The 121440-nt window shown below is 49.1% G+C and overlaps 9 protein-coding genes and 1 long non-coding RNA gene across 29 annotated transcripts in view; 7 read left to right on the top strand and 3 right to left on the bottom strand.

Moving 5' to 3' along the window:
* Positions 1-11392: 11392 nt before the first annotated feature.
* On the top strand, positions 11393-32377 carry Camsap3 (calmodulin regulated spectrin associated protein family member 3). Of its 7 annotated transcripts, none has more exons than XM_076923785.1 (19): positions 11393-11728; positions 20510-20763; positions 21378-21500; positions 21586-21681; positions 21890-21922; positions 23016-23063; positions 23335-23473; positions 25070-25209; positions 25305-25398; positions 25490-25544; positions 25674-25747; positions 26562-26631; positions 26788-28210; positions 29384-29523; positions 29623-29939; positions 30901-31003; positions 31481-31593; positions 31686-31804; positions 31898-32377. In XM_076923785.1, the coding sequence occupies exons 1-19, from the start codon at positions 11581-11583 to the stop codon at positions 32201-32203; spliced, it is 3795 nt and encodes a 1264-aa protein (XP_076779900.1). In that variant the 5' UTR covers positions 11393-11580; the 3' UTR covers positions 32204-32377. The 7 variants fall into 7 exon arrangements, with proteins under 7 accessions (XP_076779900.1, XP_076779897.1, XP_076779898.1 ...); XM_076923782.1 differs by having other exon boundaries at positions 11394-11728; positions 26737-28210; XM_076923783.1 differs by lacking the exon at positions 21890-21922 and having other exon boundaries at positions 11394-11728; positions 26737-28210.
* A 1049-nt stretch (positions 32378-33426) lies between these two features.
* Positions 33427-45520, bottom strand: Xab2 (XPA binding protein 2). The gene is made up of 19 exons (XM_076923789.1): positions 45356-45520; positions 42483-42631; positions 42048-42171; positions 41569-41766; positions 39683-39817; positions 39409-39573; positions 37707-37851; positions 37260-37411; positions 37051-37170; positions 36831-36962; positions 36618-36749; positions 36423-36536; positions 35020-35182; positions 34739-34929; positions 34478-34600; positions 34212-34383; positions 33878-34007; positions 33643-33752; positions 33427-33560 (listed from the first exon to the last, which is right to left on the bottom strand). The coding sequence occupies exons 1-19, from the start codon at positions 45404-45406 to the stop codon at positions 33499-33501; spliced, it is 2568 nt and encodes an 855-aa protein (XP_076779904.1). The 5' UTR covers positions 45407-45520; the 3' UTR covers positions 33427-33498.
* A 63-nt stretch (positions 45521-45583) lies between these two features.
* Pet100 (PET100 cytochrome c oxidase chaperone) lies at positions 45584-47833 on the top strand. The gene is made up of 4 exons (XM_076923796.1): positions 45584-45737; positions 46811-46897; positions 47065-47097; positions 47687-47833. The coding sequence occupies exons 1-4, from the start codon at positions 45711-45713 to the stop codon at positions 47768-47770; spliced, it is 231 nt and encodes a 76-aa protein (XP_076779911.1). The 5' UTR covers positions 45584-45710; the 3' UTR covers positions 47771-47833.
* On the bottom strand, positions 47832-50277 carry Pcp2 (Purkinje cell protein 2). Of its 6 annotated transcripts, none has more exons than XM_076923790.1 (4): positions 50097-50277; positions 49405-49524; positions 49093-49217; positions 47832-48019 (listed from the first exon to the last, which is right to left on the bottom strand). In XM_076923790.1, the coding sequence occupies exons 1-4, from the start codon at positions 50275-50277 to the stop codon at positions 47900-47902; spliced, it is 546 nt and encodes a 181-aa protein (XP_076779905.1). In that variant the 3' UTR covers positions 47832-47899. The 6 variants fall into 6 exon arrangements, with proteins under 6 accessions (XP_076779905.1, XP_076779906.1, XP_076779907.1 ...); XM_076923791.1 differs by having other exon boundaries at positions 49405-49528; positions 50097-50239; XM_076923792.1 differs by having other exon boundaries at positions 49414-49528; positions 50097-50239.
* Positions 49522-54006, top strand: LOC143438168 (uncharacterized). Of its 2 annotated transcripts, none has more exons than XR_013107176.1 (3): positions 49522-49643; positions 50048-50521; positions 50622-54006. It is a non-coding gene; the product is annotated as an uncharacterized LOC143438168 (long non-coding RNA). The 2 variants fall into 2 exon arrangements; XR_013107175.1 differs by having other exon boundaries at positions 50048-50545.
* A 3640-nt stretch (positions 54007-57646) lies between these two features.
* Stxbp2 (syntaxin binding protein 2) lies at positions 57647-68556 on the top strand. 4 transcript variants are annotated; one of them, XM_076923781.1, is made up of 19 exons: positions 57647-57736; positions 58771-58820; positions 59052-59133; positions 59861-59937; positions 60420-60498; positions 60592-60695; positions 61043-61191; positions 61845-61929; positions 62011-62141; positions 62226-62333; positions 62591-62648; positions 62765-62830; positions 62915-62995; positions 63530-63668; positions 65606-65715; positions 66935-67030; positions 67513-67598; positions 67676-67833; positions 68404-68556. In XM_076923781.1, the coding sequence occupies exons 1-19, from the start codon at positions 57700-57702 to the stop codon at positions 68487-68489; spliced, it is 1782 nt and encodes a 593-aa protein (XP_076779896.1). In that variant the 5' UTR covers positions 57647-57699; the 3' UTR covers positions 68490-68556. The 4 variants fall into 4 exon arrangements, 3 of the variants coding, with proteins under 3 accessions (XP_076779896.1, XP_076779894.1, XP_076779895.1); XM_076923779.1 differs by having other exon boundaries at positions 58771-58881; positions 58987-59133; XR_013107174.1 differs by lacking the exon at positions 68404-68556 and having other exon boundaries at positions 66530-67030.
* A 12909-nt stretch (positions 68557-81465) lies between these two features.
* Positions 81466-87057, top strand: Retn (resistin). 3 transcript variants are annotated; one of them, XM_076923775.1, is made up of 5 exons: positions 81466-81600; positions 81763-81899; positions 82702-82779; positions 83036-83160; positions 85956-87057. In XM_076923775.1, the coding sequence occupies exons 2-5, from the start codon at positions 81773-81775 to the stop codon at positions 86004-86006; spliced, it is 381 nt and encodes a 126-aa protein (XP_076779890.1). In that variant the 5' UTR covers positions 81466-81600; positions 81763-81772; the 3' UTR covers positions 86007-87057. The 3 variants fall into 3 exon arrangements, with proteins under 3 accessions (XP_076779890.1, XP_076779892.1, XP_076779891.1); XM_076923777.1 differs by lacking the exon at positions 85956-87057 and adding an exon at positions 84728-85221; XM_076923776.1 differs by lacking the exon at positions 85956-87057 and having other exon boundaries at positions 83036-83320.
* Positions 87058-93531: 6474 nt separating this feature from the next.
* On the top strand, positions 93532-97081 carry Mcemp1 (mast cell expressed membrane protein 1). 2 transcript variants are annotated; one of them, XM_076923773.1, is made up of 7 exons: positions 93532-93654; positions 93868-93957; positions 95148-95279; positions 95416-95466; positions 95558-95713; positions 96368-96418; positions 96505-97081. In XM_076923773.1, exons 1-7 carry the CDS (start codon positions 93600-93602, stop codon positions 96516-96518), a joined length of 549 nt encoding a protein of 182 aa, XP_076779888.1. In that variant the 5' UTR covers positions 93532-93599; the 3' UTR covers positions 96519-97081. The 2 variants fall into 2 exon arrangements, with proteins under 2 accessions (XP_076779888.1, XP_076779889.1); XM_076923774.1 differs by having other exon boundaries at positions 93637-93771.
* Positions 97082-106440: 9359 nt separating this feature from the next.
* On the top strand, positions 106441-111007 carry Trappc5 (trafficking protein particle complex subunit 5). Its single transcript, XM_076923772.1, has 2 exons — positions 106441-106586; positions 109116-111007. Exon 2 carries the CDS (start codon positions 109125-109127, stop codon positions 109689-109691), a length of 567 nt encoding a protein of 188 aa, XP_076779887.1. The 5' UTR covers positions 106441-106586; positions 109116-109124; the 3' UTR covers positions 109692-111007.
* An 820-nt stretch (positions 111008-111827) lies between these two features.
* Positions 111828-121440, bottom strand: part of Fcer2 (Fc epsilon receptor II) — a 12446-nt gene continuing 2833 nt past the window's right edge. The window contains exons 2-12 of one of the 2 annotated variants that reach the window (XM_076923770.1): positions 121127-121240; positions 120005-120124; positions 119765-119818; positions 118639-118701; positions 118372-118434; positions 118131-118193; positions 117972-118034; positions 117775-117864; positions 113600-113751; positions 113373-113479; positions 111828-113058 (exon numbers count right to left, since the gene is read on the bottom strand). In XM_076923770.1, coding sequence (XP_076779885.1) covers positions 112860-113058; positions 113373-113479; positions 113600-113751; positions 117775-117864; positions 117972-118034; positions 118131-118193; positions 118372-118434; positions 118639-118701; positions 119765-119818; positions 120005-120124; positions 121127-121148 — 996 coding nt within the window. In that variant the 5' untranslated portion in view covers positions 121149-121240 and the 3' untranslated portion in view covers positions 111828-112859. The other variant, XM_076923771.1, reaches the window with a different exon arrangement.

Raw genomic sequence — 121440 nt, 5'->3', positions numbered from 1 at the left:
AACAGCCAGTGCTACACAGAGAAACCCTGTCTTGAAGCCCACCTCCCCACCAAAAAAAAAAAAAAAAAAAAAAAAAAAAAAAAAAAAAAAAAAAAAAAAAAAAAAAAAAAAAAAAAAAAAAAAAACCACACACAAGAAAAATATTTTGCTGGGTGCGGTGACATCACAGCACGTGGGCAGCAGAGACAGGAGGATCTTTATGCCATCTGGTCTACACAGTGAATTCTAGGCCAGCAAAAGCTACATTGTAAGACCCTGTATCAAAGGGAAAAAAAAAAAAAAAAAAAGGCTGGAGAGATGGCTCAGCAATTAAGAGCATTAACTGCTCTTCCAGAAGTCCTGAGTTCAAGTCCCAGCAACCACACGGCTGCTCACAACAGTCTGTAACTCCAAGATTTGACACTCTCACACTCAGACATACATGCAGACAAAACAACAATGCATATGAAATAAAAAATAAATGAATAGATTTAAGCAAAAACAACAAAAAATACGAATTTAAAAATATATAAATAAATAAATAAATAAATAAATAAATAACTAGGTATGGGGGAGGCATGCCTTTAATCCCAGCACTCTGGAGACAGAGGATGATGGAACTCTGTGAGTTTGAAGGCATGGCAGCCTGATCTGCATAGTGAATACCGGGGCAGCCATGGGTATATAGAAAAAAAAAAGAAAAGAAAAGAAAAAAAAGAAGAAGAAGAAGAAGAACAGGATCTAGTTTCCTGTATATTAGAAACTTCTGGTCACTTTGATATCCCTTGAGGATCTGAAACTGAATCCACGCAAAAAACGTGTCCTCATCTCTGCACCCGGGAGCAGAGGCTTCCTAGTTGTGAAAGACAGCGAGATCGGAACATTTTCAAGGCTCTTCCCTCCCACCTTCCCACTCCTGCCCTCCCGTGTGCGTGCATTCATTGGCAAGTTCTGTCAATTCTATCTCCAAAACATGTTCGGAGTACCTGCATTCTTCCGGGCTGTAAAGCCACACCCTAAGGTTGGCCTCTGTCATGGAACTTATGTGGTCCACTGGGTACCGGTAGGAATGTCTTAGAAATGGTGGGTCCCTCAGGACCAATTTGAAGCTGACATACATTTACCAGTGCTCCTGGGCCAGATGTTCAGATTTGGTTCTGTTACTTGCTTAAATGCTTGGCTCCTCCCCACTCACCTCCTTCCCTGCCTTCTTTCATTGTACTAAAGGATTGAACCTGGGGCCTGGTGCATGCTACATCAGCTTTCTGTTGCTAAGCCCTGCCTCCACTGTCTCACTGGTGGATTGAGCCCCATCCAGCCCCTTACTAACAGTTTCTAGAGCCCCATCCAGCCCCTCACTGACAGTTTCTAGAGCCCCATCCCAGCCCCTCACTGACGTTTCTAGGCTCTATCAACAAAGTTCTTCCCTTGCACTCTAGAGTACTTGATTTTATGATTTTTTTTTTTTACTTATTATTAGAGTGTTTGCATTCATGCATGCTGGTGTGTGTATGCTGTCACATAGGTGTGGAGGTCAGAGGAGGAAAGAGGACAACTTGTAGAACTTGCCGCCAAACCTGCTGGCTTCTGTTTGATCCCCAGAACCCACATGGTAGAAGGAGATGATTTCTCCAGCTTGTCCTCTGAGACGCACGCACTAAACAAATAAAAATGTAAATAAATTTTAAAAATCAAGGAAGCATTATATTAATCCCAATTTTAACTCACCATTATTATTAAATCAAGTTCACTCATTGCTTTGATCAGTTTTTCCAAAATGTCTCCTTTGTATTTCAAGGCTCACCTTGGATCCCTAGTGACACTTACACCTGGGTTTTATTGGGATTTTGTGTTTTTGGGTGAAACCCAAGGCCACAAACATGCTAGGCCAGTTCTCTGAGCCACACTCATAGGTCCACATGTCACGCAGGTATCAGGTTTCCTCAGATTCTTTTTAACTGGGACAGTTTTTCAGACAGTCCTTGTGTCTGATTCTCTTGGCAGATTGGAAGAAGACTAGGCTGTATGCAGAACTCCTCTGCCTATCTTTCCTCCTCTCTCTTTCTTTTCCTCCTCCTCCTCCTCCTTCTCTTGACAGGATCTCATGACTCAAAAGCTACACTCACTGTGTAGCGGAGGATGACCTTGAACTTGAGATCCAGGAGTTCATCACATCCCTGTTTTGGGGGGTTTCCCTAATAGTAGGCAGATCCTTTCTCCCTTCTCCCCTCTCCCCTCTCCCCTCTCCCCTCTCCCCTCTCCCCTCTCCCCTCTCCCCTCTCCCCTCTCCCCTCTCCCCTCTCCCCTCTCCCCTCTCCCCTCTCCTCCCCTCTCCCCTCTCCTCCCCTCTCCCCTCTCCTCCCCTCTCCCCTCTCCTCCCCTCTCCCCTCTCCTCCCCTCTCCCCTCTCCTCCCCTCTCCCCTCTCCTCCCCTCTCCCCTCTCCCCTCTCCCCTCTCCTCCCCTCTCCCCTCTCCTCCCCTCTCCCCTCTCCTCCCCTCTCCCCTCTCCTCCCCTCTCCCCTCTCCTCCCCTCTCCCCTCTCCTCCCCTCTCCCCTCTCCTCCCCTCTCCTCCCCTCTCCTCTCTCCTCCCCCCTCCCCTCTCCCCTCTCCTCCCCTCTCCCCTCTCCCCCCCTCTCCCCTCTCCTCCCCTCTCCCCTCTCCTCCCCTCTCCCCTCTCCTCCCCTCTCCCCTCTCCTCCCCTCTCCCCTCTCCCCTCTCCCCTCTCTCCTCTCTCTCTCTCTCTCTCCCCCCCCCCCCAGACTAACACTAAATCCTGGCTAATCTCACAGCAACGCTCCTTCCTCAGCCATCCCAGTGTTGAGGTTATGGGTTTATACCACCACACTTAGATTTTGTTTTTGTTTTACTTTTTTACAGACAGGTCTCCTTATGCTGCCCAAGCTTGTCTGGAACTCCTGCCTCAAGTGATCCGATCTTGTACCATGCCTGGGAGACAGATGCATGTGTCTTATGGGTTAGAGAGAGACTCAGCCGGATTCTGGGAACAGCAGGAGATTTACCAGACACAGGAAGTGCAGGAGCTCCTTTTATGGGGGAAAGTGGGATGGTTTGAAACAGAGTTTCTCTGTGAAGCCATAGACTTCCTGCACCTCGCTCTGTATACCAGGCTAGCCTTGAACGCAGGGGAGCTTGTCACTAGTGCATCTGGCCTAGGAGCTTTTTTTTAAACTCCTCATCTCACTAGGCACGTGCACGCCTCCCTCATTGCTGCCCGAGGGGCTCTGCCCTTACAGGTCCTTCTATTTGGAATGTTCTTTGTGAAGATGTCTCCTACCATCATTGTAACACACACTCTACACCCATTCCTCCAGGAAACCTCCTCCTGACAATGTCCCAGCAGAGGTAACCTGTACCAGGCAGTATGTATTTATTCTTGCAGAGGACCTGAGCTGGAGTCCTGTGGACACCTGCATGTATGTGCATACACGTGGTTAAAAATAAAGACAGCTGGGGCTGGAGGGATGGCTCAGTGGTTAAGAGCACTCAGTGGTCTGTTCTTCCAATGGATCCAGGTTCAATTTCCAGCACCACATGGTGGCTCACACTGTCTGTAACTCCAGTTCCAAGGGATCTGACAGCCTCATACCAATGCACATTAAATACATTCTAAAAAAAAAAAAAAAAAAAAAAAAAAGAAACCAAAAGATCATTTAAAACTGCATTTATTTATTTATTTATTTATTTATTTATTGTGTGTGGGTGTATTTGTGTTAGCACACCTGTGCCATAACGTGTGTGTAGAAATTGGAAGATAAGTTTACTCTGTGGGTTCTGACTGAAATTCTCAGACTTGGTGACAAGCCCTTTAGGCACTGAGCCACCTTAGCAGCTCCATTTTCAGTTCAGTTTAGTTTTATTTTGCTTTTGAGATGGGGGTCTCCCTATGCAGCTCTGGCTGGCCCTGAACTCTCTGTGTTGACCAGGCTAGCCAGGATCTCATAGAAACCCATCTGCTTCCTGAGCCCGAGTGCTGGGATCAAAGCTGTGCACAACCACCTGCCCCATGATTTTGTTTTTTTTTAGGCAGGGTGTCATGGAGTCCAGGCTGTCCACAAGTTTATTATGTAGCCAAAGATGACCTTGAACCTGTAATCCTTTAGCCTCTAACTCCCCCACCATGTCCAGTTTATGTGGTACGGGGGATAAAACTCAGGGCTTCCTGCACGCTAGATAAGCAGTCCACCCACTGAGCTGCATCCCCAGCCCAGAGACCCTTCATCTCAAGGGGGAAAACCATTCTATTAGTCTGTTTCGAGAATTAAATTATTATGCCAAGATTTGGGGGAGGATTATTAAATAAGAAAAAAAAAGAAAGAAAAGCACGCACAGGCAAAAATCTTGCAGATGAAATTTGTGGTAATTCACTGGCTCCCCTGAAACCTAATGCTGAACATCCATGACCTATAAACCTTCTAAGACATCCCCACCCCAAAGCTTAATACTCAGGCCCTTTCTGTCTGAAGAGGCAGGAGTCCTGAGATCGAATAAAGATCCAGGTGAGGGAGGAGGAAGAATTTTCTGGGAGCCGGAGGGAGGCTGTGGGCTAGGGGCTGCCTGTACACACAGAAGAACCAGTGTGTCTGAGGCTGCCCTGGCTGCAGGAATAGGCCCCCAGGGGCAGGTGGGACCTCCATTCCAGCCTGCCTGGCCAGTGTGTGGGTGGGGCGGTCTAGCCCAGCCAGGTTTACAGGTCTGCCAGGTGTGGGGGCTGGGCTGCAAGAGGGCCCTGAGGGCCCTGGGGCTAGGGCACTAAGCCTGACTTCTACTTGGATCCCTTTGGATGCCCCCTGTCCTTCCAGCCCAGTATGGGTGAGAGCCTGCAGCTGTCTCCTAGGAAAACAAGTGCCTACGTGTCTGCCTTGTGTCTCTTGAGTGTTTGCAGCAAGCTGCAGGTGCTGTAGCTCATCCGGGATTGTCCTTGGGGTCCACAGAGGTCATGAGAACCTTCTCAGGAAAAGCAAACAAGTGGGAAAGCCAGGCAGGACAGGGTGGTAAAGGAAACAACCCTCCCTGCCAGGGATTCCTAACTACAAATACAGCAGATAAGGAAACTGAGGCTCAGGACAGGAGTCAGCTGGTATGCATGCTTTAAGAGACTGGGCCAGGAGCCAAGGCAGGAGACACACTGATGGAAAGGTGCACGTGAGAACAGACTACACACACTGGCCTCTTTGTGTACCCACACCCACTCCTGCACAGACACATCCAAACAGGAGGACACATGCCCCAGCTCCCCTCTCTTGGGCACACCCATTCCCCTCACCTGGGCACATGCTCAGCTCTGGATCGTGAGACCTTTGCCTAAGCACATGCATGTGTGATGTGGTGCATACACACACATGCAGGTAAAACACTCATACTCATATAAATAAAAATAAGTCTTTAAAGGCCTTTAAAATAAAGAAAATAGCAAAATATTTGTATTAAACGTATGCAATATTCTCACATACCTTTTATATTGTATGTTTGGGTGTGCATGAGTGTGTGATGAATGCACACAGGTGTGTGAGTTCACGCCTTGGGAAGCCGGAAGATGTTTGACGTCCTCCCATACTCCTCTTTGCCTTGCCTTATTCCTTTAAGATGTGGTTTTTCACTAAATGGAAAATTCACCATTTAGTTCAGCTAGTCTGGCCAGCCAAGGAGCTCCCAGGATCTGCTTTTCTCTGATGCACACAGAGTCAGACCTGTTAGAGCTTTGAACTCAGATCTTCCTGCATGAAGAGCAAGTGCTTCTATCCTACGGAGCTATCTCTCCAGCCCCTACCTACTGTATATATGCAGAGAGAGAGAAAGAGAGAGATACAGAGAGAGACACAGACAGACAGAGACAGACAGACACAATAACAGAGACGGGTTCTATCATAAATTCCAGGTTGGTTCACGGCATTTCTCTTTTTTTTCACATTTCTGAGTATGAGGCTAGCAGGCTTACATGTACTACCTCTTTTTCATGAAGTACAGTTGGGGTTTAATAAGGATTTTTAAACATAGGTTTAACCAGGAGAGTTAAGAGACAGAGAGGAGCTCAGAAGAAAATAAGACACATGGGCTGGAGAGATGGCTCAGTGGTTAAGAGCGCTGACTGCTCTTCCTAGAGGTCCTGAGTTCAATTCCCAGCAACCACATGGTGGCTCACAACCATCTGTAATGGGCTTTGATCGCCCCCTCCTCAAAAAAAAGACACATAAGACACACCTGAGAACACGGGAGTGGCCTTCTTCAAAAGTTGCAGAAAGTAAGACATACCCAAGTACCAATATGGGTATGGACTCTTTCCTCAGGTGGGGTTTCATGTGGCCCAGGCTGGCTTTAAAATTCTGATCCTTCTATCCCTGCCACTTAAGTGCTGGGATTAGAAGTGTGTACCACTAAGAATGGTTTCTTTTGTTGCTGAGGATTGAACCCTGGACATTGTACACCGTAGGAGAGCATTCAGCCAACAGAACTATAGCCACAGCGTTCCTGTGTATGTTCAATTATCTCTACATGGTATATATGCTATGCATAATGTGTGTGTGTGTGTGTGTGTGTCTGTGTTGGCCTGAAACTTGAAATATAGATCAGGCTGACTGGGAACCCATAGAGATATACCTGTCTCTCTCTCTCTCTCTCTCTCTCTCTCTCTCTCTCTCTCTCTCTCTCTTTCTCTCTTTTCAGTGCTGGGATTAAAGGCCTACCCCACCACATTCAGCTCTGTCATTATGTTGTATTGCTTGGATAATTTTCTTTATGTTTATATTTATTGTTTAGTTAAGACTCAAATTTGGGGGTTTGTGAGATGGTTCAGAACTTAGAGTTCTTACTGTTCTTGCACAGGACTGGAATTCGGTTCCCAGCAGTCACAACAGAAAGCTTACAACTACTGGAAATTCCAGCTCCAGAGGACATGATACCTTCTTCTGTCCTTCATGTGCACAACATGTACACACATTCAAACTTAGCCCACATTCTGCTTTTTGTTTTCTTTTTAGACAGAAGCCTCTCAATGTATCCTAGGATGGCTTTGAACACATGATCCTTCAGCCTCTGCCTCCCCTGTATTGAGATGACTGGTGTGGGCCACTACACTATGCTCCAGTGTTTATATTACCTGCACATCTGGATTGTACCAGCTACACCTCAAGCATTCAATAACACATGGGGGCTAATCCCAACTCTACTAGACAGGACATTTCTAGGACACAGCTAACATTTATTCATCCCATGACCTGTGTGTTTAAGCCTACAACACACTTTTGTTGTTGTCCTGGCAAAGAAGGTCTTTCTTGTCTCCTGTATGACTGACCTACATCCCTACCCCCAAGACATTTACTCTAACACCACTGTACACATAAGCAAACCAGAGCTCAGAGAGCTAAGGGAACTTACCCCAAATCACACAGCCAGTAAATGGTGGAGCCCAGATGAAACCAGGTTCCCTCCCATACCTCTCTCCTACTTGCAAGGCCTAAGGAATGGCACTTGGTATTTCACACACTTACATAGAAGCCAATCTTATCTCCAGTTTGTCTCTTCTGAGCCCACTAGCATGCATTCCTCATACCTTGCCTTGGGGGACATGAGAACTACTCCTTCCTAAGCCTGTCTGATCTCCTTGGTGCCCAGACACCTTCTCTGGCTCCCCAGTGCCCTAGGATCTTGGTCTGAGAGGTCTTCATTCTGAAGCATGCTCTGCACCCTCTTGCTCTGACCTCCAGGCACCATGGGGAGCTTCATGCTCTCCTCTAAGAAGCTTTGTATCCACAGGCTCCTCCTCTTGGGAGACCTTCAAGACTGCTTCTCAGGGGAACCCCCTCTTCCTTCCTCACTCCCCACCCCCAACACCTGGAAAATCTTGGGAATTTTCTCCTGCAGGGCCAGCTGCTTGGACCACACCAGGTCTTACACAGTAGGTATCCAGGATCTGATTTCATGCCCATTCCCATTCTCCCGGGTCTCTCCCAGCATCTCCTCCACACCCTAAGCACCAAGCATTGGCTGCCTCTTGAAAGGTGTCTGTAAAGAAACCCAAGTTGTAGGGCCTGCTGCTATAAACCTATTAACCCAGCAAATCAGAGAGGGGCTGGAGGTGTGGCTCAGTGATACAGTGTCTCCCTAGGATCCCCTAGTCAGGGGTTGTGGTCATAGTTCAGCTGGTGGACACTCCCTAGCATAGGGCCCTAGGCTCCAACCCAAGTGCTGGCAATTACAAAACAAAAACAAACAAATAACAACAACAACAAAACTCTGTACCAGGAAGAAAGAATTTTTGGCTGGTAAAGACAAAATGTGCCTTTCTTCTATCCTGACAACCTGAATTCTATCCCTGATACCTTCATGGTGCTAGGAGAACAAACACCCCTAACCTGTCTCTAACTGCCACACACACCCTGTGACACCCAGAGGCACACACACAATAAAGAAACATATTTTAAAGTTCACCTAGCCTAGATCTGTTCCTCCTCATGTCCTCCAGCCCCCACCCCTTGTCTGGGAGAGACAGGTAGATGAGGGCTGAATTGATCCTGGGCCAGCTGCAGCCAGTGAGTCCTGTCACATAGTGGAAGGGGCTGGATCAACAGGGAGAGGAATGGGTGAACCTGAGCATGAAGGGCCCCTTCTGCAAACTTATGTAGTAACTCCTGCACAGTCTTCTGGCTAAGGGACCGTGGAAGACATTGATAAAATAGTCTCACCACACAGCAGCTGTCACAGTGAGCACTGACCAAGCTGTGTCTTGTGCCACCGCAGACAATCGAGTCACCTCTCAACAACTTGGTCCCTTTTAAAAGTACTGGGGGTTTCAGGCTAGCAAGATGGCTCAGCAGACAAAGGTGCTTGCCACCAAGTCTAAGAATCTGAGTTTGACCCCCAGGGCCCATGCTGTTCCCTGACCTCCACATAGGTGCCCCTCCACCTCACCCCCACACCACAATAAGTAAATAAACATAACTTTAAAACAAGTCCTAGAGTTTAAAACCCACTGCATGGCACCACGTGCAAGCAACTTCTATGTGTTTTCCAGAACAAATAAAGAAAATTTTTTTTCTGTGGTTGTTCTCTGACCTCCATCCACATGTGCTGGTGGTGCATGCCCACACTTACATGCACATGTAATGATAGAAAAATCAAAAGGAAAAAGCTCACAAAGCCAGTCCTTCTGATCTAATTATTGCAGCAGCATGTGAGGGGCTGGGACATAGGTTCCAACTCCCAAATCTTCAATTTCTCTTGCAAATCCCTGGGGGTGTGCAGGTGTCAGAGGCAGCTGGCCACACAGGGAACAGTACAGTAAGAGAGACTAAGAGAAAGTGGGAAAGACAGGACTGGGTAGAAGCAACTGATGGACAGCTGTCACAGGAGACCCACACCCAGAACAGGTTGGTCTGGGAAGGCAATGAAGGGGGGGGGGAAGGGCTGCACCCAGTTAGTGCCAAGATCAGTGTAACACACACACACACACACACACACACACACACACACACACACACAGACACACACACACACACACAGACACACACACAAAACACTGTTCCCGTCTTCTCTTCTCTCTTTCTCTCTGTATCTCTCTCTGCTGTCTCTTTCTTTGTCTCTCTCAATCTCTTTCTCAGTTTTCCCCACCCTGCTCCCAGAAAAGTCTAGTTCTCAATCAATGCCCTCTCCTTCCCCCTCCTTTTCCCCCTTTAAACCCATACCCCACAAGCCAGACCAGGTCTCCAGCTCTGGTCTGTGGTAGCTGAAGCTTCCCAAAGGCAGGACTTGGAGAGCCTTCCCAGGTCTGACAATCCACCTTCTGTGGTAGCTGAAGCTTCCCAAAGGCAGGACTTGGAGAGCCTTCCCAGGTCTGACAATCCACCTTCCTCATTTTCCCAGTAGGGATGGCCCTAGTCCTTCAGGCCTGTGGGCATGCGGAAGGGAGGAGAAGAGGGGTGGCTTCAATAAGAGAAGGCCTGCCTGCCCAGACTGCCACCCAGGACAGCTGGTGAATGAGCCATTTATGCCCACCTGAATCTTCAGGAAAATGTGAGAGTAAGTCATAGCTGCCCGGCCTTTTGTAAGGTCCATCTCGTCAAAAGAGGGGAGTTCTGTAGGTTCCACCTCACCGCATTCTGGCACCTGCAACACAGACCCTCATACAGTGGGTTTTCCAGCCCAGTGCTGTAGACATGTAGGTTTGAAAATGAAGGAGCCACGAAAGCTGAACCTGAAAACACAAAAGACAGTTTATACAAAAAAGTATACACCTAGACATCATTAGTCACATACAGAAAGCCCTGTGCATACAACCACACCCACATACTCACAGAGCCCCTCAGACTCAGTACATCCTTACCTACATCCAGTCAGAACCCTTCTTCAACAAATACTGCAGATATCAAAAGTACACATCAGGATATTTGCAAACCACCTAGTAAACCTACAGCAGCCAATCTCAGATACACAGCCTTTCTCCTGCCTAAATACACCCACTCAGTATCTCTACCATCTTCCTGCCCTGACAGAGTCAACAATTACACCCTTAGATGATATAGGTGTTTAGTGTCTCTCTCTCTCTCTCTCTCTCTCTCTCTCTCTCTCTCTCTCTCTCTCTCTCATTTTCAATCTTAGAACACAGATGTTGTATAGCATAATTCTTTGATTTTTACTCATTTACTGAGTCTCATGTAGCCCAGGATGACCTTGAACTTACAGAAATTTTCTTCTTTCCACTTTTCCAAGTGCCATGACTACAGGCATGTGCCACCATGCCTAGTTTATTTGGTGCTTGGGATGGAACCCAAGGTTTTGTACATACCAGACAAGCACTCTACCAGCTAGTTAGTACAAATCATTGTACTACAACAAGTATGAAACAGACACCTTCACAAACAGATGACATCACAAATCTAGATACCTATGGAAAGAGATGGTCACAATCCATTCACAGGTGCTCTCAAGCAAGTGGATACAAACACATTCATTTTCTTTTTAAACTAGGACCAGGTCTTGTTATAGACCCTTGGCTGGCCTAGAACTCACTGCATAGACCAGGGTAAAATTCCTTAAATTCCATATGCATATGGAGATTAAGAGCGCCATCTGGATATGTATGGGATCAGAAGCCTACATGGACATCCACTCCAGGGTCCGGGAGTGAGCAGGAACACACACACACACACACACACACACACACACACACACACACACACACACACACACACACACACGAGAACGCACACGCGTCCCTCTGCAGCCCTTCCCTCATCCGCCATCACAGCCGCGCTTTGCCGCAGGACGACCCATGGAAGCCTTAATGTCAGTAGGGACCCAAGTGGACCCAGGCGCCACAGAGAACTGAGTCCAATCTTGGGGCGGGGCACACCTGGGCTCCGCCCCGGGGCGGGGTCGACGCCGCGTCGCCAGCGCGCTCGGCCGCACCTGGTTCAGCGGCGCCTCAGCAGCTTTATTAGTAACAGCAGCAGCGGCGGCGGCGGCGGCAGCGGCGGCAACCCGGATCGTGGTGGCGGAGGCTCGGCAGCAGCGCAGCGCAGCGCAGCGCAGCGCAGCCCAGCCCATCAGAGCGCGGGGACCCGGGCGGCCGTAGCCCCGGCGTCGCCATGGTGGAAGCGGCGCCTGCAGGGTCCGGGCCACTGCGGAGGACTTTCCTGGTCCCCGAGATCAAGTCATTGGACCAGTACGATTTCTCTCGAGCCAAGGCGGCGGCGAGTCTGGCGTGGGTGCTGCGGGCCGCATTCGGGGGAGCAGGTAACCCGAGGGCCTTTGGGAAGGGGACAGGGGGAGCCAGGCTGGGGCGCGGCAGGTGCGGGGGGCGGGGCGCCAAGCCAGGGCCGTGGGAACAATAGCGTCGGGGCTGCTTAGGGTCCCTGAGCTTTCGGTCTTTGCAAAACTGGGCCTCTAAGCTTCCTGCTCGGCCCGGGCCCTTGGACTTTGCCCGCCCGGGTCGCTGGAACGCAGTCGGGGGTGGGGCCCGTCAAGAGGCTGTGCGCCTTGGGACCCCGGGGTCAGAGCCCCCAGGTGAGCAGGGGTGGGGTCTGCAGACCAATTTTGTGTGTGGTGGGGGAAGGGTCTCCTGGTACAGTCCTCTGCTTCCCGCCTCCCACCCCCACTCCTCAGACCCCAGGGCCTAACTGCATGGCCAACTCCCCTTTTACACACATCAGAAGGTTGTGTTGATTACCCCTACCCCCACCTTCCCTGTCTCCCACCTCAACGTATATACCGTGGCTTGGACTCGCCAAGGAGCGTTTTCTACAGCTCTGTGACTGGGGCACAAACCCTGCCTTGCCCGAGGTCAGTGTGTGTGTGTGTGTGTGTGTGTGTGTGTGTGTGTGTGTGTGTGTGTAGGACCACTCTCTTTCGCCTCGATGGCCCTGGTAAAGCCTGACAGTTGTGACTTATTGCCACATTTTCCTGAAGATTCAGGTGGGCATAAATGGCTCATTCACCAGCTGTCCTGGGTGGCAGTCTGGGCAGGCAGGCCTTCTCTTATTGAAGCCACCCCTCTTCTCCTCCCTTCCGCATGCCCACAGGCCTGAAGGACTAGGGCCATCCCTACTGGGGAAATGAGGAAGGTGGATTGTCAGACCTGGGAAGGCTCTCCAAGTCCTGCCTTTGGGAAGCTTCAGCTACCACAGGCCAGAGCTGGGAGGCCAGGCCTGGCCTTGGGAAAAACAGGGGTTAATTAAGGTCTAGGCCTTACTGGGAGTAGGAGAAAGAGACATACATGCACAGAGACAGAAAAAGACAGAGATAGTTGGCAGAGAGAGAGAGAGAGATGCAGACAGAGAGAGAGAAGACAGGGACAGTGTGTGTGTGTGTGTGTGTGTGTGTGTGTGTATGTTAGTAAATGCCCTGCCTTCCTACTGATCTTGGCACTAACTGGGTGCAGCCCTTCCCCCCTCCCCCTTCATTGCCTTCCCAGACCAACCTGTTCTGGGTGTGGGTCTCCTGTGACAGCTGTCCATCAGTTGCTTCTACCCAGTCCTGTCTTTCCCACTTTCTCTTAGTCTCTCTTACTGTACTGTTCCCTGTGTGGTGTGGCCAGCTGCCTCTGACACCTGCACACCCCCAGGGATTTGCAAGAGAAATTGAAGATTTGGGAGTTGGAACCTATGTCCCAGCCCCTCACATGCTGCTGCAATAATTAGATCAGAAGGACTGGCTTTGTGAGCTTTTTCCTTTTGATTTTTCTATCATTACATGTGCATGTAAGTGTGGGCATGCACCACCAGCACATGTGGATGGAGGTCAGAGAACAACCACAGAAAAAAAATTTTCTTTATTTGTTCTGGAAAACACATAGAAGTTGCTTGCACGTGGTGCCATGCAGTGGGTTTTAAACTCTAGGACTTGTTTTAAAGTTATGTTTATTTACTTATTGTGGTGTGGGGGTGAGGTGGAGGGGCACCTATGTGGAGGTCAGGGAACAGCATGGGCCCTGGGGGTCAAACTCAGATTCTTAGACTTGGTGGCAAGCACCTTTGTCTGCTGAGCCATCTTGCTAGCCTGAAACCCCCAGTACTTTTAAAAGGGACCAAGTTGTTGAGAGGTGACTCGATTGTCTGCGGTGGCACAAGACACAGCTTGGTCAGTGTTCACTGTGACAGCTGCTGTGTGGTGAGACTATTTTATCAATGTCTTCCACGGTCCCTTAGCCAGAAGACTGAGCAGGAGTTACTACATAAGTTTGCAGAAGGGGCCCTTCATGCTCAGGTTCACCCATTCCTCTCCCTGTTGATCCAGCCCCTTCCACTATGTGACAGGACTCACTGGCTGCAGCTGGCCCAGGATCAATTCAGCCCTCATCTACCTGTCTCTCCCAGACAAGGGGTGGGGGCTGGAGGACATGAGGAGGAACAGATCTAGGCTAGGTGAACTTTAAAATATGTTTCTTTATTGTGTGTGTGCCTCTGGGTGTCACAGGGTGTGTGTGTGGCAGTTAGAGACAGGTTAGGGGTGTTTGTTCTCCTAGCACCATGAAGGTATCAGGGATAGAATTCAGGTTGTCAGGATAGAAGAAAGGCACATTTTGTCTTTACCAGCCAAAAATTCTTTCTTCCTGGTACAGAGTTTTGTTGTTGTTGTTGTTATTTGTTTGTTTTTGTTTTGTAATTGCCAGCACTTGGGTTGGAGCCTAGGGCCCTATGCTAGGGAGTGTCCACCAGCTGAACTATGACCACAACCCCTGACTAGGGGATCCTAGGGAGACACTGTATCACTGAGCCACACCTCCAGCCCCTCTCTGATTTGCTGGGTTAATAGGTTTATAGCAGCAGGCCCTACAACTTGGGTTTCTTTACAGACACCTTTCAAGAGGCAGCCAATGCTTGGTGCTTAGGGTGTGGAGGAGATGCTGGGAGAGACCCGGGAGAATGGGAATGGGCATGAAATCAGATCCTGGATACCTACTGTGTAAGACCTGGTGTGGTCCAAGCAGCTGGCCCTGCAGGAGAAAATTCCCAAGATTTTCCAGGTGTTGGGGGTGGGGAGTGAGGAAGGAAGAGGGGGTTCCCCTGAGAAGCAGTCTTGAAGGTCTCCCAAGAGGAGGAGCCTGTGGATACAAAGCTTCTTAGAGGAGAGCATGAAGCTCCCCATGGTGCCTGGAGGTCAGAGCAAGAGGGTACAGAGCATGCTTCAAAAGGAGGACCTCTCAGACCAAGATCCTAGGGCACTGGGGAGCCAGAGAAGGTGTCTGGGCACCAAGGAGATCAGACAGGCTTAGGAAGGAGTAGTTCTCATGTCCCCCAAGGCAAGGTGTGAGGAATGCATGCTAGTGGGCTCAGAAGAGACAAACTGGAGATAAGATTGGCTTCTATGTAAGTGTGTGAAATACCAAATGCCATTCCTTAGGCCTTGCAAGTAGGAGAGAGGTATGGGAGGGAACCTGGTTTCATCTGGGCTCCACCATTTACTGGCTGTGTGATTTGGGGTAAGTTCCCTTAGCTCTCTGAGCTCTGGTTTGCTTATGTGTACAGTGGTGTTAGAGTAAATATCTTGGGGGTTAGGGATGTAGGTCAGTCATACAGGAGACAAGAAAGACCTTCTTTGCCAGGACAACAACAAAAGTGTGTTGTAGGCTTAAACACACAGGTCATGGGATGAATAAATGTTAGCTGTGTCCTAGAAATGTCCTGTCTAGTAGAGTTGGGATCAGTCCCCATGTGGTTTTTGAATTCTTATAGTATAGCATTCAACGACAGGGTTTCTACATATAGCCTTGGGTGTCTTGAATCCATCATTGTAGACCAGGCTGGACTTGAACTCACAAAGATCCACCTGCCTCTGCTTCCTGAATGCTCGGATTAATTGCCTGTGCTGTCACTGCTCAGCTCAGTACTTTAGTTTTTAATAAATATTTTATCGCATTTATTTAGTGTTGGGTGCACATACATGCCATGTGCATCCCATCAGGTGTGTTGCAGGGTCAGAAGGCTATTACTTACAGGGGCCAGTTCTCTCCTTCCACCATGTGGGTATGGGAGATTAAACTCAAGATTTGTTAGGTTAAGGTCAAGTGCCTTTACTTAGCCATCTCCCTGGTCTCCTTTATTGTGTTTTGTTAGGTAGCTATTATAACTATAACTATTAACTATTATAATAGACAACTATTATAGAGTATAAAACCATCTCAGAACACACTATATAGACCAAGCTGACATTGAACCTGCCCTCCTGCTTCAGCCTTCTGAATATTGGTGTTGCCGGCATGAGTTACCTCATCTGACAATTTTGCCTTTTTGAAATGATTTCACTATATAGCCCAGGGTGGCCTTGAACTCATGGACCTCTTGCCTCTGATTCCTGAGTGTGGCAGAATGCCCTGCTGTCTATGTCTACATTGAAGGAAAATGACACTGACAGTCATGAGTAGTGACTAGTGGTTTTCTCAACCCCACACAATACTACCCTTCATCCTCTCATCCCTAATGTCAGTCAAGTGGAAGGACACTGGTGGAGACCAAGTGTTTGATGTACATCTGAGATGAGAGCTGTAGGTGTACCTCAGTTGATAGAGTGCTTGCCTAGCATGCTCAAGGCCCTGAATTTAATCTCCAGCATGGCATAAACTAGGTGTGGGGGCACTTAGATGGCTGTAATCTTGGCACTGGTGAGATAGAAGCCAGAATGGATATTGGAGTTGGTCCTTGCCCGTGTAGCAAGTTTGAGGCTGGCCTGGGCTACATGAGACCCTGTCTCAAAACATAGCAGCAGTCAGTGAGAAGGGGGTTCTAGGCCATTTCCATTCCTCAGAGAAGTCCTTACATTTTGCTCTTGGGAACAGGAAGTGCTCATGGCTGAGCCTGAGAGAAGACTGGGTATATGAGAAGGGTCAGGGTGATGTCAGGAGGTTGGATGCAGTGTTGGGCAGGTAAAGGCAGGAAGGATGGTGATTTATCATCACTAGGATGTAGATTGGGGGAGGGTAGTGGGAGATGCCAGGGTGGAGGAGCAGGAGGATACATCCTAGTCTGCAGCAGGAGTCAATCAGATGGCCACACAAGCCTCCACAAGGTGGGGTGGGGCTTGTCCCTTTGGAATAAGATAGCAGGAGGAAGGATTCTGGGAGGAGGTACTGGGCACAGAGCCCAGGTGCATTGTGGGCCCGTGGGTGTGTGTTTGGCTGGCTGCTGTTGGCCTTGGAGGCTAAGAACAGGAGAGCAGAAGCTGGGTGTAGGATGGAAGGCAGGGCCATGAGGTTGAGGCAGGGGAAGAGATAAGACAGTGGAGGCAGGGGGTAGGAGGAGGTGAGGGAAAGGCAAGTCAGGACCTCCAAGACCAAGTTCTCAGCACAAAGGAGATTTATTTGCCCCAGAGAAACAGAGCACAGGAATAAAGGACAAAGACAGGAGATAATGAGGGAGAAGGTGAAGGGAGCAGGGAGAGGGGAGAGAAGGGGAAGGGGTATTTGTCCCAAAGGGGAACGAACAAAGAACTGCCTCTGGATTGAGAAAAGACAGATGTGGCTCACAGGCAAATGCTTTATAAAGGTAAAGGGGGAAACCCTGTGTTAAGATGAGGCTTAATTTTAATAGGATAGGTTAATTAGGGCAGCCACAAGGGGCTTTTGATTGTTATACTTCAATATTTTGATAACTGGACCTTGGTAGTCAGCCTCAGGAAGAGGAATTGGCCAAATAAGGGAATAGACCTTGGGGGCGAGCTTCAGGAATGTCAACCAGGGGCTTTTAACCAGGCAGAGAGAATGGGGGAGAAGGACAAGGCCTGCCAGAGCCTCTCAGCCACGATCAAGCTGGCCGGAGTCCCTTTAGTGAATCTTCAGATTCTTCATCTTTCTTTAAAATTTTTAAAATTTCATTTAAAAAGTGTGTGTGTGTGTGTGTGTGTGTGAGAGAGAGAGAGAGAGAGAGAGAGAGAGAGAGAGAGAGAGAGAGAGTGTGTCACGCCTGTCGTGGTACACATATGAAGGTCACAGGACAACTTTTGAAAGTTGGTTCTCTCCTCTGTCACGTGTGGCCTGGACATCAAGCTCAGGTTTGGAGGGTGGATGACAAGGGCCTTTACTTGCTGAGCCATCTCCATAACTTGAAATCCCTCATCTTTCACAGAGCAAAGCTAACGGCAGATAGTTGCACTCAGTTCTCCATAGGAGGGCAGTCCTTAGTAGGAGGGTCAAGTGTGGATTTTGGGGGTGTGGTAAGGAGATGTGGTAAGAAGGGGTTTCTGTTAATGATGCCAGGCCCTTATGTCAAGTGGTCTCTTGGGAGCCTGACTATGAAGAGTTGTAGAGGGTTGGTCTGGTGCTGCTTGTATTCAAAGGCTAAATTCTGTACCCCAGGATCTGGTTGCTCCAAGAGGAATGGATCCTCTTGTATACCAGTCTTTGTTGTATGAACCTTGCCCCCACCCCAAGTTATCCCTGATTGGTTAATAATGATGCCTACAGCCTGGGCTGAAGAGAAGGGCTGGTGGGAAGTTTCCCTGGGTTGGGATCTGAGGCAGGGACCAGGATGGAGAGGGAGGAGGAACAAGGAAGAAGAAGTTGCCATGGGGTAGGTGGATCGTGACCTCATGGCCATGAGGGCTGGCTGTTGGCATAGGCACGGCCCAGATGGAACATGGCAAGTGCTGTCTTGGGGTTTTATTGACAGATATGTAGACAAAATAGCTTAGAGGGTTGATATCTGGTCACCTCTAATGCTTTAAGAGTTATTATAAATAGAAAAGCTTCTGTGTCTTTTATTTGGGATCTATATGGTCTAAGTGGGGTAAGACTCCCCCCAGCCCCCGATAATATTTACCACAACAAAGTATGAATGGTCTGGTCTCATGTGTCTTGCTCTACCCAGAAGTCCTTGCTTCAGCACTTATCTCACCTATGTGTTTTTATGCTCATGTAACAGCTGGGCTGACTGGAACAGGGATTAAGGCAGTCCCTGACCAAGTGATCTTAGTCACCTCTACCCTAACCTCACGAGGTCTTCCTGGTTTTCTTCTCTTTTAAAAAGATACTTTGTTCTTTGTCAATTTCATACACATATGTATACAATGTATTTTTATGCCATCCACTATCAACTTCCCTCCCGGACACTTTTTTTTTCCTTTCGTTTTACGATAGGGTCTTTCTTTTTCTTTGTAGCCCAGGTTGGCCAGGAAGTTAATGCACCCCAGATTGGCCTTGAGCTTTCAGCAGTTTTCTTGCCTCAGCCTCCTCAGTGCTGAAATGACAGGTGTTACCTGCCACACCAAGCTGGTCCTCCTCCCCTCTCCCCTTACCCCCAGTAATTTTATTAGTGTGTGTGTGTGCGTGTGTGTGTGTGTGTGTGTGAGGAGGGTGTGTGCTTGTTGTGCATTTGTGGAGATCAGAGGCTGGCACAGTGGAGTTAGCTCTTTTTCCCCACCTTTCCGTGGGTTCTGGAGATTGACCTTTGGGTTGGTTCTTATCACCAAGCACCTTTTCCCACTTAGCCATCCATCTGCCCTCCCTTTAGATTTTTAATTTTTGTGTGTATGTGTGTGGGGTATCCAGGCTATGGTGTATATATGAAGGTAACTTGTTGGGGAGTTGGTTCTCTCCTTCCACCATGTGGCTCTTGGAGATGGAACTCAGGTTGTCTGGCTTTCTGGCAATGTTAGAGCCATGTTATTGATGACTTTCTTTCTTTCTTTCTTTCTTTCTTTCTTTCTTTCTTTTTTTTTTTCTTTTTTAAGATGGGGGTGGGGGGCCTCACTGTAGCCCTGGCTGGCCTTGCTTCCACCTCTTAAATGCTGTGATTACAGCGATCACATGGGCCACCATACCCAGCTTCTGGTGGGCTTTTTGAATCAGTATCATAGCACAAACATGCTTGCTGGTGTGCTATGATACTGGTATGCCTGGGCTGGTGTGAAGCTCATCCTTTCTCAGTTTCCCCAGGCTAGGATTACAACTGTGCATGCTGAGCCTGGCTTTCTTTTGTATCCTTCAAGTATGGTTTTCCTGGCTGAACTCAGTATTCTCCTAAACCCTTACTCCCTATGCCCTCTGCTTTGAAAGTACCCCCAAGGCCTGGCACACATCAAACTTAGCTTCCTCAAGTTCCTCAGAGTACCTGCTCTCTGCCTGACTGGCATGTATGTCCTGAAGGCAGCCTCACACCCATCCCAACCACTAAGATGACAGAGGGTATAGAGTGTGCTTAAGACCTGAGTTTGAGTCTCGGGCCTGTCATTGGAGACCCATGTAGCCTTAGGCTGGTCACTTTCCTTCCCTGTACATTTTCTATAGTTAGTTCCCATCTGTAAAGTGAAGTTTCCAGGAATAAGGATGGGGCTTGATGGTGCTTGAGAAGCGTGTGGGACGCTCTGAGTTCTGTCCCTAGCCGGGGATGCCCTAAACTAGGCATGGCGGTACATGCCTATAATCGTAGGATTCTGGAGGTTCAAGTGGGGGTGTCAGAAATTCAAAGTCATTCTTAGCTACGAGGCAGTTTTGAGGCTAGCTCCGGATACATGAAACTCAACCTCCAAAAGCTAGACAAATAGGCACAGAGGAGATGCGGTGACTCCATGGTAAAGGGACTTGCTGGGAAAGCTTGAGGGGTGAGTTCAGAACACCAGTATCCAGAGAAAAGAACTGGACAGACTGTAACCTAAGTTCTGAAGAGGCAGAGAGATGCACCGATCCCAGAAGGCTCACGGGTCAGCTAGTTCAACCGGAATGGCAAGGCCAAGGTTTAGTGAGGGACTGCCTCAAACCCCAGAGGATGTGCTCGGCTGTCAAGACTCTTGCTACTCTCCTAGAGAACACTAGTCTTTTCTCATCTTTCATGTCTGGTGGCTCACAACTATCTGTAACTCTAGCTTCTAGGGGTCTGACTGATACCTTCTTCTGGCCTCTGAGGGTACTTGTGTGGCACACGCGTGTGCACGTGTACACACACACACAGCCCTGGCTTGTACCCATGTGCCTGGCTCTGTAGTCCCTCCCTAATCCAGACCTTTCCTTCCTTGGGATCATGTCTTTGTAGAAGGGTGAGCAGATGGGTTATGTGTTGATCTGACCTGCCATGCCCCTCCCCGATGCAGAGCATGTGCCCCCGGAGCTGTGGGAACCCTTCTACACCGACCAGTATGCACAGGAGCACGTGAAGCCCCCAGTGACACGGCTGCTGCTCTCTGCGGAACTCTACTGCCGGGCCTGGCGCCAGGCACTGCCACAGCTCGAGCCATCTCCCAGCCCCTCTGCATTGCTGGCTTTGCTGGCGAGGAGGGGCACGGTGCCCTCGCTGCCCGAGCACCCAGTGCGCGAGGCTGACCTGAAACACCAGCCGATTCTCATGGTAGGCTCTGCTCCTGGCCTGGGAGGCCCTGCCTACCAGGCTTGGCTCCTCCCCTTTGTCATCCTAACAGTTCTTAGTGCACCTTCCTGCCAAGTTTCTAGCTCTTTGCCTGAACCTCCCTTCGGGCTCCACCCACTAAATCTTGGTTACACCCACCAAGCGGTTTCTCTAGCCGGTCCCTCAAGCTCAACTCATTGGGTGTAGCTCCTCCAACCAGCTTTAGCTCCTCCCACAATGCTTAGCTCCCCTTATCAAGTCTGCCTCTGTTTCCATCAAGCTAAGGGTATCACACTCAGTTCTGCAGATCATACCTGGCTTCTCCCTCAAGTTCCTATACCCTTCCACTCCTCAAGCTCCTTCAGTTCCGTGCTTGGTTTCTCTATATGGGCTGCACTATTGTAAATTCTAGTGTCTTAGTTTCAAAACCTAGCCCATGTGTGGCCTCTTTCATAACTCTAGCTCTCAAGGTCCCACCCAGCAATCCCTAGCCCCATTGCCATCCCCTGGCCCTACTCCTCCCAGTTCCAGGTTTTTCCTCTTTTTTGGGGACTGGAGGTGGAAGGGTAGCTCCCTGCCCTGCCTTCTGGTCTCATCTTGCAGCCTTTGCCCCACAGGGAGCCCACCTAGCTGTCATCGATGCTCTCATGGTTGCTTTCTCATTTGAGTGGACAAAGACACTGCCTGGTCCCTTGGCTCTGAGCAGCTTGGAGCACAAACTCCTTTTCTGGGTAGACACAGTAAGTAGGGTGGGGTCAGGCCATGATGAGTGGAGACAGTGGCATTAGCCAAGTGACCAGGCACTGACTTATCTCTGAACCCTAGACCGTTCGGCGGCTGCAGGAGAAGACGGAACAAGAAGCAGCCCAGCGTGCATCTCCTGTAGCCCCTCTGGATGGGACTTCTCCTGCCCAGCCCTCGGTGAGGCTAGGACAAGGGATGGATGGATGGATGGATGGATGGATGGATGGATGGATGATTGTGAGACTGGTGGGAAGGGATGGGCTGTACCTCCTGGCCGTTGCTGAGATTGAGGGTGGGCCTGGCGGTGACTCTCTTTTCCTCTTTTTCTCTGCACTTCTTATTGCACCGGCCCCTGCTGTCCCCTTCTCTGTCCCTCTGGCAATAGTGCCCCACACGCTGGTACTGGAAGCTGGTTCCTGTAAGTGAGGCTGTCTGTTTTGTCTTGTCTGCCTGTCCTGCTTGTTTCTGTCGTGTCTGTGTTTCTGCTTGATAGCCTGCATCCTCCCCCACCCCCAGCTGTGAGCAATGGAGGTAGCACTCCAACCCTGGGGACTGAGAGGACTCTTTGGTACCTGAGATGGGGAGAATCTCTGTCATTAGCAGAGGTAGAGCTGGGCATGCTTGTGTATGTCTGTAATCCCAATCCTTGGGAAGCTGAGGCAGGAGGATTGCAAATTTCAGGCCAGCCTAAGGTACATGTGGAGACCTTCTCTTAAAAGAACCACAGACAGACTGACAGAGGTTGAAGATGAAGAGATGCCTGTAACTCTACCTCCAGGGGATCCAGCACCCTCTTCTGGCCTCCATGGGCACCATATGCACATACATATACCCCATATTCAGACACATACATATACACATACAGTAAAAATAAATCTTAAAATAAACAAAAACCAAAAAAGCCCAAACCAGAAAGTAGATGAAGGCCAAACACCTGAGCCTGTTCTTAGCTTAAGAAGAAGGAGCCCCTTGCCTAGCAGGTGCCTAGGCAGTGACCTCAAACTGCAGATACATGGAAGGAATCTTCCTAGCCAAGACGAGGAGCCTCAGCTTCCCTAACTGGGTAGAATTTTGAGGTTTAGAAGATTTTAAATTCTCTCTCTTCCCCTAATTAGCTGTATGATCTTACACCATGGTCTAAACCTCTCCTTGCTTCATATAATTTATTCCTGCAGTATATAAATAAATAAAGGGACAATGTGGACTGGATAGGGGTCCCCACCTTTGCTCACTGCTTCTCCCTACCTGGGGTATGGGTTGGGGGGTGGATTATTCTGCCTACCTGCTTCTGTTGCATCCTCTCCCTAAGCCAGGGCCTGGGCTTGTCATGGGAGGCTGCTTTTGTGGGGTTCCTCAGGGCTGGGAGGAGCTGGGGTCCCCAAAGCCGGCCAGAGTATGCTTAGGGAGCTAGATGGCCAAGGCTCAGGACAGGGGTCAGTACTCCTCCTTTCCCCAGAGGGGGCTTTGGGGGCCCAGCAGGCCTTGCTGACGGCCGCTCCTTCCCCCCCCAGCACGCAATTGCCTTCTGTTTGAAGGAGTCGGGGAACAAACCCCCTATGGTAATGTATCCCCCTTCCCCAGGGTCTCAGGAGGCCCTGTCCCTAACCCCTGCTGCTGGCCTGGCTGCTCGCAGACAAGTCTTCTGCCTCTTGCTTCTGTCCCTCCCTTGCTCCAGGCTGGCCCTCCCTCCCCTCCCATTCTGGCTCTGGGGATCCTGAGCTTCCCACCCCTTCATGGCAGAAATCCCAGTTTTCCCTATTCCAGCCTGCATGCCTGCCAACCCGGATATGGCCAGCCTGTCTGCTCACCTCACTCTGTTCCTGTCCACAGATTCGATACCGCAAGGACCGTGCTATTGCCCGAAGGGCCCCCTGCTTTCCAAATGTGACTACCCTTCAGGACCTGGCCAGTGGGGCAGCACTGGCTGCCACCATCCATTGCTATTGTCCCCAGCTATTACGACTTGAAGGTGAGTAGTGGATAAGCCAGACCTGATCCTGGGAAGGCGTCTCCCGTCTGTAGGACCAGTATGAATCAGTATTGAGCTAAGATCTTACACAGCCTAAGTCAGCTTTGACCTCACTTTGAACCTCTCTGAGTACTGGGATGACAGGTATGTACCACCATGTGTGGTTTATGCAGTGAGGAGGAATGGAACCCGGTGTCATACATGGTAGGCAAACACTCTGTCAACTCAGCCCAGTCCCTGAATTCTGCTTCCTGAATCAGAACATTCAGGTTTGCACCTCTCTCCTCCCTAAGTTAGCTCTGTGACCACATACAAGTGTCTAAACCTCTCTGAGCTTTATAGAGTTCTTACTTGCTGAAGGTCATGGTCCAAATTCCACTTTAGGTATTCAGAAACAGAGGCAGACTCTTGACTTCCTAAGACACTGTTACATTTTCACTGAAGAAAAGAAATAACAAATTCATCTAGAAGTATCTTTTGGGTCAAATGCAGTGCCCCAAGGGCAATAGTTGACTATGAAATGAATTTTGTTACTGTTTTGAGACAGAGTTGCTCTGTAACCCAGGCTGGCCTCAGACTCCCTCTCTTCCTGCCTGAGGCCTCCCATATGCTGGGATTACAGGTATGTGATACTATGTATCTGCCTAGGAAAAGAGGTTTTTGTGATTCTTTTTTGTTGTTGTTGGTGGTGGTTTGTTTGTTTGTTTAATTGAGACAGACTCTCACGTAGCCCAGGCTAGCCTCAAGGCAAAGGATAGCCCTGAACTCCTAATATACTCTTGTCTCTACCTTCTAAGTATTAAGATTATAGTCATGTACCCTCAGGCCAAATTTATGGGATACTGGGGGTGGAACCCAGGCTTTGTATATTATATTATAGGCAGGCACTCTTCTAACTGACCTGTATTCCCAGCCCTTAGGAGGATGTTTTTATTTGGTTTTTGTTTTTAAGATTGATTTTAGTTTTTAAAATATGTATATATGTGTGTGGGTTTGTGCATGTCCGAGTACCAGTGGTGACCTTGGAGTCTTTAAGGTGTTGAATCCCCTGTAACTAGTCTTATCTGATGTGGTATTGAGAACTAAACTCAAGTCATCTGCCAGAGCAGTATTTGTTCTTAACTGCCAAGCCATCTCTCCAGGGAAAGGATTTCAAGGAAGCTGGGAGATGGCTCAGTTGATAAGCTGCAAAACATGGTTCTTAGCATCCGTGTAAAGATCTCTGTACAGCAGTGAGTGCCTATAATCCTAGGGCCAGGAAGGTGGAAACGGAAATTCTGGGGACTTGCTGGTCAACTAACAGAATCAGCAAGCACCAGTTTCAGTGAGAGATCCTATCTTGGAATCTAGGGTAGAGAGCACATGAGAAGGAAGACACCCACTGTTGACCTCTGGTCTGCAGACATGTACACACACATGCACACATATACAAAGGACAAGAAAACAAAACCAATTCTTGCGTTAAGTCTTAGAGGTTCAACATGTTATAGTATGTACCTACAAAAGGTACAAGACTTGGCTCAAAGGGGGGTGCTTCCCTGGAACTCCCATCTTCCTTTCCATTGAGTGGGAGACCCATATATCCTGTCCCCACAGAGGTGTGCCTCAAGGACCCCATGTCTGTGGCAGACAGTCTGTACAACCTCCAGCTGGTGCAAGACTTCTGTGCTTCCCATCTTCCTCGAGGCTGCCCCCTGTCCCTTGAAGACCTGCTGTATGTCCCACCGCCACTCAAGGTAAAGCTATCTTGGTGCAGTGGGGGTGAGACTTGGGGCCTGAGGTCCATATCCGGGGCTGTTCTGTCAGTCAGCTGATTCTTTCTGGCCTGCAGGTCAATCTGGTGGTGCTGTTGGCAGAGATGTATATGTGCTTTGAGGTTCTGAAGCCTGATTTTGTGCAGGCCAAAGACTTGCCTGATGGACATGGTGAGCCCTGGGGAACTGGGCTTCCCTTGGGGTCTAGAAGAGGGTAAAGGAGCCCTGCTCTGCCTGACCTCTCTCTTTGTGCACCTATCAGCTGTCTCTCCCAGGAATACTGAGACTGTACCATCTCAGAACAACAGCGGCAGCAGGTATGGGTCCCTGTTGCAGTGAATCTCCTTCTTCATGGGGCTTCTTCCTGCCCACCTGGGCAGGGGCAGGGGCAGGGCTGGGGATATCTGTGAGAGGTGACTGAAGGTTCATGTGTATCTGTTTGGCAGTTCTCCTGTCTTCAACTTCCGTCACCCGCTACTGTCACCCGGTGGTCCCCAGTCCCCACTCCGAGGATCCACAGGTGAAGAGAGAATATGACTTCTATTACCAGGAAACTTCACCCACAAGAATTCCCCAGCTGACTTCATGTTGAGTCCTCCAGTGGCCCTCACTGGGTCTTTCTGACTTCCTTTATGGCTAGCTTTAAGATAGACCCCTTGTATCAGCCAGGTGTGGTGGTGGATACCTTTAATCCTAGAACTAAGGAGGCAGAGATTGGCAGTTCTCTGCGAGTTGGAGGCCAACCTGGGCTACATAGAGAGTTCCAGTCCAGCCGGAATTACACAGTGAGACCCAGTCTCGACAAAACAAAACAAAACAGGCTCCTTGCATGAAGTAGCACCAACTGCTAATATTTGGTTATTTCATTTTAATTTTTAAATTCTAATTCTCATTCTTATATATGCGGGGGCACATTTACTTTAATGCATGTGTAGAGGTCCAGAGAGTACAATTTGCAGAAATTAGTTCTCTCTGGTCACCATGGAGGTCCCCAGTATTGAACTCAGTTCATCAGGCTTGGAGGCAGGTTCCCTGAACCCGCTGAGCCATCACATTGGTCCAAAAGAAACTGCAAACTGTACTTTACAATACTAGCAGTTGAACCCAAGGCCTCACATGCTGGGCAAGTACTGTATCCATCCCATCTCAAGTATGCCAAGTAGTGAGCCATCCCAGAAGTTCCAGCCGGCCATTTCTGAAAACCTACCACAACCAGACACATAATGACCCATTGGTGATTCACTTGATACATTGCAGAGGTTGTCCCAGACACCAGCCAACCCTCAGATCAGTGGCTTCCCCCTGCACAATGACCATTTACTGACCCTCCACAGGCTCCCTGAAGTCATCTCCATCAATGTCGCACATGGAGGCTCTCGGTAAAGCCTGGAACCGTCAGCTTAGGTGAGTGTATCATCAGGGGCCCTGTGGCCTTGGAAGAGGGACTGAGCTGACCAGGGCATGGCAGAGGCCTGTCCCAGGGGCTGACCCCTCCCTCTGGCCGCCCAGCCGTCCCCTCTCCCAGGCTGTGTCGTTCAGCACTCCCTTTGGCCTGGACAGCGACGTGGATGTCGTCATGGGAGATCCTGTCCTGCTCCGCTCCGTCAGTTCAGACAGTCTGGGTCCCCCACGTCCTGTGTCGACATCATCGCGGAATTCTGCTCAGCCACCCCCAGAATCTGGAGACCTACCCACGATTGAAGAGGCCCTGCAGATCATCCACAGTGCTGAGCCCCGACTGCTCCCTGATGGGGCTGCTGATGGCAGCTTCTACCTCCATTCTCCTGAGGGTCTCTCCAAACCACCACTGGCCTCCCCCTACCCTCCCGAAGGAGCCTCAAAGCCACTGTCTGATGGGCTCAACAAAGCGCCCATCTATATATCACACCCTGAGAACCCTTCAAAACCATCTCCCTGCTCAACAGGAGAAATACTGAAGCCACCACCCCCATCTGAAGGGTCCCCAAAAGCTGTAGCTTCATCCCCAGCAGCCAACAACTCTGAAGTGAAGATGACCAGTTTTGCTGAACGCAAGAAACAGCTGGTGAAGGCTGAGGCTGAATCAGGAATGGGATCTCCAACATCTACTCCCGTAGCACCTGAGGCCTTGAGCTCAGAGATGAGTGAACTGGGAGCCAGGCTGGAGGAGAAGCGCCGAGCCATAGAGGCACAGAAGCGACGCATTGAGGCCATCTTTGCCAAGCATAGGCAGAGACTGGGCAAGACCGCTTTCCTGCAAGTGCAGCCTCGGGAGGCTGCAGGGGAGGCTGAGGAGGAAGCTGAGCTGGGCTCAGTTCCTGGTGGGGAACGGCCAGCAGGTGAGGGCCAGGGTGAGCCATCCTCACGGCCTAAGTCAGTCACCTTCTCTCCAGATCTGGGCCCAGTGCCCCCAGAGGGACTTGGGGATTACAATCGAGCAGTCAGTAAGCTGAGTGCTGCTTTGAGCTCTCTGCAGCGGGATATGCAGAGACTCACAGACCAGCAACAGCGGCTTCTAGCCCCTCCAGAGGCTCCTGGACCTGCCCCACCACCTGCAGCCTGGGTCATTCCTGGACCTGCCACAGGGCCTAAAGCAGCATCCCCTAGCCCTGCCCGTCGTGCCCCAGCGGCTCGACGCAGCCCGGGGCCAGGCCCCAGCCCAACACCCCGTAGTCCAAAACATGCAAGGCCGGCAGAGCTGAAGCTTGCACCTTTGACAAGGGTACTCACACCACCCCACGATGTAGACAGCCTCCCTCACCTACGCAAGTTTTCACCCAGCCAGGTGCCTGTACAGACTCGCTCCTCTATTCTCCTGTCGGAGGGGACACCTCCTGAGGAGGCCACCACCAAGCCTGCCCTCATCGAGATCCCTCTAGCCAGCCTTGGGGAGCCTGCTGCTGATGAGGAGAGAGATGGGAGCCCCCCTGGGGCTGAGGATTCCTTAGAGGAAGAGGCATCTTCTGAGGGCGAGCCCCGATCAGGGCTTGGATTCTTTTATAAGGTGAGGCACCTTGGCAGGTGAGAGGGAAAAGGTGATCAGTAGGTAGGTATATGAATGGCTGGGTAATGGGGACATCCTAGGGGGTTAATAAGGGAGACGGGAGGTGGTGGATAGATTCGGGGATAGAGCTTTACTGATGAGTGGGTAAATTGACATGCATCGGCTGATAGATGGCTGACTAGGCAGTGGCTGGCTTGCTGGCTTTCTTGGATGAATGAATGGATGGATGGGTGGGTGGTTTGGAAGGGTAGTTGGATGGATAAGTTAAAGGGTGAGTGGTAGGTATGTGATTAGGTGGGAGGAAAGGTAGGTAGGTAGGTAGGCTGGATGAGTGATGGGTAGATAGGTTGAAAGGAAAGGTGGCTAGGTAGTTGGATAGGTGGTTGGTTAGATGGATGGAAGCTGGATTGATGGTGGGTGGGTGGGTGGGGGAAGTAGATATAGGGAAAGCTAACTGGCAGACAGACAAGTAGATGTTGGTCAGTTGTATGGGTGAGTGGGTGATTGGATAAACAGGGATAGGGTGATCTTCTTCCTGATCTGTCCTGTTTGGTCATCCTCCATCTTCATGCCACTTGCAGCCTGGGCCACTGTGTGTGGTGTTTGAGCTGAGCAGTGCACACTCTGCTCCTGTTGGTCTCTAGTGCTTTGTTTGTGTTTTTCCTGAGCAGTGGAGATTTTGACTGCTCTCTTTTGCCCTGAGGACAAAAAGCCTGTCCCTGCTTTGGGCTCTGCTCCCTTATGACTTTAACGTATCATTTCCCCCAGCTCAATGTCCCAGCCGTATTGGTTTGTTCTGGCCTCCAGGCCTTTGAACTTTCTAACTCATTGGTCTGGAAAGTTCCCCTCACTTCTCTTCAGTTAAGTAAGTCCCTCTCATCCCTCGGCTGGGGGTACTTCTAAGAAGACCCCAGAATAGGATAGACTGCAGTGCAACCTGGCAGCACTTCAGACATATTTAAATCATTAAAGGTCTGCATCACTTGCTAGTCTTCCCCCTTTGGGTCAAGTGCGTTGTGTATTCAGCTCCCAGGGCTGTGCGTAAAGTAGTCACCAACTGAGTACTCCGAGGATTTCAGAAAGGTCAGGTGAGCCACAGGCTGGGTCAGTGCTAAAAATCAGTCTCTAGCTGTAGCAGAGAGTGGACAGCTAAACTCCCATGTCATCCTCTAGGATGAAGACAAGCCTGAGGATGAGATGGCTCAAAAGCGAGCTAGCCTTCTTGAGCGTCAGCAGAGGCGGGCAGAGGAGGCCCGGCGCCGCAAACAGTGGCAGGAGGCAGAGAAGGAGCAGAAACGGGAGGAGGCCGCGAGGTGAGGCTAGAGTTGGAATGAGGGGACCCTGGCCTTTAATGTTGCTGTCCCAGTGCCCCTATATTCTATTCTGCTTGCTCCCTTCTGTTTAATCTGCAGGCTGGCTCAGGAGGAGGCTCCAGGCTTGGCCTCTATAGCCCCCCCAGCCTCTGCTGCTCCAGTGGCCACCCTGGCTCCTGCTACCCGAGCCATGGGCTCAGCTGAGGAGGAGGTGGGCCCCCGGCGCGGGGACTTCACAAGACTTGAGTATGAGCGCAGGGCACAACTGAAGCTGATGGATGACCTTGATAAGGTGCTACGGCCCCGGGCCTCAGGGACCGGGGGACCAGGGCGGGGCGGGCGCAGGGCCACCCGGCCACGCTCTGGTTGCTGTGATGACTCGGCCTTGGCACGAAGCCCAGCCCGCGGCCTGCTGGGTGAGGACCCTATTAGGAGGGGGCCCTATGGTTGTGGAGAAAAGGGAGCGTCTGGTGGGATGCAGTGATGGGGCAGGAATTTTGGAGCGGGCAGGATTTCCACTGTGGTGAGGGTACCTCCTTTGCTGGATAGTGAGGAATCCCCTTGGATGTTTGAGGATGCTACTAAACAATGCTCCCTTCCCTGTAGGTATGTGGATAAGAATGGAAAGCTCAGGGCTAGGTTTGTCTCGAGTGGATGAGGCCCAGGGTTAAATCCCCAGCATTGTATAAGAAAAGTTGCCTATTAAGGCAGATACATTTGCACATGCCTGTCATTGAGATTTGTAGGAGTCTGAAGCAGGAGGATTTTGAGTTTGGTCCTAATCTGGCTATTAAGCAGCTTCTGGACCCATTTAGGCTACACATTGAGATCCTGTGTCAAACACTGAAACTAAGGGACACTCACACAAATAAATATATGAAAGAGTTCAGAGTGATGGTGGCTGTTGGTAGAGTGCTTGCCTAGCATACTCGAAACTTCAGGTTCCATCCCCAGTATTAACCAGGAATGGCTTCACAGGCCTATAATCCCAGCACTCAAAGTAGAGACTGGAGTTTTGGGAATTTAAGGTCATTCTCAACAAACAGAAAGTACGAGGCCAGCCTGGGCTATAGAAGACCCATCTTTAGGTAAAAGCTAGGCTGGAGAAATGGCTCAGTGGTTAAGAGCACAGATTGCTATTCCAGAGGTCCCCAGTTCAATTCCTCAGTTCCTAGCATCTACACGTGGCTCACAACCATCTGTAATGGGATCCAATGCCCTCTTCTGGTGTGTGTGAAGACAGCTACAATATACTCATAAATAAAATAAATCTTAGCAAGCAAACACAAACGGCTGAAAGGGTCTTGGGAATGCCCATGGGCATTAATGGAGGTAAAGGGGCCTTAAGGATAACTGACTGGTACTATCTCTTCCTAGGCTCACGGCTCAGCAAGGTCTATTCCCAGTCTACACTGTCCCTGTCTACGGTGGCCAATGAGGCTTCCACCAATAACCTTGGTGTGAAGAGGCCCACCTCTCGGTGAGTCTCTTGGAGCTTTTCTTTTCTTTTCTTTTCTTTTTTTTTTTTTCCTCCGAGACAGGGTTTCTGTCCTGGAACTGACTCTGTAGACCAGGCTGGCCTTGAACTCAGAAATCCGCCTGCCTCTGCCTCCCAAGTGCTGAGATTAAAGGCATGCGCCACCACCGCCCAGCCTCTTGGAGGTTCTTACTGTACATAGCTAGGGTAGGATATGGCTGGATTGCATAGATGGAAGGGAGCACAAGAACACAGATGCATTTGAGGGAAACTGACTCAAGTCTGGAGGATATGCCCACATGTAATGTAGGAGTCTCAGGGGTCGAGCTTATGGGACAGCACTGTATAGACTTGTGGGAGTATGCAATATATATATACCTCTGCTCTGCAGTGTACTGGGCTTACCTCTTCCCTAATCCTTCTGTACCCTGGGAGGCTTCAAACACTACTGACCCCCGTCACCCCTCCCCTCCTCTGCAGGGCCCCTTCTCCATCAGGCCTCATGTCTCCAAGCCGCCTGCCTGGCAGTCGAGAGCGTGACTGGGAGAATGGAAGCAATGCTTCCTCCCCAGCATCAGTGCCTGAGTACACAGGTAAGTGAGGCTCGATACTGTGAGAAACTACGCACCCTCTACCTGCCTCTCCCCAACCCATGCCCAATCTCTGTTGACTGACTGCCCTCCAGGTCCCCGGCTATACAAAGAACCCAGCGCCAAGTCTAACAAGTTTATCATCCACAATGCCTTGTCACACTGCTGCCTGGCAGGCAAGGTGAATGAGCCCCAGAAGAACAGAATTCTAGAGGTGAGCCCCATACCTGCCTGAGTATGCAGGACTGGCGGGTGGGGCGGTGGTCCAGCCTGACCAGCTGACCAACTTCTTGCCACCATCCCTCAGGAAATCGAGAAAAGCAAGGCCAACCACTTCCTGATTCTCTTTCGAGACTCAAGCTGCCAGTTTCGGGCCCTCTACACTCTGTCTGGGGAGACCGAGGAGCTGTCGAGGCTGGCAGGCTATGGGCCTCGTACTGTCACCCCTGCCATGGTCGAAGGCATCTATAAGTATAACTCGGACCGCAAACGGTTCACCCAGATCCCTGCCAAGACCATGTCTATGAGTGTGGATGCCTTCACTATCCAGGGACACCTTTGGCAAAGCAAGAAGCCCACCACGCCCAAGAAGGGCAGTGGCACCCCCAAATAACGCCCACCTTGGGCAGTGCACTATGCTCTTGGAGGACAATGATTGGTTATTCCTGGGTCCTGTCTGGTCATGCTGTGGGGGGCTGAGCTGGGAGCTTCAGTGACTCAGGGCTCAGCTCAGTCCCCTTGTCTGTCCTCCACTTTCTTGAATAAAATAATTGAAAAGAGAAACTGAGACACGGCCTCTCTCCTTCCTAAGTTTGAGTTTATGTCTCATGTTTTCACAAGCTCCACCTTGTCTTCTCTGCCCTTTTGCTGGCCCTGTGATAGCTTCTGCCAAGGTCTACGGTGACCTTCCTGTTGACACTCCCTCCCCTAGATGTTCTCAGCCACCTCTGAACTGACCTGGCAAGGAGCTCCAGACCAGCTCTCCTCTCCTGGGCCTCCCCCACCCCCACCCCCACATTTTCCTCCTCCGTGTGGCTGCATTTGGTGTGCAGCCAACTTCTAACCTGATCTCTGTTTCCTGTGGCCAACCTGCCTTCATTTCTGGGCTCAGTTACAGTCTCTGAGCTGGGGATTGTGTGTCCTTCCTCAGAGTCCCTTATCTGAGGATCTAGTTGCAGTGTAGGTGCAGAGTTCAGATGTAAGGTTCACTACAGCCTTGCTTCCCAGATACTGCCAAATCATATACAACTCATCCCTAAAGCCCCCTTCAACTATCCCATGGTCCAAGCTAACAGCCTGTCTCCAACTGCGCCCTGCTCACATGGCAGCCTACGTGACCGGCTCAAAACACAAATCTGATTATGTCTCCTGATGCCAAAAGCCCCTTAATGGTCTAGAGGCCACTAATGCTTCCCAGAGCTTAAGCTCTAAGAGCTCCACCCTGGATGTGGCCTGTGTACCAGGTCTGGTGTTGGCCTTTAGCCAGAGACACAAGCACCCTGCTAGTAGGTCCACAGGGCCTATTACTACACGGAGGCACATGGGTTTGTGAGGTCCCAGATCTGTGACACCCACATAAGTGAGGCCAGGTGCCCCTCAGATTGGGGCTCAAGGAGGCTTCTTACCGGGCAAGCCTGACAAGAGGCCTGGGGTGGGGCAGGGGAACTGGCCTTGCGGCGTCCAGAACTGGCTCTGCAGGGTGAGGGCAGGTTGTCCACATGCCATATCCCCTGACTACTCCGCCTCCTGTCCCAGCCAATCAGTGCTGAGAGCCAGGCAGCCTAAGCCAGCATGCCCTGAGGCACCTGGGCGGCAGGAAGGAGGCTGAGACAGTGGTGTGTAAAAAGGGGCTGTATTAGAGGGTAGTTGTGTGTGTGTGGGGGGTAATGGAGGGAAGTGCAGAGGGTGTCAGTCTTCCTTTAGGCTCCCGAACACAGCAGCTGGCACACTCTGCTGCTCCAGCCGGACTTCTGTGGAGGAAAAGTAGGGTCAAGGTGGGGATGGGGTGGCCCACCTCTGCTCTTAACCCTGGCCCCTGGGCTGGCTACTGACCATTGGGTTCCAGGTCCATCTCATCCTCGTCCTCATCCTCGCCCAGTTGGATTTCCTCAGGGTTGGCCTGCTGAGCCAGCTCTGCCAATTCCTCCCTGGATGCATCACTCCTAGGGTTTCGAGAGGGAAGGTGGTGGCTGCCAGCTGCTTCAGCGGATCTCCTGCACCCTCCAGCAGCTTCCCTGGAATACCCCTTTCCTATGAAGGGCTGGACCATCCCCCCAGCTGCCCTCACCTTACAAAGAAGATCTTGCTCTGAGCCCTGGGGGGCTGGTCCCTTTCTGCCTCAGCTGCGAGCTGTTCTGCTCTCTGTTCCAGCAACTTCATGTCATCCATGCCACTCTGCCCAGGAGCCAGGTCAGACACTGGGGGTGCAGGACAGGTGAGTGAGTGAAGGTCAAGGTTGGACCCCAAGCCCTCTCCAAGGCACACCAGACCAGCCCCAGCTGAGCCTCTCGAGACTGGTTCCAAATGCTGTCAGGCCTAGGAGGCCTAGGCTGGGCAGTGAGTGCTCTGGGATAGGGCAGACATTGCTCCATGGCCTAGCCATGAAGAGGAAAGACGCTTACCCGTGCCTGTGGCACTGCCCGACACCTTGAGCATCTGTGAAGCCATGAAGTTGACCTGAGTATTGTATGTGGCCTGCACACTTCGCCGTATCCTCAGCATCTCCCTGATGGTATCCTCATTGCCATGCCGGACTTCAAACTCCTTCCATGTTTGCCAGAATGCCCCAGTTGTCTGTGGTGGGGTGCAAGCATGTGGGTGAACCAGGTGCTTAGTACAGCACCCCCACTGCCCACCCTCACCTCTCTGACACTAGGCACAAACCTACCCGGGGATCACAAATCTGGGAGCAGAAGCTGTAGATAGCCCGGGCGCGGTCAATCTCACCAAGCTTGCACTCCATGTCTGCAAACCGCAGGCACATCTCACGGGCATGCTCATCCGACAGCACCTGGCACCGTGGGGTCAGGGAGAGCAGGGGTGAGGGAAAAGAGTCCCAGTACCTGGCTTCAGGAAAGCCTTCTGCCATCTTCTATACAGGCAGGCATTCTGGGATCCTTCTGTCTGCATGGACCCCAACCCCATATACCTCAATGGCCTTCTGGTAGATGCCACGAGTGTGGGTGACACCATAGATCTCAGCGGCCCGCTTGATGTAGATGTTAAACATTTCATACTGCTGGGCTGGCTCTACTGCCCTGGTAGCACGATCATACACAGCCATGGCATGGCGGGCAAGGCCCCACTCCTCTTCCAGCTGTGCGTAAAGCAGATATAAAGCTGCACAGGATAGAAGGGTCCAGTTAGCAGCCCACAATTCAGCCCATGCTCCTCATCCCCACGTCCCAAGACAGCCCACAGCCTCCTCACTCTTGGCATATTTTGGTGGGCAGCCATCTAGTGCCTGCTCAAAGAGATCCCGTGCACGCTCCAGCTTGCGGCCCCCATAGCGTGAGATGAATTTGGTCAGGTAGGTGCTCCAGATGTCTGAAACATTGGGCCACTTGAACAGCGAGATGCCGCGCTCATATGCCTGTTTCCAAGGAAGCTGTGTGTTAGCGCCCAGATGCCCTTGGCTCATGGCTTCCATGAGCCTGTCCAGGACCCCTTCCTTGCCTACCCCTCCATCATGGCACATTTAAGTATGTCATCCTGTTTCCCTCCACCAACTACAAGGACCTAAGGCAGGAGTGCAATGGGGACTTTCTAAACACAGTCTGATACCTCATGGACAAGGTAGCTCCTAACTGCTACAGACACAGGCACCCAGTGTCCCGGGAAAGCACTCATATTCCTGGGCAGAGGGCTAGGGACAACCTCCCTACCTGTGTATCTGCCTATGGCCACAGTGTACTGACCTACACCCTGTCACTGAAACAGAAACCAAGGGGAGCTGCACATATGGCTCTCATGTTTGTTCTATTTCACCCATGGGCTTGGAGAAGGACACAGTAGCCGGCTGGCTATGGGAGAAGGTCCCGTATTCTACAGCATTCCCATGCTGAGGCCCTGATGCCCAGTGCCTTATCATGCAAGCACTTATTGGAAATAAGGAAAAGGACTTAAAATGACTTTGTTAGTGGAGACCTAACCAGCCACTAGTGGCTTTACAAGAGATCTAAGGCTGAGATGTTGCTCAGAGGTAAGAGCCCCTGCTTTGAATGTCCAAAGTTCTGGGTTCCATATATACCACTGACAAAAGGGAAAGACATTACCCCGTGATAAGTAACTACTGTCAATCTAACAGGATCAAGAATAACTGAAGGGAAAAAGAAGAAGAAGAAAAAAAAGAGAATAACTGAAGGGACAAACTTCAGCTATGTCTGTGAAGGTTATCTTGATCATATTAACTAAAGAAGAAAGATCCATCTTAACTGGGGGGTGGACGCCACCTCATGGGCTGGGATCCTAGACTACATAAAAAGGAGAAAAGGAGCCAGTACTCAACATTCATCCTTCTGTGCTTCCCAACTGCAGATGCAATGCAAGCAGCCACAGACTGTTTCTGTTGCCATGCCTTGCCCACCACGATGACTAGATCTTCTGTGTGCCAGAATAAACTCTTCTCTCTTAACTTGCTTCTGTCAGACATTTTGTTCCAGCAGCAAGAGTAACTAACACAGGTCCCTACCCTGTGGTCCCATGTGTCTAAACACGCGTGTATACAGGCAGTGACAGTGAGAGGACATGGAGACAAGTGGACACCTGCAGACCATGGAAGACGTGCCTTACTGTGCCTTGCCCTTGACTTCCACCCCCAGGGTTTGCCTCACCTTGAAGCTCTCCTCAAAGTACTGGTGCTCCTCTAGGAACATGGCGTAGTTAATGACAATCTGTGGCGTGGCTATGCGCAGGTCGAGGATTCGGTCATACACGGCCTTGGTTGACTGTGGGAACAAACAGGTCAGGGCACACTCTGCTCTAGGGCTGAGTACAATTCCTCTTCACCCCTGCCTACGGGAGCTAACCTGGAAAGTGCCCAGGCCTTCCTCCAAGTCAGCAAGCATGGACCACACCTTCAGCGACTTGTATACACGGTTCTGCACAGGCTCTGAACCATCAAAGTACTCAGCCTGGCGGGCAGGCAAAGCTGTCGCTCGCTGTGGAAAGACAGTTGCAAAGGCACTGAGGGGCTGTCCTGGGCCCCACCACACATCCCTGGCTGGTCTTCACATCCTTACCCGAAGCAGACGTAAGGCCGCCTTGTATTCCCCATGGCGGAGCTCCAGCTCCCCACACTGGCACCACACACTCGCCAAGTCGTCCACCTGCTTGAAGTTCACCTCGGTGGCCTTCTCTAGGATGGTACGAGCCTGTGGTAATGGGCAGAGACTAGCTGAGACCCTGCCACTTGGCCACCCCAAGCCCCATGGTGAAATGCAATATGCACACCGCACTTACATCATTCAGCTGATCATTGTCTTCGTAAAACTTGGCGAATGCAACCCATAGTGTGTGGGGCTTGCCTGTGGCTTTGAAGGGGTCTACTGTCTGCAAAGCCGCTGTGTACGTGTTCACAATCTAGAGCAGGAAGGTCACACAAGTGAGGGCAGGGTTGGGCCATGGCAGGTCTATGGGGCAGAGGAGGACAGGTTGGGGCCATCACACACCTCCTCAGGGGAGTCCCGATGCAGAGCTACACGCTTGTGCCACTCATGGACGTGGTGTGGGTTCTGGCGAAGGAGAACGCTATTGAGAAGCAGGGGCCGTCGGCTAATGAGCTGCTCGAAGCGGGCCAGGCGCAGCTCCAGGTCCACATCATCTGGGAGCCAAATATGTTCATGAATCAGGGAGACCGGAGGTGAAGAATAGCACAGGCCCTTTTCTACTTCTGTTCCTAAGCTTCCTCTCCTCCAAGCCCAGTATAGTAGACCTACAGAGCTACCCTGACCTCCATGGACCTAGCACCAGCCCTCCTGCCATGCCTGTACTGAATTAAGACTACTCCAGGATAGCTTGGCCCCAGTGTCCATCCAGTCTCTTTCCTTGACCGCCTTTCCACAACAGTGGTTAGGAATTCAACCCTCTCCTCCCAAGCCCACTGTTCCACATCGCACCCTCCTCCTCACGCCCCAGTTCAGAGGCAGTCTCCATCTTCGCTGCAATCATGCTCTCCTCAAATTGGGCGTAGCTGTCGAACACCTGGGTGAAGTCTCGCACAGTCATCACCGTGCGGATGGCCTCCTCATACACATCCCGAGCCTGCAGGGTTCAGGTACAGTGTGAGAAAAAGTGTGAGGAGAGGTATGAGAGCCCACCCACAAGGACCCACTGCCAGCATCCATGGGCTGACCACTGCTGAGCATAGGATGGAACCCTGCTGGCCTGTTCCTGCCCTGCATTGCCTGCCAGTCTAAAGCTGTAGGGCCTCCTTTGTAAGCTGGGTAGTCCCTTGTGCAGCACTGAACCAAGATTCAAGTGAGACTCCTCTGTAAGTACTGGCTGGAGAGCACAGGTGAGCAGAAAGACAAGGTGAGCAGCTCCCTGAGCTCAGCCTGCTGTGAGGCTTTGTTTTCCTAATTCCAACATTCCTCTCTGGAGGGAGAGGGAGGCTAAGGCTCAGAGAGTCATAAGACCCCTCCCTAAGTTATGTAAATAGTAACAAGTGCTAGAAGCTTTTGTGAATTGTCTCCCAACAGTGTGGGCTTTCATTGATGCAGCTACTTTTGAGTCATCCATGTTCCTGTAGTTAACCCTCACCCATGTTCATATAAAAAAGCCCAATAAGTTTGCTGGTTTGTTATGTGCATGCATTTGGAAAATGAAATAAATCACCTATCTGTGGTGAAGACACATTTGTTCATGTCTCGCCAGGAAAAGTCACATAACAGAGCCTGTCTCTGGAGGCTCCCACTCTCCTCCAATGGCTGCCTGACCCCTTCACAAGCTTGTGTGAAGCTAGACTCTTTCCTTTCCATCCCTAGACAGCATAGCCCTGTCTCTCTATCCCATGTCTTCATGTAGGCACTAGGGAAAGGGGCTTTGTGAGTACTGCAATTCTCTTGCTGGAGCCTCCTACCTTGCCCAGCCCAACCAGTGCAAATCTTATCTCCTGACCTCACTCACTCCAGGCCCAGTTTCCTTAGATCATAGTAGCCCCAGTTTAGTCCTGTGGAGATTCTTAAAGTGCCATTCAACCCCTGTTCCCAGCATGTTTCTAGAAAGCAAGATGGAAGGACAGAAAATCCAAACAGTCTGAGGATTTTTTTCCCATCAGGCACTTGGTGAGTACTCTGCTTATGTTGCTGCACCAGTTCATTATAGGTAAAGAGTGGCCACATCCCCCTTTTGCAAATAGGGACATGTGGGACATCTGTGAGGGCAGTCTGGTTGAGATATCTGTCACCCCACTGAGTGCTGGAGCTGATTCAGCTGATCAGACTGGAGAGGCAGGTGTCCCCTTCCTTTCCTCACTGCCCCACATACATCTCTCCCAAAGCTGCACGCTACGTCACTAAGTCAAAAAGGACAATTTTTCCTGAGTAGAGACGCTTGGTTTTTGGTTAAGGGTATATGAGTGGCTGCATTCTTCCAAACAAGCTCTCAAACAGGACACTCAAGCTTACAAGGTCCCAGGCTACATTGCTAGAAGTCAGCCTGTCCTGAAGGTTCACCTGTCTACAGGGCTACTGCACCCATCATCACTACTAGGACAGCCAATGCGTGCATGTATGTGATGTGTCACACACAGCATATCTGTGGTTGTGTCCTGCGCATGTGCTCACCTACCTTACAGCAGAGGTCTAGATACCCACATACCTTTTCGAAGTGGCCACTGCGGATATAGTAGTCTGCCAGGGAGCACCACAGCTTGCCCAGCTGGTCAGTGAATCGGGTGAGCCCACCACGGATTATGGCATCCACGTTGAGAGACTGTACCTTGTCAGGATTCTGGGAGATAAGGTCACACAGCTCGTGCCACAGCTGCAGGATACAGGGTGTTGGGGGAACATCTCAGCCTTGGTCCAAGAGGCACCTTGGTGAGAGGTCCAAGAAGGAACCTCACCCAGTCTCCATAGTCCAGGGAACCCACCTGGTAGTTGGATTTACCGGCCTTGGATACGAAGCGCTCATCGTTCACCACAGTGGCCAGGCGCTGTGCAGCCTCGTCCAGCCGGTCACTGGATTTGAGATACTCGATGTACTCCTCAGCACTCTCAGGACTCAGCTAGATAATACCCACCCCACTGGAGGTGACTGGGGATGCAGGAGATGGCATCTCTCTTCCAACTAAGTAGCTATAGTCACACCCCCACCCCCCAGTTTTTAACAGCCAGCCCCACTAACCCAGCCTCAGTGCTATGGTGGTTCAGCCTGAAGTCAATATTCCAGCCTTGGGACTCACTGGTCTGGTCTTGGCTCCTTTGGTCTGGTCTTGATACCATGGGCCTAGCATGGCTACAGTACCTGTGATGGTTAGTGTTAACTGTCAACTTGACAGACTCTAAAATCACTTCTGAGATGAACCTTAGAATGTGTGTGTGAGAGCTTATCAGGATTACGTTAATTTACATGATAAGACTCGTGTTAATAATGACTGGGATCATTTCCCGGGCAGGAATCCCAGGAATAAATAATAAAGGAGAGTGTATTGTATAATGAATGCTGTATAAAGAAGCATGCATGCATAACTGTTTTTTGATCACAGATTCATAGCTGTTTCAAACTCCTATCACCTTCTCCTCTATGATGGACTGGATCCCTAAACTGTGAGCCAAGATAAACCCTCCCTTAGATTGTTTCAGGGTGCTTTTTTTTACAGCAAGAGGAAGAGAAACTAAGACAGTAATTCAGTCTGGACCTTCAGTCTCTGACCCTTACTTTAGCCTTGACACCTCCCCAACCCCAACACTATCCAATGCTAGCTAGTTCTAGGCAGTCCAACTTAGACACTGATGGTCAGGAAACGACCTGCTTCTGTCACAAACTGCCACCCAAGCAGTACCATGCTAAGACATTTACCATAGCTGATATCACAAGTATGAGCACACATCACACTGATTGCAGTGCAGCCTGCTGTGACATATCTTACCCCCGTCTCTTACTATGCAGTGCAGCCTGCTGTGACATATCTTACCCCCGTCTCTTACTATGCAGTGCAGCCTGCTGTGACATATCTTACCCCCGTCTCTTACTATGCAGTGCAGCCTGCTGTGACATATCTTACCCCCGTCTCTTACTATGCAGTGCAGCCTGCTGTGATATATCTTACCCCCATCTCTTACTATGCAGTGCAGCCTGCTGTGACATATCTTACCCCCGTCTCTTACTATGCAGTGCAGCCTGCTGTGACATATCTTACCCCCGTCTCTTACTATGGCTCTGGTTTTATTCTATTTCACATAGCTGGGTCATGCATGTGTTTATCCTGTTAGACATGCATGGTGTCCCTAGCTCTCACCTGTCTGCCCATTGTGAAGTGGGTATAAGCTAAAAGCTAATTACTTGAAAACTAAAGATAATAAATTACAGGGCTTGTGGAGTTAGTTCGGGGTATAAAGCATTTGGCTTGCAAGTGTGTGGACTGGAGTTTGGATCTGTGGAACCCACATAAACATTGGGTAACTATGGCAGCACTGGAAAGGGGATTTGTGGGCTAGCTAGAACTAGCCAAATCTAGTCTGAGCTCACTGAAAGATCTTGTCTCAATAAATAAAGTAGAGAGTAATTGAGGAAGATATCCAGTGTCAACTTTGGGCCTCCACATACATGAGTAAACACTCAAGTGTATGTGTGTGTGTGTATACAGGCGCGCGTGCATGCACATGTGCACACAGACACACACAGAAGGAAACCATGAATAAACTGTACTATTCACTGGAGCCTCTTCCTGCAGCCTGTTTATTGCATGAAGGTCCTTATCCCAATGAGCTGGGTTTGGAAGCCAACCCGGGAACTGGTCTATTCAATGGTGCTCACCTTGAGGAATCGACGGTAGCCTCGCACAGCAGTCTCAGGCAGTGGGTGGGAGCGCAGGAAACGCAGATACAGGGGCCAGATGCGAGAGTGCTGTGTGATGGGCAGTGCCCTGAGGGCACGGTCAAAGGTACGGCGGGTATGTGTTACTCTTCCCTGATCCATGAGAAACTGGCAGTAGTCTAGCCACAGGCGTGGCATCTGAAAATAATGGAGAGTGAGGGGTGTGCGCCATGGCTTCCTTACACTTCATATCTAGGGCACAGGGGCAGCAGGGAGGCAATAGGTCATTACCCATCACCCATGTTCTGTAAATAAGCCCAGGAAACTCATTAGTTCCTCAAGCTGGTGGAACACTTTGGTGGACCTGTACCTTATTTTGTTGGAGCACTGTGAGGAAGGGGTAGATACCTCTTTACATCTTACTGGGGAGATAGTTCCCAAAAGTGCACCTGCCCGCACACCCCTCTCTAAATCCCCACCTTGTGCATGAACACAAAGGCCCTCTCATGGCAGTTGTTGACATCTTCATAGGCTGGGTCAGTCACACAGCGATGTTTCACCTGCGCCCGGCGTGCCTTCAGATAGCGGTACCAGAGTTTGTAGCTAAAGAGCAGGAAAGGCAGATAAGATGGGTTATGGAACCCCAGAGCCCTTTCTTTGTTCTGGAGGCAACCATGGTGAAAAGGGGGGACTGAGGAGGGGCAAGAGATCTCATGAGGAAGGGAAAGACTCGGACATGAGGGAAGGTGTGACCTATCACGGCCGTGCTTCAGTAAAGGAATACACAGCATTCACCTGGGATGCACTGGCACTTGTGTTGTGACTGTGTGTGGGAGGGGGAGGGGGGGGAGGGCAGCGGCTGGTGAGCAGGGTAGCGGCTGGTGAGCAGGGTAGCACAGGGAGGGCCTTTGCACCTGCAGGGAAGCAGTTTCAGTGCCCGCTCATACAACTGGTTGAGTCGGGGTTTGGGGGCCCCCTGTTTGAACTCGATGTAGCGGAGCCAGCATTTAACGGAGAACTGGTTCCTCATGATTTCTTCCTCATAGGGAAGGTCCTCTTCTTCCTGCCAGGGCCAGGGAAGGGGAGACGAGAAACCTATTTTTAGTCTCAGTGGAGTCACACCCCATACTGGGGCTCAGGCCCAAACTCAAGGCTCCTACAAAAACTCCATGCCCTTTCAAAAGGCAGTGGTGCAAGCCTACATTACTTCAGAGGCAAAGAATAAAACAGATGAGAGGTTGGTGAGATGCCCGGTGAGTAGAAGCACCTGCCACCGAGACTGAGGACCTGAGTTCGAGCCCCATGGCAGGAGAGAATCAACTCCTTAAGTTGTTCTCTACTTTCCACATGCACATTGTGGCAGGCACAGGACTTGCCTCTTCCACACATTAAAATTAAAAACAAACAAACAAAGAAACAAACAAACAGAAGTAGAAAGATGGCTCAGTCGCTATGCCCAAGCATGATTATCTGAGCTCAGATCTCCAACACTTATGTAAATGCTAGGCATAGCAGTGTGAATCTATAAATCCCAATGCTGGGCAAACAGAAACAGGTAAATCCCTAAAGCTCACTGGCCAGCCATTTAGCCAGCCAGTAAGCTTCAAGTTCAGTGAGAAGACTTTGTCTCAAAAGTAAGATGGAGAGCAACTGAAAATCAGCTAATGTCTATTTCTGGTCAATACACATTCATACACACACAACCTATGCACTTACACACACGCTATACTTAAAAACAAACAGGCCTGGAGACATGGCTCAGCAGTTAAGAGTATGTAGTGCTCTTGCAGAGGACTTGAACTCAGTTCCCTGCACTCACGCCAGGCAGCTCATTAATTACCTATAACTCCAGACTCTGGCCTGTGGACACATGATTCACATGCACATACCCATTCAAAAACACCCACATGAACGTAATTTTAAAAATACATCTTTAACAAGCAAATGGACACAACACAACAAGGTCCCAGGCATGACTGCTTCCTTTGTTGAAACTGGACCACCAGATGATACTAGCTAAAGCAGTGGTTCTCAATCTATGGTTGCTATGTCTTTAGAGGACAAAAAAAAAAAAAAAAAAAAAAAAAAAAAAAAAAAAAAAAAAAAAAAAAACCTTTCACATGGGCTGCCTAAGAACACCAGGAAACACAGATATTTATATTATGATTCATAACAGTAGCAAAATTACAATTACGAAGTAGCAATGAAAGCGATTTTATGGTTGGGGCTCACCACAGCATGAGGAACTGTATTGAAGGGTCTCACATTAGGAAAGCTGCAAACTACTGTGCTAGAGTGGCCCTCAGCACTCAACTGCCCACACAGACCTCTCAGTTGTTAATGAGACTCCTGCCCAGATATCAGCTTTGGCCAGTAAATCCCACTCCCTGGCCCAAATCCTCACACTTGTCTTTGACAATTTCATATGTATATACAGGGAGTTTTGGATATTTTCACCATTATTCTCTCCTATCCTCTCCCAATGATCCCTAGACTCTCACAACACGAGGGCACAGGTCCAGGTGCCAGGCCTCTGCCACGGACAGCTGGTTGTATCCAGGCACAACACACTTCTTCCCAGACATGAGCCTTTCGATCCTCACACATACACTCTCACCACCAGACCTATCTTCATACCAGGCCCGTATAATGACATCTTAAAGGTTTGTTTTGTTGTTCTTGAGACAGGGTCTCGCTATCTGCTCTGGCTGTCCTGGAACTCACTATGTAAACCACACTAGCCTCGAACTCACAGAGATCCACCTGCTTCCGTCTCCCAAGTTCTGGGATCAAAGGCATTCACCACCACACCCAGCCCAAAGTTTTAAAGTTTTTAATTTATTTATTTTTCCAGCCTCTTCTCAGGAGGCAGATACTGGTGATCTCCATGAGTTGAAGGGCAGTTTGATCTACAGTAAGTTCCAGGCCAGCCAGGGCTACACAGAGAAACCCTGTCTTGAAAACAAGGCATCTGTGTACGCATACGTGGGAGCAGATGCAGTTAGAGGCCCAAAGTCCTCCTAAATTGCTCTGTGCTTTATTTTTGAGACAGGGTCTCTCACTGGCATTGCATGTTTGAACCTGGGTTCTGAACTGAGATCCTATGCTTGTAAAGCAAGCACTTTATCAACTGAGCCACCTCCTCTGAACAAAGTGACTAGGTAACTAAGTCTTAACTTAAGCCACCTACTTCATCAAACTTCTATCCCCTCAGGATCGCACTAGTCTGTACTCCCCAGACCTTGCAATCTAGGGGGTTATATCGGGAGGTGGGCCCTTGGTTAAACCTGGGTAACTAAAAAATACACAAGGGGGTTATAGCCATAACTCTTAACTCGACAACCATGGCTTAAACATGAGACCTCTATTTCAGCCGCCGTATTTTCACGTTTTTAGGTGATATCCCAGTGGCTACCCACACCACTAGTCTTTTCTTCATACTTCAAGGTTCTTGTAACCCCAGACATCAAGCTGCTATCCAGAATCCAGAACTCTAACCTGGTCACTATGCCTACTAAAATCCATGTTTTTTCACTATCCTATTCCCCTCCTGGCCTCACTTCTCTCGGCCTGAGATGTCAAGCCCTTAACCTCAAAAGCAGCTCCTCAAGCCATAAAAGATCCGGTTCTTTATTCCCGGCCTGGTCAGTGTTTCGACATGTCGCCCCACGGACTGGGCATGCACGGTCTGGGACCTAGTCCCCTCCCCAGAGAGCCTCCGATCCTATAAGGTATCCAGATTCGGATCGTCCCTCCCAAATCACCCTCCACCTCGCTGCAGACTTACAAAAACAAGATCCGGCCGCTCGGGACGCGGAACTCGCGCCATCGCTGCCATCTTCCTGGCTCTCCAGGTACAGCCGAGAGTCGCGCTCTAGTAGCGTCACTCACAGAATGACCGCCCTCTCCGAGACAGACACGCTTTCTATTGGCTGCATTGCACTTTGACAGCACGGCCTGCTGGGTTAAATTTTGTATAGTTAAGGCTGCGCCCAGAAGCAAAGGGGCGCCTGAAGATGACGTAACCGAAGCGGGTTATTGCCCATTCAGTTTCTATCGGCCCTTGAGAAGAGCCAATAAGATTTTGTATTACTGGAGAGTCGACTTTGGGCGGAAGTAGCTTCGTAAAACCGAAAAGCGAGATGGGGGTGAAGCTGGAGGTGTTTCGGGTCAGTAAGCTTTGGGGTTTGGACGTCTGGACACGGGATCTTTGAGAAATTGAAAATAGATCTAGGAGCAGGGCGGTGGTGGCACACGCCTTTAATCCTAGCACTTGGGAGGCAGAGGCAGGAGGATTTCTGAGTTCGGGGCCAGCCTGGTCTACAGAGTGAGTTCCAGGACAGCCAGGGCTACACAGAGAAACCCTGTCTCAAAAAAAAAAAAAAAAAAAAAAAAGAATAGATCTAGGAAGTGAGAGAAGCGCAGAGGGGGGCGGGGCGTTCCACAGAGAAAGTGCCTGAGACTTGCATTGGAACCCCAACAGAAGGAGCACTAGATATGGGGGCTTAGAATGGAGAATCTAAGTTTGGTCTGAGGAAGCGTCCCAGAGATGGGTGAACTGAAGAAGAGATGGTTCAAGGAAAGGAGGCTTCAGATCCAGAGTGGGACTTCCAGAAGGAGAGCCTAGGGCACATAATGGGTCTCAGATAGATTCCTAGACGTAGGAGAATATATTTGAAAAATGAGGTCCCTCTATATGAGATGCTACGGGTAGGTATCAGATTGGGAGGTAATAACGTCTCAAGGATATGTCTTTGTAGTAGGAACCCTTGGACTTGTAATCTCTCTCTTTCTCTCCCTCTCTTCGACACCCTTTGTGCATCTGTGCCTCTGTGTGTGGGTGTTGGTGGAGGGGAGTCTGAATAAAACCTGCTTGATCATGAAGACCAGGCTTTATTTTTTACTTTTTATTGGTTTTGGTTTTTTCGAGACAGGGTTTCTCTGTGTAGTCCTGGCTATCCTGGAACTCACTCTGTAGACCAGGCTGGCCTCGAACTCAGAAATCCGCCTGCCTCTGCCTCCCAAGTGCTGGGATTAAAGGTGTGCGCCACCCGGCGAAGAGGAGGCTTTAAAGTGCCAGGTTTCTGTTCTTCTGGTAGGATTTCTGGGGTTCCCGGGGAGCACCTGAGGCTGAGCTCTTGACCTATGTAGGAGGATAGATGTATCTTTTGGGCTTCCCTGCAATCTCCCTGTGCCCAAATGGTGACTTCTGGGCTCTGCCCATCCACCTCTGCTTTTACAGATGTCACTCTATCTCACTTTTCCCGTGGTTATGTTCTGGATCTCCAATCAGGCTGAGTGGTTTGAGGACTATGTTGTCCAGCGCAAGGTGAGTATCAAGAAAGTGTTTGCTGGATAATTCCTGGGGAAGGGAAGGTATGAGGCACTAACTTGCTATTGTGGTTCACTGCCTGCCTCCCATGAATCAACCCTGTTCTGGATGTGGGGCTCTGGATTCTCCTGTCTTGTGTTCTCACCTGTGACTTTGTTCCACAGAGGGAGCTGTGGCCACGAGAGAAAGAGGGTCAGGTCAGTAACCTGTTCTCCCCAAGAGGCCAGGTCACTTGACTCTGGTTGGGTTTGGAATGAAGATTTCACCTTCAGCCATAGATAGGAACGTGGAAGTGGGAAAATGAATAGGAGTTCTAGACTAGCTTGGGCTAGAGACCTTGTCTCCATAAAAGTTTCTTGCTGTTTGTGATGGTATATACCGATGGAAGGAGGAGTAGAAGGACTGTCAGATTGAAGCTAGCCCGGGCTGCATGGGGATAGAGAGAGGGAGACAGGAGAGGGAGCAGTAATTTAAACATTTCAGCACTTAGGAGATGGATGCAAGAGGGTTGAGAATTCTGGCTATTCTCTGCCACATAGTGAGCTAAGGCTAACTTGTAGTATATGAGACCCCATCTTAGAAAGAGGGGAGGACACAAATGGTTTCATATATTACCTTTTCACCGAGGGATGAAGCTGAGCTCACTTGTACAGTGGTTGTGATTGGCATGGGGTTCTCAGTGTGGATATTGAACTCTGAAGCCAAAGGGAGGGTAATGTGAGTAAGTCCAGGCCCTGAGGCATGTACCCCTTCTTCCTTTCCATCACACCCCTTTCCCCATTCCAGCGCCAGGAGCTAGAAGAATTTAAGCAGAAGCTCCGGAAGCAGAGGGAAGAAAGACTTCTTCAAGCTGCCCAGCAGAGTTCCTGAGACCTTCAATTCCTCAAATTCCAGCTCCCCCCCCCCCAAGAAAATAACACATACTCAACTCTTTGTTGTTAGTGCCAAGTGTTTTATTGTTTTCAGGGGCCGGTGGGAGGCCCAGGGTTGCTAGAACTCTCAAGGAGCTTGTGTCTGGGGCTGGGGGCTGCTGTTCCTGCGGAAGCTGAGTGCAGCAGGATCCTGAGGGCTGAGCAGGGGTTGAGGGCTGAGGGTCCCAGGTCGTTTCTGCATCCCATCCTGTGGATGAAGAAGGGTCAGACAGAGGGCGGGGCCCAAGGAAAATGCAAGTCAGAGGTGCCTCCAAACAACGTTTCTTTTCGTCTGCCAATCATGGTGGTGGTATTTGGTCAGAAACTGGTCTGTTAGTGTACACCTGTCATCTCAGTACTCAAGAAAACCGGCAGGAGGATTGCCTCGAGTTCAAAGCCACCCTGATCTACCTACTCAAACAAACAAACAAACAGTTGGGTTGAGAAGATAGCTCAGTCATTGAAATCCTTGTTATGCTCATTTGAAGACCTGAGTTTAATCCTGAAAAGCCAGGTGTGTTTTTATGCCCTTCTAATCTTAGTGCTTAAGAGGTAGAGTCAGTGGCTCCTTAGGGCTTCCTAGCTAGAGAGCCTGATCTACCTGAGTTCCAGGGCAGTGAAAGAACCCGTCTCAAATAACAAGGTGATGACTACTGAGGAACAGGAAGTTGACTTCTGGCCTCCACCTGCATGTGCACACATGTGCACATGGACCTCTAAACATGTATGCTCGTGTACAGAGGCACAGGGCTGGGGCTGCAGCTCAGTTGCTAGAGACTGCATCGAAGTCCTGGATTCCATTCCTAACCACATAAATCACTCATGGTGGCTCACACCTGTAATCCTAGAGCCCAGGATATACATGAGGAAAACTAGACGTTTAAGGCCATCGTTGGCCAGCCAGAGCTACATGAAACTGTGTCCCAAAAGCAATAAAGCAAAACACCCCCAAACAGAACCCATGCTTTTCGCTGATATTTAGGAGCGTGCATTCGTATGCCTTCCTCCCAGGAGAACTGCCTGTTTTCTCCCTGTGGCCTCTCCCAAATATACAGATGTTGGAGCAGGAACTGTAATTTCTAGCCGTATCTCTGACACTAGCAGGCGTCCTGCATGAGCTTAAGCCCACGGCACTTTCCATCTCTATCTGTACTTTCCTTTTCCCAAGCTCAAGACACGTTTAGAGACAGAGTCCTGTCCTATCTTGGCTAGAGAAGGGGCGTAGATTTAGAGAGCTATACAGGTATGTGTGTCTCCACAGGTTATCTGGACAGCACCTACCTTGGGACCGAGAGGTTGGAAGCCAGGTAGGGAATTAACTGTTACACGCTGGTCATCCATGCGGCGGCCCTGGGTGTTGGCCAGCATATCCATGAGATTGTCCATCTCTGGAGCAGGGCCACCCTCTGCTTGGAGCAGAGACAGGTGAGCATGAATACAGACCGCAAATGAGCTCCCCACCCTGAATCCTAAGATCCACAAGATCCCAGAACCCCTACATTTCTGCCACATTTGCTTCTCAGGCAACACACACACGCGCGCACACACACACACACACACACATACACACACATGCAGCGCAGCCCAACATGCCCTGCTCACGGCTTTCTGGGGTTTGGCCTGGCCCAGCCTGCAAGGAACAGCGCTGCTCCTCCATCCGATCGCCTTGCACGTGGCTCAGCAGGTTGAAGAAGCCTTCTTGGTCCGGTGAACCTGCCTTAGGGAGAGACGTGATTGGTTTAGTTGGGTCTGTGCTTTCCCTGTCTTCCAGCCAGCTTCCACCTGAACCAGTGCCTGCCTCCCCATCTCTGCTCTCACCATAGTCCTCACAGGTCTGCAGAATTTCTCTAAATGAAACCTGAGTCTCCTTCCCTGACCTGCCCCTGACTCCCCCAACCCCCCACCTCCCAGCCTGGGGCCCCTGCCTGCAGCACAATTTCACATGGTACTGCCTCTAGGGACAGTATTCCACCACTGCCCTAGATTGAGACCTGACTTGGGTTGGTTTGGGGGTTGGAACACTTACCAGAGAAATGGGGCTCAGAAGTGCCCCTAAATCCTAGCACCTACTATCTCTTGGGGCACAGTACTAAGAATCCGTTCATTTGCCCTGAGGAGGGGCTCTTATACCCTCCTACCTATACCCCCTATGTGTTGTGGTAACTGGGTCAGGGGGCCCCAGAGACTTGCTTGCTAATTAGATGCCCTATAAATGAATTAATCTTGTCAATTACAGGTGCTGAGACCTCAAGAAGCTGCTGGTGTAGACAGTCAGAGCCTCTTACCTTGACTAGAAGGTCCGAGGCTCCCTCTTCCTTCTCTTCTTCCTGATCCATTCTGTGTCTCTCTTATACTTTTCTCCTGGTCTCTGACAGGGACCCCACACCTGAGAGGGCCTTTTAAAAGGTCAGGATGTGGGGGAAGGGGGAGCAGATATCTTCCCCCATCCCCAAATCCCCAGCTCATATCCCATCTGCTCCCACCAATGCTTAAGCCCCAGGAAGATGATCTCTAGGTAATTGTTGATCCAGACTGATGCTGAGTTGGGTGTGGGTGTAGGGGGCAGGGCAGTCCGGGTTTGGCCCTCACTAGGCCCAGCCAGGACCTTCAGGCCTGTCAAGTGGGACGAAGCCAGTGCGATGTTGAAGATCAGCTAACATGACGGTGGTACCTGCAGGATGTCCCCATCCGAGCCAGCTCATTCCTGTCTGTGAGTCCATCCACTGCAAGACAGGTGACATTTGCAAGGGGGTAGCCAAGGAGGAAGTTGGGGTCCAGGCCTCCTCCCCTAATCCCTGCACTCTCCACAGACATACCAGCCAACCTGGCTCCTGCCACTGACCACCTGTGAGGTCTTGCAGTGCCCCTAGGACCTCCCAGAAGGAAACTCCTGGATGTTCCTCTTTACCTGCCCCTCAAATGCCAAGTTGAGTTGTCTTCAGTCTTTCATTTCTACATGGAGCAGGAGCGGAAGTCCCTGAGCATTTCACTGAATATCTGTGGCTTTCCGGCCATGCTCTGAGAGCCTGTTCCTGTCTCCAAGATGCCTTTCAGCAAACCAGTTAAGCTTCTTTTCCTGAGCTAGAGAGAGCGTTCATGGGCTAAGAGCACTAGCTGCTTTCCCAGAGTACCAGGTTTGAGTCTCAGCACCCACATAGCAGCTCACAGCCATCTGTGACTTCAGTTCCAGGGGATCTAATGCCCTTTTCTGGCTTCTCTGGGGCACCAGGAACACTCATGGTGCACAGACATACATACAGGTAAAGCAGCCATACACATAAAACAAATCTTTTAAATGTTTAAATAAGGGCTGGAGAGATGGCTCAGTGGTTAAGAGCACTGACTGCTCTTCCAGATGTCCTGAGGTCAATTCCCAGCAACCACATGGTAGCTCACAACCATCTGTAATGGGATCTGATGCCCTCTTCTCGTGTGTCTGAAGATGGTGACAGTGGACTCAAGGGGACTCATACATAAAAAAAATAAATCTTAAAAAAAATGTTTAAATAAAGTTAAAAAGTTACTTTTCTTTCACTTGGGACAGGTGAGGTAGGGTTTGCGTAGGTAGTGTATGTGCGCACACGCTGTGCATGCTCCTGTGAAGACCTGAAGTTAACATCAGGTGTCTTTCTGTATCGCTCTCTACCTTGATTTTTGAGACATGGTCTGGAAAATTAAACCTCAAGCTCCTGGATCGCTAGTCTGGCTGGGTATCGAACATTCTGGCTTTAGAATTACTTTTATATTTATTTTGTGACTAGGAGTATTTTGCTTGCAAGTATGTGATGTGCTCATGAGATCAGAAGAGGGCATTTGGATCCCTTGAAATCGGGAGTTATGGGTAGTTGTGAGCCACCACATAGGAGCTGGCAATTGAACCTGGGTTTTGTGGAAGAGAAGCTCATCATTACTCTTAACCACTGAGCCTCCACCCCTACTACCTTCCTCCCTTCCTCTCTTCCTCCCTCCTCCTTCCCCCACTCCCTTCTCCCTCCCTTCCTTTCTTGAAATGTAGCGCTGGCTGTCCTGGACCTCCTGGTGTCGTTCTCAGGAACACTTTACACTTCTTTGAGACACACATTTGTAATCCCAGCACTCAGAAAGCTGGGTCAGGAAGATCTCAAGTTCAAGGCCAACTCGGACTACATAGGAAGCTCCAGGTCAACCAGACAACCAGAGTTCCATAAAGACACCCAGTCTCAAACAATCGTGAGACCAAAACAGGAAATATATACCTTGCAGGTTAAGGATTCTGTTTGCAGTTAAGACAGTTAGGAATAAGTTCCTGTTTCTTAGATCTGATGTAAACTTTAAGTTTTTAAGACATACACTAAACCTGTGACCCCATTCACATATTTTAAAAATATTTTTTAAAGAATTATTTACTTATTTTATGTATGTGAGTACACTGTAGCTGTCTTCAGACACACAAGAAGAGGGCATCAGATCCCATTACAGATGGTTGTGAGCCACCATGTGGTTGCTGGGAATTGAACTCAGGACCTCTGGAAGAGCAGTCGGTTCTCTTAACCTCTGAGCCACCTCTCCAGCCCCTCCCTTCACATTTGTACCACTCCTTCTTCAATGATGGTTCATGAGCTTTGAAGGAGTTCCTAGTCCTTAAAAAGTGTGTGTGCGCGCGCCCACACGTGTGTGTGTGTGTGTGTGTGTGTGTGTGTGTGTGTGTGTGAGAGAGAGAGAGAGAGAGAGAGAGAGAGAGAGAGAGAGAGAGAGACTGAGGATCCAACCCAGGATCACACAAATATTTGGTAAGTACTTTACCACTGAGCTACAACTTCAGCTGTTTGTTACAGTTTTATGACCTCAGGAGCCACACACACAGGGAACAATTGTATCCATGTGCTGACACACAAACAGATCAAACACACTTACACACACACATACGGTAGATGATTGGAATTAAACTCAGAATTTTGAGGTCTGCTTCCATTGTTTTTCAAGAGAGGAGCTGACAGCCTGTGACATAGAGGGCACAGTCTCTATATCAATCACGGACATGAGGTTTCAGATCTAACAGGTGATACTTGTGGATGTGGGTTTGCTCACCTGAACTAGTTTCCTGATGATGCTTAAGTCTTCCAGGTGGGGTTAGGAGTGGAGTTCAGTTGGCAGAGTGCTTGTCTACCACGCACAAAGCTCTGGGTTCCACCCCAGCACCACGTAAACCAGTCACAGTGCCTGAACATGTAATCACAGCAGCTTCTGGGGGCAAGGAGGATCAGGAACTCAAGTTCATCCTTGAGTACATAGCTTCTTAATAGCCAGGTTAGGCTACATGATACCATGTCTAAAAAAAAAAATCCTAAATGAAATAAAGAAGGGCAAGAAAGGAGCTACAGGTAAATGTGACGGTGGCTGACAGAAGCAGGAGTGGGACGTGCCTAACATGAGCTGGAAGTGTCTGGCAGGAGCTGCAAGTGGGTAGCAGGAGCGGGAAGTGGGTGACAGAAGCAGAAAATGTCAGTGGCCAGACTTCTTAGGTCAGTCAAACTAGAGGGAAAGCAATGACATGCCGTTCTGAGGTACAGTTGAGTGTTGGGGGCCGACTTTTAGCAGAAAGCGGCTATCAGCTTTGCAGCCATCTTGAGCCATATACCCTGACATGAGACTTGGATTACAATAGCCTACAACAGCTGAGCACACTCTGATAATCTTGGTTTAGATGCCTTGGGTGTGTGAGATTAAAGGTGCGTGAGATTAAAGGTGTGTGAGATTAAAGGTGTGTAACTTAAGAGTGACTTAGAAGTGTAGAGATCAGAGTTAGAGACAAGACCTAAGGGCATGATTAAAGGTGTGATCAAAAGGCATGGCTTAGAAGTGAGACATATAAAAGGCAGAGACAGAACAGAACAGAGAATCAGACACAGCAGAGAGAAGACAGAGAAGCAGGTACTTGGAAGAAGTAACTTGGAACTTGGAGGCACTAGGGACTAGGAACTAGGGACTAGGAATTTAGGACTTGAGACACTTAGAGGAAGAGAGACTGAAGAATAAATGGGATTGAAACACACTCTGTCTGGTCTCCATTCCTCACGACCGCCCTCTCTCTCTTGCTGAACCCCGACCCTCGGACCGGAGCAGCAGCTTGGGCCGGGATACAGTGGCTGCCAAACGCTGGGCAACCAGGGCCTCAACATTTTGCTCGGGCCGCAACATTTTTTGGCCCCCAACGTGGGGGCTAGTGCGGTTCTCAACAGTTGAGGAGGAGAATTTAATTGTATATATGAGGGAGAGTACATCCAGAGGCATCTAGAAGACTCCAGAGCAGGGAGAGAAAGTAGTAAACTAGACATGACCAGTGACTGAACTGGGCCATGAGAAGAGAGGGAGGAAGAACAAGAGGAAGAGAAGAGGCGGGCAAGCTGACCAAGAGTGCCAAGATTGATCCAAGAGATGGAGAGAAGAACCAAGAGAGTGTGCGATTAAAATGGCTGGGTTACATAGGAATCAAAAGCTGGGAGGAGGGAAGTGAAACCCCTAAGCTGGAGGGGTTTAGTGTAGGGGGCAGGAGTGACACAAGCAGAAAGAGGCCATAGGTATCTCAGTAAGCATGGAGTGTGCTTGGGCATGCTGATAGGCACCCGGATTAACTGGTTTGATACCTAACACTGAGTTTTATTTGGGATCTGACAACACTAACCTATCCCTCTTTGATGGGTTTCTCTGGTCAAGACAAGACTTATACTGAGAAAAAACTTTTTTGTCTCTCTATTGAGGTATCACTCCAGTTTTCTTTTAATTTGAATTGGGGGTCTCACTGAATCACCAGGTGGACCTTGAATTTTTTTTTTTTTTTTTTTTTTTTTGGTTTTCTTTGAGACAGGGTTTCTCTGTGTAGTCCTGGCTATCCTGGAACTCACTCTGTAGACCAGGCTGGCCTCGAACTCAGAAATCCGCCTGCCTCTGCCTCCCAAGTGCTGGGATTAAAGGCATGAGCCACCACTGCCCGGCTGGACCTTGAATTTGTAATCCTCCTGCTATAGCCTTCTGAGTAACTGGAAATACAACCCTGCACCCTCAGGACCAACCCATACAGTTACAGGTGAACAAGCCAGCCACCCTAAGTAGGACTTGGGACCTCTTGTGGTTTGAATAGATATGGCCCCCACAGACTCATGTGTTGGAAAGCTTGGTCCACAAAGTGACACTATTAGGAGGTGTGGGCTTGTCAGAGGAAGCATGTCACTGTAGGGGCAGGGCTTTGAGGTCTCCTATGCTCAAGCTATGCCCAGTGTGGCACACAGTCTCCTGCTGGCTATGGAGCAAGATGTAGAACTCTCAGCCGGGGGGTGGTGGTGGCGCACGCCTTTAATCCCAGCACTTGGGAGGCAGAAGCAGGCGGATTTCTGAGTTCGAGGCCAGCCTGGTCTACAGAGTGAGTTCCAGGACAGCCAGGGCTACACAGAGAAACCCTGTCTCGAAGACAAACAAACGAACGAACTCTCAGCCCCTTGTTACCATGCTTCCCGCCATGATGATAATGAACTGAACCTCTGAAACTGTAAGCCAGCCCCAATTAAATATTTTCCGTTATAAGAGTTGCCATGGCCAGGGGCTGGAGAGATGGCTCAGTGGTTAGAGCCACTCTACTGACTGCTCTTCCAGAGGATCTGGGTTCAATTCCCAGCACCCACATGTCAACTCACTACTGTCTGTAATTCTAGCTCCAGGAATTCTGGCACCTTCAGAAAGACACATATGTAGGCAAAATGTCAGTGCACAAATATAAATAAATAAAGTTTTTTTTTTTTTTTTTTGAAAAGAAAAAGAATTGCCATGGTCATGGTATCTCTTCACTACAATAAAACCCTAACCAAGACAGGGACCTTCCTTTCTTTCTTTCCCTTCCTCCTTTCTCCTTTAACAGCTTTGTTGAAAAGTCATTCACAGGGCCAGTGAGACAGCTAGTCCAGAAAAGACACTTTCTGTCAAAGCTGATAACCTCAATTCAACCCAAGAACCTACATGCTAAAGAGAAGACAGACTCCTGAAAGCTGACCTCCACATATGTGCCATGACCCTGATAAAAGTATACAAAGTAACGACTTCTGGCTTACTAAAGTGTTATACACCTGCTGCCATAACCTATTTGGTTGTTATGTTAAGCCTGAGAATTGTGAGGAAGAAAACCAAGTCCATAATTGTCTGACTAAAGGAAGCTGTACTTTGGGGTGCACCCAGGACTGGTCAACCAGCTGCCTCTCCACAAGTCGGGATTTTTAGAGAGCAGCCCTGCTGGCCTCTTGTCCCTTTTATAGGAGAGATAACATGTTTACAGGGGCAAGAGAGTCACTCCTGTAAATGATACATTGTTAGAAAAAAACAATGAAAGGAGAGAAATAAGATGAGAGCTGGAGAGATGGCTCAGTGGTTAAGAGCATTGACTGCTCTTCCAGAGGTCCCAAGTTCAATTCCCAGAAACCACATGCATAAAATAAATAAACCAATCTAAAAAGAAAAAACAAATGTGAAGGGAGGAGGTTAGACAAGAGTTCCATGAAATGCTGTCTTCTGGACATTACATGGATGTTATAATTATGAACAACTCCCTGCACTCTTGGTGTTACCTGTGCAAGATCAGGCCAACATATCAGTCAAATTTCAGGTAGGCAGCGTCAACTGAACTCAGTGGGCTACAAAACAAAATAAAACAAGAGAAGACATAAAATGTGTGTGGGGCTACGTATTTGGAGGTATCTGGGGGAGTGGGAGAAGGAAGTTGGGAGTGGATGATATGATTGTCACAAACTCAGAAACCCTCATTCTTTTCTGAAATATTGGAAATTATTATTTACAATAGGAGATTATATGTATAATTATTAAATGTGTAGATTATATGTGTAAATTATTATTTGCAAAGGGGAGAGAGAGGCAGGAAGAGGGTGAAAGAAAGAGAGAGAGAGAGAGAGAGAGAGAGAGAGAGAGAGAGAGAGATTCTTCAGTGATGTAGTCATTGGTAAGTTGTTTATACTCCTGTAAGCAACCACAGTTAAAACCTATTGGGACACACACACAAACACACACACACACACACAAAACCAGACATATAAGTAGAAGAGGCACTATTTGGGAAAGGAGAAAGGGATCATCCAGAACGGGCATAAGAGGGAAATGAGGGTGAATATGATCAACATACATTATATGCATGTATGAAAATTGTCATAGTGAAACCCGTTATCGTGTACAATAACATATGCTAGTGAAAAGGAGTGAGACGTATTCCTTCATGAACAGGCACAGGTACATGGTCATAGTCCTCGAATCTATGTTCCTGCTTCCCCACGGGGCTCTTCCAGAATGTTAAGACTGAGAGCGCAAACTGCATAGAGAAGGCGCCTAGTACACAGTGGAGTCTCCCGAGTACTCTCTACCAAATATTGCCCAAGCTTGTACTACTAGTCTTTGGATCCCAGAAGGCAGTTGTAAAGCTCCAGATTTACAAAGTCCCGCTGTCCTTTGAGTGGGCACACTATATCACAGACGGAAGAATTTCTGGGCAGCGTGGTACTTATACTCCGGTGAGATGAATATTTTTACCGCTCTGCCATCGCGCTAAGCAAACTGATCCCAATGTGTGTGAGCAAGGGAACACTTAAAGACTCCCATGAAGGATTCCTCGAGGGCGCACACAAACTGGCCATTGTCCGTTTGAGTCCCTGTCACTGTGCCTTCCCCTGAAGTGGAACTAAGTGGTGCTGCTGGGACCCAACTTCCTAGAGGTAGGGCGAGAACAGACGACCGGGAGGCGGGACCAGGTGCGCAGGGGGCGTGACCCGAGCCCACGGGGTGGGGCCCACGTGGATGACGCGCAGGGCCACGCCCCCACCTTGGGACCGACCCGGAAGCGGCGCTACTCCTTGGGGGAAGATGGCGCCCTTGGGGCTGAAGGCGGTGGTAGGGGAAAGTGAGTGTCACCCCGCGGCGGGGCTCTAGTGTTCTCTCGGCTGTCCCTTGGGGGGCTGGGGACCTCGGGAGAGGTGAGGTGCATGGATTCTGGGATCCCGGCATCCTGACGGTGGGGAGAGCACCTGACTCCTGAGGGGACGGGCGGGGTCTTGGGCCCAGCTGGACTGCCTGCCCCTCAATTGCAGCTGGCAGAACAAAGTTGGGATGGGGAGGACTCAAACAAGCGATTAGAGGGAGGCACAGTTTCGCGTCTAGACCTTTGGGCCTGCCTCCGCTACAGGCTGACGAGTGTCTAAACCCTGAAAGTTCGGGGGCTGGACTCAGGGGTCCTACAGTGCCCTGGTCAACGACCCCGAGTAATGTATGAACACTCAGGTGGTGTGTACATGCCCCATGGGGGTGATGAAGGGGACACTTTCTGTTTTGCATCATGCCTAGGAGCTTCTTGGAAGGCTTAACTTCTCCTCCTTGCAAGCTCAAGTTCTTGGTGGGGAGAAGAGGGCTTGAGGATGCCCCTCCCCCACCTCCAGTAGTTCCGGCCTCAGCTACTTCTTCCTCCCTGATAACAGTGGACTCGACATTCTGGTACACTGGCCAGGCTCTGGGCAAAGCCACCGTTTTCCCTCCCTTTCCCCTACTCCTCCCTCTGGACAGAACAGGTTTTTGTGGAAAAGCCCAGTACCTTGGTGTTAAAAGAAACGCCCCCCCCCCCACACACACACACAAGGGTTCGAGGGAAGCAGGCTTAGAGGTTGATAGGATCCCTCAGATCTGGGAACCAAGCATTCTAGTCTAAGGGACACCAGGAGGCCCTCCCTCCCATTCACTCAATTCTCTAAGATGTACCTGTCCTCTGTGCATTGTACCATGTAGACACGAGGGTGCTTGGCTAAGTTATCTGACCTCAGAGCACCTCAGTTTGACTATCTGTAAGTTGGGGGTAATGCCAGGAGCTTCCACTCAGGGTCTAGGTTGGGGTCCAGCCTAGAGGACAAGTGTCCCAAGCCCTCTCCCCTTCTCTCTTCCCTGTAGAAATTCTAAGCGGAGTCATCCGGAGCGTTAAGAAGGATGGCGAGTGGAAGGTAGGGGCTGAGGCAGGATGTCTGGATACCCAGGGGCAGCCTTTTACCCAGATCTATGCAGGTACCCCAGAATGTGAGAGTCGTCTCAAGAATTCCTTGAATAAGCGCTTGCTCCACAGGGGCGGGTTTGGGTAGATAGATGCCCCACTGCCTCTGATTCTCCTAGGTCCAGCTACAGATTTTTTTGCATGGCTCACCTCTTCTTGTGTCTGTATCCATCCATCTGGTCAGGTACTCATCATGGACCACCCAAGCATGCGAATCTTGTCATCCTGTTGTAAAATGTCAGATATCTTGGCGGAGGGCATCACCAGTGAGTGGATGAATCTGAGGTGGACCCCTTGAATGTGGGACGTCTGGATGTAGCCCTTGAGTGTGGGATCCCTTCATACTGGTTCAGTACATAGTTCTCCCTACATAGTCTGGAGTGTGTGGCCAAATGCATGCTCTCAGCAAGGAAGTTCGTAGGGTTCCTTCCATATAGGATTTCCTGATTGCAGTCCCTAAAGAGTCAGCCTCGTTGACTGTAACCAACTCAACCTCCTGAGCTGAGAATATAGCCCCTTTGGCAGAGAGATCGCCTAACATGAACAACCCCCTAGTTCAATCTCTAGCACCATATAAAATGGTTGTGGTGGCAAATGTCTCTAATCTCAGTACTCAGGAGGTGGAGGAGGCAGGGGTATCACAGGTTTAAAATTAGTCAGCTCATGAGTTCAAAGCCTGCCCCGGCTACATGAGACCCTGTCTCAAACAAATAAAACAATGACTGTGCAGCCCCTATGTGTCTCTGTAGGAAGCTTGGGTGGACTCTGGGTTCTCAAGAGTGTATAGACACCAAAAGTATGGGCGTGGTACTCGAAATGTGCAGAACCTTGACTGTAGCTTTTTAAGTGGGGGAACCTTAGGTATATTTAAGAACCCAAAGGAAGTGGTATACGCTTTTAAAACAGCACTACCATGGGTCCAGTTCCCCACACCTGAGACTCCCCTGTCTCCTCCACACCACCTATGTGTGTCTCCTCCTCTGTCGCTTTTAGTTGTGGAAGACATCAACAAACGGAGAGAACCCATTCCCAGCCTGGAGGCAATTTATTTGCTAAGTCCCACGGAGAAGGTAGTGAGCCTCTGTGTGCGTGGGTTTGCGTGTGCTTGGATGGTGTATTGTCAGTTGTATCTGAATGTGCGTGATACGTGTATGTGCACACACAAGGCGTACATGCGCACATGTCACCATACGCATGCATGTGTGTGCCAATGCCAGTGTATGTGTGTATATATCAGAATTGTGCATACGCATGTCAGGGTGCATGTGTGCATGCGTGCACGTGTCAATGTGTGCACATCAAAAGATAGGTATTCATACACCTATATGTGTATGTACGTGTTAGAATTTGTGGGTGTATATGTGTGCAGATAACAGAATTTAGGCATGTGAATGTACAGAATGTGTGCATGTGTCAATGTATGTGTATGTGAATCCCCCCTCAACGGTTGCCAATTGTACATAGTAGGGAAATGAACATCAGTTGGGGGTCCTTTGCAGAAGGTAGATATGGGGTGCAGAGTCTGACTCCAACAGTGATCTCTACTCCCCAGTCGGTTCAGGCCCTGATTGCAGACTTCCAGGGGACACCAACCTTCACCTACAAAGCAGCCCATATCTTCTTCACTGACAGTGAGTGAGGTTAACCAGCATGTTGGTTGCTGGGCTGAGGTGGGGAGTTTGGTGACAGAACATAGGTCTGATGGTCTCTCCCTGCCAACCCAGCATGCCCTGAGCCCTTGTTCAGTGAACTGGGCCGCTCTCGCCTGGCAAAGGTGGTGAAGACACTGAAAGAGATCCACCTTGCCTTCCTCCCCTATGAGGCTCAGGTACAGCTCTGGCTTGTGGTGGGGAAGGGGTGGGCTGTCCTTGACTGAGTGTCCAAACTACTTCCAGAACAGACAGAACACCAACAGGGAGTGAACAATTAACAGGCTCTTTCCTGGAGCACTAGCCCTGTGCACAGGCAGCATGGAATACAGGGCAGAATTGTCTCATTCCTGAAAGTAGAAAGGGGCAAGGAGCTATCTCGGCTCCCTTTCACCATCAGCTGGGGCCTACCCTAGCCTGCTTCAAAGCTGGCTATTGAAGACCCCTGGGAAATGCAGGGACAGCAGCGGAAAGTTGGGTTGGGTGTCCTCTCTAGTGGTGATTGTGACACTTCTGTCCTTCCCAGGTGTTCTCTCTGGATGCCCCGCACAGCACCTACAACCTTTACTGCCCGTTTCGAGCAGGCGTGCGGGGACGGCAGCTTGATGCGTTGGCCCAGCAGATAGCCACACTGTGTGCCACTCTTCAGGAATACCCGTCCATTCGCTACCGCAAGTGAGGACCTATCCCCACCCCTTCCCCGGTGCTACCCTTTTACCTTCACTCTCATCCTGTGTCCATTTTTTCCTATGTGTATGCATGTATTCATGTGTGGAGGTGTGGAGGTCAAAGGTCAACCTCAGGTGTCTTCCTCAGTCACCATCCACCTTTAGTTTTTTAAAGATTTAAAAAAAAAAGTTTGTGTGTGTGCATGTGAGGGTTCTCATGTAGTCCAGAAGAGGGGTCAGACCTTCTGGAGCTAGAGTGACAGGTGGTTGTGAGCCTCTGGACGTGGGTGCTGGGAGGTGTGCTCAGGTCCTCTGGAAGAGCAGTTCGAGCCTTTAGCCACTTAGCTGTCTTAAGAGAAGGTTCTTCCCTGGCCCAGGTTTCCACCCAGGCCCAAGGATCCCTTGTCTCCACCTCGCCATACTGGAAACTCAAGCACACTTTGAAGTGCTCTGGGGGATTGAACCTGGCCCACCATGCTTGTCTGGCAGCTATTTTACTGACTTAGCCATCTACCCAGCTCCTGTGTCCAGTCTTTAACTTGACCCTTACCAAGGTCCCTCATTGCCACCCTCACCCCTACCCTTGATGTCCCCAGTCTGTGCCCAGTCCTCACAGCCCCCACATCCTGATGTCCCTGTGTTTGACTGCATCACCTCCAGGGGTCCAGAAGACACAGCCCAGCTGGCCCATGCTGTCCTGGCCAAGCTGAATGCCTTCAAAGCAGACACTCCTAGTCTGGGCGAGGTGAGGGGGATGCTGGGGAGGTGCCAGGGAGGCTTTGTAGGGTCACAGTCGGTGTCTTCATTCTTCTCTCTCCTGGCCCAGGGCCCAGAGAAAACACGCTCGCAGCTGCTCATAATGGACCGGGCAGCGGACCCCGTGTCCCCACTATTACATGAACTCACATTCCAAGCCATGGCCTATGATCTTCTCAACATCGAACAGGACACATACAGGTAGACGGAACCAGGGTGATGCCTGCCACGCCGTCCTTTGCCAACCTAAGCCCTTCTGTCCTCTGATCTGTCCTGTTCTTCCAGGTATGAGACCACAGGGCTGAGTGAGTCCCGGGAGAAGGCCGTGCTCCTGGATGAAGATGATGACCTGTGGGTGGACCTTCGGCACATGCACATAGCAGATGTTTCCAAGTGAGAGCTTGCCACGGGTACTGGCGTGGGAGGGCCCCAGGCACCCAGGCCTCATTCCTTAGGATTGCCCCTCTGTAAGTTAGTCTTCAGGGACAACCTGGACTTGCTTCTTTCCAAACATCACCCCAGTGCATCCCCATGGCATGGGACTGGTACATGCATCTAGGTGTCGCCGAGCAGCTGGTAGCAAGAGGCCTCCCTCCCCAAATGTCTCAGCATCTTTTCTCTTCCCCTCCCCTGCCCTTGCTCATGGCTAGGAAGGTCACCGAGCTCCTGAAGACATTCTGTGAGAGTAAGCGGCTGACCACGGACAAGGTAGAGGTCCATGGTGGGGCAGGACTTCAGCCTGGAGTGGAGTGGAACTTCCCCTGGTGTAGGGAGGGGCCTGGCCTCACCCTTACCTTCTCTACCCTCTCCCACCCTTACTTTAGGCCAACATCAAAGACCTGTCCCACATCCTGAAAAAGATGCCACAGTATCAGAAGGAGTTGAACAAGGTAAACTTGGACAGTCAAACCTCCCCAGGCTCAGTCCGACTGCCCGACTTGATTGTCTGTCTTAACCCAGTTCCCACCCTGCAGTACTCTACGCACCTGCATTTAGCAGATGACTGCATGAGGCATTTCAAGGGCTCAGTGGAGAAGCTGTGCAGTGTGGAGCAGGTAGGCCTGGGGCTTTTGGGAAAGGCAGGACTTTTGGAGGCTTGAGAAGGCAGCAGTTAGGGAGGGAAGGGGCCTCAGAGGGTGCCCTCCAGGAGGCAGGACCAAGGGAGGGGTGGGACTTTCCAGGAGGTAGAGCTTAGAGAGGAACAAAGCTTGAAAGAGGTGGCCAGGGCCCTCCATGGGACAAAATTTGGGCAGCAGGGACAGGAACTCACAGGGGGCCTCTGGTAGGGAGAATTTGAGGGAAAGGCAGGGCCTCAGAGGGTGGGAGAAATGGGGTTCGGGAAGAGGTGTCTTTTAAGGATGGGCTTTGGTGGAGGTCTTAGAGAGTAGGGCAGAGTTGTGCTTAGAGACAGGACTGGGGTGAGAGCTGGAGATTATGGGGAAGGCTCAGCCTGTGCTCAGATGAACTTCAGGAGGCCAGTTTCTAGGGGAGATAGGGGGTGCGATTATCTTACCAAAGTCCCTGATTTGCCCCTGCTCTGTTGTGTTCCCACGGCAGCCAGCTGCACAGCTAACTCTCATGTCATGCAGGACCTGGCCATGGGCTCTGATGCAGAGGGTGAGAAGATCAAGGACGCCATGAAGCTGATTGTCCCCGTGCTGCTGGACGCCTCGGTGCCACCCTATGACAAGATCCGAGTTCTGTTGCTCTACATCCTTCTGCGGAATGGTGGGTAATGGGGTGGCCAGGGATGGTTTCAGATCCTAGAACCATTACAGCTACCAGGCTTCATCACCTAGCATGCTGTCTTAGTGTCTTTTCCTGTCGCTGTGATAAAACACCCTAACAAAAAGCAACTCAAGGGAGAAGGGGGTTGTCTGACTCACAATTTCAGGTTACAGTCATCATTGAGGTCAGGCTTGAAACAGCTGGTCATATTCACAGTCGAGCAGAGAGCAATGAATGCATGTATGTTTGTGCTTGGATCTGCTTCTCCACTCCTACAGAGTTCAGGATCCCCTCCCCAGGGAATGGTACCTGTTATTTAGACTTAGTTATTTAGCCAGATGTTGGTGGTTCACACCTTTAATCCCAGTACTCGGGAGGCAGAGACAGGATAATTTTTTTGTTTGAGGCCAGCCTGATCTATAAAATTAGTTCCTGGACTACACAGAGAAACCCTGCCTTGAAAAACCAAACAAATTACTATATATGTATGAGTGCTTTGCTTACATGTATGTTTGAGCACTCACCCACATGCACATGCACACACATACATGCATAAGCACACACACACACACACACACACACACACACACAAAGAGGTTGGCCATGAAAAGACTCCACATGTGGCTTCTGTAGAGTTGGTGTTCCCTCAACTGATTGTGTGTGGGGGAGTGTGTGTGCTGTGTGTACATGTGAGACCAAAGCAGGACGTTGGGTGTCTTCTATAGTCTCTGTCTTAGTCCTTTGAGATAGGGTCTTTCCCCGAATGTTATGTTAGGCTGGAGTCCAGTAGGTCTGTGATCATCCTGTCCCCATCCCTGAAGCACTGGGCTACAAGTGTACAAGACTGCTGGACACTGGGGATTTAAACTCAGGTCCCTTTGCATGCTTGTGGGAAGACCAGAGTATGATACTGGGTGTGTCCTGTCGAATGCCAGTATCATTCTCTGCCTTAGTCTCTTGAGACAAGGTGTGAGGAGATGAGCAAGTCCTGAGTGGATGTGTATTGTTGACATGACCACAGCTATGACGAGGACCCAATGTCTCAGATTCATGGGGTGGCAAGGCCTTCCTTGAGTCAGGATCGGAATGTCAAAGCCTTCCTCTGATCCAAGTACAATGTGAGTTTTAGACAGTTGACTAGTGTGGGCAAAACCTGGCCACTTCATCAGAGTGCACAGCCCACCGGACTCTACCTTTTCTGTATACATGTCTGTCATTTCTGTGTGTGTGTATGTGTGTCTGTCTGTCTGTCTATATGTCTATCATTTCTTTTTTTTTTTTTTTTTTTTTTTTTTTTTTTTTTTGTTTTTCAAGACAGGGTTTCTCTGTATAGCCTTGGTTGTCCTGGAACTCACTCTGTAGACCAGGCTGGCCTCGAACTCAGAAATCCGCCTGCCTCTGCCTCCCAAGTGCTGGGAATAAAGGCGTGCGCCACCACTGCCCGGCCTATCATTTCTTTAGTGTCTGTTTCTTCATTCCATCACCGACCCTAGTCAGGTCATGCACCAAACCTCTTAAGTCTTGGCAACAGGGTCTGTCCTTGAACCTGACCTAGGCTTGAGTCTAGAAATTCCCAGTAATCTTCCTGTTTCTTTCTCCCACAGCATAGAGTTACAGGCACATGTAGCCATGTCCAGCTTTTATGTCAGTGCTATGGTTTTGAACTCAGGTTCTTATGCTTCTGCAGCGAGCACTCTGACCCTCTCAACCATCTCTCCAGCTCCCTTCAACTAATTCTTGAAGATACCCCATTTTACCTTTTCAAATCTACCCATTCCTGTACCTATAGATAGCTATAGGGACAGTTATATGTAATCCCCTTTTCTTTAAACACCAGAAGTTTCTGGGTCCTGGAGACATCCTAGTTGTGAGGGTATCTCTATAGACCTCACGTAGGTCTGTACTGGTCACTTATTCTTACCTCTGCTGTGCCCCAGGTGTGAGTGAGGAAAACCTGGCCAAGCTGATCCAGCACGCCAATGTGCAGTCCTACAGCAGCCTCATCCGGAACTTGGAGCAGCTGGGGGGCATTGTTACGAACTCCGGGGTACGTAGGGAGCTGATGAGCCTGGAGCTTGGCCCTTTCAGGATTAGGGAGGATGCATACTCTGCTTAGATATGTGAGCATCGCACGCCATTTTAGGGACCAAGAACTCCAAGACCTTCCCTAATTCTCTAACATGATGGGTAGTGGGGTTAAACTGGGGCCCCTGGATGGTGCTACAGGGTGTGGGTGGCCTGAGCCTTCAGGGGTAGGTGGGAGAATGAGTCACCATTAATGGGAAACATTAATTAAATTAATGTTTAAATTAAATTAATTAAACTGGGGGGTTCTGAAGTGATCAGTAAACTTCTCACTCCACCCAGTATGCATGGTGGTTTCCTATGCTCCACTCTGTAGTCTGCCTCTCCCTAACCTATGTGTCTGGATTGGCCAGATCCTTCTGTAACACAGGCCTGTGACCTTGTATCTTGCCCCTCTTTCTGTCTCCCCACCCCCTTCTGTCTCTGTCTCTCTCTCTATTTCTCTCTCTCTCTCTCTCTCTCTCACACACACACACACACACACACACATTATTATTTTGAGATACATTTCACTTTGTAGCTCAGGCTAGCCTTGAACTCACTCTGCAGCTAAGGCTGATCTTAAATTCACTGTATAACTCAGACTGGCCTCAAATTCATGGCCATCCCATTGTATTAGCCTCCTGAGCACCTGGGATTACAAGTGTGAGCTATTATGCCTGTCTTGTCCCTTGCATCTTGCTGTGTCTGTAGCCTTTACCTGACTTACATCTTTCTTCTTTTTCGTTGTTCTGTTTCTCTCTTCCCATTTCTGTTTCTTCTGTCTCCCTTTTCAGCCCTACCCCGTCTCCCTGCCTTTGTGTCCATCTCTGTATCTGTGTGTCTGTATATGCCTCTCTGTTTGTCTTTTCTTGGCTCTGTCTCTTATCTCCCATGTCTGTCTTTACCTGTCTCTCTGTCTTCCCATCTTTCTTTGTCTCTCTCTGTCTCTCTCTCTCTCCATTTCTGCCTCTGCCTATCTCTGCCTCTCGAGTTCTCTTTGCCTCTGTCTCTCTGCTTTTCCTGTGTTTCTGTGTCTCTATCTCTCTGTCTGTTTTTTCTCTCTTTTTGCTACTGCTTTCCTCTGTCTCTTCCTGCTCTATTTCTCCATCTTTCTGTGTACCCCCATAGCCCCTCTCCATCTGTGATGGGCCTCCTTCCCTTCCCAATCCCGTTCTGTCCCCACCTGGCCCCCTCTGTAGGGCTCAGGGACCCCTAGCCGGCTGGAGCGGAGAGAGCGCATGGAGCCCACCTACCAGCTGTCTCGCTGGTCCCCAGTCATCAAGGACGTGATGGAGGTACACAAGTTGGGGCCCCTGTTCCTCTCTGCTGATCCCATTAGCCACTAAGCCGCCCCCCCCCCCCAGGCGCTCAGTGATAAGCCTTGGGGCTTAGTGGAAAATCCCTCATTATCAGCATACCTCCGGCACCCTATCTGCTCTACAGGGTGGGGCACGCAAAACTGCACCCCAGGAATTGGGGCAGCAGAGGAATTCCTTGCTTGAGACTGTAGCTTTCTCTATCCCCTGTGTTCTCCTCTAATCTCTCCTATCCTCCAGAAGCCTCTCTTATGCTGGCCCCTGGCCACCCCCTCACCCCAAAGCCTCATAATCAAATAGTAATCTATCAGAGGCTCTGTCCTGGTACCTCCTGCTTGGGGACCCAGTGACCTTGCACTTTGGATTCCTGGATTCCTGGGTCCCCAAGAGACAAGGATGTGTAGGTAATTGCTGGGCTCCACTGGCTGGGGTTCTTTAACTTTTCCTGTCTGGCCACCCAGGATGTGGTGGAGGACCGGCTAGACCGAAAGCTGTGGCCCTTCGTGTCTGACCCTACCCCTGTGCCTAGTTCCCAGGCAGCTGTCAGGTGAGGGCCCTGGAGAGGCCTGGGTTGGGGGTTGGGAGCTGCCAGCCTGGACTGACCTCTACCCATCACCCCAACAGTGCTCGCTTTGGCCACTGGCATAAAAACAAAGCTGGTGTAGAGGCCCGGGCTGGGCCCAGGCTTATCGTGTATATTGTGGGTGGTGTCACCATGTCTGAAATGAGGGCTGCCTATGAGGTGACCAGGGCCACTGAAGGCAAGTGGGAGGTGCTTATAGGTGAGTAGCCAGAACTGGGGTCCTTGGGAGTATGACTGTGGGGATTCTTGGGTTCTAGGACTGGGCTTGAGGTCCCTTAGAGTCTGCAGCTAGATTTAATGTCCCCAGATGCCTAAGATGTGGGGATTTGAGCTTCTTTGTAGCCTGGGGCTAGATTCTGAGCCTAGGGCTGGACTCTGGACTCCTTGGGGTCCTGTGCTGGACTTTGCAGTCTATTGAGATCTAGGGCTGGACTCTGAGGTCCCTTTGGGACTGGGCTGAACTCTGGTGTGTGAGGGGTTGGGTCTGAACTCAAGGAATCCCTAAAGGCCTAGGATTAGACTATGAAAGTTTTGGGCTTGGGGGCAGGAGTCTAGTCTTTGAAGGGCTGGGGCTTGAGTTTCCAGTGGAGTAATCACCTGGGGCTGGACACCCATGTTCCTAAGCTTCCAAACCTCTAAATCATTGAGAAGACAGGGCCCTGGTTTGCAGAAGGGCAGGAATTAGTTCTCACCAGCCAGGACACAAGTCAGGAGCAGCAGACTCCCAGGAGGGACCTCTGCCTCCTTTCTAACCTTCACTCCTGCCCAGGCTCTTCTCACATCCTTACTCCAACCCGCTTCCTCGATGACCTCAAGACCCTGGATCAGAAGCTGGAGGACATGGCCCTGCCCTGACTCAGCCCCATACCTCTGTCCTCTCCTCCTATTTCAGAAAAATAAACTCTTCCCTTCTGTCTTCCCATCAGGGCTCACCTCATTTTCTTCCCAGAGGGAACTGTATTGAGCCAGACCCATGCCGCAGGCCTCCTCATATGTTACTGTGCTGCCTGAACCTTCCCCTGGCCCACAGAAAAGTCTTTAGCTTTCATGAATGTTGAGAACCTGGGCTGTAGGTTCAATATTGGCTTGAAGTTTAGGAGGCCCTGACTCTCTTGCTGGGTCCTCCATTCAAACCCAGGCCCAATTTTAACAGACAAATTGCAGAGGAGACAGTAGAGAGGTGTAGTCAGGGGATGGCAAGGCTGCAACCCCATTGTTACTAGAATTCTTTAGGCTGTTGTTTGGTTAGAATTATGGAAAAAAAATTAACCTTTATCTTTGTGTGTTACACTTGTGTATACATCAATGCATCATATGTATCACTGCCTTTAGAGGTCAGACAAGGGTATATGATACCCTGGAACCACTTATAGATGGCTGTGAGAAGCCATGTAGGTGCTTGGGTCCGCCGCAAGAACGGCCAGTCTTTTAACCACTGAGGCATCTCCAGCACCAGAAATAGAAGCAGATAGAGTGGGCCTGAATCCTCACTCTTTCCCCTGGAACCTCCCAGGGGCTACTGCAAGTGGAACTTGAAGCCCCAATTCTAGGAATCAGAGCCAGCATTTAAAACACAGCAAACTCAAACACCAGCTCCCCAGTGCCCCTCACCCCCACCCCAGCCTTAAGATATGCCTGTAGACTCTAATTGCAGGATTTACCAGAGTTTTTAATATAGTTTTGTATAGTTGTTCAGTAGGGCAAACATAGAAGCTATTCCTAGGGTCTGGATGGCCCAGAGGTTAAGAATGTTTGCTGTTCTTACAGAGGGCTGGGATTTGGTGTGACTCAAAACTGCCTGTAATTCCTGCTCCAGGGGATTCAGTGCTCTCTCCCGGCTTCAGTGGGAACCCAGATACATGTATCCCCCCCCCCCCCCCCGCCTCCCCACCTATAAACGAACAAACAGATAAATAAATAAAACACTTCACTCAGCATGGCTTAACAGAAATGTAATTACTCCACAGTTCTGGAAGCTTGGTCTTTGCCGGAGGTGTTGATTGGTTAGTTTGTAGATATGTTTTATTCAAGAAAGGGTATCCTGTAGTCCCAGGCCGGTCTTATTAAATAGCTAAGGATGGCTTTGAACTACTGATTTCTCCTGCCCACCTCTTCTGAGTGCTGAGGATGAACACAGTTCTTCATGCTAAGCTAGGACTCTGCCAGCCGAACCACATCCCCAGCCCTCTGTGTCCTCACAGAGTTGCCAGTGTCCCAATTTCCTCTTCTTATGTCACCACATACTGGATGAGAGCCCACCCTGTGGCCTCATTTTTTTTTAACTTAATTATCTTTAAAAAGACCTTGTTTCTAAATATATTCATCTTGAGATACAAAGGGTTAGGACACAAGCATCTAACTCTTGGGAACAGATACAATTTAGCCCATAGCATTTGGGCAACCGGAGGTATGTTTCAGTGTGTGGATAAGACAGAGAAGGGTCCTTCTCTCTGGGGACACAGCCGGGCAGGTGTCACAGGCAAAGAGGCTATGGGGACTGGAGGCCTCCCAAAGTGTTTCATCTAGAGTTAGGGTAGAAGGGAACGGGAGGCTCAAGGCTGCAAAGCCAAAAGCATGGAAGGATGCCACATGGTGCCACATGGTGAGCCAGACTGTAAAGTGTTGCCCATTGCCAAGAGCGCCGGGGCTATAGAGAGCTTGCCTAGCAGAACTGGGTTTATCCCTGGCTTTAGAATAAGATTTTAATAAGGTCTGAGAATTATGCAGGACCTGGCAAGGCTGGATGAAGATTTTGTAACTGATGGGCAGTCGAACACCATGGAAGGATCCAGGGGCAGGGAGGCCAAGAAGCATGACCCAAGTGTTAGAGTGGCCTGGGCTGGAAGCCAAATGCAGTACCCCCTGCCGGGTCCTGCCTGCATATGTGAACTATGCACAGTTGCGGACACAGCAAGGAGGATCCTCTTGATTTCTCAGAAAAGTTGAGAACGTGAGCCTTGGGATTCTAATCAGATTGTCCTGAACACCCCAGCTCAGGATAGAAAGATTATGAAATTTGTGGAATGAATTAGTGTGAAGAAGGAAATGGTCAGTCACAGGACACACACTCCCATCCCCGACCAGCTGTCCTGGATTCAGTGCTGAAGGGACTGATGTTACAGAGGGTGACCTTCCTGCTCTGTAGCTCAGGCTGGCCTGGAACTCCCTAACCTTTTGGCTCAGGTTCTGAAGTGCTGGAGTTGTCTGGCATGGGAGGTAATTCTAAGGTTTAAATGTAAGCTCTAAGATCCTTGGCAGCAAACCGCTGTTTCTCTCTGGGATCCATTCGCGCCGTTTAGCAAGTTGAGCACCAGGGGGTGCTGCGCTCAGTTTTCGGGTTTCTTTGTTCATTCCAGATTGTAACCAGAGCTTGGGTGACCTGATTATCAGAGAAGCCCGGGAAATGGGCTAAGGATTATTTGGTGGTTCTCAGCAGAAACAAAACTGTTGCTTAAACCACTCTCACCTTTCCTTAAAAAAAAAACAAAAAAAAAAAAAAAAAAGTCACACTGTGTAGTCCTGGCTGGCTGGCACCATGTGGACCAGGCTAACTCCCAGTGCCGAGATTAAAGGTGTGCCTCGCTGACTGAATCTAATGATAACCACATGAAGTAATGTGTCTGTGTCTGTCTTGGGGTTACTACTGCTGTGATGGGATATGACCAAACGCAATTTGGGGAGGAAAGGGTTTATTTCACTCAGCTCCATATAACAGTTCATCATCAAAAAAGTAAGGGCAGGAACCCAAGCAGGGCAGGAACCTGGAGGTAGAAGCTGATGAGGCCACAGAACACGCTGCTTACTGCTTGCTCAGCCTGCTTTCTTTCTTTTTCTTTTCTTTTTTTTTTCTTTTTTTTTTTTTTTTTTTTTGGTTTTTTTGAGACAGGGTTTCTCTGTGTAGCTCTGGCTGTCCTGGCACTCTGTAGACCAGGCTGGCCTCGAACTCAGAAATCCACCTGCCTCTGCCTCCCAACTGCTGGGATTAAAGGTGTGCACCACCACCGCCCGGCTACAGCCTGCTTTCTTATAGAACCCAGGACCACTACCCCAAGAGTGGTATCACCCACAATGGGCTGGGCCATCCCATATTACTGATTAAAAAAATGTCCTACAGGCTTGCCTACAGCCAAATAGAGGCCTTTTCTTAACTGAGCCTCCCTTCTCTGATGACTCTAGCTTGTATCAAGCAGACATAAAACTAGCCAGCACTAGTGTCTGTACTACCAAACACAAATATTGATTGTGTAAGTATTTATTGCTTTCCGTGGCTACTGTCATCAGCTGAGATTTTGGCAATTCTCCCACATTACAAAGAATCTTTAAGACCCTCTTTATGAGAATAAAATGCCCATTCTTGCTTTCTGTGTTATGTAGGTATACCATTCAGGGGGACTTCTAACCAGTGACACTTTGTTCCTGCCCCAGGGCCTTTGCACCTGTTACCTCTACCTGTTACTTCCTCTTAGCTCAAGTTTCACCACGATATCATTGCTTGTTACATGTTCTTTGTGGGTTTTTTTTCCTGACCTGTGGCTTCCTTGGCACCACCCATAATGGATCTTCCAGCATCTATGGATCCCCATCCTTGCCTCCTTCCAGTCTTCCCTAAAACAGAAGCTTAGAACCACAGTATCCATTTTAATTTGGTTTAGTGGTTAGTAGCCAGAAAACTGATATGCTTGCTGGATCTTTCCTCTTGCCTCACAACAAGGAATCTGTGTTGCTATCTGCAAGGATGCCCCTTGCCCTCACTCTCTGGGTAAGATGTTAGGCAGGGCTATAGCCATGACTTAGCAGTAGAGTGCTGCCCTAGTCAGGGGCTGGGGATGTGGCTCAGAGGTAGAGCCTCTGCCTAGGATCCAATAGTGAGAGTGGGAGTGTGCCTCAGTAGTGTAACACTGGCCTAGCACATTTAAGGCCCTAGATTCAGTCCTTACTAGTACACACGAGAGAGAGAGAGAGAGAGAGAGAGAGAGAGAGAGAGAGAGAGAGAGAGAGAGAGAGAGACTATCAAAATCTTTATCCAGAACATTTTTGTCTCATGTGAAATTGCTCAAATCTGAAAACACAAGTTGACCAACAGCTCCTGGCTGCCAAGAACATTGTGAAAATGTGTCTGGGGTAAGGATGGCCTGCTAGGAGAAATGGTGTACTTTCTGGGGCAAGGATGACTTGCTCAGTGTTAGCAAACTTGGTGGGAGAAGGAAATCTTAGCCAGTGGGCTTTCCTAACTGACTGTCTATTTTGTGTATGTATATGTGTGGTGCTTGGGATAGAACCCAAGGTCTTGGCACTCTAGGCAAGAACTTAACCCTGAGTCACACCCCTTAGCCCCCCACTGGAGGATTCTAGGTAGGGACTCTACCCCTGAGCCACACCCCAGTCCCTCACTATGCAAAGCTAGGCATTAGCGCTTCCTTTGAGCCACAGGACTCTTCCTCTGAGACATAGTCCTAGCTCTCCACTTTTTTTTTTTTTTTTTTTTTGAGGCAGGGTGGTCTGTTTTTTGAACTTGGACCTTGCTGGTTCAAGCTAGACTCTCTGGCCAGCCAGCCTTAGGGATCCTCCTGTTTCTGTGTCCCCAATACTGGGATTAAAGGCACGCAGTTGTAGAGGAATTTTAATCATGGCTGCTCTGGCAAAGGATTCCATTCAGAGACCTTCTAGGCTGTGAGATGTGGATGGAATGCAGACATGTCACACACCTTTAATCCCAAACAGCGTAGGTAAAGTTAGTTTGTAGAAGGAAGAAACATGTTTGAATTGTGATCCTAACTGAGGGGCAGACAAAGTGACAAATCAGAAAAACGATTGGACAGAATGACTTAGAGATAGGATATGCCCAACTCTCCCGTGAAGAGAGGCAATTTAAGAGAACAGAGAGAACAGCAGGTGTGGGCCGGGGAGGCAGTTTTACAGAGAGAGGTTCCAGGTGAAGACAGGAAAAGCCAGAGAATGAGAAGGAACCAAAAGAGTAGAACAGACTGCCAGAATTAGTTTGCGACCAAGCAAGGCAATTCAGTGAGAGGTCTAGACTAGCCAGTAAGCTTGGAGAGGCTTTTGAGCCAGTAAAGCTGAGTAGTGGAAACATCCATCCAGAAAGAACTTAGAAAAAGTGAGTTTATTCAGCAGTAAGTCTCAGAGGCTGAAACATTCTAGAGCTAGATTAGATTGTGCGGATGCTAGAAGCTTTCAGGCCTGGGCTAGGGGTAGTTTGAACAGAGAAAAAAATGCTCACATCTTGGTACAGCTCTCATCTCATCCATCCATCTGAGGAAATAGAAGCTACTTTTACACATAGGTTTTCTTTTTCTTTTTTTTCTTTCTTCTTTCTTTCTTTCTTTCTTTCTTTCTTTCTTTCTTTCTTTCTTTTTAATGCGGGTGCTAGGAACTTGAATTCAGACCTCTGTGTTTGGAGAACAAGTACTTTACTGACTGAGCCACCTTCTCAGCCTTCCCGGTGACCATTTGAATGTACGTCCACTTCACATGGCACCAGTTGTGCCATCTGAAAAATTGCACCAGACTGTTGCAAGAGTTGAGAGAGCTCCTTGTGGTACATGTATAGTCACGGGGTTTAATGGTAGAAGCTGAGGAGATGGGAGGAGGGAGCTGGAAGGAGGAGAATTGCTCAACCTTGTTCCAGGAAACGGTGATCAGATGATCCCGGCCCCCGTTCCTTCCCTTCCTCCACACTTCCACTTATGGAGGAAGTTTTGAGTTGCTCCATAAGTGTGTGACCCATTTTTTTTTTTTTTATCTTGTTATTCCTGGCAGTAGAAATGCAAGGAAGGTAGCTGAGGAGATGACTCAGTGGATAAGAGTGAGCTCTGGAGGCTAAAGAAGGACCTGAGTGTGAATCTCCAGCACCCGTGCGAAAACGCTGCAGTTAGCTGCGGGCTTACCTCTAGCACCAGCAGCAGTGAGTGGGACAGAGATGGCAGGATTGCTGGGGCTTGTTGGCTATCAGTCTATGTCTAGGTTCAGCGAGAGCTCATCTGTCAAGGGAATCAGGCTGAGGGTAACACAGCTGGGCACCTGATGCTCTTCTCTGGCTTCTGCGTCTGTGCTCACCCCCTCCCCCCACACCACACATATATGTGTCACACACAGTCTTTCACACACAAGATAAATCTAAGGAAGTGTTTTGTAAAGCTGTGTGCTTTTTGGATCCTTTTAACATCAGCATACTTTGGAGACGCAGCTTGGAGAATACAAGGTCAGGCATAGAACAGCAAGGAGTCTCGAGGCTTTACACAGTCTAGCTTACATGGAGCTCTGTGGGAGGAGCCTGAAACCCTAGCATTTTAGAGGTGGGAGCAACAGGATCAGAGTGTTGGGACTCAAGAGATGGCTCAAGAATGCTTGCTGGTCTTTTACAAGACCTGTGTTTGGTTCCCAGCACTCATGTCAAGCAGTTCCGCTACCTGGGACTCCAGGTCGAGGGGGATCTGATGATTTCTCTTGGCCTCTGATGGCTACAGCACCCACCCCATACACACATAAATAAAATAGAAATACACATAATAAAACAAGAAATCTAAACAAAATTAGATCAAGGTTACTCTGTGCTTACCCGTGGCTACATGGGGAGTTCAAGGCCAGCTTTGGATACATGAGGATTTGTGTAAATAAACAAACAAAACTAAAACAATCCAAAAACCAACAAGGGCACAGGCTGCTCTTGCAGAGGACCTTAGTTTGGTTCTCAGCACCTACATGGTGACTCACAAGTTCTGGTAACTCCCGTTCCAAGGAACCTAGCACTCTCTTCTGGCTCCCATGGGCATGGCACTTATGTGGCAGACATACAAATATATAGCTAGAAGTAACAAGTTAAAACCAAAACCAGCACTGGGCCTCTTTGTCCCCTTTCCTAATGTGACCCCATTGAATAACGTCTCCCTTTTCTGCCTTTCCTTACTGAAAAGGAATCTTTAAACTTAACAGAAGCATGAGCGCTATATGTCATACTACAGAAAGGACAGGAATGCACTTTGTTGCAAGTACAGTGAAACTTGTTAAATGCTTAAAACAGGGGGAAGAAGATACCTTTCCTCCAGGCCATGGGGAAGCGCACCGAGGACTCTCAGGGTGCATTGAGAAAGATGTGTCCATCCTCCTGCCGTTTGATGGTCTTAATGGGGTCGCTGGGCTCCCCCTCCAGAGTGATGGACTTACCTGTGAGGGTCTTCATAAGGATTTGTACCCCATGTATGAGATGAAGCAGGTATAGGGTACACCCCTCTGGGATGTCGCAGTCACACTAGGTATGATAAGGTCAATCTCTGCTGGTTTGGGTTGGGGATGCAGTCTTTGCCTTGGGTCTTTGCTTTGACATGGTGGATGCTACTGGGCTTAACCTCTAGGGTGATGGGCTTGCCAGTTAAAGGAGTTTTCTTTTCCACTTATGTCTTCTGTGTGCATGTGTGTGCACCTGAGTGCAGGTGCCCACAGAGGCCAGGCGAGGGTGTTACATCTCCTGGACCTGGAGTTTACAGGTGTTTGTGAGCCTGTAAATGCTGGAACTGCATTCTGCCAGAGCACTTAGCAATCTTAACCTTTGAGCTATCCCTCTGACTCCAGTTAAGGTTTAACTGATAGCTGCATTGTCAGTGATGGTGGTGGCAGTCCTCACACAAACACAGCTATGATTTCAATGAATATAACTCCAAATATCAGACTCTTGAGGCAGGGTCTCATGTGGCTCAGGATGACTGAGACCTCCCTATTGTAGCTAAGGATGATCTTAGACTCCTGAGCCTCAGGCTTCTACCTCACAAGGAGTACCGCTGTGTGCCTTGCCCTACTTAATAATACTATATTGCGGGTTGACCAGATGGCTCACTGGGTAAAGGAACTTGCAGCCAAGCGTGAGGATCTAAGTTGAATCACTTGGGACTCACACAGTAGAAGATGTATGCATGTGGAAACCTGAGGGTGATGTAGGAGATCGCTTTCATTGCTTCGTCACTTTCTGATTTACTGAGGTAGGCTCTATTACTGAACCTGGAGTTAGATTGGGGGAGGGGTAGACCCCGTCTCTGTCTCCTGTTTTGATCACAGTTGGGCCACCATACCTGCCCATCTTTTATGTGGTCCCCTTGCCTGTATAGCAGGTACCACATCCACTGAGTCATGGCTCAGCCGCTGTACCCATTTTCATCCAAGCATCTAGGCTGATCCCATTTCGTGCCTGCTGGTTTTGACACAGGGTCTTATGCGGCCCATGTTTGCCTGGGTTCCTCATTGTCAGGTCCAAAAGAAATGGAGGACAAATGGCTGACTATGATGCCTGTCAGCATAGCAAAGCGCACGCTGGCCTGTATACTCTCTCAGTACCACAAGCACTTGTTTCAGAGTCCTTGTTGGCATCCTCTCAGCTATTCACATCCCACCCTTACCCTAAACTTCTTCAGCTAATAGTCTTCTCTCCTAGATTTTTATTCCTACAGAACTCTGCGATTCCAGCCATGCACTTGCTTGGATCTTGGTTTCTCTCTCTCTCTCTCTCTCTCTCTCTCTCTCTCTCTCTCTCTCTCTCTCTCTCGGCTCTCAGCTCTCTCTCTCCTCTTTGCTCTCTCTTCTCTCCCTCTCTCCCTCTCCCCTGCTATCTTTCCTTTAACAGCCCAGTTCAGTCTACTGAACATGTTGAGTCTTTCTTCCCCCTCTCTGTCTCTCTCTGTCTCTCTGTCTGTCTCTCCCTATCTCTCTCTGTCTCTGTCTCTGTTTATCTCTCCCTCTCCCTGCTCTGGACTCTTCTAGATGTCTCTGGCTGTACTCTCCCTTGTATCTACAATAAAAACCTTCTCCTCAACCAATGGAGTGGTCATGTCCTCATTTTATATATTGATTATCCTACCTCCACCTCCACCTCCCAACTGACAGGCATGTCACACTAGGCAAGCACTCTATCAACTGAGCTGCATTCCCAATCTCAGATTTTTTCATAACTATTTTTTTTAAAATATTGGCAAATAAATTAGTGGTTTTCAGGGCCGGAGAAATGTCACAGTGGTCAAGAACACTTGCTGCTCTTGAAGATGGTGGGGGTTGAGTTCTCAGCACCCACACGACGCAACTCACTCACCTGTAACTCAGAACTAGGGCACAGGCACAAGCATGGCACACAGAGAGATAGAAACACACATACATAAACAGTAATAATTTAAAAATATGCTGGGTTTCCTTATGGTATTATCATCACATATGTCAGTGTGTTTGGCTCATATTTACCTTCCATTATCCTTTGTCCCCACTTCCTCTGCCACTGGTCCTCTGTGTTCCATGTCACATGTGTGAGTGTGTGCATGCGTGCGCGTGTGTTTATATATCTGTCCTCCTACTATGAAAGAAAACGTGTGATATTATCTTTCTTCATTACCTCTTATTGCCCCCTCCCCTCAGTCCATTCCACAGATACTTCTACTTTCATGATGTATAGATATTCTACATCTGAACATCACATGAGAGAGGACACGTGATGTTTGTTTTCTGAGTCTTGCTTGTTTTGCTTAACATGGTGATCTCTAGTTCCATTCATTTTTCTGCAGATGACATCATTTCACTCTTCTCTTTAGCTTCATTCACCATTCCATGGTGTGTAGATACCATGTTTTCTTTATCTGTCTATCTGCTGGTGGACTTGTAGGCTGATTCCATTCCTTAGCTACAGTGAATAATGCAGCAATAAACATGGATGTGGCACGTATGCATGTGGCTTGCTGATTGATTCCTCTAGGTAGATACAGAGTGGTATAGCTTGTTCACATGGTAGTTATCATTTTAATTGGTTTAATTCCTTTGCTGTGTATGCATACACAGGTGTGTACATGTGCATGTATGCACTCAGATAATGTGTGAGAGTGGTACATGTGCCCTATAGATGTCAGGGGACAGTTTTGTGAAGTCAGTTCCCTCCTTCCACTCCCTGTGGTTTCTGGAGATTGACATGAGATCCTTAGGCTTGTGGAGCAAGAATTTTCCCTACTGAGCCATCTCATCAGTTCTGATTATAATAAAAAACAAACAAACCACCTTTTATATTGGACTGGAGAAATGGCTTGGTGGCTAAGAGCATTCACTGTTATTAGAGAGGATCAGGGTTCAGTTCCCAGCACCCACATGGTGGGTCACAACTGCCAGTAGTTATGCACTTGATGTACATGCATCCATGAGAACAAAGCACTTGTATATATAAAATAAAAACAAGTATACCTTTAAAATACCCTACATATATAGTGGTTGCACCAGTTCCCTCTGTGCATACACTGGTGGACGTGTATATGAGGGAAAGGAGTCTGGGGAGATAGCTTAGCCCACATAGCAAGCACGAGGGCCTGAATTCAGATCCCCAGCTACCGAGTAAAAATGCATGGGCCTGTGAGGTAAAGGCAGATCCTGGTGTACATAGCAAGTTTCTGGCCAGCCAGGGCTACATAGAGAATCCTTTTCTAGAAAAGGAAAAGAAAGTAAGAAGCTATTAAGGAAGATGCACCGTGTTGACCTGTAGACTCCCCATGCACCAGACACAGAGGGACAGGGAGAGACTAGGGATACATCTCAGGGATAGGACACTCCCTACCCTATACAGGACCCTAAGTTCCATTCCTAGCACAAAGGTGGGGAATGGTAATGATTTCTATGATAATATTTCCATAACTTTCCTTTGTCTTTTGTATGTTTTACTGTCTATGTGCATTCCATTCAGCCAGTTCAAAACACAGACAGAAGTGACATGTTTACAGCTCTTAAGCAAGCTAACATGTGCCTCCTGTTCCATGGTTACCCGCTTTCTACATGTGTATACAGCAAGAGAGCCCAACACTTTTCAACAGAAACCCCAATTACCAGGCAGAATCATATTTGAATTTTATTATGTGTATTTGTGTGTGTGTGTGTGTTGGTGTACATACATGCAAAGTGCATGTATGGAAATCATGTGAAACCTAGACTATAAATTGTATATATCTTTGTATATATAAAGACATAGCATCTGTATGGTTGAGAATGCCTCCAGCTCCTTGCCTAAGCCCACAAGGCATTCATTTTGTGCTGTATCCTTCTCATTGGAGAGATAGCTAGTGTCAAGAATTCTCCTTTGATTGACAGAAACACCTGTCATAGCAACCTCGTCACCAGGGCAACAAGTTATATCATTGAATACGCAGCCAGTCAGAAGCTACCATTTCTGGGGAAGATGGCAACAGCTTCTAAGTGATCCTAGCCACTTTGGGCCAAATGAGGTGTCAAGGACAGATGGGTGTCAGCCAGGGGAGTAGGCCAGCATGAGTTCTACTACATCTGCACATGTACACATCCCCCTTTTAAAAGATTTATTTATTTTATGTATATGAAAAGTGTTGGGTTCACTGTAGCTGTTTTCAGACATCTCAGAGGAGGGCATCTGGTCCCATTACAGATGGTTGTGAGCCACCATGTGGTTGCTGGGTATTGAACTCAGGACCTCTGGAAGAGCAGCCAGTACTCTTAACCTCTGAGCCATCTCTCCCACACACACTCCCTTTTACATCTCATCCATGGTTTCTCTCATTTTGATGACAGAACCGAGAAACTATGACAGACCCCATGGACACAGAACCAGGTACTTTTACATCTGACCTTTGAAAGGAAATTGCCCACCTCAGGTCTCTAGCCTGGGAATGGAGACCCCACTCTCCAAAGCAGCTGTGTACTATGGGGGTGATGGCCACTAAAGTTGCATGAACACAGAAGCCAGGTGGAAAAGAAGAATACACCACCTGAATCCAGGTACGCAGCAGAGGAAAGAGGCAAGTCTTGGGTGTGTGTGTGACTCAGTTAGAGTGCCTGGCAGGCACAAAGTCCTGTGTGAAAGCTCCATATCACTACGAAAACCATGCAGAGTGGTGCTTTCCTGCTATCCCAGCATCGAGAATGCAGGAGGGTCAAGAGTTCAAGGTTGTTCTTGGCTACACAGTTCAAACTTGGGTAGGCTACATAAGAGTTGGATTTAAATAAATAAATAAATAAATAAATAAATAAATAAATAAATACTAAAGTCTTTTCATTTGTCCAATTTATAATTTCCTCTGCCAATCTCAATTGTGCACCAATCCCTATCTAATTAAAAGACAGAGAGGCCAGTGTAACAGCTCAAAAGCCCAACAGCCTAATGTCAGTCCTTAGAATTTGCATAACCACCTCCAGTTGTTCTTTGACCTCCAAATACACATTACACCGTGACATGCATGCGCCTGCACCCACACATGGCACACACATGCAATAATAATGGAATAATATTTTTAAAGGCAGAGAAGATAAACCAGGTTCTGTTGAGTCATTTACACATATGAATATTCTGTGTGTGGGCAGGAGCTATGACTACCCAGGATTTATTATTTTAATTACTAATGAGAAAAGGGGATTTCCAAAGGGACAGCCCCCTTGCTCCTTGCACTAGATGTAATGCACCTGCCTGCTGAGGAGTTGGAGACATGGTTCAGAGGTAGGGTGCCTGGCTAGAATTCCCTAGTGAGGGTCTGGAGGTGTGAGTCAGCAATTGAGCAGTTGTCTAGATTGTAGGCAGTAGAGCTGGACTACAGTGTGTATCCCCGCCAAACAAAGAAACATACATGACAGCTGTGGTCACACAGGGACAGGGTCTCAGTTTGCATCTCCAGCCCTGCAGTTGAAGTCCTGACTCCTAGCCTTGCCCCTCCCACCATGATTCCTGGAGTTATCTCCAGACAACCTCCTGAGCAGACAATCCCTGTAATGCAGAAAGGGCCGTGCAGCAGGGAAATTCCTCCTCTGGGATCTCTAGAGTTTGACTCTTTTGGGGCCAGATGTGGCAATGGAAGGCAAGGGGCCAGGATACTTATTACTCAAAACAGGATGGGCCCCTTCCAGAGGTCAACACGAAGGAGCTGGAGGACAGGAGCTCATGCCCAGAATTGAGTTGTGTCCCGCTGAGCCCTCTGCCACGGTAAGTGATGGCCACCCCCTATTCAGAGCACCCATGTGGAGGTCCCAGAGCCACTGGATGCCCATCCACATGCCCCTCAAGAACCAAAGGACCTTGCAGTCTGACTCCCTCCAGCGTGGGAAGGGTCTGGTCTAAGGTGGGACTCTTGGTTGTCTCTTGCAGTACCTACAGGATGAAGAACCTTTCATTTCTCCTTTTCCTTTTCTTCCTTGTCCCGGGGCTGCTGGGCTCCAGCATGCCACTGTGTCCCATGGATGAAGCCATCAATAAGAAGATCAATCAAGACTTCAGCTCTCTATGTGAGGATCTCCCCCGCCCCCATCCAATCTTGCTGAGGGCCTCACAGACTTATCTCATCCTTGATGGGGAGCAGACCTGCCCAGCTGCAAGGCTACCCTCAGCCTCAAACTCACCCTGTCTACAAGCTCCAACCCAACTTCACCCTGCCCTACCTTGACCATGGTTCCACCCCACAACCTAGCTTCTTCCAACCATTACCCCCAAACCTCCCCGTACTCCAAAAGGCCCCACTCTGTGGTCCATGGAGCCTCCAGTGCCTGATTTGCTTGCCTCAGCCTCCTGAGTGTTTGGAGTACAGGTGTGAGCCACCATGCTGGGCTCTCTGGGGGCAAAATATTTTACCGTGAACGTGTGCTGTACATGTGTGTGTATGTGTGTTTATATATGTGGTGCACATACGTGAAGGTGCATGTGTGTACATAGGCCTGTGGAGAGTTGAAGTTGTAGTGTTATCATCCCACACTCTGCTTTGTTGAGACAGAATCTCTCAGTTGAACCCGGGGCTCATGGCCTTTGTGGTAGTCATCTTGTTCTGGGGACTGCATGTCTGTCTGTCTCCTGGATGCTGCGATTATAGGTTCCCTCACACCATGCATGCATGCCTGGCTTCTAAATGGGTTCTGGGGACCTTGGCTCTCGTCCTCCCCACTTGTGAGTCAAACTCTTCAGCTACCAAATCGTCTTCTCACTCTGCTGGGAAGAATTCAACCTCATTGTCAGCACCAAACCCAAAGATTTCCTACTGCAAAGATGCAGTTGGGGCACCCTGGTTTTATAACCCTCGAACCTTGCCTTCTGCAGTGCTAGCTGCAATAAAAAACGTTGGCCTATATTGCTGGACAGTCTCCTCCAGAGGGAAGTTGTCCTCTTGCCCAGAAGGTGAGTGCAAACTCTGTTGTGCAGACTTTCTGGAAGTTCCCTGAAACTCCTCTGCCTTCCTAGTCTGGGTCCTGAACATGTCCATCCTGGGGGCTCACTCCCAGACTTTCAGTCTTACCTCCTAGCCCAGCTCCAGGCCCATCAGTCTCCCACTGTGTCATCTTGTACTCTGTTTCCATGGTAACAGCCCTCTCCTCCCATCTCTGCCTCCCACTGCCTCAGTCTCCCAGCTTCTCAGGGGCTTCTTTCCTTGCAGGCACAGCCGTCGCGAGCTGCTCCTGTGGCTCTGCCTGTGGCTCATGGGACGTTCGTGAGGGAACAATGTGTCACTGCCAGTGTGGAAGCATAGACTGGACAGCAGCCCGTTGCTGTGCCCTGCGGGTCAGTTCCTGAGGACGTTGGTTGAGAACTGAGCTTGCCCTCCACGTGTTGCAGAGGGACAATGGGGATGGGGATGGGGATGGGAAGAGGATAGGGGGCGGGTCCAAGACGAGGGTCTGGAAATACAGAATGAGATGATAAAGATGCACCGTGAAGTGGACACGGGCCTTGTGTGGCTACTTTAGTGGAGAGTGTGTGTGTGTGTGGGAGTGTGTGTGTGGGGAAGTGTGTGTGTGTGTGGGAGTGTGTTTGTGGGGAAGTGTGTGTGGGGAGGAAGTGTGCTGTGGGGGGGAGTGTGTGTGGGAGGGGAGTGGGGGGGAAGTGTGGGGGGAGTGTGTGTGTATGGGGAAGTGTGTGTGGGGAGGAAGTGTGCTGTGGGGGGGGAAGTGTGTGGGAGGGGAGTGGGGGGAAGTGTGGGGGGAGTGTGTGTGTGTGTGTGTGTGTGTGTATGAGGAAGTATGTGGGGGGAGGAAGTGTGCTGTGTGTTTGGGGAAGTGTAGGGGGAGTGTGTGTGTGGGGGAAGTGTGGGGGGAGTGTGTGTGTAGGGAAAGTATGTGTGGGGAAGGGGAAGTGTGTAGTGTGTGGGAAGTGTGGGGGGAGTGTATGTGTGGGGGAGGGGAAGTGTATGTGTGTGTGGGAGAAGTGTGCAAGGGGAAGTGTAGGGGGGGAAGTGGGGAGGAAGTGTGGGGGGACTGTATATGTGGGGAAGTGTGTATGTGTGGGAGGGGAAGTGTGTGTGTGTGTGTGTGTGTGGGGAAGTGTGGGGGGAAGTGTGTGGGGGAGTGTGTGTGTGTGGGGGGAGGGGTGTGTGTGTGGGGGAGTGTGTGTGTGTGGGGGAGGGGTGTGTGTGTGGGAAGTGTGGGGGGGAGTGTGTGGGGAGGGAAGTGTGGGGGAATGTGTGTGTGGGGAGGGGTGTGTGTGTGTGTGTGTGTGTGTGTGTGAAGTGGGGGGGAGTGTGTGGGGAGGGAAGTGTGGGGGGAAATGTGGGGGAAGTGTGTGTGTGGGGAGGGGGGTGTGTGTGTGTGTGTATGTGTGGGAAGTGTAGGAGAGAGTGTGTGTGTGGGGAAGTGTGGGGGGAAGTGTGTGGGGGAGTGTGTGTCTGGGGAGGGGTGTGTGTGTGTGTGTGTGGGAAGTGTAGGAGGGAGTGTGTGGGGAGGGAAGTGTGGGGGAAGTGTGGGGGAGTGTGTGTGTGGGAAGTGTGGGGAGGGAAGTGGGAGGGAAGTGTGGGGAGGGAAGTGTGGGGGGAAGTGGGAGGGGAGTGTGTGGGGGGAAGTGTGGGGGGGAAGTGGGAGGGAAGTGTGGGGAGGGAAGTGTGGGGGGGAAGTGTGGGGGGGAAGTGTGGGGGGAAGTGTGGGGGGAAGTGTGGGGGGAAGTGTGGGGGGAAGTGTGGGGGGAAGTGTGGGGAGGGAAGTGTGGGGGGGAAGTGTGGGGAGGGAAGTGTGGGGGGGAAGTGTGGGGGGGAAGTGTGGGGGGGAAGTGTGGGGGGGATTGCTTCACAGCACTGTGACTTTTCCTACCTGTCTATCACTCCTTTTTCTTCCCTCCTCCTACCCTGTCTCTTTGGTAGAGTCTTATATAGTCCAAGCTGACCTCAACCGATACTCATCATCCCAAATGAGACTGGACCTCGGCAGGACTGAGGTTCCCCAGCTCTCAAGTCCATTTTTCACCTCTGTGGATGCGATGTCAAAAACCTATTTTCAACCAGAGGCACCCAGGGCACTTACACCCCCATGGATACTAGAATATAAAACCCCAGGGCAGAGGATGTCTGTTTATCTCATGTCTTGAGCTTAGAATAAAGCATAGCCTGGGCTAGCAAATGTCTGTAGAGTGAGGGCTGGTGAGATGATTCAGCAGGTGAGGCTACTGCCGCCAAGGCTGATGATCTGAGTTTGATTCCTGGAACCTATGTGGTGGAAGGAGAGAGTGGACTCCTGCAGGCTGTCTTCTCACCTCCACATGTGCACTGAGGCACGGTGTACCACGTGTGCACACACAATGAACAATAAAGAAAGAAAGAATGAATGAATGATGCAATAAAAATGTCTGTGGAGCCTGGCATGGTGGCGAATGCTTTTAATCCCAGCACTTGCAAAGCAGAGACAGGTGGCTTTCTGTGTTCAAGGCCAGCCTGGTCTACAAATTGAATTCTAGGAAAGTGCTACACAGAGAAACCTTGCCTTGAACCCCCCCCCCCAAAAAAAAAAACCAAAAAAAAAAAAAAAAAAAAAAAGCAAAAACAAACAAACAAACAAAAAAACCAAAAATATCTGTCAAATTAGTAATTGCAATGGTTAATAGGATCTAGAATCACCTAGAAGACACACATCTGGGCATGCCTAGAAGGGATTTGATTAATTGGGTTAATTAAAGTGGGAAGACTCTGAATGTGTGTGGTACCATTTCACAGTTGAGGTCCTGATTGAGAGAGTGGGAGCTGGAGAGAATCCAGAGAATTAAGAACACTTAACTCTGCTCCGGCAGAGGACCCAACTCAGTTTCTCAGCGTCTACTTTGGACAGCTGACAGCCACCTCTAACTCATGTGCCCATGCACACTTATATCACACACACACACACACACACACACACACACACACACACACACACACCAGCAATAGGGCCTGCAGAGATGGCTCAGAAGTTAAGAGCACTTGCTGTTCTTCCAGAAGACCAAGTTCATTTCCCAGCTCCCACATGAGATCCATCTTAGGGTTAGCATGACCAGAAAGCAAGTTGGAGAGGAGAGGGTTTACTTAGCTTACACTTCCATATTGCTGTTCATCATTGTAGGAAGTCAAGGACGGGAACTCAGACAGGGCAAGAACCTGTAGGCAGAGCTGATGCAGAAGCCATGGAAGGATGCTGCTCAAAGGCTTGCTTCCCCTGTTTTGCTCATCCTGCCTTCTTATGGGATGCAGGACCACCAGCCCAGGGATGGCACCAGACACAATGAGCTGGGTTCTCCACCACTGATCAGTAACTGAGAAAATGCCTTGTAGCTGGATCTCATGGAGGCATTTCTGCAACTGAGGTTTCTTCCTCTGAGGTTTTTAGCTTGTGTCAACATGACACAAAACCAGCCACTACAAAGTTGCTCAAGACCATCTGTATCTTTGGCTACAGATTTGACACCTCTAGCCTGTCCATGTATCTGTACTCATGTACAAATACCTACATTTAGATACAAACATTCCTTCACATAATTAAAAATAATAAAATATAAGCCAGGTGTAGAGGCACGCACCTTTAATCCTAGCACCCAGAAGGCAGAGGCAGGTGGATTTCTGAGTTCAAGGCCAGCTTGATTCTTAGTGTGAATTCCAGGACAGTGAGTTACACAAAGAAATCCTGTCTCGAAAAACAAGCAAAACAAAACAAAAACAAACAAACAAAAAGCAAACAAAAACAAACAAACAAACAAACAAACCAAAAAAAAAAAAAAAAAAAGAAAGAAAAAGGAAAGAGAAGCTTACAGGCCAGAAAGATGGCTCAGTGGGTAGAGGCTCCTGCTACCAAGCTGACCATTTCACACATGTACACAAAATGAAATAAATTTAAATGTAAAGAAATTGGGGCCTAAGGAAAAACGGAGCAGTGGTTAAGAGCATGTATTGCTTTTTCAGGGGACCTAAGCATAGTTTCCAGCACAGATATCTGAGGTTCTCTGGTCTCTACAGGCACCTGCACTCACGTGCATGTATCCTCACACAAGTACACATAATTAAAAATGAGACAAAACAGGCTGGATGGGTCCTCATACTTTTGATTCCAGTACTTGGGAAGTAGAGACAGACTTAGTTTAAGGCCATCCTGGTCTACCTAGCCAGTGCTACATAGTAAGACTCTGTTACAATGAGTTAAGAATGAATAAAATATTTTAAATTGTCTTTGATATTGAAAGTTGTTTTTTAAATTAAATTACATTTTTCTTTTAGTTTATTCACTTTACATCCCACTCACTGCCACCCTCCTCGTCATCCCCTCCCGTAATCCTTCCCCCATCTCCCCCTTCTCTTCTGAGTGGGTGGGGGCCCCAAGGGTATACCCCTATCCTCTCCCACTGAGGCCAGAAGACCAGGCAGCCCAGCTAGAAGAACATATCCCATGTACAGGCAACAGCTATCTTTTGGGATAGCCCCTGCTCCAGTTGTTCAAGGCCCACATGAAAACCAAGCTGCACATCTGCTACATATGTGTGGGGAGGCCTAGGTCCAGTCCTTGTGTGTTCTTTGGTTGGTGGTTCAGATTCTGAGAGCCCAGGGGTCCAGGTTAGTTGACTGTTGGTCTTCCTGTGGAGTTCCTATCCCCTCAGGGCCTGCACTCCTTCCTCCTGTTCTTCCATAAGAGTCTCCAAGCTCCATCCACTGTTTGGCTGTGGGTGTCTGTATCTTTCTGAGTCAGCTGCTGGGTGGAGCCTCTCAGAGGACAAGCTGCTCCTGTCTGTAAGCATAACAGAGTATCTTTAATTGTGTTAGGGATTGGTGCTCATGGGATGGGTCTCAAGTTGGGCCATTATGAGTTGGCCATTCCCTCAGTCTTCGCTCCATCCCCCATGCCTGCACTTCCTGTAGACAGAATAAACGTTGGGTTGAAAGTTTTGTTAGTGGGTTGGTGTCTCTATTGCTCCACTGGGGTTCCTGCCTGGCTACAGGAGGCGTTTTCTTTTCTTTTTTTTTTTTTTTTAAAAAAAAACTTTTTATTGATTCTTTGTGAATTTCACATCATGCACTCCAATCCCACTCATCTCCCCATCCCTTCGTATTTGCCGTCTCTCCTTGCAATATCATCCCAAAGAAAACAACAGCAACAACAACAACAAAATTAAACCAAACCAAAACAAACCACAACAAAAGCAAAACAAAACAAAACCAAAAAAGACAACAACAACAAATTAAACCAAACCAAGAACAAAAACAAAAAAAGACAACAACAAAACCCAAACTACAGTGTGTCACAAAGCACACCCTTTTGTCTACACATTTTCATTTGCAAATATTCTTTGCAATGAGTCATTGGTCTGGTTCAAGGCCTCTGGTTTCTGCTACACTATCTATACTGGATTTCACTGGGACTCTTCTCGGATAGGATGATCCTCCAGGATTGGCCCCCTCATATGCTCCAGCATATGATATTAGGGTGGGCCAACTCATAGCCCTGATTCTGGGCCTGGGTGCTAGCTGGGTGTTGGTCTGCCTGCCAGCTCTCACCACGTCACCGCCACTGCAAGCCCTCCAGCTCTGCCCCAGCTGACTCACCTAATGCCACAGCCCTCAAGGGGTAGGGGCCTGCTTGCTCCCCACTCCCTCCCTGCCACCAGGGCCAGCTCTACTGTGCTGGCCAGTCAAGGTATTGGGCGGCTCTCCCCAGTGCTGCAGCCAGTGAGGGGCCGGGCCAGCTTTGCTTGGTCCTTGGACATTAACATGGTTCCAGATGGCATCCCAGACCAGGGATCTCTACATGGCCTTTGGTGTAATATGGGCCTTAGACATCGACACAGATCCCTGCTTCTGCATGGTCATGGATCCAGACATGGCCTTAAGTGACAGCAAGGGCTGGGGCTTCACCACAGCCTACTCACATCTTGTTCCTCTCCACCCTAAAGTCTCTAGAGCTGCCTCTTTTCATGGTGCTCTTGCAACCATTCTGCTACTGTTTTTCTTCCATCTCTGTCCCACACTTGCACATTGTGTCAGGCCTCTGGTGTCTTCAAATGTCTGTCCAACCCAAAGATTTCAAAGGAAATACATCTCTGGCCAAAGTTTAACACAGCACAGTAAAACAGCAATCCAACCTTGAGTCCTCCAGCTCATGGCTGAATCTCCACCTCAGCCAACTAGAGAGATTAGCAGATAGGCCAATGCTGAGAAGTAAACACAGCAGGACATGTCCAGTTAGTTGTAGGTCTCCATTCTGCTCTTCTTCCTGGACTAGGATAGAACTCACTAGACACTTAGACTCACATAGTGGTCAGCTCTCTCGAAGGAAGAAGGCATATATGCCCACTGTCGCTTGAGTTTGTTACTGGATGTGTTGACGGGCAATGGAATTCAGAATTTCCCGGGAAGCCAGAACAGCAACCACCTTCGGGTAGCCAGTTCCTCCTCTCTTCATAGTGCACAAACCGCTCAACTTTTCTTCATCTTTCGTTTCCTCACTGCTTGTTTGTTAGCTTCTACCACTTACTCACTTCCTGGTGCGACTGCGCCTGGCCAGCGCTGAGCTCAGGATTGTGGTATTGTCCTGGTACTTCTTGATGCACCAGGAATGAAAGCTGTTTTCATACACTATATTCTGATCAGGGCTTTTCTTTCCTGTCTCCTCCCACCTTGCCACCCATGAATTCCACACCTTCTCTCTCAAACAAAGAAGCAAACAACACACAAACAAAAACAAAAAAAAAAACCCCATAATGATTTAAAAAGAAAAAGCACAAGAAACAGTTCTCTCTCTCTCTCCCTCTCTCTCCCCTTCTTTCTCTCTATCTCTCTCTGTCTCTCACAACCATACCAAACCAAAACCCCAAAACTTCAAAAACCCAAATCCATAAAAAACAAAAAATTGGGAACCATAACATACAAGCAAAAGGCCAGTAAAATTATGAAACAAAAACTCTACTAAGGGTGGTTCATAAAACCTATGAGACTCCTTTTGAGCAAACTGATTTTTCCTTTGCAAGCAGTTGTCAAGTGGAGATAGTTGTCAAGTGATTAGGGGTGGCAGCCCATGTCTACTCCCCTCTCTCTGTGCTGGGACTCTATCTGGTCCTGTGCATGCTGCTACAGTCTCTGTGAGTTCATATCTATGTGAGTCTTGTTTTGTTTGGAAGACACTGTTTTGCTGATGTCATCCCCTTTAATTCTCACAGTCTCTTCTGAATCCCGAGGGGGGAGGGTTTGATGAACACATTCTATTTAGGACCAAGTGTTCTAAAATCTATCACTCTCAGCACACTGTCCAGTTTGGGGGCTCTTTGTTAGTTCGAATTTATTGCAAGAAGAAGCTTCTCTGATGATGGCTGAGCAAGACACTAATCTCTGGGTATGGCAGAATGTTGTCAGGAGACATTTTCTGCTATGTTTCTTTAGCATTACGATAGTATTTGGTTTCCTTCTGGGCCATGGCCAATCTCAGGTTATTGGCCATTGTAGCAGTGTCAGGCATGGGTCTCAAATCCAATCAGATACTAACTTCCACAGTGTGAGTCATAGAGCTTGTAGCTTGGTTGGTGGTTACCTTTCTCCTTCGGTAGCATGCAGAGTACCTTCCAGTACCATGAACACTAGACAGTAGGGGTGAAGGCTCAGGTTAGACATCAACTCAACTTCTCCATGTTCAATGAGCTGTGTGTATTGTCTTTATCGATAGGGCCTTACTATCAGTTTATGGCAAGCAATCAATAGCCTTGGCAGTAGCCTGAGCTGTTTGAGGGTTTCCATGGGGGCTTTCTTTGCCCGACAATTCAAGTTTATGTAATCCATTTCTGGCACTGGGTGTTTCACTTGGTGGTGAAAGATATCTAGTTGGAAAATTGTCTCCCCATCATTTTGTGACTCCATTTCTATATTTATTTCATATATGTATATATTTTAGGAAGCTTCAACAGGAATAGGTTTGTATGTGACCCGTCAAGTGGCACTTAGTGTTAGCTGTTCCTCCCTTACCTCCTTTTCCCGTCACAATGTCATTTAATGTTCCCTCTCCAGACTTTCCATAACTACAAGTTCTATATACCCTTCCTTGGGAAATCCATGCCCCCTGGTCCCTTACTTTACACTTAGCATCTGTCTGAAGGCTCACAAGCTAACATATATATATGTATATACGTATGTATATATATACATATATGTACATATATGTATATATATGTATATGTATATATACATATACATACACACACACACATATATATATGAGAGAATGCATATCATATTTGTCTTTTTAGGTCTGAGTTATCTCACCGAGGATGATTTTTTTTTCTAGCTGCATTTATTTATCTCAGAATTTCATGGTTTTATGTTTTTAATGGCCAAATAGTGTAAATGAATCAGATTTTTATTATTTATCTGTTGACTGGCATCTAAGCTGTTTCCAATTTCTGACTATTACAAGTATAGAGTAAATAAATATAGACAAGTAACTGTATATGTAGTAGGATTTGAGTCCTCTGGGTATATGCCGAGTGTGGGGTAGCTGGATCTTAAAGTAGGTCTATTCCTGGTTTCCCGAGTAACTGCCACACTGGTTTCCATAATGGTTTTACAATTCCGTTGTTCCACCAGCTATCAGTGTTCCCTTTGCATCATGAGCTGTTAGGTCTGTGCCCTATTTTAAGTTGGGTTGTTTGTTTTCTTGGTGTTCAGTTTTTCAAGTTCTTTATATATTTTGAATGTTAGCCCTTTATTGGGTGTGTACTTGGTAGAAATCGTTCCCCATTCTGTAGGGTGCCTCTTTGTCTAAATAGTGATGTCCTTTGCCTTATAGAAGCTTTTCAGTTTTATGAGGTCCCATTTATTAATTGTTGATCCAAATGCCTGTGCTATTGGTGTTCTCTTCAGAAAGTCTTTCCCTGGGCCAACCAGTTCAAGGCCAATACCTGCCTTCTTTTTCTATCAGATTCAGTGTACCTAGCATAATGTTGAGGCTCTTGATCCGTTTGGAGTTTGGTGTTATGCAGGGTGATACGTATAGATTTATTTGTGTTCTTCTACATGCAAGTATGCATGCAGTATCATAGTATCAAGTAGGACCATTATTAATTGTTGAAGATGCTGTCTTTTTTCCCACAGTGCATTTTCGACTTCTTTGTCAAACATCAGTTGCCCGTAAATATGTGGGTTTATGGCTGGATCTCCATTCACCTTTATTCATCAACATGGTTGTTCTGTGTCAATACCATGCTGTTTTTATTACCACAACTCTGTAATACAATTTGGTAATTTAGGTCAGGGATGGTGATACCTCCAGTAGTTCTGTGAATAAATAAAGTCTTTAAAAAAATCTAAGACATCACTTAGACAGAGTAGAGATATGCTAAATAGGCCAGTACACATGCATATTCATGTGGGCATTCTATTTACAAAAGAGTGTAAATGATCATGTGGCCTGCATCCATGAGCTGAGCTATGACTGAAGGTATTTGAAGGTTTGAATGTGCATGTATGTGTGTGCATGTATGTGTGTGCATGCCTGTGTGTGCATGCCTGTGTGTGCATGTATGTGTGTGCATGCCTGTGTGTGCATGCCTGTATGTGCATGTATGTGTGTGCATGTGTGTGCATACCTGTGTGCACATGCATGTTGTCAGCCAGGCAGGGAAGCAGATAGATGGAGTAAATGCCTTTTTCTTCTGGCTTATCTGTGTGGAAGAGACAATACCTTGAGGACTCCATCAGGGAAAGCGTTAAGGATACGGGTCTAGCTGGGCGGTGGTGGTGCACACCTTTAATCCCAGCACTCGGGAGGCAGAGGCAGGCAGATTTCTGAGTTCGAGGCCAGCCTGGTCTACAAAGTGAGTTCCAGGACAGCCAGGACTACAGAGAGAAATCCTGTCTCGAACCCCCTCCCCCCCCAAAAAAAAGGATATGGGTCTGACACCAGTATTGGATGTAGATGTGGGGTCAAAGTGGTTTCCATCCTTGCCTAACATCCGCTTTGCTTTCTGCTTTCTGTGGTGCCTCGAGAGTTCCTTGGCTTCTGTGATGCAATCGGTTAGCGTGAGGTACTTATGAGAAGTAGAAGTTGGTTGGGGCAGGGTTGAACTGTGGAGTGGGGCCGAGATAGAAGATGTTGGGGGCTGGGAAACCGAGTTATTGTTCTAAAAGTCAGATGCTTGAGTTCACACACAAAAAAAATTTTTTTTGTAGAGATATAAAACAGAAGAAAAGCTGAGAATGTGGGGTGCAATTGTAACCCCAGCTGGAGAAGTGCAAAGAGGTTGATCCTTAGTGCTTGCTGGCCAGCCAGTCTGGCATATTTGGTGAGTTCCAGGCTAGTGAGAGTTGTTGCCTTTAAAAATAATGTGGACATTACCTGGGAGTGACAGCTGAGGTTATCAGCTGCCTCCCAGCCCATACATAAATATCAGGGAAATGAATCAGGCATATCCCACCTGTCTGTTTCATCTGTGTGTCTTCTACCCAGACCCTCTGGCTTCCTCAAAATTTTCTCTTCTGTCATCACATTTATGGTTGCTTCTTGGCCATCCATGAAACTTCTGTCCCTCTAAAGACTCTTTTGATATGGAAGCTGAAGATGCCTCCAGGGCAGGAGATCTGGTGTGAATCCCTGAAGGAGAAGGCAAACCCTGCTTCCCTCCCCTCTAAAATGAGATTTCCCCATCTGTCTTGACATCTTCCGGTAGGTGGGGGATGTGTGGACACTTGGGAAGTCCAGGGCCCAAGGCTGTGGTAATCTACGTGAAATCAACCAAGCAGAATGCATGCATCAGCCTCCCAGGATAAGAACCGGAGGAAGCCAGGTCACAATGAAGGTCAGGACTCTTGGGGTGGGAAGGGGAAATGAAGAAGCATGGCTTAAGGTGGGAACAGTCAAGGATGGGAGAGCTCCTTGTTTCTAGGGGCTCCGTAAATGCCTGCACTGCACGAAGGTGATTTTTGTCCTTCCCGGCTGATTGAGTTCCCCCTACCGACTCCCCAGATATCTAGATGAGTCTCAGCAGCTCCTCTCACTAAATCACACACAGGTGCTCACAATCCTGACTATGAGAATATAACCTTGGCCTTCAGAAACAAGGACCAGATCAAACTCAGCCAATCAACGCCCACAAAACAAGGTGAGCAGACACTTGCTTGCCCATCCCCACTCCAACCTTAAGGCGTATGTGGAGGGAGTGAGGGAGGGAATGCTGGGGTCTGTGATATTGGTGGCATTAAAGATGGTGGGTGGTGTGGCAGCTGTGGTTGTGGCTCGGCTGGTAGAGAGCTCGCCCAGCTTTTACAAAACCTTGGGTTCAATCCCCAGCTCTGTATAAACTGGGCGTGGGCACATACTTATTGTCCCTGCATCTGGGAGCAGAAGCCAAAGTCATCTTTGGCTACAGAGAGAGTTGGAAGCTAGTCTGGGATGCTAGAAATCCTAATTAGCCAATTAACTAACTAACTAACTAAATTGTGGGGCTGGAGTGGTTCTTCACAAATGTGAGGACTAGAGTTCAGATTCCAGTACCCACAGTACCTGGTGTCCTGTGCCTGCCTGTAACCCCAGCACCAAGGGGCTGGAGACAAAAAGGTCACTGGGGCATGCTGCTTTTCTTCTTTCTCTCTTTCTTTCTTTTTTTTTCTTTTTCTTTCTTTCTTTCTTTTCTTTTCTTTTTTTTTTTTTTTTTGGTTTTTCGAGACAGGGTTTCTCTGTGTAGCCCTGGCTGTCCTGGAACTCACTCTGTAGACCAGGCTGGCCTCGAACTCAGAAATCCGCCTGCCTCTGACTCCCAAGTGCTGGGATTAAAGGCGTGCGCCACCGCCCAGCTGCTTTTCTTCCTTTCAGTGGCTCACCTGTACTGCTTAATCATAGAGTTGAGTTTTGTCCTTCATGACTGATTTGTTATAATCCCCTAGATTGTGTTTCCCCACCTGGGAATAAACAGGAGAGTCCCTGCCTCAGAGGAATAGGTGGAGTGACAAAGGAGGATACCCCATGCATGTCTCCCTGTCTGTCTGTGTCCCCCTCTCCCACAAGTGATGGTACTAAGGTGAGGGTAGCCTTGCAGCTGAGATGATGGACACTGGGTTTCTGAAATGCTTCTAGCAGTGCCATTGGCTGTGCGTTTAATCTTTGGGTGACATAATTTATTGAGAGGGATGTGATGGTCACTATGTAAGGAATACAAGTTGGTGGTACCGATGCTACTGACTGGGCATGTCCTTGGTAGTCCTTGATGCTGGTGATGGGTGTTACAGATAGTATTGCTGGCCTGGCTGGTGGGGTTTGGCTCTGGAGCTCACATGTCCTGTGTCTCTGTCCCAGCCAAGTTCAAGCCATCCCTGGACACAGCCCCAGTTCCCCCTTGGTTGCACAGAAGCATTATGATGCTGTATGTTCTCCTCGCTCTCATCTTTTTATCCTGCATCGTCCTCTCCGCTTTGGTCCTGGTGAAAAGTAAGTGATTTTGGAAGCTGGTCCAGGGATGGGACTGGAGAATTACCGCCAGTTCCTCTCCCTTTCCTCAACTCCGCTTCAGAGAAGGTTAAAATGGAGATGGGGCCTTAAAGCCTTCCTACTCTCATCTAAACAGATTCTCAAATGTCCAAGGAGCTGTGGACCTTGAAAGCAGAGCTCTCGAATGGTGAGTGAGAGGCCCAGAGGAGGCCCACAATGGTGCTGGTGGGAACAGGAGAAGAATAGCCATCTGAACACCTCAAACTCCATGCCCTTAGTTTCAAACGCGGTGTGGAATATCCAGGAGCTCCAGAATTCGCAAAAGGATATTTGGAAAGCTGTCCAGAGTGGCATCAACGAGGCCAAGAATAAGATTGCTATGGCCATTAGCAACATCCAGAGCGGAAATGACAAGCTGAAGACAGTGACAGCAGGTATTCCTTGCAGATCTGTTCTCTTTGGATGAATTTGTTTGGATGTTCAGAACAAATAGGGTGCTGGTTACTCAGAGAGTAACCAGGGTCCTATTCTCTGGATTTGGAAGTCGGAAATAGATATTTCCTCTGTGCTAGAGGATGGGGTGCTTAAGCACTAGTGGGGTTGTAGAGGTGGCTTAGTTAGGGATGTACAACATGGGAACCTGAGTTTGGATCCCCAGAACTCACATAAAAGCTGGGCATGGTGTCACAGTTCTGTAACCAGCCGCTGGGTTAGAGTGATGGTAGAGACAGGCTGATATGTGGCTTACAGGTTACCCAGTCTAGCCAAATGGGTGAAACCCCAGGTTCAGTGAGAGGTCCAGTTTTAAAAAATAAGACAGACATCTCTAAAGAAAAACAACTGACTGATGTCAACCTCTGACCTCCTCATATATGTGAACACACAAGTGCAAACACATATGAATATAAACATATGTATACTGCACACACACACACACACACACACACACACACACACACACACACCACACTATTACTGTGAACTTCTACTATAGGAATCTGCTCCACTCAAACTGGAAACTGTGAATGACGCCAGGGCTTTGTGTGCAGCCCCATCCCAGACTGACCTGTTTTCTCTCCTCCTCCCAGATATAACCCAAATCAAGAGAACTCTTGAGACACTGGAGAAGGCACAGCCTAGTAAGCCAGGGCTGGGGAGGCAGACTGGGGTGGAGTCCCAGACCTAGTGCTGGTCTGCCTGACCTCAGGTCTCTCCTCTCTGACAGAGCCCAGTAAATAAGAGGACACCACAGCCACACCTGTGAGGACTCCGAATTGCACCTGCTAGTGAAGATGGCAAATGGGGGTACCTAGCTTGAGTGTGAACCTGCCTTGTATCCTCATATAAAAAATTCTCCTCCTGGGGGAGTGAGTGTTAAAGAGGTGTGCATGCAAATGAGCATTGTGTGGTATTTGGAGTTTCTCTGTATTCAAGGAGAAGGTTTTACGGTGGAAAGAGAACATGGAAGTCACAGCAGGTGTAACTGTTTATGGGCCACATAGGTGTATGCCCTGGCATATATGAGTATAGTTGTGTCCTGGTTGGTAGCTGTTCCCGTGAAGCCCCCAAAGTGTAAGTGACATGTAGGACATGCCTCCCCCATTATCTTGATTATGTATGTGTGCATCTGGCTGTTTTGTTATGTGTGGCACTGCAGTGGTAGGTAATAGACATCATCCTGGGGATGTGTCATGACATGGGTCATTCCTAGTGTGCTTGGCCATGTCAGCTTGTGTGTTCAGAGCATGTACCCAAATGTACTTGTATTTATGATTCATGATGATAAATGCCAAGGGAAATGATATGACTCTGGGGCTGTTTGGCGGATGCCTGTGGGACAGAACTTTGGGACCTGGTGGGGAAATTGGATTTAGGACTTGGATATGGAGATGAAACAAAACACCCAGTGCTGGAAGACAGGCGTGGTGCAGTTGGGCTGTAATTCCATTACTTGAGAGGCTGACTGAGATAAGAGGATCGTGAGTTCAAGGCCAGCTCTGGTTACAAAAGTGGAGCTGGGGTGGGGGTAGTGAGATGGCTCAGCACGCAAAGTCACTGTGGTAGAACCTGACCTGAGTTTCATCCCTGGGATCCACACAGTGGGAGAAGAAAACCACCTCTGAGCCCCACCTGCATACCAAGGCACATGAAAGACACAAGACTAAAATAATGATAAAAAAATATCCAAAGGAATCTATATCCTACTAATGAGACATGTAAAAAATATTTAATAAAAATTTCCAGCGCAGGATTTCTTCCCACCATTTATGTTCCCAGATGAAAGACACACACAGCCATAAAATATGCCTTCGACAGCACAATAGCTGGGCAACTGCCTACCCTCCATGCTGTTAGAATCCACCTTCCAACCGATAACTTCAAGTCATTACTCACTAAATTCTATGTTCTGTCTGGGCTGCTCTTAACTCAAGTCAGAAAGCCCACATGGCCATGTTTTTATGGCTCAGCTATCCCACTGTGGCTCTCTTTCTCCCTCCTGCACAATCTTCCTCTTCCATGGTGGCTCTCCTTCTCCCCCTCCTTCCTCCTGGTCTCTAGTCTGGTAAACCTCAACCCCGTGTCTCTTTCTCTCTAGCTATTGGCTGCTGGCATCTTGATTTGCTAATCAGAACTTACTAAGGGCCGGGTCCCTCAGGCTACCTGCAGACTCCAAATCTTGGAGGCCAACCTTTTAGCGTTACAATAAAACTAAAAGACAAAACCTTCAATAAGACACTCGCTCTTCCATGAAATGGCTGCTAGACTCACAATAGCCAGAAAATGGAAATAGCCTAGATATCCATCAACTGATGGAAATGTGGTGCATATATACATATATACATGACGGAATTGACTCATCATCAAAGGAAAATGAAATAATGAAATTATTAAGTTAGACGGGAAAATGGATGGAACTGGAAATCGTCGTGTTAAGTGAAACAAGCCAGACTGGGAAAAAACAAAGACTGTACATTGTCTCTCATATGTGGAGTCTAGCTTCCAATATTTGTGTGTGTGTATGAGTGAAACTCTAGATTTGATGCAGATCTGCCTGTCCTAAGGTCTCCCCCTATTCCCATGGCCAGTTCTAATAGAAAGACATCAAAATCACACTCGGAAGACTCTGTATTGTACTTGTCAGTGAAGGTGGAAAGTGGGGGAGTTACGTTAGGCTAGGCATGCTAGCACATGTCTTTAATCTCAGCACTTAGGAGGCAGCGGCAAGTGGATCTCTGTGAGTTCGAGGCCAGCCTGCCTGGTATACAGAGGGTTCCAGGACAGCCAGTGCCCTGTAGAAAGACTCTCTCACCACTACCACCACCACCACCCCCAAAAAGAAAGAAAAAGAAAGTGGGGGGTTATCTTTCTACCCTAGCTTCAGTGTGTATCTGCCATTATTTATTAATAGAAAAAAAATCACCCGTCATGGTGAATGAGATGGAAATATACCATGCTAGGCTAGAGAAATGGCTCAGAGGTTAGGAGTGCTTTCTGTAATTTCCAGGACCCTGCTCCCTTTTTGGGCAGCTCACAACTGCTTGTATCTAGCTTCAGGAGATCTGATACTATCTCCTGGCGCGCACACACACACACACACACACACACACACACACACACACACTTTTTTATTTAAATAAATAAATAAATTTATTTATTTTGTTTTTTAAAAAGATTTATTTATTTATTTTTATATGAGTACGCTGTATCTGTCTTCAGACACACCAGAAGAGGGCATCAGATTCCATTACAGATGGTTGTGAGCCACCATGTGGTTGCTGGGAATTGAACTCAGAACCTCTGGAAGAGCAGTCAATGCTCTTAACCTCTGAGCCATCTCTCCAGCTCCTATTTTGGTTTTTCGAGACAGGGTTTCTCTGTGTAGTCCTGGATATCCTGGAACTCACTCTGTAGACCAGGCTGGCCTCGAACTCAGAAATCTGCCTGCCTCTGCCTCCCAAGTGCTGGGATCAATGGCGTGCGCCACCATTGCCCGGCAATAAATTTATTTTTATTTAGATGTATGTGCGGGCATGTCTCGTGTGTATGTCACAGGTATACGGGTGCTTTTGGAAGATCGTCTGGAGCTAGAGTTACAGGCATTTATAAACTGCCTGATGTGTATGCTAGACGTTGAGCCCGGGACCTCAGAACATGTGCCCCAGGGCATGCACATTATCCTGAGACCAGAGAATAACTGCTCGAGAAAAGCAAGAGCTCACAGCCAGCTTGAGTGCTAAGCAGCTGATCCTGGTAGACGCGCGCGCCCCCTTGTGGCAGCTTTTCTGTACACCCTTGCCCCTCTCGGTACTCGAGTCTGCACTGCACCTGAAGGTAAAACAACCCTTTTAGGAATCAGAGCGTTTTGCTAACTATCTGGTGCAGTTTCGGTAAGACCCCAACCCTGCCTGCACCGGCCTCATCCTTTTACGCATCTGAGCTGCGTCTCCCAGTCTATCTGCTTTGGATTGTGCTGTAGTGAAGTGGAAGTCTCTAAGTCTCCGCCCTGGAGCAGCTCAGGTGGAGGGGTCTCCTAAGCATTTCGCAGAGTGTAGGACCGCGCGTCTCCATCCTTGCAAACCCGGCTCCTGGTGCGTGCACACTGGGAAGGTCTCCAATCTCATCTCACAAGAGTGTCATTGCTTCTCCCAGAGAGGCGCCGGAGGCTCCAGTTCGGAGGCTCCAGTTCGCCGTCCTTTCCTGGAACCTTCTGCTACCCAATCCTCGCTTCTTGGTCTGCTGTGACTTACGATAGCCTCTAGGTGGAGATGGCCTTTGTCTCCTCCCTAAAGGGTTAATGTAGCCATTTGAGTCAGTTCTTGCCTTCTCAGTGTCTTAGATTTCTGACTTTTTTTCTCTGTAGCCTAAGATGGCCTTAAACCATACCTGTTGTTAAAGATGGCACGGCTGTTGGCGGTGCTGGGAATTCATAGCTCACAAGAGTATGTTTTCACCTCTGAGTGCAGTTATATACACCTAGTCACAATCAGAGGCACCCAGGGCACTTCCACTCCTGTGAACACTTGAATATAAAAGCTCCAGGCAGACGTCTTCATTCCTCCTATCTCCCCGGGCTTTGGACACAGCATGGCTTGGAGGGACTTAGGAAGTGTCTGTTGAATGAGGGCTGGTGAGATGACGCAGAGAGGCTGGGACCCGGATGGTGAAAGGAGAGAGCTCACTCCAGGTTGTCCTCTGACTTCCTCAGGTCAGCTCCAGGCACTAGTACACCCACACATGCTGGTGCACACACACAAGCACACACAGAGAATACGGCAGCACATGTAATAAGAACATTTGAAGGTCTGTTAAATAACTAGTGACGCTGTGATGGTGAATCATGGCTGTTACCTTGACAGGGTTAAGAATTACCTAGAATACACACAGCTCCGAGTGCCTGTGGGGTGCTTTCTAGAGGCTGCTATGCTTAGCAGTGAGCACATTTTCACAGAGCCATGCCGCTGCCCTTTCCTTGACTGGGTTTTTGAGACAGGGTTTCTGATTTGTCTGGAATGTGCTGATTACTCTGGGCTGATAGGTGGCCCAGGTCAGCCCCCACCCCAAGTCTCAGATCTATGCAGGCAAGAGAAACAGGCAACTCTGCAGTCTGTTCTTGGCTCTGCTCATTAGAGCAGAGTCACTTGTGATCCATTTATATTCTCTGGGGCTGTGAGGTCAATTGTAACTCAGTGGCTGACTTTGAATCTCACTCATTATATTGATCTTTTCTGGAGATACAGAATGTGGTCCCAGAATAGACGCATGAATCCGTGAGGACTACTCCAAAGATAACTCAAAAATCAAACCATACAGCACTCTCTCCTGAACAATATTATGAAGTCAATCCTCATCTTCTCCCCTCCCCTCCCCTCCCCTCCCCTCCCCTCCCCTCCCCTCCCCTCCCCTCCCCTCCCCTCCCCTCTCCCCTCTCCCTTCCCATTCCTCTCCTCTCCTCTCTTCTCCTCCCCTCTCCTCCCCCTCTCTTCTCTCTCCTTCTCCCTTCTCTTTCTCTCTTCCCTCTCTTCCTCTCTCTGCCCTTCAGGCAAGGTCTTAGGTATCCCAGGCTGGCTTTGAAATCATGATGTAGTTGAGGCCAGCCTTGGTTTTCTGATTCTTTTGCCTCTGTCTCCAAAGTGCTAGCATTGCAGATGCCCACCACAACACACAGCTTATGTTGTGTTAAGGATCAAACACAGGGCCTTGTGCATGGGAGACTGGCAATCTTACCCATGGGCTTCCGGGGCCCTCTTTCCTCTCACCCTTTGTTCTCTCACTGGTTCTTTTGAGACAAGTTCTTACCTATAACCTTGGCTGGCTTCGAACTCAAAAGCCATTCTTCTGCTTTAGCTTCCTAAATGCTGAGACTACAGGCATGAGTCATTGTAACAGCTCTCTCTCTCTCTCTCTCTCTCTCTCTCTCTCTCTCTCTCTCTCTCCCCCCCACCGTCCCTCCCTCCCCCTCCCCCCTGTGTTGTTTTGTTTATGACAGGGTCTTGCTATGTGGCCTTGGCTGTTACGGAGCTTGCTCTGTAGACTAGGCTGGTCTCGAACTCGCTGAGATCCACCGGTCTCAGCCTGCTTCTTGCTGAGATTAAAGGCACGCACCACGTCACCAAGCTAGCCTCTTACTGAAAGAGAGAAAAAGATAACATTCGCCACTCATCCTGTCCAGTAGCAGACTTTATGTTTTTCAAGTTTAGGCAGTATGAGCTGAGCTGTATCGATTTTGAAAACACACATTTGGTTTTCTTAGCGCTAGGAAGAAGTGGAACAACAAAGACAAGAGGCATAGGCAAAGGAAAAGGGAAGAGAGGGGAAGGGAAATAAAAAAGTCAGCATCCGTTATCAACATTTATTTATCTATAGGCAGAATCTTGGTAATATTGCTTAGGCTGGCCTCAAATTTCTGAACGGAAGCAATCCCTCTGCTCCAGCCTCCGGAGCAGCAGGGATTAATTGCAGGTGTAGACTGTCACGCCCAGCTTCCTTAAGAGAGCATCAGTATGATAGCACAATAATAGTTTGTGTCTCAGTTAGGTTACTATTGCTGTGATAAAATACCACGACCACAACAACCCCGGGAGGAAAGGGCCTGCTTGGCTTCCATGCTCACATCACAGCTTCTCATCTGAGGAAGTCAGGGCAGGAACCTGAGGCAGGAACTGAAGCAGAAGGCAGGGGGCATCACTGCTTACTGGCTTACTTATCCCGTTTTCTTATACAACCCAGGACCACCTGCTAGTGAGCTGGGTCCTCTCTCCCACGTAGGCAAGTTGATAAAACCCACCAAAACAATGCAGAAGGTATTAACTGAAAAAAATAGTATTTTGGGTCTAGTAAGATGGTTCTGTGGATAAAGGTGCTGGCTACCAAGGCTGGCGACCTGAGTTTTACCCCCAGGACTCAAAGAGTGGGAGAACTGATTGCCAAAAGCTGTCCTCTGACCTCTACTCACACCATAGCACCCATGTGTGTGTGTGTGTGTGTGTATGTGTGCACACACACACACACAAACACATATGCACACAAGATAAATAAAAATGTAATAAACTTATTAAAAATTTTAAAATAGATGTATTCATTTTATTCTATGGGTGTTTTGGCTGCATGTACACCTGCATGTAGGTATATGTACCACATGTATACCTCATGTCTGTCCGTGGAGGTCAGAAAAGAGCACTGAATCCTTGGAATGGTTGTGAACTGTCATATGGGTGCTGAGAATTGAACCTTTCCAAGAGCAACAAGTGGTGGTAACCACTGAGCCATCTCTCCTGTACCAAAATGTCCTAAAGCATTTAGAGAATAGTATTTTGGGCCCAGGGATAACGTCCTCTGTAAAGTGCTTGCTGCACAAGGATAAGGGCCTTACTTCAATTCCCCAAATCCAGGTGTAAGGCCAAATATATAGGTGCACAACTGTAATCCCAGAGCTGAGGAGACAAAGACAGGGGGATCTCTGAGGCTCATGGTCCGCCGTCATGGCATGTTCCCAGAAAGAGAACATATTTCAAAAAAAAACGAAGCCAACGCCAGGTGTGGTGGTGCACGCCTTTAATCCCAGCACTCAGGAGGCAGAGGAAGACAGGGTCTGAGTTTGATATCAGCCTGGTGTAAACACTCAAGGTGTCTGTTGGCCTCCACAGGCATATGGCCTCTTCCTCCTCTTTCTTCTCCTTTTCTTCTCTTTTGAGACAGGGTCTCATTATGTAGCCATGGCTGGTGTGGAACTCCCTGTGGAGACCAGGCTGTCCTCAAACTCAGAGAGAGCCACCTGCCTCTGCCTATTGAATGTTGGTCTTTATTACGTAGTTTATTTTTAAAATGTTGAGTTCTTTAGCTAGAGATTCCCATGTTGTTTACATATCTTCTTATAGTTCTTTTAATTCTTCTCTCAGCTATCACCCCCCCCCCCACAGCAGTTTCACCTCCCTCCTCTCCTCCCAGCCCCTCCCTCCCACCTTCCCTTCTTCCCCCCAGACCCACTCCTTCAGGAAAGGGCGGACCTCCGAGGGATATCAACCAATGAAGCTGCAGTAAGAAGACTAGGTATTTCCTCTTGTATTTATGCTGGACAAAGCAGCTCAACAGGAGGAAAAGAGTCCGAAAAGCACGCAAAAGAGTCAGAGAAAAAGAGCCTGCTCCCCTGTTAGGAATCCCACATGCAGACCAAGCTACACAACAGAACGTAGGGTCAGAGGACCTATGTCTGACCCACACAGGCTCCCTGACTCTCTGTGAGTCCCGGTGACCCCTGCTTAGTTGATTCTGTGGGTTCTTTTCTTGTGTTGTCCTTGACCCCTCTGGCTCCTCCCCTTTTACAGAGCTCCCTGAACTCCGCCTCATGTTTGGCGGCAGGCTCTGTATCTGTTCCCAGTCGTTGCTGGATGAAGCCTCTCTGATGATGATTCTGCTAGGTTCCAGTCTATGAGTATAAAATAGTGGTATTTATTTAAGCTTTGTGTCCCTGTGCCTGGTACATGCACATTTCTGAGTGTATCTGTTATGTTTTATTTTTTTTTAAAAAAAGAGCCAAGGATATGTTTGATAGAGTCAGGTGTCACTGGACCAGGTGGGAGGGGAGGGTGCCTTGTCCGGCTCATGCTGCGGCATCCCTTCCCCCTTCCCCCTGAGGTTGTACAGAATAGAGTTTATTTAGGGCATGGGAAGAGGAGTTAGGAAGGGAGGAGAGATAGAGAGGGAGAGAGAGAAAGAGAGAGAGGGAGGGAGATATCGGTCAGGAATGTGTGAAGAGAAAGGCGGAGGGGATGGGGAGAGAGGGAGAAAGAGGTCAGGGAGAGAAAGAGAGTAAGAGTAAGAGAGTGAGGGGGTGGGGGTGGGCGAATAGCTCTTTTTAGAGTAAGCTAGGCCTACCTGGCTGTTGCCAGGTAACTGTGGGGCAGAGCCTAGAAGGAATGATAATATTATCTGCACTCATACACACATATACACACAAACAACACAAACACAAATAGTTTTAAAACGAGCTTAGGTTGAGACGTGGCTTAACAATACAATACTTGCTAAGCACATGTGTGGCCCTGAGTTCCATCCCTAGCACAGAAAACAAAACAAAACAAAACAAAACAAACAAACAAACAAAAAAACAAATTAGCTTACTGTTTTATACCTTTTTAAATGGTAGGATTTTTTTTTTAAAGAAATTATTTTTTTTATTTACATCCCCGTCTCCCCTCCTACAATTCCTCATCCCATTCCTCCTCCCCCTTGCCTCCTAGAGGGTGCTCCTCCTACCCCACCAGGCATTTCCCTTCCTTGGAGCTCCAAGTCCCTCAGGATCAGTTGCATCCTCCCCCACTGAGGCCAGACCAGGCAGTCCTCTGCTATATATGTGCCAAGGAGCCTTGGAGCAGTCCAGGCATTGTGGCTGGTTGCTGGCTCAGTCTCTGGGAGCTCCCAGGGGTCTGGGTAAGTTGAGACTGTTGGCCTTTCTATGGGGTTGTGCCCACTCCTTCAGCTTCTTCAGTCCTTCCCCTAATTCAACCATAGGGGTCCCCGACTTCAGTCCAACGGTTGGGTGTAAGTAGTTGCATTTGTCTCAGTCAATGCTAGGAATTTTTATATTAAGCATGTGGGGCAGTGGCACGGCTCAGCTGTAAAGCACTTGTCTAGCCAGTGTGGGGCCCTGGGTTTTCATCCCAGCACTGTAAAAGAGATAATTAAACGTGCAGCTGACTTATGCAGGTTGGAGATATGAAGAGACTCCAGGAGAAAATGACCTACATTTTTTCTGCCTCTTGTATTTCCTTATATCAAGATCAGCTAAACACAGGAAGCTCTGGGCACACACGTCACCTTAATTTTGTGGTCATGTTGGGCTACATAGCAAGACTGTTTCAAACAACCACCAACCAACCAATATACAGCACAAAAAAATTTAAGGGGCTGGAGAGGTATCTTAATAGATAAAGCACAATCGTGAAGACCCGAGTTTGATTCTGAGTACCTACATTAAAGCAAAACAAAACAAAACAAAACACTCCCCACCCTCCAAACCGGGTGTGTTGGTGCACACCTGTAACCCCTGAACTGCCAGTGAGATGCTTGTGAGGCAGACAGATGGATTTTCGGAGATGCTTGCCAGTTAGCAGAAATGGTTACCCCAGGTTCAGTAGTTAGACTCTGTCTTAAACTAAGCTCCAGAGCAATAGAGACAGACACTCAGTGTCAACCTCTCGCCCTCTGCACACAGTGTTGGGCACAGGGGACACACTGACACACAAAGGAAAAATAAGGATGGTCAGATGCCTCCGCACATAAAACTACTACTACTAAAGCATTGCAGCTACACCTTCTGTGAAAGATGGAAAAACACCCCCAGGTCAAGTGTTCTCCTTCACCCACAGGTACAATCACGTGTTGTGAGAATAACAGGGTAAATTGCGTGAAAATACATCACATCCACAGCTCGCGTTCGTACATACATAAGAAAACAGATGCCGGAGGGCATGCACATGCTCCTGAGGCAGAATACTTTGCATACTACCTTCTTGCTCAAAGGCCAGCTCTCAAAGTAAGACCAGTGCAGACGAAGCGTTCCGGGCCTCTGGGCTGGGACACGGGCGCCCCCTTGCGGCCGCTCTTGGTCACCGCATCGCCCCGCCCTCCGTGCACACACAGGCTAGTCCACGCACGCCTGCGCACTCACAGGCCTTTTACGACGCCATCAAGAAGTTCCGCTGAACCTACCGCTGCACAGTTCCGGTTGAGACCTTTCCTAGACCGAGAACCTACTCCGGCGCGCACGGGCCTCGTCTTATTTCTGTGCGTCCCGAGCAGCGTTCCCGGGTCAGTCTGCTTTGGGTTTTCCTGGGGGTGATGCGGGTTCCGCGGTCCCAGCCGAGCGTCGTAGAGCAGCCGAGTGGAGCGTTCTGCACGGTTCCCTTCCCCGGCTGGGGAGCCGGACGGTCCATCCTAATCCCCCAACACCCAGCCCCTGGAACATGCTTTGTAGGGACGGGCTGTCGGCTCCATTCCATCCCCCAGAAACGATGAAGGCTTCACCTGGAGACAAATCAGGGTCCTCAGTCTCCGGATTCCATTTTGGTCTCTCTTCACGGTTGTGGCTCCCTACTGCCGGCACGGGAGGCCCAGAGGCTCTCAGCGCTTCCTCCTGGCTCCTCCACTAGTTTCCCCGTTATCCGTGCAGTTTTCTAGAGAGTTTGTGGGAGTGTGAGTTCCCAAGGGGATCTCTTTTAGAGTTAAGGGTCACCGTGGAAACGGCTTCCTTCGTGACAAGTAGACACTTCCGCCGCTCTCCACCCTCAGGTTATAGGCTTGGGGGTTTTCTGCACCCCCTCCTGGCGTGGCTTTGACTCACCCCTGTCCCTTACTGCCACACACTATTCTGGCTTTCCTGGGGTGGTTGGGTAGGAAGAGTCTTTAGGATAGCCAGGGCTGGAGCACATGCCAACTAGGGAATCATCATTGACTGTCCTCTGTCCCCTCTCCATTCACCAACCCCACACCCCCACGCGCCTCCGCTTTAAAGACAGGCTGTGTTAGTGCTTTTCTCCTTGTTGCGGTAGTCATATATACCCGACAAAAGCAACTAAAAGAAGGAAAGGTCGGTTTATTTGTCCATTGACAATGGTGGCAGCTGGCATTGCATCCGCAATCGAATGCGGGCACTCAGATCACTTCATTCTTTTTATTCAGCCTTAGGGTGGCGATGCCCATATTCAGAATGGGGCTTCCCTCTCTGGAAATCCAGAGACGTGTTTTCATGGTGATTCTAAATCTAGGTAGTGAAGACGAACCATCACATGGGAGCTCACTGTGGCTTAGGCAGTCTTGGAACTCACCCGGGCCGGGCAGTTTCTGTCATCTTACTGCCTCAGCCTCTGGAGTGCTGGGGCTGCAGGTGCCCACGTCCACAGTTTCATGGACTCTTTGTATTCTCTTCACCTTTATTTCTTATTTCTATTTATTTATTTATTTATTTATTTATGAGCAGTTCCTCTGTGTAACAGCCCTGGCTGTCTTCAGGCTCACAGAGATGCCTCTGCTCCCTGAGTGCTGGGATTAAAGGCGTGCACCATGCCTGGCACCTTGAGCTTTAACCCTTCCCCTGCCATGTGCCAGCTTCTTAAAAATTACATTTATTTATTCATTGCATGTTTGTATGCACATGTGTGTACTGGCGAGTGTGCCTGGAGATAAGGGGACAACTTTTGAGAGTGAGATCTCTCCTAGGATTAAACTGGGGTTATCAGGTAAGTGTCTTTACCTTCTGAGCCATCTTGCCAGCCCCACTGATAGTTCTCTGGGAAGACTTCCTATTTGTTTGAGCTTTATTTTATGTGTATAGGTGTTTTGCTTCTTCTTTGTATGTGCACTGTGTGTGTGCCTGGTGCCCTCAGTGGTCAGAGGGTCTACTAGGTCTAGTTACAGGGCGTTGTGAATTACTGTGTGGGTGCTGGAATTCAAACTCAAGTCTCTCTATAAGAGCAAAAAATGTTCTTAACTGCTTAACCCTCTCTCCAGCTCTTTTTTTTCTCCTCCTCCTCCTCCTCCTCTTCTTCCTCCTCCTCTCCCCCTTTTCCTTCTCCTTCTTTTTTTGTGGCGACAAGGTCTCATGTACCCTAGGTTGGTCTCAAACTCCATAGGTAGCAGAGGATGACCTTAGACTCCTGATCCTCCTGCCTCTGCCTTCACCTCCTGAGTTCAGGGATTACAGAGTCGTGCTGCTATACCTGGCTTTATGCAGTTCAGGGAATCAAATCTGGGATTTCGTGTGTGCTAGGTGAGCACTGAGCCATATCCCCAAGTGCTTTTCTTGAATAGTGCCTTGGGTCTCCAACTTTGGGGTAGTTTCTATTGCTTCCTGTTATTTCCCTTGGAAGATTTTTTTTTTTTTAAATTTTCATTTTTAATTATTCATATGCATGTGTGTCTGAGTATGGGCCTTTGCATGTGAGGGCCGTGCAGAGGCCAGAGGCATTGATTCTTCCTGGAGCTGGTTACAGGTGGGTGTGAGCCTCGTGAAGTGGGTGCTGGGAACTGACGTCACGTGCTTAGCAAGAACGGTAGTACATGCTTTGAAGTGCAGAGCCCTTTCTCTAGTCCTCATTTCTCTTCATTTCCCCATCGGCAGGCCAGATTGTAAAGCTCTCGCTCTAGAATTTGTGCTTTGCTTGCTAAACGTTATGGGGTATGTTTTACCAGCAATTTTAATGTCCGCTTCCCTTCTCATCTGTTTGGCACTATAGGGCTCAGCGCTGGTACAGATGGGTTGTATGGGTATCCTGGTTCTCCTTCTGGTCCTTGGTACCAGGCCTCATCCACCCATCGTCCTGACTTTTGGTCTCCCTGCAGGACTGCATCATGGAGGCGCGTTTCACACGTGGGAAGTCGGCGCTGCTAGAGCGCGCACTGGTGCGGCCCCGCACTGAGGTGAGCCTGAGTGCCTTTGCCCTTCTCTTCTCCGAGCTGGTGCAGCACTGTCAGAGCCGCGTTTTCTCTGTGGCTGAGCTTCAGGCACGCTTGGCTGCCCTGGGCCGCCAGGTGGGCGCCCGAGTCCTAGATGCCCTGGTGGCCCGCGAGAAAGGTGCCCGGCGTGAGACCAAGGTGCTGGGTGCATTGCTGTTTGTCAAGGGCGCGGTGTGGAAGGCACTGTTCGGCAAGGAGGCGGACAAGCTGGAGCAGGCCAATGATGACGCGCGCACTTTCTACATCATTGAGAGGGAGCCTCTCATTAACACCTACATCTCTGTGCCCAAGGAGAACAGCACACTGAACTGTGCCAGCTTCACAGCGGGCATCGTGGAGGCTGTACTCACGCACAGCGGCTTCCCTGCCAAGGTTACGGCGCACTGGCACAAGGGGACCACACTCATGATCAAGTTTGAAGAGGCTGTTATTGCCCGAGATCGGGCCCTGGAGGGACGCTGACGCCTCAGGAGATAAAGGATGAGCAGATCCCGTTCCCAAGCCTGTGTTGTGTCTTGTGTAGGGGCGTCAGATCTGCCCAGATCCTGATCCTGGTCCCTAGTCCCAGACTGAGGGAGTCTGAAGGCAAGCTTGTCAGGCATAGATGAAGAGTAAGGAAGTGGACAATGGGCTCACTTGGCTTCTGGCTTTCAGATAAGGTTGGAGGCTTGGATGTACTGGGGAGATAGGGCACCTATGGAGTTATCATTGGAGCTTGCAGTCTGGAGAGGTGGGGGCAGGGATATGAGGTTAAGAGGGACCAGCAAACTGCCAGTGCTATAGCCCAGTTTGTAGAGTGCCCTGGGTTTGATTCCTTATGCCACATAAAATGGGTGCAAATTGTCTCATCCCAGCACTAGGAAGGTAGAGGGAGAAAGATCGCCAGTTCAAGGCCATCCTCTGCTGCTTAGCAAGTCTGAGACCAGCTTTGGCAGCACAGGACTCTTTCTTAAACCAGTGTGAAGCAGGGGTTCTCTTCTCTTGAAACTCAAGTTTTCCTCAAATCTTCATTTGTTCTAAAAAACCCCAAAGTCAGATAATAAAAGGGGTGGGGTGTGGGTGTGTGCCTAAACAATAAATCTGGTGGACATTGGCTACTCAGAGTGGGTTGTGGACTGTCCGCATCAGCACCAGCATCCATATCAAGAGTCAGCATCACTGACCCACCTGCAGGATCACTGGTCCACCCCTAGACTTACTGGACCAGAAGTTTGCATTCCAGCCCCTTTCTCAGAGGTCTTCCTGGGATTCTCATTTTGAGACACGGCACTTCAGGGCATCGGAGTCACCTGAAGGACTTAAAAACGCAGGTGGTTTCAAAACAACAAAACTGTAGGTTTTACCCCTACAGTCAGATTCTGCAGTTTTGGGGTGTGCTTAAGAATTTGTTTCTGGTATATTCTGGAGAGCTGCTGGGTGCCCCAGGGATCACATTGAGAATAGTGGCACACTAGCCTCTCAAAGGGAGAAGAGCCCAGAACCATCTGGAAACTTAGGAGGGTTTTAAGGGTAATATTTAAAAAGTGTATTCTGAGACAGGTTTCTGTCCACACAGGCTGGCTTCAGCCTTGCTGTATATTTAAAGATGACTGAATTCCTGACCCTTCTGACTCTACATGAGGTTGAGTGTTTAGCTTAGTGGCTCATCACATTTACTATTTTAAGCAGAGTCTGAATTACGCTTTCCTGGCTGACCTGGAACTCACTGTGTAGACCAGGCTGGCCTCACACTCAGAGGTCTACCTCCCTAGTGCTGAGATTAAAGTTGAGCACCACCACCCTTGGCTGTTATTATTATTATTATTATTATTATTATTATTATTATTATTATTATTATGACTTTATGTGTGTGTCTGTGTGTACATTTGTGAACTTAAATGCAGGTTACTGGGGGCCACAAGCGGGTATCAGATTTAGAGTTGTTGCAGGTGGCTCTGAGCCATCTGGTGTGAGTGTTGCTGTCTGAGTCCCCCCAACCCCCCATCCTAAGGAAGGGCAGTGTGTTACTCACTGCTGAGCCATGCCTCTAGCCCTCCACCTTATTTATAAAAATGTTTATTTTGCGTGTGCAAGTGGAGCCAGAGATTGATGTGAGATGTCTTCCTCAGATGCACTCCACCTTAAACATCTTAAAAAACGTGTCCACGTATGTAAGTGCGTGGGGCTGCAGACAGCTAAAGAGGACAGCTTTTGGGACTTGGTTCTTTCCTTCCTCTCTACAGACTCGGGAGACAACGTAGGTCATCGCCAGCCTTCTCATCTTTGTTTGGGTCTCACTGAATGGTCCAGGCTGGCCTAAAGTCACAGCATCCAGGCAAACTTGGATTATAAGCAAGCAGCAACATACCTAGCTGGGGATCACGTGCTTCGGAGCCTCACTCCTACCCCTACTTAGCGTGTTATAAGGATATAGGAAAAGAAATAACTAAGATGTAGAAAGTATAAATTCCATATCAATTGTGCATCATTCTCATAGAGAGCTTTGGGTACCAAGTCTCTGAAACTGTCAGCTTATACCTGAAGGAGAACCCTGCTACTCCCGGCACAGCGGGAGTTCCCTCCTGTACCCCAGATTAGGCACAAACCACACCCAAACACTTGTTTTCACAGAGAGATCATTTATTAAGCAGGGAAGAAAAATGAAGTGGCTGCTTTCTGCCTGAGTCAGAAAAACAGCAGCCACACCTTGCAGGTGTAATTTTTATGAAGAGAAAAACGTGTCTGTTAGACTGAGCTATGATGCATTGAAATATTTTGATTGGCCATGTTAATTAGGTGAAACAAAGGGGGCTTTGATTGCTAGATTTCAGTACTTGGATAGCTGGGCCGTGGTGGTCAGCCGCAGGAGGAGGGAGTGGCCAAATAAGGGAACAGACCTTGGGGGCTAGTTTTAGGACTGTTACCTAACAGCTTTGAGCAAGACAGAGGGAATGGGGGAGAAGGGCAAGGCCTCCTGGAGCCAAGGCCGCCATGTTGGAGCTGGCCAGAGTCCCTTCAGTACCTCCCACACCAGGAGCACATTTGGGGCAGCCTCCAAGGAGGGTAGGAATGCTGGGGACCAGCCACAACCCAATTTCACTGTTGCAAACTTTTTTTTTTTTTTTGGTTTTTCGAGACAGGGTTTCTCTGTGTAGCCCTTGGCTGTCCTGGAACTCACTCTGTAGACCAGGCTGGCCTCAAACTCAGAAATCCGCCTGCCTCTGCCTCTCAAGTGCTCACTGTTGCAAACTTGATGGGAAGACTCACTTCTGGACCCTGGGGAAAGGGAAGCCTCTGTTCTCTGACAAAGAGTAGAAAGGGAAGCTTCCTTTGAAATCTTTGTTCTCAGCAGTTCCCTGGTTGGCTCAACTGCCCACGTACATGCCAGTAGTCAGGGAGCTTGCACGGCTGGGCCTCAGGTTGGAGGAGGACAGACGGAATGGGATGGTCAGCTTAGCTGGAGAGCAGTGGAAGCTTTCTGGGTAGCTGGCAAGAGCTGGCACCCACCGGGTGCTTCAGTATGGATGGGAATGTAATCATAGTCTTGAGTCACAAAGAGGAGCCCAGGCCTTGATAGTGGTATCCTCGAGGCCTGGCTGTTGCCATGGTAAAGGTAGAGGAGAAATCCAGAAGAGGGTGGGCAGAAGTTTGTCAGGGTTCATTTCTCGGGGTGGGTCCTGTTGGACTCACAGAGGCTAAGGGGGCAGATAGCTCGCATGTTGCCAGCTGCTCACACACCCAGGCATCCAGGTAGCTGCGGCAGAAGGCGTCATTCCACTGGCCGGATCCCCGCATCATCACACAGTCTTCACCCTGGCCCCCGTTGTTGGGCTCCCCCGGATTCCAGTTGCTGCAACAAGAAACACCTTCAGTCATAGGATGTGGGTAGGGAAGTGTCCCCTCTCTGCAGACCCGCCCCCATTAGCCTCCTTCCGGAGCACAGGTTCCACCTTTGGGGATCTGTACCTGGGCCACCTCCATTTCTGTACTCCCTCCACCCATGCAGCCCAAGAACCACCTTTCCAGTCTTTCCTCAGGCCCCTCATCCTTTCCCTATAGCTAAGGCGGTCTAGGACTTCCCTCCATCTGCAGTCCATAGGATCCTTTCCCTGAACTCCGGACTGTGTTTCTCCTGCCTCACTTGTTTCTCAGAGTTCCCCTTACCTATAACTCATGGGGCTCCCATCGGTCCATAGGAACTCTCCCTCCATATTGAGATCCTGGAGGCCAATCCAGGAATCCCTCTTGTTGATGTGTTGCGTCAGGAAGTCCTAGGTGGAGGTAGATATAGGGTCCTTGCCATCCATTCCAGAAGGCCAGGGTGTGATCCTATGCCCCACTCCCCCCACCCACTGCCACCCTGCTGCCCACAGTCCCTAGGGCCCAAGTACCTGCTCCGTTTGACTGTGGATGCTGACTAGCCGCCCTTCCAAGTTACTGCAGGCGAACCTGGCCTGGAGCCACTGCTTGGAGCCTCTGCCAAAGTAGTAGCACTTCTGTTGGAAATGGAGCCAGTTCTTGGGACATATGTTGCATGCAGTTCCTGGGGGGTGGGGGTCACAGGTTGAAGAGAGGCTCAGGAACACTGGTGGTGGGTAATGTCTCTCCTGCAGTCACCCAGGGATCTGGGCTGGAGGAACTGTCCTGTCCCTCCAAGGTTAAAGCCTAACCATGCCAGTCTGCAGATTGCTTTCTGCATGGGATCTCAAAACCGGCCAGGTCTTCGGTGAGACCTTCTCAGCCACTCACACTGTCAACCACAGACACCTCAGTGGTTAACAGAGTGGCACTTGTCACTAACCTTATCATAAATACCTCAACAACTGGGGCCAGCAACAAACAGCCAAGGCCAACCACAACTCAGCCACCAGCATTATGAAACACTTTCAGTTCCAAAGTTACTAGCATCTAACAAACACGTCCATGGTTAGCAATATCTTACCTACTAGAAACATTACCACAAACATGCCAGCCATATGTCATCCCCACCCCACAGACACCTTAGCTACCAGAACCATCACCACAGATACCTCAGCCACATCCCACCCCCACAGATACCTCAGGTACCCCCACCTCCACAGATACCTCAGGTACCCCCACCTCCACAGATACCTCAGGTACCCCCACCTCCACAGATACCTCAGGTACCCCCACCTCCACAGATACCTCAGGTACCCCCACCCCCACAGATACCTCAGGTACCCCCACCTCCACAGATACCTCAGGTACCCCCACCCCCACAGATACCTCAGGTACCCCCACCTCCACAGATACCTCAGGTACCCCCCCCACCACAGATACCTCAGATACCCTCATCTCCACAGATACCTCAGGTACCCCCACCTCCACAGATACCTCAGGTACCCACCATCTCCACAGATACCTCAGGTATCCCCACCTCCACAGATACCTTTACTACCCTCACACCCAGTTACTCAGCTACTCTCCACCTTCACAGATACCCTAGCCACCTCCATGCCCCTAGACCCTCTACTCCCAAAGAGACCTCAGACATCCCTATCTCCACAGGCACCTCGGCTACCTCACTACAGATAACTCAGCTACCCTCTTTCCCCACAGAGACCTCATCTATCCCCAGCTCCACCGACACCTCAGCTACTCCACACCCCCACAGAGACCTCAGCCACTCCCACCCCAACAGACACTTTAGCCACAGCACCACCCCCACAGACACCGCAGTCAAAGCAGAAATTAAGAGCATGTATGGCTCTTGCAGAGGACCCAAGTTCTGTTCCTAGCACCCACATTAGACAGCTCACAACTGCCTGTAACTCCAGCTCTTTGCTTCTGGTCTCGACAGATAAAAACTTCAAAACTCACTTGCCCAGTACCCACACCTTTGCCTCATAATTAAAAATAAAGTAGATATTAAAAATAATCAAAGGCTATTTGACAAAAATCAAAAGAAAAAAAAGAGTAAGGGAGGGAGGCAGGGAGGGAGAAACACACACACAAACACAAAGAGAGAGAGAGAGAGAGAGAGAGAGAGAGAGAGAGAGAGAGAGAGAGAGAGAGAGAGAGAGAGAGACCCAGAGCTGAGCTCAGATTCCAAGGACCAGATTTGTGTGTGGGAGATGCCTCCGTGGGTTGAGCACTGAGTGAGCACTGGGCCTGAGTTTGGATCTTGTGGATGAATGCATCAGCAATTCTAGTGGTGAGGTGGGAAGCAGAGTGAGTGTATGTGGTATGTGTGTGCTGTGTGTGTGGTCTGTGTACATGTGTATTTGGTGTGTGTTTATGTGGTCTGTATGTGTGGTGCATGTGTATGTGATGTGTGTGTAGTGTGATGTATGTTGTATGTGTATATATGTGATGTGTGTGTTTTGTATATGTGTGATGTGCATATGGTGTGTATGTGTGTATATGTGAGGTGTGTTGTGTGTGTATGCGTAGTGTATTCGCACGTGTGGACTAAGAGAAAGGGTAAGTGGTTAGAAATCTGTGAGCCATGAATGTGACCTCCTCATTCTCCACCCCAAGAAATCACAGGGGTTTTCTGCTGGGATCCCCAGAGCCACACGTCCCAGGGGATGGGGACTCCTTCTGACCAAGCAAAGTTCCTTCCCCTTCTCTTATCCCTTTGGGGCAGCTGGGACTTTCCAGAAGTGGAAGGGAGAAAAGTCAAGGGCAATGCAGCACCGGTGTAAGGAGGGCGACACTGCAATCTCAGTGTTCTTGTCCTGTGGTACAGGCACTGCAGTGGCTCTTGCTGCAAGCTAGTTAGCTTGTCGGGGTGGGCATTTCCACCATCTGTGCTGTTCCTGGTGATGATGTCATGTCCCTTAGCACTGAGTGGGCCAGTCTAGGGGGGCTGCTTTGGTGAGGGTGAGGTGGCACAGAAGAAGAGGAGACATTATGGGGTTATGGGAACATGGAAAAAGAGGAGCCCCTCATGCTGAAGTCTGGTAGGAGCCCCTCACCAGCAGCGAGGCAAGACTTTCAGCACAATTACTATTTGCTTTGAAGGCTGCCTGCATAGAGACAATGCACGGATATCTCTATATTCTTTCCATATATGGATATTTTATATTAAGACAACAACGAACAATGATCTCAGGTTGGACTTCATCTAGGACTACCTAACAAGACTGTTGTTTCTGTTTACAGTAAAAAAAAAAACAACAAAAAAACCCTGTCTTCTTGCACCCCTGTAGGTCTTTCATCTTACTAATTGTCAACCTCTTGGAAACTGCCCTGGGTTCATTTAAATTCTCTGGGCTGAGCAAGCATGAGGACCTCAGTTTGGATACCCAGAGTTAAAGCTGGTTAAAGCTGGTTAAAGCTGGACATGACAGCATGAACCTGTAATCCCACCACCCCCATGGCAAGGTGGTGAGGCAGAGGCAGGAGAACCCCTGGACACCCATGAGTCAGCTAGCCTGGCATACGCAGTGGTTAACAACAACAGATCCTGTCGCAAACAAGATGGAAGGCAAGGACCAACTCCTGAGATTGTCCTTTGACTTCCACATATGTCCCATGCCACATGTACACATCTCCCCACCCCCCTACACAACACACACCCACATACACATAAACACATATCACATACACACCCATATCCACACCCTCTTGCCACCAACACACACACACACACACACACACACACACACACACCACACACACACACACATACACACACACACACACACACACACACACACACACACACACACACACACACACACACACATCTTTAACAGGCCTATGAAGATAACTTCAAACCCCACCAAATCCCACCTGTGATTACTGGAGAGAGCAAGATGCTGGTGTGTGCGAAGCCCACACTTGGCTCTGTTTTTTCTTCTTAGGGATCCATTCTTTCTCTTACCTCTTGTGCTTACATCTGTGTTAGGGCTAGTGAGATGGCACAGTGGCTAAAGGAGCTTGCTGCTAAGTATCCAGACCTGAGTTCAATGGCCAGAACCTAAGTGGTAGAAGGAGGGAACCAACTCCCGACAGTTGTCCTCTGACCTCCACCCATGTGCCATGGTGTGCATTTCCTCCACACATACATGCACAGAATGTAAATAAAATGTAAACATAATTTAAAAATTCCTGTTAAAATCTCTCTGGATAAACCCTGATTCTTTATCATATTGACTTGACCTGAAATTCTTCTGTGAGTCAAAGACAAAGATCCTGTTTTACTTGAGTTGAGATCCCTAGAGAGTTGAGGAAACTCCTCAGGTTGCTTCCAGGGGTCACAACATAGAGCTGTCCCTCTGTCCCTGCCACCCCTGACAGGGCTCCTGATGAGCATGTCTCCCTGCCTGGCTGGGCAGACCACAGGAATGGAGGAAAAGCTAGTGGTGGCTAGCTTTATCCTGGAGGATGAAAACTGGACTCCACCCCCATCAGCAGAGGGTGTTCTTCTATGTCTCCATCTGTCTTGGTCCCCACATCAACTCTGATCCACGAACATCACACGAAACCTCAGTCACACCATGCCACACAATTGTGTTAGCACAAACACCTTACAGGGCACACCCAGAATGTCACAGCATTTGGTTACAGGTCACCATTGATGGTAGGTCAAGCTCACCCTTTGACATCCGTATCTCTATCCACAGCTTTGCCACCTCTTCCTGGATTTTCTCCAGAGAATCTGAGGCTGTGCGCTTCTCATTCAAGCCTAGGGAGACCAGAGATGGGTGCAGCATTCAGGGACTGACTGGCATCCCCAAGGACCACTCCTTTCCCACTCGGTTTGCCCCTTTCCCTTGGCCATTCAAATCTCACCCAGGGATTTGATGTCGACTAGGTCCTCTTGGAGTCTGTTCAGATTCTGGGAGAGTTCAGAGTCTGAAAGGTGTAGAGATGGGTGCAGATTCAGACACTGACTGGCTTCTCGCAGCACCACCCCTTCCCACTCGGTTTGCCCCTTTCCCCTGGTCTCACTCTGGGATTTGACGTTGATTAGATCTTCTTGGAGTTCAGTCAGGTTCTGGGAGAGCTGAGAGTCTGAAAGGTGTATGTCTGGTCTTAGAGATACTTATCAACTGGCTCACCCTGAGATGCTGCTCCCTCACTTCTCTTTCCTTTCATCCCCCACCCCCAATCCTGACCCTAGCCTCCAGCCCCCTGCATCCACATGGTTCTTGGGATGGGGGGCTTCCTGCTTCCTCCCACCCTGACTTACCCTGAGCTCTCATTTGCTTCTGTTCAGCTTGGAGCTCTTGCAAGTTTTGTGACATCTGAACAGCTGCCCAGAGAGTAGCACTCAGTGATGACAAGGTTCCTTCCTGGAGAGTGTCCCCCGCCCCCAACTCTTCCCCCATTGACATTAGGGCTGCCTCCTTGCTGTGTGGTTTGCAGTAGGGCATGGATAGCCACCACTGACTGTTCAAAGCCATTCCAGCCCTTTTTCCCTTCCCCAACCCAAAGCGACAGGAGGTGACTGGCTCACCCTGGGACTTCTGGGTCAATTGATTACTGTGGTATTTTTGTAAGTCCTTGGTAACATGAGAGACTGGGACAGAGGGAGGAAGAAGAGAGGTGTTTTTAAGAATCACGAAGACCCACTTTCCACCCATCCCTTCCCCCTTCCCTCTCCCTCTTTCTCCTCTCCCACTTTGTAGCTCATATTGCTTGCAGTCCTCCTGCCTCAACCTCCTGACACAACAGGCAAGCATGCACCCCCACACCCAGTTAAGGTTGTACTTCACCCCAACCCTCAGTTCAGGGACCTCTTTCATATCACCACAGTAACTGCAGTTTTTACTTTAAGATGTATACATTTTGCACAGAGCAAGGGAGAGGTCTGGGCTACAACTGAATGATCAGGTATGTCCTCCTTTTCCTTTGGGATTAAATATGAGAACAGTAGCCATCTTTTCTGAGGACTTTCCTCCCCACCTCCCTTTCTTTCTTTCTTTCTTTCTTTCTTTCTTTCTTTCTTTCTTTCTTTCTTCTTTCTTTCTTTCTTTCTTTCTTTCTTTCTTTCTTTCTTTCTTTCTCTCTCTCTCTCTCTCTCTCTCTCTCTCTTTCTTTCTCTCTTTCTCTCTTTCTCTCTCTTTCTTTCTTTCTTTCTTTCTTTCTTTCTTTCTTTCTTTCTTTCTTTCTCTCACAGGTCTCACATAACTCAGGATGGTCTGGAACTCGAACTTCCGATCCTCCTGCCTCCTCTTTTCAATTGCTGGGATCATAAGAATGCACTACAGGGCCCAGTTACGAAGCACTGGGGATGGAACCCAGGGCACTCGCTCTGCCGACTGAACTACACTCCCCAGTCTCAAAGGCTTTCTTTATCTTTCTTTCTCCACTCGGTAGCTCACTCACACCCATGGTACAGAAGGGTAAACGGAGGCCCAAGTGGTTTCGTGAACCCTGCCATCTGAACAGATATCAGATGAGAGACAACCTTGCTTCTCCAGACTTTGAAGAAGTTTTCTACTGAGATGGGGACTGTCCATTGGCTCCCTGGGGGAGAGGGTGCCATTGAGGCAGCCCACACAGTGGTCACTGGCAGGAAAATGACAATAGCTGACCATCCCAGCCTGCACTTCCGTTACCTCATCTTGACCCATTCATACCATTCTGGATTGCAGTGTCTCCCAGCTGTTTTAGATTCTTCTCCGTTTCCCAGTCTAGGGGGTCAGTGGGAAGAGGATCAGACAAAGAGGATAGTTATTTGTCAGCTGGGGTTGGGGGGTACAGGTAGGATCAGGGGTGCTGGATGACAGGAGACATTAGGATGAATCAGAAGATGGGGAGGTCAGGTGGCCTGGGGATGGGTACAGAATGGGAAGCTATGGGACTGTGGATGTCCTTACGCCATAGAAGAAGCAGGGCCAGCAGGCCAGCCCACATTGCTGTGCTCAGCAGCCCCACCAGCATGAGCTGTGTCCCCTGTCTTGCACAGCAGCAACGCTTCCTAGGAGGCTCCCAGTATCCTGTTGGTAGCATAGAGAGTATTGATGGGTACATGAGGGTATGGCCTCCGCCCCTAACTGTTTCCCTATCACTCAGAGTCTCAAAAGCCAAGGAGTGTATCTAGAGCCCTGCCTGAAGCAGAGGGTCTCAATGGACCCAGGCTCCTTTTTCCTCCATTTTCTGTACATGCAAACTGTCCATCACTGGGTCTACCTGTATGGTGTGTGCCCATCGATTCTCCTTAGCTCAGTCTATGTCCTATCTGTGTATCTCTGAGCCTGCCTCTCTGGACTTTAGCCTATCCAACTAGAGTCTGCCCACAGTCCAGCAGGCACTGAGTCTGATTTCAGTCCAGGTCATTTCCAGAGAGACAGACTTAGAGCCAGAAGCAGAGATCCACCCTTCTCTCTTGCAACGCTGGTTCCCCAAGCCTCAACTCTAGAGAGGTGCTCCTCTTTCTAGTCAGTTCTGACTCCCAACTCCCCATACTTTAGCCTTGATCCTCAAGTCCTAGCTACCTTCCTATCTGCCCCTAACCCTGAGCCCCTTCCCCAGTTATAAGACACCACATCCCAATCCTTGCCCCACATCAAAGTCCAATCCCCAGATACCACCCACACTCTTCAGACTTCACCCTGATACCCGAGCTGCCCGCCAACTCTGTCTTGATGTTTTCCCATGCAGCTCCCCAGCTCTTCCTTACCCTGGGTTTGAGAATTCATTCTGAATTCCAAGTTCCCGTTCAAATTGGCTTTCAACTTTATCTGACCCCCAGCTGTCCAGCTGGAGCTGAGTTTTGTTGGGAAGGTATTGAGTCACAGAAGGGAGGGGCCTTGAATTTCCCTGTTCCACGGGAACCGTGGCTGTGTGCCACGGGTGTCAGTCAGTGCTTACCTCCCCACTCTATCTCTTGGGCCTTCTTGGGAATTCACCTTCTTTGGGTAAAGAGGGACTGAAGAGCCCCTCCCCCAACTCTCCTGGGCAAAATGAGTGCCAGCATTGGCACCTGGGAATCTTCTTACCTGAGTATTCATTTTCTTCCATGGCAGTTTTGCTTGGGTCCTTTCAGTGATGGGACATGCACTATCTGCCAAGGTACTTGTTACTCCGCAGGTGGTCACAGCTCTGGAAGTGACCTGGTCAATGGGCATTAGGATAAGGTGTCAAACTCTCATTATGGGTGTAGGACAGTGTCTGGGACTTGAAGGTTCCAGGAGCCTTGACTGATTTTGTTTAGTCTACAAGTTAAAAATAAATGTGATGATCTTGGGAGATGAATGTAATCTGGAAGCCTGAGACCACAAGTTGAGTAACCAGAATGTACCACACAGGAGGC

Source organism: Arvicanthis niloticus, chromosome 24 (genome assembly GCF_011762505.2).
Source record: "Arvicanthis niloticus isolate mArvNil1 chromosome 24, mArvNil1.pat.X, whole genome shotgun sequence".
NCBI classification, from domain to species: domain Eukaryota; kingdom Metazoa; phylum Chordata; class Mammalia; order Rodentia; family Muridae; genus Arvicanthis; species Arvicanthis niloticus.
This window is presented reverse-complemented; position numbering and strand designations above follow the sequence as displayed.

Bases quoted from the DNA above. Each gene is read 5' to 3' on its own strand.
- Camsap3 (XM_076923782.1), top strand. From the start codon at position 11,581: ATGGTGGAAGCGGCGCCTGCAGGGTCCGGGCCACTGCGGAGGACTTTC. The intron at 20,764-21,377 runs GTAGGCTCTGCT...TTTGCCCCACAG, and splicing joins AACACCAGCCGATTCTCATG to GGAGCCCACCTAGCTGTCAT. The intron at 25,545-25,673 runs GTATGGGTCCCT...TCTGTTTGGCAG, and splicing joins CAGAACAACAGCGGCAGCAG to TTCTCCTGTCTTCAACTTCC.
- Pcp2 (XM_076923790.1), bottom strand. From the start codon at position 50,277: ATGAGCTGGGGATTTGGGGATGGGGGAAGATATCTGCTCCCCCTTCCC. The intron at 49,218-49,404 runs GCATGTTGGGCT...TGCTCCAAGCAG, and splicing joins CCCAGAAAGCCGTGAGCAGG to AGGGTGGCCCTGCTCCAGAG. The intron at 48,020-49,092 runs GTAGGTGCTGTC...CTTCATCCACAG, and splicing joins TCCAACCTCTCGGTCCCAAG to GATGGGATGCAGAAACGACC.
- Trappc5 (XM_076923772.1), top strand. From the start codon at position 109,125: ATGGAGGCGCGTTTCACACGTGGGAAGTCGGCGCTGCTAGAGCGCGCA.
- Stxbp2 (XM_076923779.1), top strand. From the start codon at position 57,700: ATGGCGCCCTTGGGGCTGAAGGCGGTGGTAGGGGAAA. The intron at 58,882-58,986 runs GTACCCCAGAAT...TGATTCTCCTAG, and splicing joins TTTTACCCAGATCTATGCAG to GTCCAGCTACAGATTTTTTT. The intron at 63,669-65,605 runs GTGGGTAATGGG...GCTGTGCCCCAG, and splicing joins CTACATCCTTCTGCGGAATG to GTGTGAGTGAGGAAAACCTG.
- Retn (XM_076923775.1), top strand. From the start codon at position 81,773: ATGAAGAACCTTTCATTTCTCCTTTTCCTTTTCTTCCTTGTCCCGGGG. The intron at 82,780-83,035 runs GTGAGTGCAAAC...CTTTCCTTGCAG, and splicing joins GTTGTCCTCTTGCCCAGAAG to GCACAGCCGTCGCGAGCTGC. The intron at 83,161-85,955 runs GTCAGTTCCTGA...TCATCATTGTAG, and splicing joins CCCGTTGCTGTGCCCTGCGG to GAAGTCAAGGACGGGAACTC.
- Pet100 (XM_076923796.1), top strand. From the start codon at position 45,711: ATGGGGGTGAAGCTGGAGGTGTTTCGG. The intron at 45,738-46,810 runs GTCAGTAAGCTT...CTGCTTTTACAG, and splicing joins TGAAGCTGGAGGTGTTTCGG to ATGTCACTCTATCTCACTTT. The intron at 46,898-47,064 runs GTGAGTATCAAG...TTTGTTCCACAG, and splicing joins ACTATGTTGTCCAGCGCAAG to AGGGAGCTGTGGCCACGAGA.
- Xab2 (XM_076923789.1), bottom strand. From the start codon at position 45,406: ATGGCAGCGATGGCGCGAGTTCCGCGTCCCGAGCGGCCGGATCTTGTT. The intron at 41,767-42,047 runs GTGGGGATTTAG...CATTATTTTCAG, and splicing joins CCTTTGTGTTCATGCACAAG to ATGCCACGCCTGTGGCTAGA. The intron at 33,753-33,877 runs GTGAGGGCAGCT...TCGAAACCCTAG, and splicing joins AGCAAGATCTTCTTTGTAAG to GAGTGATGCATCCAGGGAGG.
- Mcemp1 (XM_076923773.1), top strand. From the start codon at position 93,600: ATGCATGCATCAGCCTCCCAGGATAAGAACCGGAGGAAGCCAGGTCAC. The intron at 95,467-95,557 runs GTGAGTGAGAGG...CCATGCCCTTAG, and splicing joins GAAAGCAGAGCTCTCGAATG to TTTCAAACGCGGTGTGGAAT. The intron at 95,714-96,367 runs GTATTCCTTGCA...TCCTCCTCCCAG, and splicing joins GCTGAAGACAGTGACAGCAG to ATATAACCCAAATCAAGAGA.